Source organism: Cibotium barometz, chromosome 1 (genome assembly GCF_041138505.1).
Source record: "Cibotium barometz isolate CiBa-2024 chromosome 1, ASM4113850v1, whole genome shotgun sequence".
In the NCBI taxonomy this organism is placed as follows: Eukaryota; Viridiplantae; Streptophyta; class Polypodiopsida; order Cyatheales; family Cibotiaceae; genus Cibotium; species Cibotium barometz.
In genome coordinates this window covers 9,897,966-10,042,144 of record NC_141046.1, presented here as the reverse complement: position 1 = coordinate 10,042,144, position 144,179 = coordinate 9,897,966, and the positions used below count along the sequence as shown (strand labels likewise).

The 144,179-nt window shown below is 44.0% G+C and overlaps 2 protein-coding genes across 2 annotated transcripts; one reads left to right on the top strand and one right to left on the bottom strand.

Annotated features, from left to right (window-relative positions):
* Positions 1 to 32,595: 32,595 nt before the first annotated feature.
* Positions 32,596 to 63,324, top strand: LOC147641584 (uncharacterized). Its single transcript, XM_086790889.1, has 3 exons — positions 32,596 to 33,035; positions 33,128 to 33,244; positions 62,941 to 63,324. Exons 1-3 carry the CDS (start codon positions 32,676 to 32,678, stop codon positions 63,019 to 63,021), a joined length of 558 nt encoding a protein of 185 aa, XP_086647015.1. The 5' UTR covers positions 32,596 to 32,675; the 3' UTR covers positions 63,022 to 63,324.
* Positions 63,325 to 86,035: 22,711 nt separating this feature from the next.
* Positions 86,036 to 137,149, bottom strand: LOC147641583 (membrane-bound transcription factor site-2 protease homolog). The gene is made up of 10 exons (XM_086790799.1): positions 136,993 to 137,149; positions 136,619 to 136,684; positions 135,033 to 135,102; positions 134,714 to 134,809; positions 118,152 to 118,255; positions 117,838 to 117,985; positions 117,626 to 117,706; positions 116,862 to 117,314; positions 86,497 to 86,805; positions 86,036 to 86,404 (listed from the first exon to the last, which is right to left on the bottom strand). The coding sequence occupies exons 1-10, from the start codon at positions 137,067 to 137,069 to the stop codon at positions 86,240 to 86,242; spliced, it is 1,569 nt and encodes a 522-aa protein (XP_086646925.1). The 5' UTR covers positions 137,070 to 137,149; the 3' UTR covers positions 86,036 to 86,239.
* Between the last annotated feature and the right edge of the window lie 7,030 nt (positions 137,150 to 144,179).

The window sequence follows — 144,179 nt, the reverse complement described above, 5'->3', positions numbered from 1 at the left end:
ATGGTGTTGTCCACCACTTGTGCACTCTCAATGGTTATCCAAACACACTCTGGATGGAGGATCAACCAAGTGTAGAGAGTGTAGATACTCATAAGCATTGGATACCTTAGTTTGTAATAACTCTATCCATATATAGTGCTATAGAATAACGCAGGTGATTACATGGCATAAAGATAGCAAAACAAAGTGCAATAGATAATGAAATAGATAGAGAATGGAGATAATTTAAAATTCTAAGATAGGTACAATGTGATGGTGTTGTTCGCTTGTGCACTCTTGATGGCGATCTGGACAAATTCTAGATAGAGGATGTACTAAGTGTAGAGAGTGGGGAGAGAGTGTGGATACTCACAAGCATTGGATACCTTAGCTTATGATAACTTTGTCCATACATAGTGCTACAGGTGGTGTGGTAGGCACATATACAACGTGGGTGGTTATGTGCCACGAACATGGTTATCACCACCCTCAACATGACCAATTGACCACTACCCCCACCACTAATAATGAATCCATACCTTTAGGTAAGGACTCTCACCCCCTAGACCCTCACTAGCTAATGCTCAAACCCCTAATCATCTCCTAATCGTAAATGGTCATAATAACGACCGCATCGGCGTCTCAGTAGGGTTCCCACTAAAAACATGTTCACTAATGTCTTCTCCTCATAATAGCAAGCGGCTTTACATATGTGCACCAAACATTGATGTGAGATACATGGTGAGAGGCAGGCATTGAGTGTATACTAACATTGATTTCTTAACATGGGAGACCTAAATTAAGTGGTGATAGTCGTTTGCTAGGACCAAAGGTTGGGTGGGTTTAAGGAGGTATGGTTGGATGCACTATAGTCGATTGGGTTATTATCATTTCCAATTGAGTTCACATCAAAGGGTTTCTCCTTATGAATCGGTTCTTAGTGCTTCTTGAAGTAGGTTTGATTAAATGGTTTAGGCTTGTATGTTCTACTTAAGATACAAAAAATAAATGGTTTTATTTAGTTTAAGTTTCTTTTATTTTTGAACCCTTTTTATTTTTATTAGGGTCATGTCTCCACGCTCATGTATGTAGGCTTGCATGTGTAGGCTCACGTCTGTGTGCTCATGTCTCTAGACTCACACCTCTAAACTCACATTTGGTGGACTCATGCCTTTTCTATGTGAAATAGGCTCACATAGTTCTAGTGAGCTAGACACACAACATGCTTGGTATAGGCTCACATATTGTGGACTCATGTCTCTAGGTTCACTCCTATTGGCTCACATCTCTATGCTCATGCCTTTAGACTCACGACTCACATTTAGCTGTGGGCTCAAATTTTTTAATGTGATAGCTCACTATTTTTTTATTTTTATGAAATAATCCTAGTTGGGCACATATTCTAAGTAGTGGTGCATGGAGCTTTAAGCCTATGATAGGGTTGGTGAGAAATAATTATTCTTAATATCCTAATAATTATAAAAAGAATAAGAATTTTCCTTACTTGTATAGATTATGTGACAGAAAACTTTATAGGACATGAGTAGGTATGTCCTTACAAGTCTTTAAGGGCGATTTTAATTCGCTAGATCAATATTAGACATACCTTCCTCTAGACTCATGTATGCACAATCTTACCTCTAGATTCATGGCTCACGCCTCTAGATTCATGGTTCATAGGTCCCATGCGCTCTAGGCTTACGTCCGTTTTTTGTGGGATTTTGGACTCATGTCTCCTAACACGAGAGATGGGACTGATTTTGGAGTTTGAATTTTTTTAAGACTTGGTGGGGGATGGCTAAGCTTCTTAATCCTAGTTTAGCTACCAATTTCTACAATGCATGACTAAAAATTAACTTTCCCATTCCAAATCCACACAAAGCCTATGTTTTTAGAGTGGATTTCTTTCCTAATCACAATATTTGTTAAGCTATTTCTTGGACCAATGTAATAAATCAGAGCTATTGGGCTTCAAAATCATGTTTTAAAAACATGAATTTCTCGTTTTAAGCATGAAAATAGAATTCCCTAATGCAAAACAAGTTTCAAAGGCAAATAAAAAGCAACAAAACTAGCACATCCAAAGCTTCAAAACTATATGTTTTTGGGAGTGTGACCTTCAAGAAATTGAGTGATCCCAATAGCTTAGAATGGATGGAAGAATAGAGCTAAACCCTAGGCTAGTCTCCACATCTGTATCACTAAATATGTTTAAGTTAAGAGCTTACCTTAGCCTTACAAAATCAAGTGGCATTGGGCCTTGCTTCAAGCTATAAAAATGTAACTCTTCGATATGGGCATGCTCGTCCACCATCACATCCGAGGTCACTCTATTTGTTGTTACACTGGAATGTTCCATGGCTATGCAGGTGAAGATAGAGCTTCCTTTTTCTAGATGGAGGAAAGAAGGATATAGCCTTTGTGGTGGTTCTCTCTCACAAAAGGTGTATGGTGAAGAAGCTAATGACAGGGAGAAGCCTACAACCAAACCTATTCAAGCAAGCATCCCATCTAGAAAAACAATAATACACCAATAACATATAACCAAGCAAGACTAGAGAATAACAGCTAAGCAAGTAAGACTAGAGAATAGCTCATAAGTATTCTTTTTGCAAGAAGGAATGAATGTGTCTTGCTTTTAATGTAAAAAATGACTTACGTATAAATGACAAGCTTTCATACTAGGACAAATGAAACTTAGTTCTAGTCCTAAAGTAGGCAAATATGTACATAAAGTTAATCACTTCCCCAATTGGCGCATTAAGCTCAGAGTAAGGCCACTTTATAAAGTCAAATTCCATCTTGACATCTTACAAGAACTAGGCTCCAATCACATGTGGGTAAGATGGCAAAGCGTCTTATGGTAGGTCAAGCAAGTGCTACCATGTTAACCTACAAAGTAGCAAACGTAACCATGTTAACCTTACGAAGTAGTTAACGATTCTCTTTAGCATAGGGGATTGTGGTTCAAACAAGAAGGTTTTTGGAATCTAAATACAAGGGTTTCCCTTGTAGAAGACTTAAGCTTCTAACATCTTGATGGGCATCCATCAAGGCTCGAGTTATGGGTAAAACTCTTTTGCTTGAGGCCCTTGTTTGTTAGCAAATTTATACACTCGTAGGTCATCTTTTGGTTAAATGGTGGTGTCCAGGGCTTTGTTTGTGCATCATACTTTCCTTGGCTAGCCAATGTTCTCTTAGGTACCCATTCCTTTTTATTGACCTCCTCGGAGGTCTGTTGATGTTGACATTTGTGTTTGGGGTGACCTTTGTCTCTATCAGTAAGGTTTTGGAACTCCATAATGGTTAAAGGGGGTGGTCGATGCATCAAGGCAAGAGTAGTGTTGAGTGTTAGGGGTTACTTGAGGTGATGGTGATGGATGACGAGGCTTGGGATGTCAAAGGGTTTGAGATGTCCTCATCTACAAGAGTATAGTAACCATTTGGTAGGGATAGCTCGAGTGTTGTAGTTCTTCTTCGCCTACTACTGATGACCATAATCCATCCCCTTTTAAGGATGATACACTCTTTCATGGTACATGCATTGGTCACATAAAACTAAGAAGATGTAGGTTAAAATCCAATGAAAAAATATGCTTCAAGAAAATCAAAGATCATGGATTGAGAAGTGTTTACCACAGTAATGGAGCTATGGATGGTGTAAGGAGTGCCTGGCCTAACAATACAACACATCGGGGGCATAACAACGTTTTTTAGCAGTGTTTTTGCAGTGTTTTTGAAAGGGAAATGTCGGGGATATTAATGCTGCAAGAAGCGTAAAAGTGCTACTCAGTAGCATTTTTTCGCTGTAAAAAATGTTGATGAGCAACGCTCCTAGTAGCAGCGTGAAAATGATGCTACACTGTAAAAAAGAATGCTGCTAGTAGCATGGCCTGCAAAAAGTAATCTCGCTTCTTTTGCATCCGTGTCGTTTTTATCTTTTGAATGTCCTAAACTTGGTACTTTGCGTTTTTTGCAGGTTTATGTCACTTCTACCTCTCCTATCCTATACTCCTCATGCTCAAGCAAGGTGTGACTTCTCTTTTCCTTCATCTCCTATGCAAACAAGCTTTCTTGTGAGTACTTCCCTTCTCTTTCCTCTCTTTTAAGTTTTTCTTTTCTTTTCTTTCCCTTCTCATTGAAACTTAACCCTAATCCTAGATTCTACATAGAAACTCTGATAAAGAGCTTTGATGGAGAGCTCTCCATCAAAGCTCTTTATTGAAAAGATGCAGGGGGGAAGAGAGCTTGAGCTCTTGCAAGCACACACACACACTCACAAAACCCTAATAGAGAACACACAAGGTGAGAGGCTGAAAATCTTCTTCTTCTCTACTCAACACTCAACACACCATATACAAGATAAGAGTACACATAATATGAAAGGTACTCAACCAATACATACACGGGTTCTCTATAGTGTGAACCCGACTAAATGAGCTGGCGCTATAACTATGCCAGTCTCTAGAATGGCTGTCACACAGCCTGTCATCCCACTGGCCGCATATCACCCAAGATCTCACCAACCATGCCAGTGGTGTAAGTGTGGGGCCTATCCCCCAGGCGGGTCATCAGTGTCCACCGCCTCACTAGACGAGCTCGATATCTAAACACTCCCCCTCGAGCTCAACTCCATCTCATGTACACCAAGCGAAGCCCTGAATCTGCGGAGCTTCTCTGTACCCAATGCTTTGGTGAAGATGTCAGCTACCTGATCCTCTGTGCTGACATAAACAAGGTCAAGGTCTCCTGCCAAGACCTTCTCTCTGACGAAGTGGTAGTGGACCTCTATGTGCTTCGTACGAGCATGAAAGACTGGGTTCCTGGCCAACTGTATACTGCTAATGTTGTCAACTTGTCTATCCACTGATAGACCCAAATCTGCAAGTAGCTTTCTCAACCAAGCTACCTCACATACTGCCATAGCAGCTCCTCTGTACTTGACCTCTGTACTAGATAGAGCAACCGTAGGCTGCTTCTTGCTGCTCCAAGTCACAGCAGCACTCCCCAAAGAAAACATGAATCCACTGGTAGATCTTCTATCTAAGATACTACCAGCCCAATCAGCATCTGTGTACCCATGTACACATATCTCTGTCCCAGTCTCATAGAATAGTCCACAATGCAAAGTAGACTTCACATACCTCAGTATGCGTCTTACTGCATCCAAATGCGGTTTCCGTGGAACCTCCATAAACTGACTCACCAACCCAACAGCATAGCTCAAATCTGGTCTGGTGATCGTCATGTAGATCAAACTTCCTACTATGCTCTTGTACATAGTAGGATCCTCCAAGATCTCTCCTGAATCTGCACTCAACTTGCCATTCTGATCCAATGGCACAGAAATAGGTTTACAGCCTGTCATACCATACTTGGACAACATGTCCAGGCCATACTGTCTCTGCAGTAATCCAATACCATGTGGTGACCTAATCACCTCAATGCCCAAGAAATATCTGAGCTCCCCCAGATCCTTCATCTCAAACTTCTGTCTTAGCAAGATCTTTACATCAAAGATCTCTGCATCATGGTCCCCCGTAATGATCAAGTCATCTACATAGATGACAACAAGCACAACTTCTCTATCACCATGTCTCACATACAATGAGAAATCTGCATTGGCTACATGAAAGCCAATAGTGACAAGATATTCAGAAATCTTGTCAGACCATGCTCTTGGTGCTTGCTTTAAGCCATACAAGGCTTTCTTCAACCTGCAAACATGCTCGGGGTGACCCACATCCTCATAACCAGGTGGCTGCAACATATACACCTCTTCTTGCAAATCCCCATGCAAGAATGCATTCTTTACATCCATCTGATGTAAAGACCATTGCTTTGACGCAGCCACTGCTATCACAACTCTCACTGTTGCCATCTTGGCAACTGGGCTGAAAGTTTCCTCATAATCAATGCCATATGTCTGCGCATATCCTTTGGCTACCAATCTAGCCTTGTACATGTTTATGCTTCCATCACTGTTATGTTTAGCTTTGTACACCCACTTGCATCCAATGGCTTTCTTGCCTTCAGGCAATTGCACTAAATCCCAAGTTTCATTTCCATATAGTGCATCCATCTCCTCATCCATAGCTTTCTCCCAACACACATTTCCAATAGCCTCATCAATGCACGTGGGCTCTACAACCTGCACAACCTTTGCCATATATGCATAGTGATGTGCCACATAACCATCATATGTAAATCTCTGCACAGGGTTCTTCACTCTCCCTGATCTTCGCAGCTTTTCATTCATGGCTTCCATAGCCTTCTTTACACCAGGTGTTCTCATAGCTGGGATCCCAAGCTCCTCATCAAGGCTCATATCTGAGCCACTAGTCTCTCCATCAACATGAGAATGCCCTGCAGAAATGTCAGGCATACCAAGGGGCTCAACCACTTTCTCTTTTCCTTTACATGATGTACTAATCACATATGCAGGGCTGGTATTATGACGCAGCCTGCCACTCCATGGTCTATCAACAGACCCACTAGATGAGGACTCTCCTGGTCCACTCAAAGACTGTGATTGCTGACCTGCATTCTGTGCAACCACACTTCCACTCACATCAGCCCCAACAGCTTCTTTTTCAGCAGCATACCAGCTGCTCATCTCATCAAAGACAATATCCCTGCTTACCCTCAACTCACGTGTAGCAGGGTTATAACACCTGTATCCCTTTTGCTCAAGGGAGTATCCAATAAACACACATTTTTCAGCTTTTGGATCCAGCTTAGTTCTCAGCTCATCTGGCACATGCACATATGCAATGCATCCAAAGACTTTCAGATGAGACAAATCTGGTTTTCTACCAGTAAACCTCTCCTCTGGAGTTACATCATGTATGGCTGCAGTTGGAGTCCTGTTCATGATGTATACTGCTGTAGAAACAGCCTCAGCCCAATAGCTATGCGGCATATTCTTCTCTTCCATCAATGCTCGCGCAATCTCAGCAATGTGCCTGTTTTTTCGCTCAGCAACTCCATTTTGCTGTGGAGTGTATCTGCATGTAAACTGTCTCCGAATACCATTCTTCTTCAAAAATTCAGAGAACTCATTGGAGAAGTACTCTCCCCCTCCATCTGACCTTAGGCACTTTACATATTTCCCTGTTTGCTTTTCAACCAAAACTCTGAAATTCTGAAAGTGAGTGAACACCTCACTCTTCTCCTTCATGAAATATACCCACACTTTCCTGGTGTGGTCATCAATGAAAGTCACATAATACCTGCAGCCTCCCATAGATATGGTCTTCGTAGGACCCCATACATCTGAATGCACAACATCTAGTGCATTTCTGCTCACATATCTGTTACGTGGAAACACATGCTTTGTTTGCTTCCCAAATTGGCATGCTTCACATATTTTCTGCATACCTTCCACTTTAAATTTTGGCAGCCCTGTCACAATTCCTTTTGTCTGCATAGACTTTAATCTCTGCACATTTACATGTCCGATCCTTTTATGCCAAATGTCTGTGTCTGCAACAACTCCTGAACCATTTGCAAACATCACAGCACTCATTTCAGGCATGTCTACATTCAATGTAAACATTCTGCCCACTCTATTGCCTTTTGCAACCAACCTGCACTTGTCTTTAAAATCTTCAACATAACACCCATCAGGGTTAAACCGAACCTGCAAACCTTGCTCAATCATCTGGCCAACTGAAACCAGATTCTTTGTTATGTTTTGTACATGAAGTACATCTGCAAGGTACTTCACTTTGCCATCCTGCATAGACAATGGCACATCTCCAACATGGGCAATTGGATGAGCAGTGTCATCCCCTGTTTCCACAAAACCTGGTCTTTCCGGGTTTTTCATCTCCTTGAACCACTCCCCATGACTCGTCATGTGGTTCGAAGCGCCTGAATCCACATACCATACATTATCTTTTTGTGCTGCATCAACATTTTCAGACATGGCATTCACGACATGCTGCATAACAAACAACCTTTCATTATCCTCATTATTTCTGCTTGAGGATGCATAGTTGTTTTGCTGCACTTTCCCATTTTGCATGTCAGCCTGCTTCTTATAACATTCTGCCTGCACATGTCCAGGCTTACCACAATAATAGCATTCACGTGCATCATTATATTGCCTTTGCCAATTTCCACGGCCTCTTTGACTCCCCCTGCCTCTGAATTTGCCTCTTCCACCTGTGTGTTGTTGTTGTTGTTGATTCTGGGACTGTTGTTGTTGCTGCTGCTGCTGGCCATAATTCTGATTACCTGTTCGGCCACCTCCTTGACCGAGTCCACGGCCTCCTCTACCTCGTCCTCTTCCTGAACTCGTGTAGAAGGCCTGTTGCTCTGAACTGTTTTTGCTTTGTGAAGACTGTTGGTCTTCACACAAGCTCTTCTCTTCGATAATCAGCATAGACACCAAATCTGTAAAGTTGGGAATGTTTTCCCGAGTCTGAATAGACGTCTTGAACGCCTTGTATTGTGGCCCGAGACCACGTAGACAGACCTCCACCTTATCATCATCATCTACTGACACACCAATAGATGCAAGGGATTCCACAATACCCTTTATCTCCAGCGCATAGTCATTCACAGACATGCTCTTTTTCTCCACAGTATGAAGTTCATTCTTCAACTGTATCTTACGTGCCTTGGTATTTGTTTCATAGAGCTTTACCAAGGTGTCCCATGCCTCCTTGGGGGACTTGGCATCATGAATGTGCCCAATCATGGTGTCCTGTATACTAATGGATAGCCAATACATAACCTTCCTGGCTCCTTTGTTCCAGTCTTTAAACTCTTTCACATCTGCAGCAGTCGGATTTATATCCGGTATCTCTGGTGCCTCTTCATGTTCACCTTCTATGTAGTCCCAATAGCCTTTTCCCATCAGGAAATTCGTCAACCTGAACCTCCAAGCATGGAAGTTATTCTTATCCAGCTTCTCAGCCACAATTTGTGTTATGCCATCATTAGCCATCTTGCCAAACACACAATTTTACCAGAAATTGCACTCTGGTTTTTCCTGCACAAATGCTGTATTTTCTGCATAGCGGTACTGTAGTACTCTCAAATGTCACAACCAGTGACTTTAATGTGCACACATACACCCAATGGCAACTGTAGACCTCTTTGCAGCACCCACAGTGTCTGCACAGTCAATCTGTCTTCCTGCAGTTCTTAAAACAGAGTTCTGCAGAGAATCGATGACTTACCCGCAGTGCTCGAAATCGCCTGCTTTCTGAAAAACGGAGGTCCAGACGCGCCCGAAACGCGTTTTCGGCCTGAAAATTTTAGTCCAAAGGACTGTATAGTTGCCCAATAGCTTTACTCCCGCGAAGAAAGCTCCTCAATCAGAGATCGTTGCCGGTGCCTCCCGTAGAGCTCCCGACAAGGGTGTAGTCACCAACACAAATAGGGAAGAGTAGTTGCAGCTCTTACCCTCGTACCGCTTCCTATGGTTCTCTGCTTGCAGCTCAGCCCTTAGCACGAACCAGGCTCTGATACCATGAAAAGATGCAGGGGGGAAGAGAGCTTGAGCTCTGCAAGCACACACACACACTCACAAAACCCTAATAGAGAACACACAAGGTGAGAGGCTGAAAATCTTCTTCTTCTCTACTCAACACTCAACACACCATATACAAGATAAGAGTACACATAATATGAAAGGTACTCAACCAATACATACACGGGTTCTCTATAGTGTGAACCAACTATGCCAGTCTCTAGAATGGCTGTCACACAGCCTGTCATCCCACTGGCCGCATATCACCCAAGATCTCACCAACCATGCCAGTGGTGTAAGTGTGGGGCCTATCCCCCAGGCGGGTCATCAGTGTCCACCGCCTCACTAGACGAGCTCGATATCTCAACATTTATTAGGGTTGAGCTTTGATAGAGAGCTCTCCATAAAAGCTCTTTATTAGGGTTTTTATGTAGAATCTAAGGTTAGGGCTAAGCTTCAATGAGAAGGTAAAAAAAGATTTAATAAGTTTTCTATTTTATACAAAAGCTTTCATTATGATTGCTATTAAGATTATGATTATTAATAGATACTTTCTATTAGGGCTAGGATTAGGGTTATTAATACTTTTTTTTCTTAATTTGGTTTGATTTTGTAGGTTATCGACACACAAGCCTCATTCATGAGACTTATGCATTAGCCATATGCATAAGCCTCATTTATATATAAGATTTATGCACAAGGCTTATGAATAAGCCATATGCATAAGCCTCGTACATGAGACTTATGCATTAGTCATATGCATAAGCCTCATTTATACATAAGATTCATGCATGTGGCTTATCAATAAGCCACATGCATGAGACTTGTGCACAAAGCCGCATGCATAAGCCTCATGTATAAAGCTTATGCATTACCCAATAAGCCTCATGTATAAAGCTTATGCATTACCCAATAAGACTTTATATATTAGCCATAAATCTCTATGCATAGCCTTTAGAGAGAGATTCATCTCTCAAGAGGTGGCCATATGCCTCATGCATTTACATTTATATGAGGCTAATGCCTAAAGCTTATTATTGCATAAAGCTTATGCATTAGCTATATTATGAATAAGCCTCATGCATGAGACTTATGCATTAGCCATATGCGTAAGCCTCATGCATGAGGCCTATACATTAGCAATATGCATAAGCCTCATGTATGCAGCTTATGCATAAGGTTTATGAATGCCTAAGGCATATGGGTAGCTACCGACTTGCATCGTTAGCTCCTAATGCATGTCGGGTGTGACCGGCATACACTAAGACCTTCCAATGCATGCTGGATAGCTTCTAATGCATGTCGGTAGTTTCCAATGCATGTCGAGTGCTACCTAAGCATGTCGATAACAACCGACATACACCAATAGCTCCTAATGCATGCCGGGTGCTACCGACATACACTAGGACCTTCCAATGCATGCGGGTATGCACTCATAGCTCCTAAGGCATGTCGATAGTTATTGATATGCACCGGTGACTTCTAGAGGACATGCTTAGCAAGCATGTCAAGTAAGTACATTCCGAAAACCATAAGCTCTTTGTTTTTTCAAAACTAGTTTTGACTTGTGTTAGTTTATTGTGTTTTAGGATCATGTTACTACAAACTATGTTAGTACAAACGGTGGTGCAAATGTGCAACCATGAAGTAATGGAAATGTGAGAGAAGAGTGTGGAGCTGCAAGGAACAATAATAATCGAAATGCATGAGATGTGGACCCCTTAATGACTTTGAATTGTAATTGTCTTTCTTTTTTGTATTTGTAAAGTTTTAAATTATATATGTAGGATTGGAACTTGATGTATTGAAGAAATTTTAATGTATCTGTATTAAAAACAAAAAATCTAGGGTAGATTGGGAAGTCTTGTGATGACTCCCCACTCTGTGTCCCAGTTTGTTTTAAACAGGTTACTGGTAATTTCGTTGCTAAGTAGTGAAAATAGCAACACAATTTCACTATTAGGCAGTGAAATTACGCTGCACAGTAGAAAAATTTCATTGCTGAGTAGCGAAAATAGCAACGAGATAGGCCCGACATCTCCGTGCCCCTGTAGTTGAAAAGTGCTGCTATTTTTGCTACTAGGCCCTCATTTTGTTGTAGTGTAATGAGGTCCATGTCTCCTAATACAAAATGTTATGTGACTAGCCCCAATGTCAACCAAGGCTAGCCACGTGGCTAGGTTATCTTTCTAGGAGAACTCTAGCTTAAGCTAAACACGTTCCACTTTAACCACATCCTAAAGGCTGGCTATATACAAAGATTTCCATTCACTTGCATCCTCTTTTTGGCTCTCACCTTTTTCAAGAGTACCCAATGTGTACATTGGCACACTTGGTCCTCTGACAATTCCAAATGAGGTATGTTTGGAAATTTGCGAATCCTCATAGTCCTGTTCATGGAGCTCTTTATATCTTGGTATAACTCATGATGAGCCCTTAAAGGTGCAAGTGCTGATGTTATGCTGGCTTCACCACCATGAGAGAAGAGCATTCCTCCAAATACGATTTTGAGAGACTGCTTTAATAACCATGTCGATAGCTGTCGACATGCATCGGTAGCTCATAATGCATGCTAGGTGCTACCGGCATTCACTAGGAGCTTCCAATGCATGCCGATAGCTTTCAATGCATGCACTAGGAGCTTTCAATGCATATCAGGTGCTACCTAGGCATGCCAGTAGCTTCTAATGCATGTCAAGTGTGCTATCAGCATGCACTAGGAGCTTCCAATGCCTACTCGATGCTACCTAGGCATGCCGGTAACTACCAAGGCATGCGCGTAGCTACTGACATGCACCGTTAGCTCCTATGCATGTCGGGTGTGACTGGCATACACTAAGACCTTCCAATGCATGCTAGATACCTTCTAATGCATGCTGGATAGCTTCTAATGCATGCTGGATAGCTTCTAATGCATGTCGGTAGTTTCCAATGCATGTCGAGTGTGCTACCTAGGCATGCCGATAACTACCGACATTCACCGCCGATAGCTCCTAATGCATGCCAGGTGCTACCGACATGCACTAGGAGCTTCTAATGCATGCCGGTATGCACCCATAGCTCCTAAGGCATGTCTATAGTTATTGATATGCATCGATGGCTTCTGGAGGACATGCTTAGTAGGCATGGCAAGTAAGTACATTCCTAAAACCATAGCCTCTTTGTTTTCTCAAAACTAATTTTTACTTGTGTTAGTTTTATTGTGTTTTAGGATCATGTTACTACAAATTATGTTACTACAAACGGTGGTGCAAATGTGCAAGTAAGAAGTAATGTAAATGTGAGACAAGAGTGTGGAGCTACAAGGGACAATAATAATCGAAATGAATAAGATGTAGACCCCTTAATGACTTTGAATTGCAATTGTCTTTCTTTTTTGTATTTGTAAAGTTTGCAATTATATATGTAGCACTTGAACTTGATGTATTGAAGAAATTTTAATATATCTGTATTAAAAACAAAAAATCTAGGGTAGATTGGGGAGTCTTGTGATGAATCCCCACTCTGTCCCCCAGCTCTTTTTAAACAGGTTACTCGTTTGCTCTGTTGAGAAGTGTAATTTCGTTGTGGTGTGGTTGCTAAGCAGCAAACATAGCAACACAATTTCACTGTTGGGCAGTGAAATTACGCTACACAGTAGCAAAATTTCGTTGTTGTTGAGTAGCGAAAATAGCAGCGAGATAGGCCTAACATCTCCGTGCCCCTATAGTTGAAAAGTGCTTCTATTTTTGCTACTCGTCCCTCATTTTTTTGTAGTGTAATGAGGTCCATGTCTCCTAAGACAAAATGTTATGTGACTAGCCCCAACATAAACCAAGGCTAGCCACAAGGCTAGCCACATGGCTAGGTGATCTTTCTAGGAGAACTCTAGCTTAAGCTAAGCACGTTCCATTTTTTGCTACTAGTCCCTCATTTTGTTGTAGTGTAATGAGGTCCATGTCTCCTAAGACAAAATGTTATGTGACTAGCCCCAACGTAAACCAAGGCTAGCCACATGGCTAGGTGATCTTTCTAGGAGAACTCTAGCTTAAGCTAAGCATGTTCCACTTTAACCACATCCTAAAGGCTGGCTATGTACAAAGATTTCCATTCACTTGCATCCTCTTTTTGGCTCTCAGCTTTTTCAAGAGTACCCAATGTGTACACACTGGCACACTTGGTCCTCTGACAATTCCAAATGAGGTATGTTTGGAAATTTGTGAATCCTCATAGTCCTGTTCTATGGAGCTCTTTATATCTTGGTATAACTCATAATGAACCCTTAAATGTGCAAGGTATGCTAGTATTCAATGCATGCACTAGGAGCTTCGAATGCATATCAGGTTCTACCTAGGCATGCTGGTTGCTTCTAATGCATGTCAGGTGCTATCGGCATGCACTAGGAGCTTCCAATGCATGCCGGGTGCTACCTAGGCATGTCGGTAACTACCAAGGCATGCGGGTACCTACCATCATGCACCGTTAGCTCCTAATGCATGCCGGGTGTGATAGCATACACTAAGATCTTCCCATGCATACTGGATAGCATCTAATGTATGTCGGTAGTTTCCAGTGCATGTCTAGTGCTAACTAGGCATGGCGATAACTACAGACATGCACCGATAGCTCCTAATGCATGCCGGGTGCTATCGACATGCACTAGGAGCTTCCAATGCATGCCGGTATGCACCCATCTCTCCTCAGGCATGTCTATAGTTATTGATATGCACCGATAGCTTCTGGAGGACATGCTTAACAAGCATGGCAAGTAAGTGCATTCCTAAAACCATAACCTCTTTGTTTTTTCAAAACTAATTTTCACTTGTGTTAGTTTTATTGTGTTTTAGGATCATGTTACTACAAACTATGTTAGTACAAACGGTGGTGAAAATGTGCAACCAAGAAGTAATGGAAGTGTGAGACAAGAGTGTTGAGCTGCAAAGGACAATAATCATCGAAATGCATGAGATGTGGACCCCTTAATGACTTTGAATTGCAATTGTCTTTCTTTTTTGTATTTGTAAAGTTTTAAATTATATATGTAGGACTTGAATTTGATGTATTGAAGAAATTTTAATGTATCTGTATTAAAAACAAAAAATCTAGGGTAGATTGGGGAGTCTTGTGATGACTCCCCACTATGTGTCCCAGCTCTTTTTAAACAGGTTACTACTGATGAGCAGTGTAATTTCGTTGCTAAGCAGCAAAAATAACAACACAATTTCACTCTTGTGGGCAGTGAAATTATGCTGCACAGTAGCAAAATTTCGTTTGCTGAGTAGCGAAAATAGCAATGAGATAGGCCTGACATCTCCGTGTTTCTGCAGTTGAAAAGTGCTGCTATTTTTGCTACTAGGCCCTCATTTTGTTATAGTGTAATGAGGTCCATGTCTCCTAAGATGAAATGTTATGTGACTAGCCCTAACGTAAACCAAGGCTAGTCACGTGGCTATGTGATCTTTCTAGGAGAACTCTAGCTTAAGCTAAGCACGTTCCACTTTAACCACATCCTAAAGGCTGGCTATGTACAAAGATTTCCATTCACTTGCATCCTCTTTTTGGCTCTCAGCTTTTTCAAGAGTACCCAATGTGTACACTGGCACACTTGGTCCTCTGACAATTTCAAATGAGGTATGTTTGGAAATTTGGGAATCCTCATAGTCTTGTTCTTGTGATGAATCCCCACTCTGTGTCCTAGCTTTTTTCAAACAGGTTACTGGTTTGCTACTGAGTAGTTTAATTTTGTTGCTATAAGCAGTGAGAAAATAGCAACACAATTTCATTGTTGGGCAGTGAAATTACGTTGCACAGCACCGAAATTTCGTTTGCTGAGTAGCGAAAATAGCAGCGAGATAGGCATGACATCTCTGTGCCCCTGTAGTTGAAAAGTGTTGTTATTTTTTCTACTAGGCCCTCATTTTGTTGTAGTGTAATGAGGTCTATGTCTCCTAAGACAAAATGTTATGTGACTAGCCTCCCAATGTCAACCAAGGCTAGCCACGTGGCTAGGTGATCTTTCTAGGAGAACTCTAGCTTAAGCTCGACTTTAACCACATCCTAAAGGCTGGCTATATACAAAGATTTCCATTCACTTGCATCCTGGCTCTCAGCTTTTTCAAGAGTACCCAATGTGTACACTAGCACACTTGGTCCTCTGACAATTCCAGATGAGGTATGTTTGGAAATTTGGGAATCCTCATAGTCCTGTTCTATGGAGCTCGTTATATCTTGGTATAACTCATGTTGAGCCCTTAAATGTGCAAGTGCTGATGTTATGCTAGCTTCACCATGAGAGAAGAGAATTCCTCCAAATGATGTTTTGAGAGACTGCTTTAATAAGCATGTCGGTAGTTGCCGACATGCACCAGTAGCTCATAATGCATGATAGGTCCTACCGGCATGCACTAGGAGCTTCCAATGCATGCCGATAGCTTTCAAGCCATGCTGGTAGCTTTCAATGCATGCACTAGGATCTTCCAATGCATATCAGGTGCTACCTAGGCAGCATGTCGGTAGCTTCTAATGCATGTTAGGTGTTGTTGGCATGCACTAAGAGCTTCCAATCCATGTCGAGTGCTACACCTAGGCATGCCGATAACTACCAAGGCATGCGGGTAGCTATTGACATGCACGGTTCGCTCCTAATGCATGCTGGGTGTGACCGGCATACACTAAGACCTTCCCATGCATGCTGGATAGCTTCTAATGCATGTAGGTAGTTTCCAATGCATGTGAAGTGCTACCTAGGCATGCCGATAACTACCGACATGCACTAATAGGTCCTAATGCATGCCGGGTACTACCGACATGCACTAGGAGCTTCCAATGCATGCCGGTATGCACCCGTAGTTCCTAAGGCATGTCTATAGTTATTGATATGCACCGATGGCTTCTGGAGGACATGCTTAGCAAGCATGGCAAGTAAGTACATTCCTAAAACCATAACCTCTTTGTTTTTTCAAAACTAATTTTTACTTGTGTTAGTTTTATTGTGTTTTAGGATCATGTTACTACAAACTATGTTACTACAAACGGTGGTGCAAATGTGCAAGCAAGAAGTGATGGAAATGTTACTACAAATGGTGGTGCAAATGTGCAAGCAAGAAGTAATGGAAATGTGAGAGAAGAGTGTGGAGCTGCAAGGGACAAAAATAATCGAAATGCATGAGATGTGGACCCCTTAATGACTTTGAATTGCAATTGTCTTTCTTTTTTGTATTTGTAAAGTTTTAAATTATATATGTAGGAGTGGAACTTGATGTATTGAAGAAATTTTAACGTATCTGTATTAAAAACAAAAAATCTAGGGTAGACTAGGGAGTCTTGTGAGATGACTCCCCACTTTGTGTCCCAGCTCTTTTTTAAAGAGGTTACAAGTTTGCTGCTGAGTAGCGTAATTTCGTTGCTAAGCAGCGAAAATAGCAACACAATTTCACTTTTGGGGAGTGAAATTACGCTGCACAGCACCAAAAATTTGTTCCTGAGTAGAGAAAATAGCAACAAGATAGGCCCGACATCTCCGTTCCCCTGTAGTGGAAAAGTGCTACTATTTTTGCTACTAGGCCCTCATTTTGTTGTGGTGTAATGAGGTCCATGTCTCCTAATACAAAATGTTATGTGACTAGCCCCCCAATGTCAACCAAGGCTAGCCACGTGGCTAGGTGATCTTTCTAGGAGAACTCTAGCTTAAGCTAAGCACGTTCCACTTTAACCACATCCCAAAGGCTGGCTATATACAAAGATTTCCATTCACTTGCATCCTCTTTTTGGCTCTCAGCTTTTTCAAGAGTACCCAATGTGTACATTGGCACACTTGGTCCTTTGACAATTCTAGATGAGGTATGTTTGGAAATTTGGGAATCCTCATAGTCCTGTTCTATGGAGCTCTTTATATCTTGGTATAACTCATGTTGAGCCCTTAAAGAAGGTGCAAGTGCTGATGTTATGCTGGCTTCACCATGAGAGAAGAGCATTCCTCCAAATGATTATTTGAGAGACTACTTTAATAAGCATGTCAGTAGTTGCCGACATGCACCAGTAGCTCATAATGCATGCTAGGTGCTACCGGCATGCACTAGGAGCTTCCAAGGCATGTCAATAGCTTTCAAGGCATGCTGGTAGCTTCCAATGCATATCAAGTGCTATTTAGGCAGCATGCCGGTAGCTTCTAATGCATGTTAGGTGCTATCGGCATGCACTAAGAGCTTCCAATCCATGTCGGGTGCTACCTAGGCATGCCGGTAACTACCAAGGCATGCGGGTACCATTGACATGTACCGTTAGCTCTCCTAATGCATGCCGGGTGTGACCGGCATACACTAAGACCTTCCCATGCATGCTGGATAGCTTCTAATGCATGTCGGTAGTTTCCAATTCATGTCGAGTGCTACCTAGACATGTCGATAACTACCGGTGGTGCAAGCAAGAAGTAATGGAAATGTGAGAGAAGAGTGTGGAGTTGCAAGGGATAATAATAATCAAAATGCATGAGATGTGGACCCCTTAATGACTTTGAATTCAATTGTCTTTATTTTTTGTATTTGTAAAGTTTTAAATTATATATGTAGGACTTGAACTTGATGTATTGAAGAACTTTTAATGTATTTGCATTAAAAACAAAAAAATCTAGGGTAGATTGGGGAGTCTTGTGATGACTCCCCACTCTGTTCTAGCTTTTTTTAAACAGGCGCTGCTGAGCAGCGTAATTTCGTTGCTAAGCAGCAAAAAAAGTAACACAATTTCACTGTTGGGCAGTGAAATTACGCTGCACAGCAGCAAAATTTCGTTGAGTAGCAAAAATAGCAGTGAGATAGGCGTGACATCTCCGTGCCCTTGTATTTGAAAAGTGCTACTATTTTTACTACTAGGCCCTCATTTTGTTGTAGTGTAATGAGGTCCATGTCTCCTAATACAAAATGTTATGCCACTAGCCCCAATGTCAACCAAGGCTAACCACGTGGCTAGGTGATCTTTCTAGGAGAACTCTAGCTTAAGCTAAGCATGTTCCACTTTAACCACATCCTAAAGGCTGCTATATACAAAGATTTTCATTTACTTGCATCCTCTTTTTGGCTCTCAGCTTTTCAAGAGTACCCAATGTGTACACTGGCACACTTGGTCCTCCAACAATTCCAAATGAGGTATGTTTGGAAATTTGGGAATCCTCATAGTCGTGTTCTATGGAGCTCTTTATATCTTGGTATAACTCATGTTGAGCCATTAAAGGTGCAAGTGCTAATGTTATGCTAGCTTCACCACCATGAGAGAAGAGCATTCCTCCAAATGAGGTTTTGAGAGACTTCTTTAATAAGCATGTTGGTAGCTGTCGACATGTACTGGTAGCTCATAATGCATGCTAGGTGGTGCTACCGGCATGCACTAGGAGCTTCCCATGCATGCTGATAGCTTTCAAGGCATGCTGGTAGCTTTCAATGCATGCACTAGGAGCTTCCTATGCATATTAAGTGCTACCTAGGCATGCCGGTAGCTTCTAATGCATGTCAGGTGCTATCGGCATGCACTAGGAGCTTCCAATGCATGCCGGTGCTACCTAGGCATGCCGGTAACTACCAAGGCATGCAGGTAGCTACCGACATGCACCATTAGCTCTCCTAATGCATGCTGGGTGTGACCGGCATACACTAAGACCTTCCAATGCATGCTAGATAGCTTCTAATGCATGTTGGTAGTTTCCAATACATGTCGAGTGATACCCAGGCATGCCGGGAAAACTACCGACATACACTGATATCTCCTAATGCATGCCGGGTGCTAGGGAGCTTCCAATGCATGCCGGTATGCACCCATAGCTCCCAAGGCATGTCTATAGTTATTGATATGCACCGGTGGCTTCTAGAGGACATGCTTAGCAAGCATGGCAAGTAAGTACATTCCTAAAACCATAGCCTCTTTGTTTTTTCAAAACTAATTTTCACTTTGTGTTAGTTTTATTTTGTTTTAGGATCATGTTACTACAAACGATGGTGCAAATGTGCAAGCAAGAAGTAATGGAAATGTGAGAGAAGAGTGTGGAGCTACAAGGGACAATAATAATCGAAATGCATGAGATGTGGACCCCTTAATGAATTTGAATTGCAATTATTATTTTTTTGTATTTATAAAGTTTTAAATTATATATGTAGGACTTGAACGCGATGTATTTGAATAAATTTTAATGTATCTGTATTAAAAATAAAAAATCGAGGGGTAGATTGGGGTCTCTTGCGATGATTCGCCACTCTGTCATCCCAGCTTTTTTTAAACAGGTTACTGGTTTGCTACTACTGAGCAACGTAATTTTGTTGCTAAGCAGGAAAAATAGCAACACAATTTCACTGTTGGGTAGTGAAATTACGTTGCACAGCAACAAAATTTCGTTTGCTGAGTAGCGAAAATAGCAGCGAGATAGGCCCGACATCTCCGTGCCCCTGTAGTTGAAAAGTGGTACTATTTTTGCTACTAGGCCCTTATTTTGTTGTAGTGTAATGAGGTCCATGTCTCCTAAGACAAAATGTTATGTGACTAGTCCCAATGTCAACCAAGGCTAGCCACATGGCTAGGTGATCTTTCTATGAGAACTCTAGCTTAAGCTAAGCACATTCCACTTTAACCATATCCTAAAGGCTAGCTATATACAAAGATTTCTATTCACTCACATCCTCTTTTAGGCTCTCTGCTTTTTCAAGAGTACCCAATGTGTACACTAGCACACTTGTTCCTCTGACTATTCCAAATGAGGTATGTTTGGAAATTTGGGAATCCTCATAGTCCTGTTCTATGGAGCTCTTTATATCTTGGTATAACTCATGTTGAGCCCTTAAAGGTGCAAGTGTTAATGTTATGCTAGCTTCACCATGAGAGAAGAGCATTCCTCCAAATGAGGTTTTGAGAGACTGCTTAATAAGCATGTCGGTAGCTACCGACATGCACCAATAGCTCATAATGCATGCTAGGTGCTACTGGCATGCACTAGGAGCTTCCAATGCATGGCCGATAGCTTTCAAGGCATTCTGGTAGCTTTCAATGCATGCTTTAGGAGCTTCCAATGCATATCATATGCTACCTAGGCATGCTGGTAGCTTCTAATGCATGTTAGGTTCTATTGGCATGCACTATGAGCTTCCAATGCATGCCGGGTGATACCTAGGCATGTCGGTAACTACTAAGGCATGCATGTAGCTAGCGACATGCACCGTTAGCTAATGCATGTCGGGTGTGACCGGCATACACTAAGACCTTCCCATGCATGATGCTGGATAGCTTCTAATGCATGTCGGTAGTTTCCAATGCGATCGAGTGCTACCTAGGCATGCCGATAACTACCGACATGCACTGATAGCTCCTAATGCATGCCGGGTGCTACCGACATGCACTAGGGTCTTCCAATACATGCCGGTATGCACCCATAGCTCCTAAGTTATGTATATAGTTATTGATATGCACCGATGTGATGAACCATCGACTAGCCTTTCCCTCTAAGCATAGGTTCAACGCATGTACCTTTGGTGGGGCAGTTGGGATTTCCAAAGGCTTCACATCTCTTTTCAAACATTTGTATGAATTGAACAGGGTCTGTCGTTGTGTTATATTTGTCCATAATGTTGGAAATTTATACGACCGTATTTCTGTATGAGTCACTGAGGTCGTATGTGAGTGCTCTTGGGGGTAGGGACTCACTGAGTCCTTGGGCTACCCCCCTTCCTAGACTAGTCAGTATGTCCAAGGTGTAGGCATCCAAGAAAGTTTTGATACCTATAGGATTTGAGGAGATGTTAGGTAAAGGACCAAAGCCCTGTGGGATTAAAGTGACAGGGGGTATAAAACCTGATGACATGCTTGTTATTAGGGATAGTCAATGGTATTGGGAGGTGCATTTGCAGCATAGATCTCATTGGCTTGAAGATGTCAGCCATTGGGTTCAGTCCATGTGTGAACCGTGGCAATCCCTTTATTGTTGCCATGTCTAATTGCTCCTTAATGAGCAAGCACACGTGTTTTTTTTCCTTTTTATATTTTCTCACAGCCCGTTTTACAGCCTCAAGAGACTTGGCGTTCTCTTCATTGTTTGGGACAAACGAGTGTCCGTTCGCCCTAATTAGCTTAGGCGCTATATGCACGTGAACGACCTCTTAGAGATATTTTTCTAAAAAAAGTGCATGCTAGTAACTTCCGAGATAGAAAAGGAGGTCCTAAAACCTATTTTCCATCACTATCTTAAGACGAAAACTTTTTCCTAAAATTTTTTCCTTGTTTCATAGCATGTTTTTTAGGGTATTCCAAAAGGAATTTTTAAAAACTTTGTAGGGAGTTATAGTATTTTTAGAGTACTAAAAGTTTGTCTCCTTCAGTCATTCGTGATTTTGTCATTTTAGACCATCAAAAGGTAATCCGAACATGGTTTGATGTTATTTTCGCGTTGTTCTTTTTTCGATTTTTCATGGTTTTTGGATTGTTTTTTGCCTTGATTTTCGGGTCAAATTTTGAGGCTGCTAGTCGAACACCAAAACGATCGATTTTGAATTCGGACGGACTACCAACACAAAGCCTAATGGGAAAAGGAAGGAGTCCATGTTTGGAAAAAATGTAGAGAAATTGGTCGGCTGCATTAATGCAGCAAATGACCCAACAATGGAGAACCGGCCAAGGTCAAGATGATCGGGGAGGTCAACCCCGTCTTTATCCAAAGAGAGATATTGTATGGTGCCCTATATGTCAAGCTAACCATACCGGAACAGAGTGTCCACATCTGAGACCCCACCCTAGCCTCTAATGTACGTATTACGTGAAATGGGGCAATCATGAGGTCTCCAATTGCTATCATCAAAAAGCTGCCCTAGCTAGAGCTCTATCTCAGTCGTTGCCCGCCCCCGCCAACCCCGCTGGCCTTGTCAGCACCTGCGCTTCATAACGCACCTCAACATAGCCAAGAAGTGGCCATAGAGGAATCCTCAGGGTACTTGAAATGCCCTTACCACTCCCGATTCTTCCACCTTAGCCCTCATTGCCAAGAGTTGCGCCAGTTCGTCAGCAAGCTAACCCTAACGAAAATCTTTGAAGATGGGAATGAGGAGGAAATTTCGGAAGTCCCTATCTATGAAACCCAAGAGCCTACAGGCCCACCCTCACAAACCTTCAGTCATTACATTATGGAGGGAGATCAAATGTACCACGTGTACTTAGCAGCCCCAACACCACGGGCCAGATACATGAATCAAATGACAAAGCGACTACCCATACAGTGCTATGATTGTGTAGGACCTCACTAAGTGGCTGATTGTCCTAACAGGAAGGGAATGGCTAGTACCTCTGTAGGTGCTCCTGCCATGACCCTATTATGTGTAGGGTATGGTATTGATCACATGTGTAAGGATTGTCTGCTAAGACTGGGAATGACAGGAAAGGCTCACGAAGGTAATCCCAGCACCAGCCCGAACCTGCTGAAGAGTGTTAGAGATGGTTTCATCGGAGCAGTCCCTCTCAACGCTGTAACAAGACTGCAAAAGTGGCAGAGCGCCACAACACATGTTGCTGCTGTAGAGACATCAACTTCGCAAAACCAGGGCCAAGCAAGAGCCCCTGAACAAGCATGAGTGACCAGGCGCTCAAGAAAGAAAGCCATAAAGATCGGCAAGGGTGAAAGCCGGGTGGTTATTAAAAGTGGTTTGGAAGACGACACTATAACTCACGCATCGACTTCTTCATCTGAAGAGGAAGATTTGCTACGCACTGTTCCTCGAGCTAGGAAACTGACACGCATCAACTACCCAAAAAGCTCACTTAGTATCCTAACCCCATTGAGGAAAAGGAGATACTTTTGGTAGCCCAAGAGTTGGTTAGGGAGTGCCAAGCGCAAATAGAAGATGACCCTCCTATGGCCTACCTTGAGTAGTGCCCATCGATCTTAAACCTGAGACCCGTTGAAGAAGCTCATGTATATCCTAGAGAGCTTCCAGACCAACCACCCCCACAAAGGTTAACATAAGCAACAACTTCCACTTCAACAGCTACCCCCAGAGCAGAGAAACAGGGGAACGAGAACAAAAATCCTTGTTCCCATTCCTTACACTCAAAAGATCCTACAACTAAGTCAAACCAACCTTCCTCGTGAAACCACCCCCTATTCCAAGAGTCATGCAGGTCTCTCTTCCTTCCTCTCTTCTCAGGTCCAAATCCCTATCAGCACTCCAAAGTAGCCTAAGTCTATGGAATGATCTGAAGGATTGGATGGAAGGACGCCTCAAGGCAGGCATGCATGAGACTATGGAGCCTGACAACTCTAATGAATTTGAGGAAGAAGAATTTTGTATACCCCATAAGGTAACTCGGACCCCTATGGTTTGAGTAAATAATCGCGGACATTACTTCGAAGGTGATGAACTCAATTCAATCTTGCCAATAACCTTCGATGGCCTCCAAGTTATAGCAATCTTGGATGGAGGAGCAGAGGTGTGAGCATTGTTACTAAACAATGCTAGGAAAAATGGGGAGTACCCACCTTCGATGACACCATCTTGTTGGTTAAACTTGATGATGGAGCCACAACTAGACCCATTGGTCTACTAAGGGATCTTAAGATTAAGATCCTGGGAACTACCTACCGCCACACCTTTGTGGTGATGAATTTTGGACATCAGCCAGTTTCTTACGATTGCATCCTTGGCAGACTATTCATGAGAGTAAAAAATGATTTATGATTGAGATACCAACCGCATATACATTCGGCGAAAAGATCTAACATTCAAGATCAATCTATGAACGTGGAAGGTCCACCCCATGAGTGGCAAACCATTTGCAAAGGAGTCTGTCAATGATGCAATCCATTGTAGTCCACCTATGCCAAACATGCCATAAGACACTTGAAGATGAAAGGGAGAGTAAGGGGTGTGCACCTCTTCCAGAGTCTAACGACTCTGAGAACTAGATGCATGTCCTTACTACCTTGGACATTTTGCCTAGATACATTGGTACAAGGTTTGCTACAACAAACAAGCAAGAGATTACATCACTATACATGCTCAATTCAGTATAATTGCCCAATGTTGCCACCCAAGAACTTGAACAGGCTATTAAAGCAAAGCCATCAGGGGGTACACATTCCCTAGAACGCACAAGCCTGAGGGGTTCCGTGGGCTAGAATGATATATCTTCCTAGATGATTCAGACACCCATTGGTTGAAGTATGTGGGGGTGGTGGAAGCACATGACCACTTCAATGAAATGTGGAAAAAGGAGTTTGTCAATAGCTATCTTTTGATCCACCCTACCACTTCAATGAAATGTGGAAAAAGGAGTTTGTTAATAGCTATCTTTTGATCCACCCTACCATTCCACAGCCAGCAGAACCCAATGAACCCAAACCAAACTCAGAAAAGCTTTGCCAAACTTTGTCTCGTGGGATGGTACATATATACACTGAAGATCAGGATATTAAAAATATGTTAGAATGCAGTATGATACATGCATTTTGTTGTTAATAAGAATTGCTTGGTTTTTATTTGAACAGTGGGGATGGCCTCCCATCGTATTGGTCATCACCATGGTGGCGTAGTGATCATTAGAAATACCATTGGCCTCTCACTTTGTGGGGTGGAGGTTTGGAAACCTCCCAACTCCCTTTTGGGTCTCACCAAATGGATGACCAGGAGGAGGTATTTGTGATGCAACTGAGGTTGTGACACAAGACTCCTAGAAGAGGCCGATGATGTATTCAAAAATCTCGGGGTTCAGATGAGTATTGGTCCCATGGATGTACCAAGGTGTAAGAGACCGAGGTATTTGGAGTGGCTATGATATGGGTGAATCAATGAACATTCAATGGAAGGATCTTGTGCAAGGATTGGACTAAGATGAATTAGTCTTGAATGAAGGTTTGACATTTGATTATGATGAATTAGTTTTGAATAATGAAGGATTGAGATTGTTTGACATTTATCTTTTTTAAATGTATTTAAATACAATGAATAATAAGAAAAGGTAAAATTTAAACCATCCCCAAAGGTTGGATTACGAGAAGTATGGATCTAGGCCATCCCTCATTTCTTCAATGGAAGTAGACGCGACTGGGAACTTGTACCTTAGGTGAATAATTTTAATGTTGAATATTCCACTACATATGCTATTAATGTAAACTTCCTTAGTAATTAAAAAAGATTTCTTTGACCCCCTTGGGTTCAGAGGACAGGCCATCTGAATCCCAAGTGGGATGGTAGCTAGTCTCTCATGATGGTCGGTGCCCAAGGAGGGAGGGCTGGGCTAGGTCCTCATACCTAAGATTTAATTGGTTTTATACTCACATTAGGCTGGTGATTTGGATGCTAGATACTCAATAACATGTTATTACTTCACGCTTAGCTTAGGAAGTATTCCTTGGATTAGCAAGAAGTATCCCTCTCTTTGACACATGCTGAGTGTAAGGTGTGCAATGGAGGTTTAGGAAATATTCCTTAGGTTAACAAGAAGCAACCTATTATGGCCCTCTCTTTGGTAGAGGCCAAGTGTAAGGTGTGCAATGACAAAGGTTCTGCCTTCTTTGCAATACAAAGGTAAAAGGTGAATACTCAATATCCTCTTCTAGATTAAAGAAAAAAAAAGAAATGCTACTATTATAATAAAAATGGATAAGAGTGTAAGAAGTAAGCTAATGTTAAAAATGCCACTCTATAGATAAACTAGTCTAAAGAGAAAATGGAACTCTAATAGTCTACTAACACTACCTCCATAATATTATTTCAGCTTTTCATCACCCTATAAGAGAAAATGGAACTCTAATAGTCTACTAACACTGCCTCTATGACATATTTTGAGCTTTTCATCACCATATGAGAGACATAGGCAAAATAGTAGTTCATGTGTCCATGCATGACATAATTTGAGCTTTTCATCACCGTATAAGAGATATAGGAAAAAGATTAGTTCATGTGTCCATGCATGATGATACTTGGATCATTGATAATGGTGTATCTCAACACATGACGATAAGGGTTAGTATTCCTCTGTTTGACCTTTGGGAGTTGACATCAAAGGTGACAATTGATAACAATAGAAAATGCCTCATTAAGGGCTTATATATGATTCCACTTCTTTCTAAAGAAGGTTCTACGAAGTATCTCATGTTCATTTTGGTAAATCGTTGATCCTGACATGTGGGGCAAGCAAGGTGGGTGGTCATTATGGATCGTCAAGATAAGATTATGGGATTAAACATTAAAAGAAACAAATTACATAAGATTTTAGTGCTCGTATCCCAAGTTGATGTGGGAGCTAGCTCATTGTGGTATAAGCTCTTTGGCCATCTCAATCTATAAACTCTTTTGTAGATGTAGAAGAAGAAGATTGAGTTGGATCTTCCTCAAGTTGTTGACATACCAAAAATATGTTTAGCTTGCATGATGGGCAAACAACATTAATAACCTTCACACATTTATGGAGGTTGGCTCAAAGATTTATATGAAGGATGCTTTACCAATGGTAGATGAGACCTTGTCTAATAAGAGGCTTGTGGAGAGTTTGATTTTTTGTAAGCATGTTCTCCAACTAACCACACGAGAGATAATCAAGGATGTGGGTAAATTTGTATGGCCATTGTAAAGAATCTCGTGTTTCATGCTTGCACCAAGCACATTGAGAGTATCAATTTGTGCATTAGTTCAACATGGATGAAGAGGTGAAAATGGTCTACTATCCCATGTCAAAGAATTGTGTTGATATGTTCACCAAGGCTCTTAGCAGGAAAGGACTAGGTGGAGTGATAACATAATAAATAGCTCAATATCATTTCTTGCACCTAGTTTCATATTGGGTGTTCATTGAGGGGGGGGGAGGTAGATATTAATGTTCACCCTCACTCTATTTAATGATGGATTCAATTAGGTCATGTTTTATAAGCCCGCAAGCCATGGTTAAGACACGATAGCCTTAGTGGCCATATGGTATTAGTATGCCTCACACTAACACTACTAGATAGGCTACAAAGTAAGTGTGAATTGTTAGCAAAAAACGAGATGCACAAGTGCAAGTAGACTTTACTCTTGGATAGCATGTCTTGATATTGGGGCTTAGACAAGGCCTAAGATTAGGCTATGGAAAGACATGAGACTTTCTTTTAGATACAAGATACAAAAAACTTGCCTACTTACTTGGCTTAATGGTGATAGCAGCATGAAGTCACAATCATCCATGATGGCTTTTTTGAACTTCTGTGATTTGTCCCAGACAGATAGATACGATGTGCTGTAGCCTTGTTAGGCATGACATCTCTCATCATCATCATCAATAATGATAGGGTTGCTATGACTTCAAGGTTATGTATCACGGTCATTATAGTCATAAACATGTGCATCATCATTTCTCCCATTGTCATCTTCATTAATGCGTGAATGTCAATATAGTGGATCGAAATATCTTACAGCAGGAGTGTCTGTGAAGAAAATCTCATCGATGTCTATGCACTGTGTAAGGTGAGGCAGGTTCATCACTTTCCAAATTACAGAAGACCTTTTTCTACTCACCCCGTTTCCTGTCTTCGGTATTATCCAGGATGCCGGTGGATAATACTTGCCCGTGTGGACCATTCTTAGAAATGTGCTTTGGAGTGAGGCACCAACAAGTTTGTTAGCAATGTAGTTGTCCATGAAAACATAATCTTTTTCAAAAAGATTAACGAGTGAAAGCAAACCTTGTTTTTCAAATTAGCCTGTCTCGGAGATACAGTTGTCGTCTTGTTGTTATTTCTTCAGCGGAGATGTTATTTGAAAAGAGTTTGAAATGTGGTTTGTGTAAGTCTTTCATGCAGTAGCAAACCATACTTTCTAATGTATGCATTCTTATTTTGCATAAACCTCTGCACATTGACTATAGCATCCTCTGATTTTGAGAAGTCCCAACCCATTTATTTTTTGATCACTTTGCCAATGCTGATGAGCGATGAAGCCATGAGAGTGACGACCGTCTGAAAGTGGAAATGATTTAGAGTGCCTCATTTCTCACGCGTGAACAAACCCTTCAAGCACTCCATTATGATAAACTCTTCAAGTGGTTTCGAGAAACAGACATTGATATCTCCGTTTGTGATAGCGACGGTCACAGAAACTTCAAACAGTTTGGTCCTTTTGTCTACCAGAAAACAAGGAATCTTCTGCATGGATGGCTCCAATTCGATGTTTCTCTCATTTTTCGTTTGAAGGATTCGATGCTGGCTTTTTACCTCTGTCACAGTAGCTTCTGACAATCCTGCCAAATAAAGAAGGTAAAAAACGAAGGCAACAAATAGACTATTCAAAAAAGAATGACGGAAAGCTTGATAGAAGACATACACACCAGAGGAACATGCTTTCTGTTTTGCTGCACATAGGTTTTGAATAGTAAACAAGCCTTCTGGAGCGTCACGATTTTGGATGACAATAGCCGATCTCAATGAGCCCTCAATGCTGATGAGCAATGGAGCCATGAGAGTGATGACCATGTGAAAGTGCAAATGATTTAGAGTACCTCCTTTCTCAAGCATGAACAAACCCTTCAAGCACTCCATTCTCACGAACTCTTCAAGTGGTTCCTAGCGACAAACATTGATATCTCCGTTTTCGATAGTGACAGTCACAGACACTTCAAACAGTTTGGTCCTTTTGTCTGCCAGAAAATGAGGAATCTTCTGCACGGATGGCTCTAACTCGGTGTTTCTCTCATTTGTAGAGGGTCGACAGAAAGATTCGATGCTGACTTTTTACCTTTGTTGGCAGCTTCCGAGGCGACGACCCTGCCAAATAAAGAAGGTTAAAACGAAGGCAACAAACATACTATTGGAAAAAGAACGACAGAAAGCTTGGCGTAAGACATACACACTAGAGGACACACTTTCTGCTTCACTACACGAAGATTTCGAATAGTAAACAAACCTTCTGGAGGAGTCACGATTCTGGAACCGATTTGCAGTGAGCCCTCGGTATAGTGGATGTCGAAGGTTCACCCTCATGATGACAGAGCAACGATGTAGAAGAATGATGTCCATATGTGTCATGACATAGCAAAGATGGAGAACAAGGATAACGATCAACTTTCATGACATTGCTAATGTCATGAAATGGTTTTCTTCTAGGAGGCATGATGAGGAGAGAAGACGAGCAGTGCAGATCGTTAAGCGAGCAACAAACAAGGATTGAAGCTCATTAAATAAGCAAGAGAATGTCCACGAAAAGAAGGGCACACCACAGTATGGCGAAAAGGAAGAGATACGAATCGTAAGGAAACATGCATGCAGATGAGCAGTACAGATCATTAAGCAAGAAACATAGAAGTAGTGAAGTTGATTAAATAAGCACGAGATTGTCTAGGAAAAGAAGGGCACATCACAGTATGGCAAAAGAGGAAGAGTTACGAATCATAAACAGACATGCATGCGTACGTAGAACATGGCATGTGATGGAAGCATATGAACCAACAAGAAAACGACACATTACAATATGGCGAAGACAGATTCAACAAAGGAACGATATGTCACGACAACGGAGGCGGAGATCGAAAACCATTCAAAAGGACAATGTGAAAAAATTCCAATTGTGCTGGTTCCCGAAGGTTGAGAAGGACATTGGCGCGAAACCATCCAGAAGGACAATGTGGAAGAAGTCCAGTCGTCGTCGTCATTGGTTGCCGAAGGTTGAACTCGAGAAGGATGCTGACATGGAGGTTGACAACCCATGAGCAGGGAAACCAATGACAAAACAAGAGGCATGAGGTGCCATCTGCCAACACGAACAACACGGAGCATCCAAAGAGCGTAGTGCCGATCATAGCGGACAATTGAGTGATCATTGCTCGAACCACACAAAGAGAATCTACAACATCGATGGCATGTGATATGAATGCAAACAACATGCAGAAATGACATGTGTCAAGCATAGGATGACACATGTTTAATGGAATCAGACCACGAAAATAGCATTCGCAAGACATGTTTGAAGCAAATCGAAGTATTAAACGTGTCAAGCACAGGACGACACGTGTTCGATGGAGCCAGACCACGAAAATAACATTCGCAAGACACGTGTGATAACAAGCGATAAGCAAACCTTGTTTTTCAAATCAGCCTATTCGTTAGAGAGCATACAGTTGTTGCCCTCTTGTTATTTCTTTAGTGGAGATGTTATGTGAGAAGAATTTGAAACGTGGTTTGTGCAAGTCTTTCATAATACAGTAGCCAACCATACCTTCGAATGTATGCATTCTTATTTGGCGTAAACCTCTGCACATGACTATAGCACCCTCCGGTTTGAAGAAGTCCCAACCCATGTACCATTTGATCACCTTGCCAATGCTGATGAGCGATGGAGCCATGAGAGTGACGATGATCATCTGAAAGTGCAAATGATTTAGAGTACCCCCTTTCTCAAGTGCAAACAAACCCTTAAAACACTCCATTTTAACGAACTCTTTAAGTGGTTCCCAACAAAATCAGACATTGATATCTCCTTTTCCGATAGCCACAATCACAGACACTTCGAACAGTTTGGTCCTTTTGTCTATCGAAAAACGAGGAATCTTCTACACGAATGGCTCTGACTCATGACTCGGTGTTTCTCTCATTTGCCAAAGGCTCAACATAAGGATTCGATGCTGGCTTTTTACCTCTATCGGTAGCTTTCGACGACCCTAAATAAAGAAGGTAAAAAAGAAAGGCAATAAATAGACTATTGGAAACGAACGATGGAAAGCTTGACGAAAGACATACACACCAGAGGAATGCACTTTCTACTTCAGTGCATGGAGATTTCGAATAGTAAATGAGCCTTCTGGAGGCGTCACAATTCTGGATGGCAGTCGATTCGCAGTGAGCCCTTCGGTACAGTGGATGCCTAAGGTTTATCCTCATGACAGAGCAACAACGTAGAAGAAAAATGACCATTTGTGTCCCGACATAGCAATGATGAAGAACAAGGACGACAATTAACTTTCATGACATTGCTAATGTCATGAAATGGTTTTCTTCTAGGAAGCATGATGAGGAGAGAAGACAAGCAGTGTAGATAGTTAAGCAAGAAACAAACAAGGACTGAAGCTCATTAAATAAGCAAGAGAACGTCTAGGAAAAGAAGGGCGCACCACAGCATGGCGAAAAGGAAGAGATACCAATCCTAAGCAGACATGCATGTAGACAACAGACGAGCAGTACATGTCATTAAGTGAGAAACAGAGAAGCACTGAAGCTGATTAAATAAGCACGTCGAGGAAAAGAAGGGCATAGCACAATATGGCGAAAAAAGGAAGAGTTACGAATTGTAAATAGACATGCATGCGAATGTAGAACAAAAAAAACACATTATAGTATGGCGAAGATAGAGATTCACCAAAGGAATGATACATCACAATAAAACAGAGGCAGAGATTGGAAACCGTATAGAAAGACGACGTGGAAGAAGTCCAATTATTGGCTGCCAAAGGCTGAACTCCATAAGGACACTGGCACGAAACTGTCCAAAAGGACGACATGGAAGAAGTCCAGTCGTTGGTTACCGAAGATTGAACACCAGAAGGATGCTGGCATAGAGGTTGATAGTCCACGAGTAGGGAAGCCAATGACAAAACAAGAGGCACGAGGTGCCATCCGCTAGCACGAACAGCACGGACATCCAAAGAGCGCAGCGCTGTGGACCGGAGCGGACGATTGAGCGATCGTTGCTCGAACCACACAAAGAGGACTTGCAACATCGATGGCATGCGACATGAATGCAACCTGCATGCGAAAATGCCACATGTCAAGCATAGGACGACACATGTTCGATGGAGTCCGGACCACGAAAATAGCATTCGCAAGACATGCGTGAAGCAAAGTGGGGAATTGATGGCATGTGACATGAATGCAAACGGCATGCGAAAATTCCATGTGTTAAGCACAAGACAACACGTGTTCGATGGAGCCTGACCACGAAAATAGCATTAGCAAGACACGTGTAATCTTATTTCTTTGTTAATTTGTTGCAAGTGTGCAACAAATCAATGCACATTGAATGAAAAGTTGTCAATATGCAGACTCAATGAAGCTCTAAAACCCCTTTAGGAAGAAATGCTTCAAAATTCTCTAAAGTCAGAAGAATTAACCACTTAGGCATTTAAATTCGCTACCTAAAGTAACTACGATTTTTTCTACCAACCAACTGTGGATACAAATGTTGTGACCTCATGGTTAGGCCAATAGGAGTGTGAGGCATCTCTATCCAAAATGCAGTTTTGATTTGGATGAAGGGCAATGGCGTCCTCTCAATACCACGTCTTCCTGGTGATCGAGTCCGGCTTACAAATCTGTCATCAACTTCGAAGGCCGCAACGACCCACTGGCGCTTCTCTCCTGCCATACCACCCACATGGAGGCATGAAGCATAGGAAAGCCATTGGGGTGCTCACTCGCGCACAGAGCTCGGAGCCCTCTTCGCAGGCAAACCCACAACAGCAGCAACCGCAAGAGCAGACGACAAATGTCCCCTCGTGGGCTCAGCCGGGCTCCAGTGAACCCCCTCCTTGGGAGCGCAAGCTGGCTGTCTCTGAACCGGGCTTCGAAATACCCTTCTACGCTTACTTGCTTGCTTCTGGCGTTGTTGCCATAGCTGCGGTATCCCCTCAAAACCTCCTCGCTCTACTTAATTTGTAGCTTTCTCTACCTTTTCTGCCTTGTTATCGCACTGTTGTTTTTTCTTTCCCCAGATTGGCTCCATCTTTGAGTACGTCAACAAAAAGCCCGTCTTCGGAGTCGTTTATCCTGACAGCCCTCTCTATGCTCCCATCCTAGGCTTCTTTGTGATTGCAGGCTTCCCCACTGCTGTAAGTGATCCATATTCACCTTGTTTTTGCAGGACACTTACATTATGTGTGTGTGTGAGAGAGAGAGAGAGAGAAGAAAGAAAGAAAGAAAGATATATTAACATCTCCTAAAGGCCGAAATGGCCCATGAGACCAAAACAGAGAGTTTGTGTTTAATCATTGAATCAAATTATCATGGATTAGTGTATCGTTAGCTTGTCTTGTAAGCCTCCCCAGCTTCATAGTTTCTTTACATGATGGTCTCAGAGCCCCAAGGGCTGGCTTACTCATTAGGGTTTAGGGTAGCTAGAACTCTTCTCTCTCTTTCCCTTAGTGGTTTACTCAGCTGAATAGAGAGATTTCATCTTGAGAGAGAGAAGGTGGTTGAGCTTCAAAATACAAGGTCATTGACGTTGAAAACCAGGCTACACCACTCTTTTGATAAATATATTCTTCTTTGTTTTTCACATGGTTCACATAATCAGGACAATGATTGTCCTTTGAAAGTTGGCAATTCCTTAACCAAACCTTTGTAATCTATCTCCTTCAATCAAGAGATACTTATGTGACCAAGTCTTATGTGCCAAAGCTCAACCTTTGATGTAGATGAGCTTCTTGTACACGCACATGCCTCTATCGTAGGCATCACATCCAAAATAAACATCCTTCCAACTTTTTCACCTCTTGCTAGAACCTTGAGTGTGTTATAATCTTGCACGACACACCCATTTGGATTCATTGTTACTTGCATATTTTGCTCCACAATCTGTCCAATTGACACCAAGTTCTTTGTAACGCCTAGAACATAAAGAACATTGCTTAAATGTTGAACTCCTTGTTTTGATGAAACATGTTCTCTTCCAATCATGTGATTTGTGCATGCAGAATCTATGTACCATTTGTCTTTTTCCAAAGATGCTACCACTAACTAATGGTGCATAGCAAACAAGTTATGTTTATCTTCAAAGTGCCATTCCTAATGTCTCTTTGCTTCGAATAGCAATATCACATGCACGTTGCACTTTGGTGCTATGTGACACACTGGCTCAGTATTTTATGTAACATCTATTGGATAGTTCATCTCTAGCATTTAATCTCTTTTTATCCCATTTTATTTCTCTTTTATGTAGTTATTTATCAAATGTATTTGGGTATTTTATCCCACATATTTTAGGCTATTTTAGGTATTTTTATTAGTTGTGGACATTTGTCCTCCAGTCCTACAGGCCGACCTATCGTAGGAGAAAAAAAGCAGCAAAGAGGTGCTGTCCAGGAGGCAAAAAACAACCCCAAATCAGTGCTAGAAAAACATTGATTTGTGCTCGAAGTAGATCTCCAAAACGCAGCCACCAAGGGAGTAGAGGAAAAAAAAAATGCAAGCTAAAAAGACTTTCTGTCAATTAGTAGAAACACTGAAGCTCTGATACCATGTGAGAATAGTTGAATAGAAAGCGGAAGCAATATAGAACAGGAAAGACAGAGTAATCAATTATATCGCAAACATGCCCAGTTCTTATATACATCTCAAAAGGCCAGTACCTTGCTACGTTTTCCTCTATATTAGGCCTCTTTGTTGCAATCTATAATGGAGATTAAATTCCATTTAATTGGCTATGCTTCACTTCAATGTTGTCCCATGTTTTGGCCTTCATGCTAATGATAGCCGACTATTGCCTAGACCATCTGCTGGCTGTTGCCGACATGTCTTCTAGACCCTCATGTTGATGATGTGTAACATGCGGAAGCTTTGGAGAAGATCGGTAACTTCAATGCTCTAATCAACACACTTTTCACGATGGAATTAACGCACAAAACTGAATGAAGATGTGCAAAAAATAGAGAGAGAGAGGGAGAGATGGAGAGGACACAATATTGGGTCCCAAATACCCTCTGTAGGGCCCCACGGATGGTGTATTTGCTTTATTAGAATGATGTGAATCTGAAAAGAAAATACAGAAATCTTGACCTTTCTTGGCTGAGAAAGCTCTGCCCTTGACTTGCAGTCCTTCACCCCTTTGCTTTAGCAACTCCTTGGCTTGTCTAGCCCTTGTTTGCCTTGGCTCTTGGTGAAATATGAGATAACACAAATGAATTGTGGCTCTCCTATTTATACTACTCGAGGATGAGCAGTCGGCCAGCAATACTGCAGTCGGCTGTCCTAAATTCAGCCCACGACCAGAAAATAATCTGGTGTGGGCATGAGCCCACTGAGTCCACCAAGGAATGGCCTCACCTTCGAAGTACCAACCGACTAAGATCACTTTGTCACAGTATCTGTCTTTCTAACTGCGGCAAAGTAAGCTTCAAATTGATGTAACCATGAATAAAGAGTTGTGGGATCGAGTTTACCATTATACTTACTGAAATTCATTTTTTATTATTAAATGCTATGCATGCATTCATACCTGGCTGGGCAACTATGCGCATGGATAACACTGTGCGCCTGCTGCCTGGGAGGCTGGACACTGATTACACACTGTTCTGGATGCTGGGCAGCCTGTATGGGCTGTCCCATACTTGCCCTACACCCCTCCTAGGGCTGGATAACCAGTCGGCTACCCCAAACCTGCCCCTAGGGCTGTCCTATAGCCCTCCATGGCCTACCCATGGCTGGTGGGTACAGCCAGGGCCTTCCTGGCCCTCATGGGGGTGGTTTCACACCATCCCCATGCCCACACTAAGACTTGGGGTAGCCCTGTGGGCTGGCCCCTTTTCCTAAAAGCAAACCCTAACTTTCTACACAATGATCTGGCATCCGGTACCATACCAGATACACAGAATCACTGACATCATTTCAGAGGGAGACTCACAGCGCGGATTGGCACTATTTGTGTGCAGGATAGTGCACACCTGACCTTGGACTCCTGTGCAGGACAATGCACACCTGACCTCGGACGAATGAGATGGATCCCTGGCTGACTCGTCCCGATCGTCCCGAACTGGGCTCACATGGGGCCAGTTTTCCATCCCAGGTCTTGCACCTTCTGTACAGATATGTCTACGTGGCATCCAAGTGCGGGATGCACGTGACATGATGATGATGATGAAGCTGATAATGGTGGTGATGATGATGAAACTGATAATGATGATGTAGATGATGTGCTGCCATAGCTAATGATGATGATGCCAGCTTGTCACCTTGCAACCCTAAGAGGTGGTTCACACACACAAACACATAAGTGGGTATTTACTCCTATGCTAGAGGATGTTCATATCAGAGGGCTCCAAGTGAGAGATGAGAGAAAACAACAAAACGCTGGTGCACTAATCCTCAAAAGAAAAGATGGATACAACCAACCGGTAGGCAGAGGGCTGGAGGGTGCTCGCTAGATGACTAAAAAAGGATGATGAAAGTGAGGGGAAGGGACACATATATATACTCTCCATATGAACTGGCCGACTCCCTCGCAATGCATCAAGCGAGTCCTTGCGATAAGTCATGTTCTGTGTGGCACCGTTGTCGTGACGTGGGCGTTGTCGTTGGGGAAGTGCGAGACTTCTGGCTGTGAGAGTAGCTTTCAAATCCAGCAAGGAAACCAAACCGATAGCTCTTCAAGGAGCACGACCAACAGAAGCTGGTACCATCAAAGATTGAGTACCCAACTATACATGTGCATCCTCAAAGCCAATATTGGACACATGATACATATAAAAACTGACATTAACATGGCTTGTCTCATCTCATATGGCTTTGCATTCCAGAAAATCACCTCATGGTATTCACATGAAAGATACACATGGCTATCATGGAGCATCAGAGGCTCAACATCCAACAAAACTATAAAATCAAAGCCAACATAGACACCTCATATACAGGACCAAACCAACCTTCTTATGGTTCCAAAACCCAAGAAAAACCATAACATTGTGACCTCATGATCTCTGAAAGACATAGATCTTTAGGTCAGCCATGCATCAGCTTCACACCCATTTGCATATCAATCTTGTGGGATTCAAGGGCTGCATTGTGCATCACTGCCTGTTTGGAATCCCTATATGTTAATTCCCTGAACTTGCCACAGCTTTGTGGCTGAAATATGAGAGAGCAATCATTTGTTTAAGAAAGCAGCAATATCATTACTTGACTTGTGTATGGTGTGTTTGGCTGCCTGCACCTGTACTTCAATGTAGTAGAGCTTGGCACTTCTGGCAATACCTGAACCTGCTCATTTAACTCGGCATCATTGGACCACACCCTCAGACCTGTTACAGCGAGGCCAGATTCTTTCTTTATTCACAAAAAGCAACTTAAACAAGGCTCGCACTTGCGATATCTTCATAATACAAGCTTGTCTTGCTCTTGGACATAATTGATTTATGCTCGTCAACGCCAACCCTCCTCTGCATACACTAGCGGCTGCAGTCACCAGCCCGTAAGCCCTTTGACGCTAGCCACAGCTGCGTCCTCTCTACTCACACCAGAGCCGCCCTTTCACTGCTCTTCACAGGGAAGGCTTCCAGTAGCTCTGCACGTTGGCCACACACCTCTGGCGTCTCTCTGCATATACGCGCTGTTGCCCAAGAGCCCCCTTCACTGCACCCTGCTTCCCAGAGCCCCAGCTGTTCCACCCCAGGCGGTTCCTTCAGCCAGTCCACTGTGACTGCTCCAGCTCCTCCTCTGCGTATGGCTACCTGCAGCCTCTCGGTCACTGGTTGGAGGGTCACCTGCGCCTGTTGTCACCCCTCAGGCTCCTCCAGCTGCTGCTCCACGGCACTCGCTAACGGCTGCACACAAGAGCCCCAGCTCTTCACACGGCTCTCCTTCCTTGTGGCTGCCGCCCCCAGTATTATCAGCCCGCCTTCTTCTTCACACGGCTGCCCTCTATATCCAGTTGCAGCCCGTCACCAAGTCGACCCAGGCGGCCCGTCCCTCACCTTCTTTGTCAGCCCCCAGTTCCCCGCCAGCTCCACGTTTTGTATATTCTGGACTCTTTCGCTGGCGGCCGCATCAACAGCCATGTGGCTTTGCCCATATTGGCCATATTAATCCTTATTTTTATTTATTTATTTGTTTTGAAAAATGGCCACCATAATATCCTTTTTACACCTATGCTCCAAGGCAGCACTATCCTTTAACCTTTAAATTGCCCATGCCTTCCACACCTTCTTCAAATGCAACCTTTAATTGCCCATTGTATCCTTGGGGACGCGTATACATTTCCAGAGCCATCGAGCAGCTGATACTCTTCCAACAGTGAACCTTACTCCAGACAGGCCTGTAACAAGCTCAACACCAAACCATTTCACCTGTACACCTGGCGACGCCCTCAAAAGCAAAACCCTCCACACGCCATACATCCCATATGTACACAGGCACTTAATCCCATGCATCTGGATTTGCATTTAATGGCCTCACATGCATGGTTTCACACCATAGACGTGCTGTGGCACGACATCCACCCCCTCTAAACCTGCACATCCTCTGGTATGTGCCACACAGGTCCTGGAATTCAGTGTCCATGCATTATTTGCACACCAACATTGGTATATGTACAAGCATCCAACTAGGCGTCTTAAACCCTGTCAAACCTGACCCAGTTGGTATCACCGTAGTAAACATGAAACAGCAGAAGAATATACATAGTGCCACTCACAAGGGGTTATCCTTTGTTGAAACATAGCATGACATCTTAACCTACCCCCCTAGCCTGCAAGATATTTATATCTTAGCAATCACATCTGAATGGTTCTGCTTTCCCACCTGGATCAAATACCAATCGCTTTTGGCATATGTGCCATATCCTTTGCTCATATGAAGCCCTATCCTCACTTAGATTCCCTGCATATGCATAATTACCCTCATCATTCAAAGTGGGATGCTCTTCAAAATAATTTCCTTCAAAATTTTCCTCAGGCCATGTTTGAAGCCTTTGCACCACATATTGTATGGCCACACCAAATAACAACTGCATTAACAGCATGGAACACACACTTGGTAACATCCCATCCAAATCTACCTTGCCTGGATCCAGCTCACCCATTGACAAACATTCATTCTTCTCATCCAAAGACGGAAAAGCATGGTCTTCATTGGCTTTCTTTATGCTATTATATACCTCTTCTTTAGGCCATTGCAAAGTATGCAAAGCATCCACACCATCAACACATACAAAGTCCAACAAGGCATCATCGAGAATAGCCTCCAGCTCTGGATCAATCTCATCACAATCATTTGGCTTACATAACACCTGCACATCCTCACTTGCAACCGACAGTTGACTAGCATCAAGCATAGAAGAGCCCAAAGCTGATGGGGATCTATTATATATCATGAAATCATCCAATGCATCATCTAGCATAGCATCCAATTCAGGATCAATCGCATTGAAGCCATTATCATCTTGCAATCCCACATGTTGATTATCATGAACATTCATACCCCCATAGCTATATCCATTTGGTTGCTCATATGCAGCCTCATGAGGCTCTGTGACCACACTTTGCATATCCTGCATGTTATCTCCCAGTATTTCTTGATACCTGTCTGCAGATGGGCTTAGAATTATGGGTCCCTCACCCGAGTACCCTTGAATGTGTATGTCATTGAACCCTGTATGATCCAAAAAGACAGATTCAATTTCCCTCTCCAAATCATCATCATAAACAGGCTTCCAAGCTCGAGATTGTTGCTCACAATTGTGGTTGCAAGGTAACCCTGACACTGATGACATAGCTGTTAAAATATAGTATCTCATGTGGATTCAGTCGTATCTAAGTGAGTCGGCCATTTCCATTTAGAGGGTATATATACCCATGCCCAACCATTGTAAAATTCAACCTATTCATTGCTAATACATATCAAAGCTGTTCGCCAACCTCTCTCTCTCTCTCTCTGCGTCAACTTCTCTCTACGTGTGTGTGTATTCCGTTGCACCAACTTTGACATGGTATCAGAGCAAAGGCTCTAGGGTCCTTGGACAAGCACAGAGAGAAGTGAAGGCGAGGAGCGGGAAGACGTTCACGCAGATCGGGGAGGAGGTTTGTCTCACCAACGTTTACGTAGCGCAGCTCTTCCACCGCCAGGCTCCCCTGCCGGAACCCATTGTGCGAAAATAAGGCGCCGCTTGTGAAGAGGCTGCTGAAGACGAAGCATAGGAGGTTTGCGTTTTGCTTCATCGAGCTGTTTTTCACCTGCGTTTTCAGCTTCAGTGCTGCGTTTTCTCCTGGTTGGCTGTGGGCTTGCGTTTTCCTGCCCTGTTGCTGGACTTGGGCCTGTTTCGTGACAGTACCAGCTGTAGTGGTGGCGCAGAGCTAACAGGGCTGAAGTGGTGCTGCTGTCGACAGAGGCGCTGCTGAACAAGGTAGCAAAGTACATAGCCCAAGGCTTGAGGAAACGCACAAGGCGAGCAGACCGGGTCGACTGAGAAGAGGTAGACGGAGTTTTCGAGATGGGACTCCCGTGTTCGAGCAAGGACGACAAACTGAATGGCGACAATTATGCGCATTGGAACTTGATCATGAGGCTATGGTTTAGCAGAAAAGGCTTATGGGACATTGTTGATGGCTCGGAGGAACGTCCCCGAAGGGATAGCAATCGGTTCACACGTCTTCAGGAGGAGGAGTTTCTCAAATCTCTTGTGGATTGGGATGCTCACAATGCGAAGGCGATGTCGGCGATTGCAGAATCTCTCACCAAGGAAATTTCCCCTGCCATTCAGACTTTAAAGACTGCCAAGGAAATGTGGTCAAAGCTTGCAGGACTGTTTGATCGAGACTCAACAATGCGAGCAGTAACCCTTCTCGGCCAGTTGTTTTCCATCAAGTTTGAAACCGGGACCTCTATGCAGTCACTTCTAATGAAGGCAAAGGTTATCCTTGATCAGTTATCGGCTATGAATAGTGCATTCACTAGTACCCAGTTAGCTGCCTTGGTTCTTACGAAGTTGCCTGAGGAGTACGAGATGGTCTCGAGGGCATTACGCTTACAAGTCACGAAGGAAAAGCTGGAATTTGATGATCTCAGCTCTTTTCTCATTGAGGAGGAAGCAGTGCTCATTTCCCAAGGCAAGATTCGGGTTCCGAAGGATGTAGAATCGGCACATGTTGCATCGGAATCTAATAAGAAGTCCAGGAGCCGTTGTTATAAGTGCGGAAAGCGAGGGCATTTGGCTCGGGATTGCAAATCCAAAGCTAAAGCTCAAGGCTCGACAAATGACAAAGGCAAAGGCAAAGCTGACGAGGATGACAGTGACAGTGATTCTAAGAGGGATGCTACGGCGTCTGCCGGTGTGGCGAGGACTTCACTGGCACATACTCCAGCATTCTAGCTTGGTGGATGGATGCAACCACGTGCTTCAGCCAGAGAGAGGCATGTGAGTGGCAGAGAGGGGCAGTCTGTGCTCCGGTTTTGGTGATTTGGACCCGTGTGTCGGAGTTCAAGGCACATGCATCTGGCATGGAACAGCTTGACAAATCTATGGACGTGATGTGTTCGTAGTTCATTGATAGTAGACTATGGATGGGATGAGTTCCTGGTTCATTGTGTAGCAGAATTTTGGGCGTCGTGTGTGACAGTTCAAGCATTCAGAGATTTTTGGACGTGATGTGTTCTCAGTTCAACGAATGGGGGATCATGAATGTGGAGTTGTCTGCAATTCATTATTCTATGTGGCAGCTAAAGCTCAAGATGGCATTTTCTTGTGGAGACAGGTTGATTGGTGCATTATCCGAGGTGTACCTAGCAAAGGCCATGCTAGGGTGTCCATGGTTGCATCTGCATCGACTTGGTTTCTTCATCTATGCCCACTATGCGCTACAGAGAGGGTGTTAAAATATAGTATCTCATGTGGATTCAGTCGTATCTAAGTGAGTCGGCCATTTCCATTTAGAGGGTATATATACCCATGCCCAACCATTGTAAAATTCAACCTATTCATTGCTAATACATATCAAAGCTGTTCGCCAACCTCTCTCTCTCTCTCTCTCTCTCTGCGTCAACTTCTCTCTACGTGTGTGTGTATTCCGTTGCACCAACTTTGACAATAGCATCACCCTGTTTATTGTTGGAACACCCAGTTAGCATTCCAGGATAACCCAAATCCAAAGAACCTTGGCAACCAGCTTCAGAAGCAACATCACTGTTGGAATCACCCATATCACTCACCCCCTCTAAATCAATCACACATACTTGTGGCCCATCTTGTAATATTTTATTTTCCTCGCATGCATATTCATGTACATCATCCTGCTTATAAGCATCATAACCAGATAAGAATGCAGTAATGATAGCATCTTCTTCTTGTCTTAGATCTTCAAACTCTGCAATCATGCTTTCAGCAAGAAGCATTGGTTCCTGCTGTTCTTCACACATATGATACGATACCTGAGGAATACCCTTCGAAGGAGCACTTTCGTCATGAGAATCCTCAAGTTTACACAGCTTACATGCTTCACAGCCCAAGAGGAAACTATTTGCGATGTCCTCTTCCTCGTGTATTGGGTCTTGAGCACCTGTCCTGAAGCTCTCTGAATCAAGTGTCTCCTCAAGCATAGGCATACACACATCATGTGGTATGATTATAGGACCCTGTATGTCTGCACCCTCAAACAAGGAAGACAGATTATACTTGCACAGTTCACCCATTGCATCTTTATGAGGCTGTAGCAAAGCATCGCTTTTGGCACTGTGAAGGCCTTGTTGCTCACTAATGGCTTTTTGTAGTCCCAATTTAGCATAAACAGCCTCCACAATCTCTGTATCAGCCTTGAATAGCAATTGATTATCCTCCATAAGACATGCATCGACAACCGCTTCTAAATTGGCTCGGATCGTTGCTGGAACACTATCACAGCTCACATTATACCTCATTTCATCACCCTTTTGCTTTTTCTTTTCCCAAGTAAGTTGCTCCTGCTTTAGGTTCATGGAACTCGCATTAATAAGTGCATCTGCAAAATCACTCCATCGTTTGGAGTGATACTCTGCTAGTTCCAGCACTCCATCTTTTAAATCAGGACTTATAAGGTATGCAAAAGATGCAATCATCATGTTTTCTGGAACCCCTTGATTCTTCATCTCTGTCTCGTAACACCTTAGATAGCTTTCTGGATCGAAACCATCAAATATATTGACCTTGTTATATACCAATTGCACCGCAATTTCCACCGCTTCCTGAATTCGCTTTTCTTCTTCAATCTTCCTGAACCGCTCTTCAAGCTCTTTCATCTCTGCATATAAATGCTCCATTTTGCTAGCCATCTCTATGTACTCTCACCCTAGCGGTTTCACGTCGGGTTCACCAAAGCTGTCGTGACGTGGGCGGTGTCGCTGGGGAAGTGCGAGACTTCTGGCTGTGAGAGTAGCTTTCAAATCCAGCAAGGAAACCAAACAGATAGCTCTTCAAGGAGCACCACCAACAGAAGCTGGTACCATCAAAGATTGAGTACCCAACTATACATGTGCATCCTCAAAGCCAATATTGGACACATGATACATATAAAAACTGACATTAACATGGCTTGTCTCATCTCATATGGCTTTGCATTCCAGAAAATCACCTCATGGTATTCACATGAAAGATACACATGGCTATCATGGAGCATCAGAGGCTCAACATCCAACAAAACTATAAAATCAAAGCCAACATAGACACCTCATATACATGACCAAACCAACCTTCTTATGGTTCCAAAACCCAAGAAAAACCATAACATTGTGACCTCATGATCTCTGAAAGACATAGATCTTTAGGTCAGCCATGCATCAGCTTCACACCCATTTGCATATCAATCTTGTGGGATTCAAGGGCTGCATTGTGCATCACTGCCTGTTTGGAATCCCTATATGTTAATTCCCTGAACTTGCCACAGCTTTGTGGCTGGAATATGAGAGAGCAATCATTTGTTTAAGAAAGCAGCAATATCATTACTTGACTTGTGTATGGTGTGTTTGGCTGCCTGCACCTGTACTTCAATGTAGTAGAGCTTGGCACTTCTGGCAATACCTGAACCTGCTCATTTAACTCGGCATCATTGGACCACACCCTCAGACCTGTTACAGCTAGGCCAGATTCTTTCTTTATTCACAAAAAGCAACTTAAACAAGGCTCGCACTTGCGATATCTTCATAATACAAGCTTGTCTTGCTCTTGGACATAATTGATTTATGCTCGCCAACGCCAACCCTCCTCTGCATACACTAGCGGCTGCAGTCACCAGCCCGTAAGCCCTTTGACGCTAGCCACAGCTGCGTCCTCTCTACTCACACCAGAGCCGCCCTTTCACTGCTCTTCACAGGGAAGGCTTCCAGTAGCTCTGCACGTTGGCCACACACCTCTGGCGTCTCTCTGCATATACGCGCTGTTGCCCAAGAGCCCCCTTCACTGCACCCTGCTTCCCAGAGCCCCAGCTGTTCCACCCCAGGCGGTTCCTTCAGCCAGTCCACTGTGACTGCTCCAGCTCCTCCTCTGCGTATGGCTACCTGCAGCCTCTCTGTCACTGGTTGGAGGGTCACCTGCGCCTGTTGTCACCCCTCAGGCTCCTCCAGCTGCTGCTCCACGGCACTCGCTAACGGCTGCACACAAGAGCCCCAGCTCTTCACACGGCTCTCCTTCCTTGTGGCTGCCGCCCCCAGTATTATCAGCCCGCCTTCTTCTTCACACGGCTGCCCTCTATATCCAGTTGCAGCCCGTCACCAAGTCGACCCAGGCGGCCCGTCCCTCACCTTCTTTGTCGGCCCCCAGTTCCCCGCCAGCTCCACGTTTCGTATATTCTGGACTCTTTCGCTGGCGGCCGCATCAACAGCCATGTGGCTTTGCCCATATTGGCCATATTAATCCTTATTTTTATTTATTTATTTGTTTTGAAAAATGGCCACCATAATATCCTTTTTACACCTATGCTCCAAGGCAGCACTATCCTTTAACCTTTAAATTGCCCATGCCTTCCACACCTTCTTCAAATGCAACCTTTAATTGCCCATTGTATCCTTGGGGACGCGTATACATTTCCAGAGCCATCGAGCAGCTGATACTCTTCCAACAGTGAACCTTACTCCAGACAGGCCTGTAACAAGCTCAACACCAAACCATTTCACCTGTACACCTGGCGACGCCCTCAAAAGCAAAACCCTCCACACGCCATACATCCCATATGTACACAGGCACTTAATCCCATGCATCTGGATTTGCATTTAATGGCCTCACATGCATGGTTTCACACCATAGACGTGCTGTGGCACGACACCGTTGTCCAAAATCCACTAAGGTGAGTTGGATCAAGAAGGAAAAGCCTGGTCCACCACTAGATGAGGAGTATCGGACTTGAGATCAACCAGGGTGACGAAAGCTTAAGTCCTCCACAACTTTGACGGATGAGCTTGCCTCTTTGTCCTCTGACTTCCCTTGCAAGTCCTACATGCGACTCTGGCATTGTCACCATAAGTGCCCCTGTTTGGAGCAGTAATCACAAACCTTCTAGTTACCAGAAGAATTAGGAACTGAAGACCCCTTCGGCTTAGCATCCTTAGAGTCCTTGGAGTCCTTAGAGGGAGGTGCCTCACCTTTACCTTTGTTAGGATGCCTCCCTCTATATCCAATGAAAGCATGGTTACCTTTCTTTGAAGAAGAATCCTTGAATCTGCTCTCTTGATCAAGGACCATAGTCACCAGCTCATCCTAGATAATGGTTTCCGTTTGTCCTGAGGTAAGAAGTGAAGAATAGAAGCTCTCATATTTTGGGGGCAACTGAGCAAGTAGCTGGATGGCCATATCCTCAACGAAAACTGTCACCATTTGGTCCCTTCAATAGTCTTGACTAGTGTTTCTTATGTGGAAAATCCTCGTTCACACCTTGGTTCCGCCCAAACGTAGACACAAACAGCCCAAGAGTTGCTTTCTGCACTTCTAGGGAGGGTGGGCGTGATATAAAGTGAGTGGAGAGGAGAAAACAACGCAAAGAATGCAGATTTGCTTTTTTGGAGATGAAATCGCAGGTGTTAAACACTGCAGGCAGCCCCCAGGTTTGCGTGAAAAAGAGGCAAAAACAACACCAATCAGCCTTCAATCAGCGATCCCAGGTCTAGAGTCTAGACACCTCTGTTGTGATATCATCTCATAGGGCAGCGGAAAGATGTAGACGAATGACAAAAACGTTGAAGCACCAAGTAAGAGATGAGAGAAAACAAAAAAATGCTGATGCACTAATCCTCAAAAGAAAAGATGGATACAACCAGCCCGTAGGCAGCCCGTAGGCAGAGGAGTGATCTTTGTAGGCAGAGGGCTGAAGGGTGCTCGCCAGATGACCAAAAAACGAGGATGAAAGTGAGGGGAAGGGACAGCGTATATATACTCTCTAGATGAACTAGCCGACTCCCTCATAACTCCTACATGACTTGAAAAAGATTTGAAAAATAGGCATGAAAGCCAAAAAAAGGGTGGGCAGCCCACATCAGAGGCTTAGGAAAAATAGGGGGAAATAGGGGGGTGCCTGAACATGGGATGTAACATGCAGCGGAAGTATTCGTAATTGAGGATCTTGTCACACAAATGCTCACACCGTCTTCTGTATTCCGAGTTTCGCGAGTTTAGCAATCCACTCTAAGACTTCAAGCTTTAAGAGATTTGAGAGAGAGGGAGATGGAAACTGTACACCGTATGGGGTCCCAAATTACCCACTGAAGGGACCCCTATCCTGTTACTGGAATAGTATTTGCTTTATTACTTCGAAGAGACTGACTGTGGATTGACGATAAGCCAAACCCAAGATCTCGGAAGACCAAGAGTCGGGATGAACTGTACATGGCTGTAGAAGCACCCATGATGTCCAATCTCGAGCCTATGCACTCTTCCCAATGGAATGAGGAAGGGCTGCAAATTTGAGGCTGAGATAGGGGCTGTTTGGGACTGTTCTAGGCTATGTATGAATGCTGTAAATGAATATGAATGCTGAGTTTTACCTTCACCAATTGGCTGTAGCAAAACGATGAAGAGATGAATGCTGAAAACTATATGTATGCAGAAAACGCAAGGTTTATTGATGGATGAATGCTGAAAACTGCTGCGTTTTGATGATGGATGCTGAAAGCACATGCGTTGATGCTCCTAGTGGCTGAAGGATGAAACGCTGGCTGAAAGCGCTGAAGGCTGAAGTGCTATGGGTGCTGAATCTTCAATCGTTGATGCTCCTTAGGCTGAAGGCTCCAACGCTTGAGACTTGTTTGCTGAATTCTGATATGATATGAATGAATGAGCAAAGCACTCCTATTTATACTACACTGAGGCTGGTCGGTTGGCACTAGATGCTGGCCGACTAAATAATAAATGCTACACGACTTGTAGATGATGGATAAATAGTATTAAATATTGGAAATTATGGGAAACATGACAGATAAATCCTAATAAATATTCTAAGGCTGCCAGATGCTATTTCGAGGCTTCTGCAATGATCTATATGCAATGGATGAATGATATGCAATATGCAGAGTGCTTTCTAATGCAAACCCTAAGGTTTCTATTGACTCTACATGCATGAATTCGTCTCTTCAAGTGGGTTAAGGGACTTGTACTGACTGACGGGCTGTCTAAGGCTGAGAATGACCTACGTAGCTCATGCTTGACTTATCCTGGACTGAGGATTATAATGGGGTCACGGCGTACGACAAATATCATCCTAAAAGGAACTAATACTGTACAATGTTACACTGATGATGATGAGCCAGCTTGTCACCATGCACTACAATGTAGAGTGCATGTGACATTCCCTCCTGCTTAGCTTGGCGGCAGGTTCATGGCTTCCAGGTAGTCCACCAATAATTGGGGGTACTCTTGAAAGAACTCCTCGTCTAGCCATACGGCTTCGTGGGTACCTGTCATGTGCAAGTATTGCTATGAACATTGTCTGGAGCTAATCCTGAAGAGGCAACCATAAAAACAGATTAAGAACCAGGAAGTTTCGAGCATGAGGTGCAGATTGGCAAGGGTTGGACTTGGAGGAGGACTTGGATGCTCTGTCGGCTGCATGACAGGGTGCTGTCGGCTACATACAAGGGCTGTCGGCTGCACCAGAAGGCAAGGCGGCTGCTGCAAGCGCATCATTACATGGGATTTATGACCAGTCGGCCAGCACTCCAAGGGGTCTAAGAGCCTATATAAAGGCACAGATGCTCATTGTGTGGACTCATTCACTCCACTAGGGAGTGGGTCCAGCATTAGGACTATTTTGGGGTGTTTACTCCTTTTCAGGAAGGCAGCCTATGGCTGTAGATTTAGGGTACCTTTTTGTACCATATGAATATACTGAATTTCCAACTCTCTCTCTCTCTCTCTCTCTCTCTCTCTCTCTCTCTCTCTCTTCTGTCTGCGTTTTTGCATCAGCCTGTTCTAAGTGGTGTTTAGGGTTGAAAGAAGACTCTCAGAGCTTCCGCGTGTTACAGTACCTCGATCTCGGAACTTCGTATAGATCCGGTTCTCGTACTTTGCATAAATCTTTTTATGATACTGGATAAGAACGTGGAGAAGTCATTATCCGTGAGGGAAGGTTGGGATTCTAAGGTAGCCCTCGTCTTATTGTCACACTCCGAAAGGAGGTACCAATGGTTTTGGTGGCAGTGAGCGTGTTGGAAAGACCTTGTGGCCCTCTTGTCCATGTAGGGGCACTGTTGTACCCTTGTGGTCTATTCCGTACATATTTAGACGCGAGTAGAGACTAGTCTTGGGTATACAGAATTGTGTTGCAGGCAAAACATTGTTTTGGACAGCTTTGACAATATTTTTGAGCTGAGGGAAGGGCAACTCCAATAGCCATCATGAGCAGTTCTCCACATCATAGTGAGGTTATGTTGCAGCAATTACAGTCCGAAGTGGCTGAATTGAAGTCTATTTTGGCCATCCCAAAATTCAGCACTCTTGAGTCTCTGAAGAAGAGGCATAGAGAACCAACACTTCATGCCTCTCAAGAAGCCACTTCAAGATCCCATACCCGCTCTCGCTCTCATGCCCATAACCGTTCTCCTTCACCTAGCCACAATTCTTCTCCCCATAAAAGCCATTCTCGCCATCATAAAAGCCATGCTAAACTTAAAGCCTGTTCTCCTTCTCCCACTGAAAAGCCCTCAAAGAGATTGAAGACTTTCAAGGCTGGGGATAAAGATGTTAAGTTTGAATCTTATAATGGGAAACGGGATATTACTAAAGCTCTTTCTTTTATTAGACAGTTTGAGGTTGCATTTGTGAATGGCAATTTTACTGAAAAGTCTAAACTTTGTCACGTGGGCATGTATTTGAAGGATACGGCTAGCAATTGGTTGTTGGCCAAGATTCTTGAGAACAAGGATCCAAAGTCTTGGGAAGACTTTAAAATTCAGTTTTATGAACAGTTTCTTCCACCTAACTTTGAGAAAGATGTAAAGAAAGAGTGGGATTGGTTGTCACAAAAAGAGCATGAAAGTGTGTTTGCATATGTAGATAAGTTTTAGGTTATTTTGCTTAAAGTAACCCCCTTTATGAAGATTGCTAATGATGAGAAGATGCGGAAGTTTGAAAGTGGTCTCCAACCTAATATTAGGATGAGCCTAAAACTCTATCCTAATAGTACCTTACAGCACATGATGGAGTCGGCAATTAATACCGAAAGTTTGCATTCAAAGGGCACCCCCAGAAAGCAAGAGTTTAGCTCGTACAAAGCTAAACAGAGAGCAAATCAAGAGCTGTCCAAAGGTGGACAGCAAGCTAGAAGTGGAGAAAGAGAGCAAAAGAAGAAGGGGATTGACAAAAAGAATCCGGGGGGTAAGAACAAATCAAATCGCCTTAGTTCTGAACAACTTAAGGAGTACCGAGAGCAAGGTAAATGCTCCCAATGTGGTAGCAAAGACCACATGAAGAGAGAATGTCCTCAACTTGTTAATGATGAAGGCACCCATGCAGCCCCACCCTCTTCTAATGCAGTACTAGATGTTCAAGGCAATACCTCAGCTGATCCAAATAGCCGCACTTTGCTAAAGGCTTGGGGTAAATTGCAAGATTAAAAAGCTTTGTTTTCATTCGATCCGGGCTCTGCTGACAATTTCATAAGTCAATTTGTTTGTATTTGGTTTTTTTCAAAGATAAAATTAAGTCTAAAGATGAAGCCATGTCACATCTAGATAAGACTAGGGTAGATTTTTTATATCATTATGAAGATTGTTTTGCAGATGCCTTGCCTAGGCAACTTCCCCCGCAACGTCTCGAGGATCATTACATTGATTTGATTCCTAGGAGCTTACCTCCAAATCGGTCCCCTTATAGGGTGAGTGCAAGCCAACAAGAAGAAATCATGACACAAGTCAATGATCTTCTTGAAAAGGTTTGGTACAACCCATCTCATCACCTTATTGCTCACCCGTTTTGTTGGTACAAAAAAAAGATGGTTCATATAGAATGTGCATTGACTACAGGGCCTTGAATAAGATAACCATCCAGAATCGGTTTCCAATACCGGTTGTTCACACACATTGGAACCGCTTTATTTAAAGCTTACATTCAGTGCTAGTTTACACAACCACCTAGCAATTGTTTATTCCCACATTAAGCACTATTAATATTTAACAATAAATAAGTGCCTAGAACCCCTTTACATCATTGCAGCTTGCAAGTGGGTTACATGTGATTGCACGGGACTTGCACATGACCTAACTGTAGCGGAAAGTGGAAACACGGGAGAGAGAGTGAGAGAGAGAGATGGAGAGGAAACACATGTGAGAACCTCCTCTCAATATCATCATCCAAAGGAATACATGTCCCGAGCAAGAGGGGAGAAAACCTCATATGTGAGAGACTGCAGCAAACAATGCCAAGCAAGTAGTGAAGAATGAGGGAGGCAAGCCAGCTATATATATGCCCAAAAGTAGGCAGCCGACTAGCATCCACACGGCTGGGATAAATGTCCAAGACTAGGATATATATCCAAGACACCATAAAAATGGTGATAAAATAGGGAAAAAATATGTGAGGGGTGACCAACCCCTCTAGCTAACATGGTCAGCCCTAGAGGCTAAAATAGGACACCAAACATGAAGCCAGTAACAAGGAGAGGATGTCTAACACCCCCTCTCAGCACCGGATGCTGAGTGAATTCCAAGAAGCCAGAGACGTCGTCCTCGATCAAAGATGAAAGACTGCAAAAACAGGTACCAAGAAAGCTCCACAAGCAATCTCCTCAGCAACTCAACTACAAAAGCAACAAAATAAGCTGCCAGGTACACCGCTGCTCTAGAAGAAAACAACCATGTAGGCTGCAACATGCTACTCCAAATAATGGTTCCAAATGGCAAACCCCAAGTGTAAGAACACTCCCCAAAGTGGAATGTCGTGTAACCAGCCTAAAGAAGGCATGAAAAATCTCATAACCAACCAAGATCAGATCTTGTAGATAATCAATCCTAGGAGAAGCAAACTGCTCCTCACTAGAACCCTCAAAAGAAATAGAGTCAATCTGCTCCAACTCTGTACCAAGAGTAGCCAAATGTTGTACAAAAGCATCCTGTGAAAAGATCGCAAGATGTAAAGACTTTGTAGAAAAGATGGGGTCCATGAAAGAGTGCACAGAGCGGAAGCAGAGTGGCACTAGAATGTGCTGAACAGAGAGTGCAAGAGAGAGAGAGATATGGAGAGAACTATGCTGAATATACTGAAGCAAAACAGTCCCAAGCAAGAGACACTACAAGTCTCATAAGTGAGGGAGCAAAATATGTACAAGACTAAATGAGAAATGAGAGGCCAGCATCCACTATTTATAGTAGGGGGAAGCTGGCCGACTGGCGACTGGAGATGCAAAACAGGCCGACTGGGCTATTGGACAAGGCCGACTGGAAAATGCCAGAAAGGCTGGGAAAAATCCCAAAAAAATACTAGAACCAGCCCACAAGCAAGGGCCATGCAAAAGGGACCAAATGGGCGCCATAAAAGAGCAGAATCTGGGGATGAATGTGCTAACACCCCCTCTCAGCAGCACCAGATGCTGAACAAACTCCGAAGATGAGGAGACAAGGAAGCCTGAGAAACTGGCTTGGTGAACAAATCTACAGCATTCTCCGCGGAAGGACAAATCTCCAGCAAGAACCCATTCACGAACATAGTGATACTGAATCTCAATGTGTTTCGTTCGAGCATGAAACACAGGGTTCTTGTCGATGGCGATGCAACTCTGATTGTCACACCAAAGAAGAGTAGATCCGGTAGGAGGGCAGTCGAGCTCCTCCAATAATCTTCGCAAACATATCGCCTCACATGCAGCATAACAAACTGCACGGTACTCCGCCTCGGTAGAGGAAAGCGCCGCAGTAGGCTGCTTTTTACTGCTCCAAGAAATGGCTCCAGACCCAAGTGAAAAAACACAACCAGTGGGGTCGAACGCCGTGTATCTGGATCTCCAACCCAGTCTGAGTCAAACCATCCAACAAGAGTGCGTCCTTGAACATAAAAGATGCCAAAATCCACTCTGAGAGCACAACGCCAATGCTGTTGACGAGGTTTGGATGAGAAGGAACTCAATAAACTGACTGCGAAGCATATGTCCAATCGGGAGTAGGTCAACCATACCAAACAACCGACGAGAACCCAATACTGTCCCTGATCAGCCCCTGGAGAAGCATCAAGTGAAGAAAGCTTCTTACCAATATCCATAGGAGAAGATACTGGTTTGCACCCAATCAACTAAAATCTATCGAGAATCTCCCGAGTGTACTTCCGCTGAGAGAAGAAAATGCCCTTCGAGGTCTGCCAAATCTCAAAGCCAAGAAAATAATGCAAGAGGCCAAGATCCGTCTTCTCAAACTCTGTCTCCAAAGCATCCATAACAGAACGGATCCGCATAGAATAAGAACCTGTAAAGATGAGGTCATCAACATAGACCACAATGATAACAATCAACCCCCTCTCAAGGAGGATATAAAGGTTCTAATCTGCATGAGAACGGCGCAGGCCGAGCTTCTGAAAGAACTCATCAATTCGCTAGTACCAAGCTCGCGGAGTTTGCTTTAGACCATATAAAGCCTTATTCAGCCGGTACACATGATCATGTTTGCTCGGAACAACAAATCCTGGCGGTTGATCAATATAAACCTCCTGTGTAAGCTCTCCATTCAAGAAAGCCGACTTGACGTCCATATGGAAAACGGGCCATCTATGATGTCCTGCAAGTGCAAGAACGGTATGAATAGTAGTCATCCGGGCCGTCGGAGCGAAGGTCTCATCGAAGTCGACACCAGGGCGCTGAGCATAACCCTTGGCAACCGACCTCGCCTTGTGCTTGTCCAAGCTGCGATCAACTCGGAACTTTGATTTGAAGATCCAACGCATACCAGTCACCTTAAGCTGCAGTGGCCGAGGCACCAAAATCCAAGTGCCATTCCGTTCGATAGCATCCAACTCTGCCTGCATAGCACGATGCCAAGGCTCGTGTGAAAGAGCCTCATCTACAGAAGTGGGATCAGAAGGACCATTAATGATAGTAGACATAAGAGCATAATTAACAAACATGTTGCCCTCATGAATTTGTTTCCCTGTAATTCTGGAAGAACGCCGAAGAGAACCAGGCGGAGGAGCAGAAGGAAGCTCACGTAACCCAGAATCACGAATTGTCTGATAATACCAACCAGGTACAGATCTGCTCGAACTCACCGGAGGAGGAGCGAGGTCATCATCCTCTGACTGAGTATCCTCAGCTGGAGGTGTAACAAAAGCAGCGGGAGCAGGAGGAGAAGGAGGAGGCGGAGACGGAGGTGAAGGAAGAAGAAGCTCACCATCCCCCTCTAAAGATGTAGGAGTCTCGTCGAACACCACATCACGGCTCACAACAACTTTACCGGCCTGAGGATCATAAAGATGATATGCCTAGGACACAGTGCTGTATCTGAGAAAAGTCGTGCGCTGAGACTTTGAGTCCAACTTGGAGCGATGCTTCTTAGGCACATGAACATACGCTGTACTGGAAATGAACAACGGAGGGCTTCTCACCATGGAAAGCCTCATATGGAGTTTTATCGGGAAGAGCAGCAGTAGGAGACCTGTTCTGAATGTAGACAGCAGTGGAAGCCGCCTCAGCCCAGAAACGTCGAGGTAATGAAGAATGCTCAAGCATAGCACGGGCCATCTCCATAATGGTCCTATTCTTCCTCTCGGAAACTCCATTCTGTGATGGAGTATATGATGTAGTAAGCTGTCTCCGAATGCCATGTGTCTTGTAATATTGCTGAAACTCCGGGGATGTGAACTCACCCCCTCCATCGGTCCAAAGTACTGAAATCACAAGATTTATCATCCTTTGATCACTGCCATATCCCACATACATAGCCATAACAATTGATTATACAATGTGGAAGTATTGAAAAGAAATGATACTGCACTAGGGACTAGAAGATGGGCTGGTCCCCCCCCCCCCCATTTGAAGGATATGTATTGCCTTCTTTAAGGGAGTAAGAATTTTACACTAGTACATAAAATGGGTGGCTTGGTCCAGCCATACACCACCGCTTCTTCCAAAATGATTGAACATGAAAACAACTCACAAAAACTATATTTGCCCACAAGTAGCCCAGCTACAAGCTAGCAATATGGTGCTTAGCAACCTTCACTAAGATTGCCCAACAATCTTGATTTTTGCAAATGTAGCTTAACTTCAATGAGATCAACCATCTAGTGTTTGAAAATCAGCCTTATGAAAATGCCCAGCACTTTTGAAGGGTTCTCCTGCATAGAACTTGTAGCAACCGGAGACAAGATGATTCTTCCACAGCTTCAATCTTTAGAATTTGTCTTCTTCTTCTTCTTCTAACTTGAATAGAGACTTCCAATTCTGAAAATCAGAATTCAGCCAGCTAATAAGTGTTTTGGAGAGGTAAAAAAACTATGGTATGCCTCGAAAAATACTCTACAATAATTGTAATAGATAGAGCAATAAACAAAGGCCAAGAATGAGGCTGGAAATCTGAATTTATAGAGTTCTATTCAGCCTAGAAGGAGGCGCCTAGATGAAGAGAAGGAGTGGAGGTTATTGCTCATGAAAAGATGTGGTAGGGAGAGGTTTGTGCAAGACTTTTGGATCAAAGAATGGCTATTAGCAAAGTAGCAACTCATGTAGCTAAAAGAGGAGGAAAAGTTTACTTTTTATCTTTTTCTTTTGCGTTAACTAGCTTGCATGACTCTTTTGGAGAAAAGTGAGCTTGCATGCTTTACTTTTAAGAAAAGTAAGCTTGCATGGCACACTTTTAGATGCACGAAAAGAAAAGTAAGCTTGCATGGCACACTTTTAGATACACTTTTAGATACACTTTTACATGCATTGCATGATGCATGCATGTAGCTGAAAAAGCTTGCATGGCGCATGCATGGGGGTTTCTGGCCATACATGTCGCATGCATGAGGATTTATGGCCATGCATGTCGCATGTATGGGGGTTTCTAACTATGCATGTCGCATGTATGGGAGTTTCTAACTATGCATGTCACATGCATGAGGGTTTCTGACCATGCATGTCGCATGCATGGAGGTTTCTCATCATGGAGAAGAAGTTTATGAACCATACTTAGCTAGACTGTCATGCATGCACGCATGCATGAAAATCCACATAAGAGTGGACTGCCTTCAAAATGCCAATTATTCCTGTACAAATCCATCAATACAAGTTAATTGAAGACAGGTTATGCAACATACTAACCCATGGGTGCAATCCAGGCGTCCCCAGATCCATGAGCTTCTCATGCAATAGAATACAAGCATTGTCCAGGTAAACAAAACAATACACGCAAATAAAAATAAGCCATGCACACAAATGTATGCATTTAAATACATATTTTGGAAGAAACCCCATCTATTTATTTACAAGGGCTATGGTATTTTGCTCTCCAAGATCCATCAAATATCCATGGTATTATGTATTGCATGTGGTTCTCCGAGATCCATCAAATGCTTAACATGCTTCTATGCAACCAGGATCTCATAGATACAGCTAGTATACACATACATGTGAAGCTTAACCATAAACATTCCATGGCCACATGTAGTGTCCAACACCCACGTCCATGGATAATAGGGAATTTACAATACGAATCCTAAGAAATTAGGGAGTAGTTACAAATGCTGCCACGAAGTGACTGCCTCACTTGTAAGGTGGGGAGCCCCTACGTGGACTGATCTGTAATCCTAGCTAAAGAAAAATAAGCAGTAAATTGATGAATGAATTGATTAACTGCTAAATGATCACACTTACCATCATACTTACTAAAATTTGGTTGAGTTCGAATGATGGTAGTCGATGTCGCGGGTTGCTGGCTGGTGGCACCTATGGCTGGGGGAACTGAAGAGAGGTGGTGATACCTCATATGTATGGTCTCCTTTAAACTTTTCCCTTTGGTGCTCGAGTAACATACGTTCTCAATCGAGCTCTCGTTGGTGCTCCCGAGTGGCGAGTTCAGCCTGACATCGGTCTTCTTCGATCCTGCGTTGGCTTCCTCATAGTCCCGTCTATTTACTTTTTCTTGTTGCTTTCTTGCTTCAGCTTCAGCTTTTTCTTCTCTGTGTCGATTCTCGTCTTCTCTTCTTTGTTGTTCAATAAAAAAGAAGAGGGAGATGTAGTCGGGGGGGGGTTGGAGGAGGAGGAGGTCGTGCTGTTGTTGCTTTTAAGAGTTGGAGACGCTCCATAAGAAGCTGGTTGTGAGCTCTGAGTAGAGCTATGGTATCTGCGGTAGTCGGAAGAGCAAGGTCTCCTTCGGGGGAGATGTCTTCCGACTGTTGTGTACTCTCCTTTGTAGACATGATGCTGAAGTCAATTTGACCATCCAAGGATGCCCTCAAGCTAGGATGCGGTGTGTGTGGACAAGCTGCATCTGATACCAATGTAACATGCAACGGAAGTATTCGTAATTAAGGATCCTGTCACACAAGTCTCACACCGCCTTTTGTATCATGAGTTTCGCGAGTTTAGCAATCCACTTTTATGACTTCAAACTTTAAGAGATTTAGAGAGAGAGAGAGAGAAAGAAAGAAAGAAAGATTTTATTAACGTCTTCCAAAAGACCGAATTGGGCCTATGAGACAAATCAGTGTACCTGTGTGGGGTATCCACTGTCATCCCAACAAAATGAAAAAGTACTGAACTAAAAAGCTGAATCTGGGTGTGCAATAAGTACAATGAGTGGGGGAGGGGATGGAGCTCTACTACTAGGAGAATGCAAAGCTATATGCATGGAGTATACAATCATGATATGCAACCTAGCTAGCGCCATCCTGTACCATATTGGGGGTATAAAATGGTATACATCAATGAAGGGGGTGTCCACAGCTCGCTGAAGAACATGCCTGGGTCTGCTCTGAAGCGAGCCAGTCGCTCCGCATCCTCTCTGTGAAACTGAGCTCTAATCTCTGTCATTTCTGGTATAGGCGTGGTGTCCGAAAGCCAAGTGTCCTTTGTCTCCTGTGGGCTCTGAGTGTCTCTGCTCTCTGGAGAGTAATTCCCTGCTGTGTAGGGGCTGGGAGTGGGATGGATCTCTGAAAAAATGTAGTAATCTGTGTCTGTCATCCCCCCTTTGGAGCTGTTTGAGCCTGTAATGTTCTCTCTCTGTGTACGTTGTATGTCTAGAATGAATCTCCCCAGTATGCACTGGTCTGCTGCCTCAAAGAGCTGGCGTAGGGAATGTGGCTCTCTGAATAAAATGGGATATCTCTCTCTGATGGTTGCATATGCTCTGCATCTGCATACATAATGCTCGTCACTCTCCACCTCCTCTCTGCACAATCTGCATACCCTCTCCTCTTGGGGGATCCGTGCTGCTCTGCGAGTCTCGATCTCCAATCGATGTGATGAGACTCTAAGCTGACCAATAGCTACTCGGGAGCTGTGTGGTAAAAAGCCCTCCATGTATCTAGGCCTCTCTATAAATCCATCATCAGTGATACTCATGAAGTGATCCCTGTAGTACAGCATCTTCGGTGGAAGAGGCTGTGTAGGCGATATCCATGTCTCTCGTGTATAGAGCTGCCTTAGGTCCTGTCTCAATACTCTGTTCCTCTCACTATGAGAGAGACGGATATGTGGTGCATCCCTGTCATATTGGAATGGTGGTAGGTGATCCATGTCTAGGCCATGCTGTAGCCTGTGAGAACCAATGTGTGACCTGTGCATACCTGAGAGAGAGAGAGAGAGAGAGAGAGAGAGAGAGAAACTGTACACCGTATAGGGTTCCGAATTACCCACTGAAGGGCCCCCTATCACGTTACCGGAATAGTATTTGCTTTATTACTTTGAAGAGAATGACTTTTGGACTGACGATAAGCCAAACGCAAGATTTCGGAGGACCAAGAGTTGGGCTGAACTGTACACGGCTGTAGAAACACCAATAATGACCGATCTCGAGCCTATGCACTCTTCCCAATGGAATGAAGGCTGCAAATCTGAGGCTGAGGTATAGGCTGATTGGGACTAGTTCTAGGCTGTGAATGAATGCTGAAATGAATATGAATGCTGAGTTTTACCTTGACCAAAGTGGCTGAAGCAAAATGATGAGTTGTATGCGGGCTGAATGCTGCTAGCTGTTGAAAACGCAAGGTTGATGGAGCTCTGAGGCTAGCTGGCTGCAAGGGATGCTGCGTTTTGCTGATGCGTGGTTGAAACTGTTAAGCGATGATGCTCCAGGCTGAGGACTGCAACGCTTGAGGCTTTGATATCTGAATTATGTGATGGAATGAGTGATGCAAAGCAAGCCTATTTATATGCTCATGAATGGCAGGTCGGTTGGCTGAAGGGCTGGCCAACTGCAGCCTAATTGCTATACGACTTGCATATGATGGATAATGATCATTAAATGGGAAAAATGCCAGATAAATGCTAATAAATATCCTAAGAATATTAGATGCTATTTCAAGGCTTCTGCAATGATCTATGTGCAATGGATGAATGATATGCAATATGTAGAGTGCTTTCTAATGCAAACCCTAAGGTTTCTACTGACTCTACATGCACGAATGATTCTCTCGAAGTGGGTTAAGGGACTTGACTGACTGACTGACTGACTGACTCACTATGGCTGAGGAATGACCTATGTAGCTCGTGCCTGACATATCCTGGACTGAGGATTACAATGGGGTCACGACGTACGACAAATATCATCCTAAAGGGTACTAATACTATACAATGTTGCACTGATGATGATGATCCATCTTGTCACCATGCACTACAGTGCAGAGTGCATGTGACAGTTGGCGCCTGCGCCCACTGCTCCATTGCTGTATGTCGCTCAGCTGGTGGTTGTGTCATCTCAGCCAGCTGTATAAGACCAGCCTGCTCACTGTCTCAAATCTCTGCCGCTGCCTCGCCCATAGGTGCTCCTCCAGCTCAGCCGTGTTCTCAGGTCATAGCTCAGCCTTGTTGTGCCTTGTGTGTTTGAGGGAAAGAACAAAGAAGAGGATCAACTCTCACTAGCATCCCTAGGAGAGAGGTACATGCATTTTGGGGCTTTCTTTTTCATACACTTTTTTTCTGTCAAATTCAAAGTCTTTGTAGGGCATATTTGGGGATTCTTGTTTATAAAGGGGAAGTTTTGTAAAGTGGAAGCATCCATAGACACTCTTGTACCTGTGCATATCATCTAGGCATTCTTGTTTTGTGTAACACTCCCGGAGTCTTGTGTTAACTCATTCAAGTATCCACCTTGTTTTTGGTATACTTTGGCGATTACACTGTCAATCACTTCATATCCCGGTGCCTCGTGTGCACACTCCCGTAACTCTCTTTCTATTATTTTCCCAAGAGCTCACATCAAGGGGGGGCTTTCCTATTCCTAATTCTCTCTCAAGCTTTGGAAAATTCTGAACTACTGTGAGGATGTCGCAAAGAGCTTCCACTAAACTTTTGAGGTTTGGTGGATTCATGACAACTGAAGATTGGCTTGATGGTTCCAACTACTCATTATGGAGCTTGCTGGACCTCCTCGGCAGCATCAAGGGGGACTCAAACTGTGGCATAAGTTGTGTTAGGCACTTTGGCACCGCCTCTTGGACCCATTGAAGATCAAAGATGGTGGGATGCCCGTGATGCTAAAGCAATGGCCATGATTGCTCTTTCAGTCAAGCGATCAATTGCACCTCACATTTGATCGTGCAGCTCTACAAGGGTTGCGTGGGTGGTCCGCGAGAGCATGTTCCAGTCCTGTAATGAAGCACGAGTCATGTATCTAATGTGGGAGCTGGCCAACTTTACCATGAACGAAGGTGATTCCATTACAGATCAACTTACCAAGGTAACAAACGTAAAAGAATAGTTGCTGAATATAGATGAGGTAGTTGATAATAGAAAGTTGGTCACCACCATTCTTAACTCCTTACTTGAGTCCTATTAAAGTTTCCATACTTCTTTGAATCTCTCTATGAGAGGAGGCAATCCTATATCCTTTGAGGAGTTGGTTGGATTACTTCTCCATGAGGAGCAGACAAAGAAGAACAGATCTAGGAGTGATGCAAGTAGAGGAGACCAAGCCTACTTCTCTAGGGTCAAAGGCAAAGTGGACTTGCAAAGGGTGACAGCAAGAAGAAGAAAGGAAAGTGTCATTATTGTCACAAGCCAAGGCACTACATCGAAGAGTGTCGAAAGAGGCTTGCAAAGCTGAAAGCTAATGAAGACTTTGTGTAAACTCCGCTTCTTCTACCTTCAACGACAAGAAGTAGCAGCCAGAAGAACAAGTAAAATTAGTCTAGGATGACTGGGCTTGCTAACCGCATTATCACTATGGGGGGGAATGCTAAGTATTTATAGTGATTCATGTGGGAATAAACAAGTGGTAGGTGGTGGTGTAAACTAGCATTGAATGCAGGCTTTAAATAAAGCGGTTCCAATGTGTGTGAACAACTGCAAGTATGTGTAAGTTTCTTGTGTGGGAATAGCCTCTTAAAAGGCATATGTAGTGGCATCATATTTAGCATATGTGGTGGCATCATATTTAGCATATGCTTTAGAATATGTAAAGGGGTCTCGCCCATAAAAAGGACCTATGTCTATAATGAATTTATGCTTTCCACTTACTCTTGTACTCCCTCTATCCCTTTGCCTTGTGCTGATTATCTAGTTGATCATCATCTCTCTCTCTCTCTCTCTCTCTCTCTCTCTTCTCCCCACTAGTTGTGTGTTTGCACTTTAGGCATCTTGCCAACATTTATTAGACCCTTGGTTGGGTGCCCGGAATACAAGTTAGGTCATTTAGGAATTTTGGAGTCTACCTAGGCGAAAAAGGCTACTAGCAAAGTAACAGATGGCCATGGAACCTTGATGAGAGCATGGACAGGGCTGTGGGCAGTCCAGCCTATGGCACCCATTGACCAAGGTGAAAATGGCAGTGCCCATCTGGTAAAAGGTGCCCAAGGTAAAAGGGGAGAAAGCATTTAAATGATTTATTTGTCCACTTTTCCCTAGTCGGCCAGCATCTACAGGCCAACTTGCTCATGAGGCTACTATATATACGTGGCCAATAATCCATCTTTTCCATTGGCGATAATCTCAAGCATATGAGTTTTTGAGCCCTCTGTGTGAAGAGCAAAACACAGGTCATCTTCAAGTCAAGGAAGAGGGGTGAAAGTCCTAATTTCAGGTCAGTTATCTTCTGGGCAGATTCAGCCCATTCGTTGTGCTCACTCAGTTGCAGCAATCAAAACACTCTCTTCGGAGGGGCCCCCCTTAAGCGAGTAGTTGGGACCCCATTAGGTGTACGGTGTCTTCTCTCTCTCTCTCTCTCTCTCTCTCTCTCTCATCTTGCTCTTACCATAATCAGCAAGTAACACTCTACTTATCATGATTAAGAAGACTTCGGCTATGCCGCATGTAACACGTAGATGATAAACTGAAGACTGCAGGCCAACTGCTCGCTAGAAGAGAGGTTATCTGCTTCTTCTTTAGCATATCCACCTTACGTGGTGCCTGATGGTGAAGCCATTGAATTCCTGTCTTTGCTAAGTTCTCCCCTTTTGACAAGTTGGGGGTGTGGGTCAAACTTAATCAACAAAGCCAGAAGATTTCTTCCTACTTGATATTTGCTCCTGATATCATGTTGTAGGTCTCTGCCACAGCTGCAAATCCCTTCTAGTTGCCCTTAGTGCCTGTCATCAAGAAACCCTGTAGTTTGTTGGGGTTGTGGTAGGGAGCCATAATCTCCGTTCTATGCCACCAAGAAATTTGTTAGGACGGTGGATATTGCCATTCTTTGCCACCAAGAAGTTGCTCATGACCTCCACCAACAAGAAAAGGTTGTGGTAGGGAGCCATAATCTCCATTCTATGCCAGCAAGAAATTTGTTAGGACGGTGGATATTGCCATTCTTTGTTGCCAACAAGAAAAGGTATGTTGTCAGAGGTCATCTCTGGGAAATAGAGAAACACTTTACCCATGTACCTAACATGTTCCCCTGGATAAACACCTGGTTGCTTATTAGTTGAAGAGAGAAGTTATGAATGAGAGAACAGTAAATGCTGAGTCTCAGCAGGTAGAGCAAGGTATTGTGTAAGACAAGAAGTAGAAGAGTATTTAGAATGTGAGGAAGAAATCAAAGGGGGAGAGTCATGGATGAAGCCAAGATTTCAGGAATGGAAGGGTGCAATGCTGTCATTTACCTCATGATTTGTGTATTTTAGAATTGTGTTGTACTGTGCTGAGTTTTTGTCAACAGTGTTCAGCCGCTTGATTCTAACATTTGGTTTTAAGAATTCTCCACTCAAGACTGGCGTTCTTTCCAACATTAGGATTTCATAACATATTTTATGCTTTTACAGGCTTTTTTATGGTTCAAGTCAATCGAGCTGGCAAATAAAGCAGCACGTGACCAAGATCGGGAAGACGGATTTCTGGATTGATCATGAAATGGGCAATATGTTTCCTTGAATCCGAGTCTCTTTTGGGATATGTATCATCAACCTGTATTATGAACTCTTCATGATTTTGTCGTGTACCTACTATAGTTTAAATGTCCCATGCCATCATGTACCAGAGAAGCTTTCTGCATTGCTGGTTCTGCTCGGTAAAGCTGGACAAAAAAACTAAGGAATAATCCTTCTGCTTTGTAAACAGTTTGATTGATTCTTTCCTTCAGTTCAACCAAGGATATCCAAGCATGCATCTCAGAAGTATGGGTTGAAATGTAAGTTTGTTTCAGAGATTTGACTGTCTAGGTTGAGGAATCTGGGGGTGTCTCATAACTGTTGTTCTTGAGATGGATGTATATCAAGAATGTGCTCCAAGGAAAGGATGCCTCCGATAAGGCTGACAGTGGTGTCTGTGTAAAAAGGAATGTCTCAGGATGTGTTTAGAGACCATAGACCTGGGGATAAAAATGCCCTTGGCTATAGAAAATTCGGCAAATCAGCTACAATAGACGTAACATGTTTATTATGTAAGTGTGCTTACGTGGAGCTGTCCAACTGGCCGACCAGCTTTCAGGCAGCTGACAAGGAGGTTGAGTGTCATTCACAAGCATGGGAGATGGGGTAGTAGAGCCAGTGTCAGGCAACTAATAAAGAGATTTGTTTTTGGATTGGTGACATCATTGTATGTTCCATGTTTTGGCAAATACGGCAGGTTAGGTCTATGTGGTCTTCTCTTTTGTCAGGCCTCTGCTAGTATCTTGATTTTGCTGATTCTGAGGTGTTTTGCATGTGCGTCAGGGTTTGCAGGCAAATAGGTTACCCTAGTTTTTGTGTTAGGGTTTCCTGCAACCAGGTCTTCCACATAGAGTTAGTTCTTACATGTAGAGAGTCGGCATGAGTCAGGTCGAAGTGCAAGTAGGTTAAAGTTCTCTAAATCCCCTACATAATGAGTATCTGGATGGAGAGTTCTTAGACTGAGATGGCGAGGTTTAGGAGAGGGTGGTTTTTGACTCACAGGTGAGAACATTAATATCATGAAGGAGGAGTTCACAAGCAAGTTGGCACCTTTATTGATATGTAATACAGTACAGTCTCCAGGGGCTGAGATGAAGAGGTTTAGGAGGGGGTTCGTGGGTCAGAACATCAACATGAGTTGGCACCTTTATTGGCAAGTAACACAGTAAAGTTTCCAGGGGCCAAGACTCAGCCCACGAGCATTGCTGTTTATAGAAGATGCTATCTTAGAAGTGCAGTTGCCAGAGCAAGAGGTAGGCCAACAGTTGGCCAAAGAACTCGAAGTGTCTCTTTCCAAATCTAGTGTGGAGGACCATTTTCCAGTTGTAGCAGGTCCCATGGCAACATATCCAGTAAAGTTTTTATTGTAGGCAGGCCTAGAGAGTGTACAGAGATGGACAGAGCTGTGCTGACAACTTTCTCGAAACTGGTAATTGTGATGATAGGTACTTTTTGGGAGTTGGAATTGCACATTGTGATGGCCATAGTTCCATAGGAGGTGTGATGGTTGGTATGTTACACAAGTTATATCCTCTTTCTCTTCTCTAATGCATCTTCGCACTTCTTGTTCCACGATTCACTTCACTTTTATCATGAGATCTACACGTGATATCATACATTTTTACTAGTGAAACCATCTAGACTATATGGATGTGCAACTTGACTAAGAGAGGACCACGGCAATGGTAGCATCATCAAGAACTGCACAGAGTGGTGGAATTCCCTTAAAAGTGAACAACTGTAACCTCAAACCCTACCAATAGAGCTTTGTGTAATGGGTGTGGCATTGATCATTTGTACAAAGCTTGTCTTTTGAGGACATGGCAAACCAGAATGTGAACGGAAGGGCAATTGTAACACGGAAATCTTATCTATCTTAAACCTTGATTAAACACATAAACATGACAAAGGAAGAGAGAAGATAAACAGTTCTGTACAGTACACCAAAATAGGGGCTAGAAGTGGGCTGACAACACCCCCCCCCTCTCCTTATGGTTAGATTACCAAAAAGGAGTCGGCTTCAGATACAACCTTGCGGGTGCCTAGGGATTCTCTAATGGCATGCACATGAATCTTCCAGTAAAAGATAACACAAAACATATGCCTGGCTTTACCCAGACTTTATCAAACAATCTGTAGTCAACGTAGAGGCTCGTGAACACAATATAGGGGAGCTCTAGCAGCCACAAGCACATGTAGGACAACTATGGACAGCCCACAACATTCCCACATCAGCACGGGACAGCCCTGTATGCTTGTTTCCAACCCTGCAGAGCCATAGGAAGAAGTCGACTAGCTCAAAAGTGGTTGAACCAGTCCTCAGACACACCTAGATGAAGTCGGCCAGCAGATTTGAGTGTTTGTAGAAGTCGGCCAGCACATAAGAGGCTTCAGAATAGGTTGACCAGCTCTTTGGAGGAGTCGACCAGCAGATAGGGATGCATAGATCAGGTCCGCCAGCCCTTATTGACTTGAAAAAGCAATTGACTAGCCACGTGGTGCATGTAGAGAAGTCGACCAGCCACTTGGCACCTATAGGAGTAGCCGACCAGCCCTCTCTCCCTTGTAGATGGAGTTGGCCAGCTTTTTGTGCATGCTCTTGCTTTTTTTGCTCCAAAAATAGCTCCCCTTGGAATTAGATCCTTCTTGCCCAAAATAGCCAACTTAGCTTGGAGGGCAAGCCAGAAGGAGGCAGATATCTTCCTCTAGGGGCCCATAAAGTGTCCAGTCCCTCGTCCTGTGGGCTACCATGTGTATTAAAATAGTCCCCTTGAATGTGTATAGCCTATAAGCTATGCGGTCATATATTAATGAATGTGAACCTGCACCCATACTTATTAGCATATGAAAACATAAAGTTGTAAATTAAGTTTTGGAAAGCACTTACCACCCGCAAAACACATGTAGACCACCTGTCAGATTAAGACAAGTGTGCATACACGTCCACAGGGTGCCCAGAAATCCTTGGCCCCATGGACAACACAGGCAATAATCTACGGCATTGTCCAGGCAAACAAAACAAATCATGCAAAAATAAAATTAAGGACATGCACACACGAGTGCAATTAAACTGGAAGATACACCCATATGCTCAATTGTATCAATGAGGTAAAATGTTCAGGGATCTAGAATTCTTTTGGAACCTTCCTAAAAGATAAATACAAAGTGAACACTAGGATAGCTAGTCCTGGGAAAACACACCATGTTAGGCTCCATATGGCATACATGTACTATCATGTTAGGTTCCTTAGGCCACACATGTACTATCATGTCACGCTCCATATGCCACACAAGCACAATCAGAAATAGAAGCAATGAGGGGTTTTGTGACATTCTCCCCTCGGCTTTTAAGCAGTTAACTGCAACTAAAAAGCTTCTAGATAGGCCATCAAAGCTCTGGATAATCGTGAAAGTAATCCTCGTCAATCCATTTTGCATCCATAGCTGAATAGTTTTTAAACTTCACAAGATGGTGGCGTACAAGCTTGCCTCTCGCATGCTTACGCTCTTTGTGAAAAACTATCTGCTCAGGATGTAATACCTCCTCAAGTTCATCCGCCTCTAGTGGATCTTCCAAAGCTCGTTCCATAGGAGGTGGCCCCACGTAAGGCCTCAACAAGCTGACATGAAAAGCATTATGTATTTTCCAATGATCGAGTAGTACCAATGTATAAGCCGCTTCATTTATCTTGTGTAAAATTTGGAATGGCCCATAATACCCGCTCGAAGGCTTAGGATATCGGCCCTCTTTACCCAATCACCTTCTGAAGTCGTGCTTTCTTGAACTTAAGTAATACCCAATCACCTTCTGAAGTCGTGCTTTCTTGAACTTAAGTAATACCCAATCACCTTCTTTGAAGATTACCTCTCTCCTGTGCTTGTCAGCTACGTTTTAATGCTAAGTTTGAGATCTTTCTATGGCTGTTCGTACTTGTGCAAATGCAGTATCCAAATCTCTCACATACTCATCTGCTGCAAAAATTTCATATTTGGTTCGTAAGATAGGTGGTAATACCACCCTGCCATAAACGGTCTCAAGTGGAGCCTTCCTAGTTGAGGAATGCACCATGGTGTTCTATGCAAACTCAACCAGGGGTAAATATTTCTCCCAATCCGATTTTGGCTCAGATACATAACATTTGAGTAGATTAAGTATGGCTGACTTTACTATCTCACTTTGACCATCCGTTTGAGGATGATAAGCTAATGAAAAATTCAGCTTTGTGCTTGTGTTATCAAACAATGTCCGCCAAAATAAACTGGTTGTTCGAGGGTCTCTATCCCCCATGATATCTGAGCCAAGAATAATTTATCCATGTGTTTTAGCCTAATTCTTTTCCTCACAGGAATAAAGTGTGTCTGTTTGCTAAATCGATCAATAACACTATAAATAGCATCATTACCATGTGCAGATTTCATTCGATCCATAATAAAATACATGGCAATGCTTTTCCATGGTTCATGTGGAATGGGCGCAAGGGATGAAGCAAACCAAGTTTGTGCCTATCAAATTTGACTTTCTCGCACACCAAACATTGACGTTGTGAGGTAGCTGGGTGATGGCCTCTATAACACCACCAACAGACACACAAGATTAAAATGCAAAAGAATTAGAATTGAGAGATACTAAAATCCTAGCTCTAAAGGCATCAATCAAACCTGCTGCTCTCCCCAGTCCTCTAGCTGACCAAATCTGACACCAAAACACTCAAATCTCTCTAATCTGATTCAGCTGACAACTCCACATGTCCTCCCAAGTCAGCATTGACCTCTGACACTTCTAAACTTCCTCCTATATGGCCCAGTTAACCTCAGTTGACTACCAACTGACTAGTAACACTCTCAGTTGCACAGATAGATCAAATGTTGACTCTCTGTTGACTATATACCTGGTTCCGAATGTTGACGCTCACTTTCTTCCAAAATATGTCCTCCAAGATCCTCTACTATCATCCAACATCAGCTAACTTGAAATCCACAACCCTAGCACCTGCCTGAACCCTTGCCGATCCTCCCCTGACCTTATGCTGACACCAATTTAACTGTTTTGATTGGACCAAACCCGACTAACAGAAACAAACTAAAATTGACTCAGAAATCTTTCCTAGTAAGATAAAGGCCTTTCGACTCTTCCTAACCCCTAAACACTTCAAATCTCTCCAAGATTCAACTCGTTACACTCATAGCTGACAGTAGCTGATAGTCTTCTGACTTTGGAATTCCTTTCCCCTCAACTCTGCCTAACTGCTGACAGCCGATTGCCAAACTTGACTCAAAACTTTCCTCTCCAACACAAAGGGGGTAAAACCACTCCAAAAGAGCCATGATTGACTCCTATTGGGCCTTAGCTGATCCAGGCCAATTCCCTTCTCACGACCTGACACAGTCCTCAACTGACACCTAGACCCCCTAGTAGTGCTCAACCTGGCAGACTGACTTCTGATTGGTTTTGATTGTTAGCCTAGACCTCATAAGAATTAAACAAGATCGGACCAATACTTTAACAACCTCAGCTGACCTATCCTAACACATAGCAGATCAAGCTGCCTCTTTTCAGAACTTGTTGACTCAAACACAAGCTAACCGAGACAGAATTGATTCAACACACGTCATCTCTTCAATCAGGTGGTTCTCTTCAACAAACTCTTCAAAACAACACAGATAATACCAAAGCCTAGGAACTCATAAACTCTAGGCAATCAAATCTTATGTGGATAGATATAAGACTGAGACTATCTCAACACCACTAAGATTTGTGGTTCTAATGTAAAAGACAGAAGGAACACTAGAAACTAGAAAAGATTCTTCACTTATATTCTAGGAATTCTTCAAGGACATCTAACTGAATCAATCACCAGTTACAACAAGTCGAAAACTTCAACACAAAGAGGAATGATCGGGTAAAGCTTTGGAGATATCCAAGTTCTTACATAGTCGCAATCCAGAGATCTTAGGATTCCATCTTCCTACAAGACTCTCTGTCATCCCTACTCTCTCTGCTCTGGCTACACCAAGCCTTTCCAAACCAATCCCGTGTTGTCTCTCAAGCAAAACAAAATCCCAATGAGCTTCTTCAGGAACACTATATCACAACCCAAATCCTTTAGCTCTCTCTACCTTCTTGCTCACAATTGCTTCTCCCCCTTACTCTTGTTGCTTCTATGCACCTAATGCATCCCTGTCAACTACCTCGTTACCCTATTATCCATGTAGCAGTTCACTACTTACTTAACTGTAGCTAGCAACATCTGATTCACTAGTTGTAGGTGGCCATGCAATGCCCTACTCTTCCCTAAGGTTCCAAACTTACTCATCAGGTTTATTTAGTTCCTTTTCATCATATTTGGATTGGGTTCTGGATTTCTCTCACATATTGCCCCAACCCCTGGGTGAAACACTTTTAAGTGTTTCACTGTGTCACCTGTCTTACATAATTCTAATATGGTATGGTCTCAATCTCAGACCATTGACTTTGCTGGCATGATGCATCTAGCCCTAAAGATCTTGCAATGATATGTCCCATTAGGGAAAGCTTCATGCACAATGTAAGGTCCTTCCCATCTGATCTTAGCTCTAAATTCCCTTCTTTGGTCATTGACCAGCTCTAAAGGAATACCAAACCTACAACGAATCATCTCATAGACAAACTTGCAAACTTGCTGAGCTGTGGCATCGTTGGTTGCTCTAGCTTCTTGCCAACTAGTCAAGTAATCCACTACAGTGATAATGTAATGCTTTCTGCTTGTGGTTCCTAGGAGAGGTCCAATTACATCTATCCCCCACTTATCAAAGGCTCCATAGCTCATTATGTGATGCATGGGTTCAGACATTAACACCCTTTTCTGAAATGCTTGACATTCATGGCAACTTCTGCACCAATGGTGGATGTCTCTGTTCATACTAGGCCACATAAGCTTTGATGTCAATATTTTTCTACTTGTGATATCAACTCCTTAGTGACCTCCACACCCTTCTTCATGGCAGGTCCTCAAACAATCCTAAATTTCATCTTGACATAGAACCCTTCTCAAAACACCATCTGTTCCTTTATGATATAGTACATCACCGATCAACACATACTTCATAGCTCTTCTGACATTGCCTTTATTTTAGAAGCATCCAACTCTCTCTGTGCAAAACCTTTCAACATAATGTGCTCTTCTTCATAAAGAGATTCTTTGTCTTGATACATAGGTCTCTGGACTATCACAGCATGTACATCCTTGGTGAAAACCTGCTCAGCTAACTCATGTGCTCTCTTGTTTTCTTCCCTGGACACATGCCAAATCTGAAAGGCTTGAAAACAACTTAGGAGCTTTCTCACCTTAAAAAACCAACTTTTCATCTCATCTTTGTTAACCTTCCAAGTACCTTGTACCTGCCTTACAACAAGTAGAGAATCACCCTTTATAACGAGTTTTTCGACTTTCCTTTGACTACACAAGAGAGGCCTTCACTCGTGGATTTGCACCCTACGAGCCCAAATGGAGCCCACTTATCCAATTGTTCAAATTGGAACAAAAACCAAAGGAAATCTTACGTGACTACATAGCATATATTAAGTACCTCGATTCACGTTGTGAAGAAAGGAAAACATTGAGCCTCACATGGACCCTAAACCAATTGTGCACACCATCAGTGCACCTTTAGGGAAACCACCTCTTCAGTGTTTCCTCTTCCAAGGACCCCATAGTGTGGCTAAATTCCCTTAGAAGAAACGCTTTCCCTTTGACACCACAATGTCATGGCTATGGAATCGACCATTACTTCAAGGATTTCCCTTTGCAATCAGTTCCTCACTCCATGGTCGAAGGCATGCCATCCCTCAATGTGTTGAGCGTTAAACATGGGAAGATATCCACTGTCCCATTGAATGTAGTCACACGGTTTGCAGGCCAAACTCAAGAAGGCCAAAGCACTCCAACACCTTAGCTTCCGAATGTGACCCATCCAAAAAGAAACAACGCTCTAAGCACATTGGAAAAGGTGAAGATCGGGTTACCATCCGAAGTAGCTTAACAAAGACCACATCATCTTAACAAACGCTTTCATAGAGGAGAGAGATAACTTAGATACCTCAAATGAATCTGAGCCCCATCATCCTGAAATACTGGTGCACCGACAATTCGAGTAAATGCGCTAGGCCACTACTTTAAAAGTGATGCCACAAACGTGACCCTTCCCATTTCCTATGAAAGACATGCAATCACCGCCATCCTAGATGGGGGTGCTGGCGTAAGCCTTATCACAAGGACGTGCTAGGATATTAAAATCCCGTGACATGAGCTTTAACATTTGTAGTCATGGACTTTCGTTCACGGTGGCTATGATTGACAACATCTTGGAGGAAGGACCTTTATGAGATTGACATGACTAGTCCATGATTGGGACACAAATCATGTCTACATCCCCAAACGGGATCGAACGCTCAAAGTCAACTTATGTACATGGAAGACACATCCCATGATGAGATGTCCCTTTGCCAAAGATTCTATGACCATAGCCAAGACTAACCCGGGAGCCATCCCGAGTCACTTCTTTCAATGACGATGAAGCCGATGAAAATCCTAGCTACAATTGATGCACTCCCAAATCGCAAACTCGAAACGTAATTTGTGGTCCCAACCGGCCAGTACCTTCACGACCCCTACGAGGCCTTTACCTCACTCAACACCCTAAGTGTAAGCACAACTCCCCAAAATGAAATGGAAATCGCTTCATGATTTACCCAATCCGTGCCTCATACTTAAGATGGGAGCGTGTGGCTCAACATTCGTTATCATACCAATAGTTATGGGGCATGGAACCGCAAGGTGGCCTGGTGGTAGATCATTGTTTGTAGATGAAAGAAGTGGTGGCAGATGTGTGGAGAATGTCTATGATGTGAGGGTGGGTAGGTGGGATGGTGGGATGCAGAAGTCGGGGAGAAGGTGTGCCAAAGCTGGAGATCCCATCAAGTAGTCCACGATGCTGGTACCTCCGAAGTAAGGGAAGGAAGTGAGGGTGTCAGAGGAGGGCCATTAGGACATCCCATTATAGATAACAAGGCCATGTGCAGCTCCTAGCTCTAGGTGTGCATGTGTGCACATGAATGCATGTGTGCATGTTCGTGCGCAAGGGGTGGGTTCACATGGGGATGCTAGTGTTGTAAATGTGTGAATATATGTGCACATGTACGTGTGCAATGGTGCACGTGCGTGTTTTTAGTTTTTTTAAACGATCCTTGATATGTTTTTGTGTTTTTTTATTTTTTATTCATTCCCAACGAGGGTAGTAATTGTATACATAAGCGGGAGGGCTACATTGCATATGTACACATGGGCTTAAAGTTTTGAGGCTTACTGTGTGTGTGCTTAGCAAGTGAGGACAGAGAATCATTTATCCATCCACCACGAAATCTTGGACATCATCGTGAGTGACTAGCTTTGCTAGTGCGTTTGATTGAGAGTTGTCTTTCCAGTTTCAGCTTGTGACTTGGTGGGTGTTGCAGCATGGCACATAGAGGTGTTGTGGGGTCGTGGTGATCTTTTTGAGCCCTGCGGGGCGGGCAGTTGCTTGACAATGCCACAATAGTGCGTGCACAGTTCTCTTTGGGGTTTAGCACCATGGGCGGCTCTTCTTTGATTGGAATAGGGATGAGTAGGGCCACTGCACATGAACAAGGTGTTGCCTCTTTTGCTCTAAGTCCACAGGTTCTTTCGACTTTTCTAAAGGTGGTGTCATCACACGAGTCAAGGTGGAGGCCACTTCTCTCCATTCCTGCTTAAGCTTTGGAGATGCATGGCTTTGGGTCTCCACACCCACTTGGATTTGATATTTGAGGGTGCATTTATAGGGTCTGATGGGTTTCTTTGATTTTGGCACCCAAATGTGGGGGTTTTCTTTGTAGAATCCTTGTGCTTCTAGCCATTTTGTTGGGATCCAGTGAAGCATAGACTTATAGGGTGGTACTAGGCACTGAGGCCTTCACGCCTAGATCTTTTTGGCTTCCGAGGTAGGGATGGAGAGGTTTGTGGAACCTAGACATGGGTTCCCTTCTTAGAAGCCCTAGGGTTCTAGCAACTTGATAAGGACCATGGGGCTCGGGATTTGGGAAAAAATTTAATGCTTTGGGCACCCAATTAGCAAATCTCCACTCATGATTGGACTTTGGGCCAAATAGTGGCTCTACCAGTTCCTTACACGAGCATCGTACTTTCTCTGGCTAGCCAGGGTGCTCTTGGGTACCCATTCTTTCTTAGTGGCCTTCGTGATGAAGGGTTGCTGAGGTTGAGATTTTGGGGGTGGTATTCATCTTATTGGTGAGGTTTTGGTTCTCCCATAGAGTTGGATAAAGAGAATGTGGGGGAGAGGGAGAGCTTCAAACCCTAGCAAGCAAAAACACACACACAAGAGAGAGCAAGACACAAGAGAGAGATGGATAGCTGAATTTTCTTCTATCTTCTTCTTCTCTACTCAACTAACATAACATAAAGATAAGAGTACACACTATATGGGTTAGTACTCAACTACTACAACATACAAGGGTTGGTCCATAATGTGAACCCGACTAAATGAGCTGGTGCTATAACTATGCCAGTATCTAGGAATCCAAAATGGCTGTCACATAGCCTGTCATCCCACTGGCTGCATATCACCCATAATCTCACCAACCATGACAGTGGTGTAGATGTGGAAGCTATCACCTAGGTGGGTCATCAATGGCCGCCGTAGCACTAGTTGAGCTCGATATCTCAACACTCCCCCTTGAGCTCAACTCCACACTGTGCACTCCAAGTAAGCTCCTAAACCTGTGGCGCTTCTCTGTGCCCAATTCCTTCGTGAAGATGTCAACCACCTGATCGATCCTCTGTGCTGCCATATACTAGATCTACATCTCTTGCTAAAACCTTCTCCCTCACAAAGTGATAATGCACCTCAATGTGCTTCGTTCTAGCATAATATGTTGGGTTACTGGCCAACTGTATGCTACTCATGTTGTCACAATATATGACAACTGCCCTATCCACGGGCTCTCCCATGTCACCAAGTAGCTTCTGAAACCAAGCTACCTCACAAGCTGCCACAGTAACACCCCTGTACTTTGCCTCTGTACTCGACAAGGCAACTGTTGGTTGCTTCTTATTGCTCCAACTCACAGCAACACTCCCAAATGAGAACATAAAACTACTGGTAGATCTCCTGTTTTGCAATACTACGAGCCCAATCAGCATCTATGTACCCATGAACTGTATCTCTGTACCAGCCTCATAGAAAAGTCCATAATCAACGGTGGACTTTATGTACCTGAGGATCCATCTAGCTGCATCCAAGTGTGGCTTCCTAGGGGCCTGCATAAACTAACTCACAAGATACTCCCCGATCTTGTTTGACCATGCTCTGGGTGCCTACTTCAAGCCATACAAGGCTTTGCGTAACCTATACACCACAAAATCTGGATGTGAATCACTCTCATAACCTGGTGGCTGCATCATGTACACTTCTTCTTGCAAATCACCATGCAAGAAAGCATTCTTTACATCCATTTGATGTAAAGACCAACCCTTCGCTATGCAGCCATAGCAATGATAGCTCTCACGGTTGCCATTCTTGCAACCGGGCTGAATGTCTCCTCATAGTCTATGCCATAAGTCTGCGCACAGCCTTTGGCAACCAATCTTGCCTTGTACCTGCTCACTGAACCATCAGCATTGTACTTGACTTTATACACCTACTTACATCCAATTGCCTTCTTTTCCTTAGGCAAAGGTACTAACTCCCATGTTGCATTGGCATCCAATGCTGCCATCTCCTCATCCATGGCATCTTCCCATTTCTTATTTCCAATTGCCTGCTCAAAGCAAGTAGGCTCAACCTCATGTATTGCTTTTACCATGTAAGCATAATGATGGGATGTATATCTGTCATATCTCAACCTGTCTCAACAGGGTATCTAACCCTTATAGACCTGCGTACACCTGGATCACTGCCAGGTGTCTTCAAAATAGCTATGGTTCTCCTTACACCAGGAGTAACCACAGACGGAATGCCAAGCTCCTCATCAAGGCTCTGCTCAGAGCTACTAGAGTCACCATCCACATATGAGTGACCTGTTGACAGATCAGGCACAAAAGGTTGATCTACCTTTTCCTTCCCTTTTTGTGATACATGTGTACCTGTATCATTTCTCAACCTGCTTGACCATGGACTAACATTGGATCCACTGCTCGAGGACTCCCTAGGTCCACTCAACACCTGTGATTGCTGCTCTACATGTGGTGCAACATCAGCACTTCTTACATCTGTATCTTCTGTTGCCTTCACTACTGGTGCATACCAGCTACTCATCTCATCGAAGATAACATCTCTACTTACTCTCATCTCATGAGTGGTAGGGTTATAGCATCTATAACCTTTTTGCTCTATAGCATAACCAATGAAGATGCATTTCTCTGCCTTTGGATCCAACTTTGTTCTCACTTCATCAGGAACATGTATATATAGAATACACCCAAACACTTTCAAGTGAGACACATTCGGTCTTATGCCTGTAAACTTCTATTCAAGAGTCATACCATATGAATAGCTGTAGTGGGTGTCCTATTCATAATGTACACCGCAGTTGCTCTACTGCTTCTGCCTAAAAGTAATGTGGCATATTCTTTTCAGCTATCAAGGCATGTGCCAATTTTGCAATGTGTCCGTTTTTCCTTTCTGCAACACCATTCTGTTTTGCGGAGTGTACCTGCATGTAAATTGCCTCTTGATTCCCTGCTTTCTCAAGAAATTGCTGAACTCATTGGAGAAATATTCTCCCCCACCTTCTGATCTTAGGCATTTTATTTGCATGCCTTTTTCCTTCTCGACGAAGGCTTTAAATATCTGAAAGTGAGAAAACACCTCACTTTTCTCCTTCATGAAATAAACCCACTCTTTCCTAGTGTGGTCATCAATGAATGTAACATAATAGTACCTATAACCTGCAATTGTTGCAGTCTTGGTCGGTCCCCATACATCTGAATGTATGACATCCAATGGCCTTGCACTGACATTCTTTTCATGTGGGAAAGCATGTTTAGCCTGCTTACCAAGTTGGCATGCTTCACATACCTTATGCATACCGTCAACCTTAAACTTTGGCAAACCTGCAATCATATTTTCCATGTGCAAACATGGATGTCTTTATCTCAGGCATGTTCACATCCAAAGTAAACATCCTGCCATTTCTGTTACCCTTTGCAACCAAGCGACACTTATTTTTGAAGTCTTCCACAAAACATCCTTGAGGATTAAACCTCACTTTGCAGACCCTACTCAACCATCTATCCAATAGAAACCAGGTTCTTTTTAATATTCGAAACATGAAGTACATCAGCCAAGTACTTCATTTTGCCATCCTGCATCATAGACAAGGCACTTTACCAACATTTGCAGTATCATCACCTGTTTCTACATAACCTGGTTTTTCTTTTTTCTGTATATCTCTAAACCACTTAGCATGACTGGTCATGTAGTTAGAGGCGCCAGAATCCACATACCATATATCTTGAGATCCTGACACATCCCCTGTTATGGAACTAAGCATGTGTTGCATCACAAACAGCTGCTCACTTCTGTCATCACCTCCATGTTTGCTAGATGATGCATAGTTGCCTTGCTGTAACTTCCCACTTTTAATGTCATTCTGCTTTTTATAGTAGTCCTTTGCCATGTGTCTTGGTTTGCTACAGTAATAGCACTCTACGCTATTTGCATTTTGATTTCTTTGCCAACAACCACCTCGGCCTCTTTGGCTCCCCCTACCTCTAGACTAGCCTCTTCCACCTGTGTATGATTGTTGCTGTAAATCATTGGACTGTTGTTGTCCAGAATTCTGATTTCCTTGTCACCCACCACCTTGGCCTTGACCACGACCTCTATCTTTGCCTCTACCTGAATTAGAGTAGAAGGCTTGTTCTGATGTGTTCTTGCTTTGTGAAGAAGAATCCTCGCCTAAAACTTTTCTTCTATGATCAGCATAGATATCAAGTCCCGAAAGTTAGGAATATTCTCCCTAACTGCAATGGACGTCTTGAATGGCTTGTACTCTTTGCCAAGCCTTTAGATAGACACACCAAATCATCATCCTCCACTGATACATTGATAGACCCAAGGGATTCAACAATGCCCTTGATCTTTAAGGCATATTCATTGATGGACACGCTTTTCTTTTCCACATTATGTAACTCTTGCTTTAACTGTAACTTCCTTGCCTTTGTGCTAGTTTGGAACATATGAACCAGATTCTGCCATGCAACTGCTGGAGTGTTTGCATCCTGTATATGTGTCTTATCACAGTGTTTGTGACACTAATTGAAAGCCAGTACATGACTTTTCTTGGACCCTGATTCCAATCCTTGAATGCTTTTATATCTGCAGGAGTAGCGTTCTGCTCAGACAACTCTGAAGGCTCCTCATTGTCTCCTTCTACATAATCCCAAATTGATCATTCTGAACTTCCAGGCATGGAAGTTATTCTTATCCAGCTTTTCACTAACAATCTGATTAAATTTTGTTAGACATGTTTTCCTGTAGCAATCAAATAACTTGCAAACAGACAACTTCTATATGCAACCTGTAATACAACAATATCTCTTATAACTGCTGTAGCAGCACTACTTCAGCTAGCCTGTGTGTCACCAAATGTGACCAGAGTACATGTACATACACCCAGTATCAACAATACATGTGCGAACCTTGTCTGCACTTCCAAAATGCACTATTGCATACTACAATAACGCGCCCGAAACGCGATTCTGGTCGACAAAACTCTGTCCAATAGAACATTGTCCAATAGGACAGTATACCTGCTCTGTAGCTCCGCTCCTGCAAAGACAGCTCCTCAATCGGAGATGTGTAGCTACCAGAGCTACTGAGGAGGTGTTGTACCTAAACCAAGAAGGGGAAAGAGATGATGGTGCTCTTACCCGTGTAGTACCACTTTCTTCCTTGCTTGTTCTTGCCTCTTGCTTGCCTCCTTAGCTCTCACACAAACCAAGCTCTAATACCATAAAGAGAATGTGGGGGAGAGGGAGAGATTTAAACCCTAGCAAGCAAACACACACACACAAGAGAGAGCAAGACACAAGAGAGAGATGGATAGCTGAATTATCTTCTATCTTCTTCTTCTCTACTCAACCAACATAACATAAAGATAAGAGTACACACAATATGGGTTAGTACTCAACTACTACAACATACAAGGGTTGGTCCATAATGTGAACCCGACTAAATGAGCTGGCGCTATAACTATGCCAGTATCTAGTAATCTCAAATGGTTGTCACATAGCCTGTCTTCCCACTGGCCGCATATCACCATAATCTCACCAACCATGCCAGTGGTGTAGATGCGAAAGCTATCACCTAGGTAGGTCATCAATGTCCTCCATAGCATTAGTTGAGCTTGATATCTTAACATTGGAGGGGGTGGCCGACGTGGCGAGGCGAGAATGTTGTGTAGTGTTAGAGGTGGTGGCCTATAATTGGAAGAGGTCTTGGGATGTTGATAAGTTCAGGGTGCCCTCATCCACCAGGATTATGGTAACCATTCCTTGGGCGTTTTCGTCCTTTTTCACAAGTTGATGAGATGATGCATTCTACGGCCATGATCCATCCCTTATTGAGGATGATGCTCTATTTCAATGTACCTGCTGTGAGGGTAACATAAACTTGCACAATGCAAATTTTAGATCCAATAAGAAACTCTGTTTCAAAATAACCAATTATCATAGATTGGAAATTATTTACTGTAATAATGATTGTTGGTTGTGGGTGGTGCGAGGAGTGGGTGGCCTAATGAGGTCTAGGTCTCCCAAGACAACACGTAGTGACTAGCCTCGGTGTCAACCAAGGTGGGCCATACAGGTAAGTGGCCTTTTTGGGGGAACTCTAACTCAAGGCGAGTTGGTTCCATTGTTGGTTCTATCTTGAATGCGTCGAGCACAAACATGGATGTGATTTCGGCACCACTAATTGTGTAAACCATGTCCCAAGCTTCCGTGGAAGAGTGTCCATGGTTGTAAGAACGTGAATCCAATTCTCACAAATCGACAGGCTTCAGAAGGGGCTCATATTCTTGGTCCTTGTCTTCACCAATCCAACATCTTCGTACAAGCTCTACAGCTATCAATTAATGTGGTGTGAGATTCTGCATTGCATGCTTTGCAACTGAAGCGGTTCGAGTGGTTATGTTAGACTCATTGGTGAGGATGCCTCGACCCATGGTGATAGGTAACACAACGTTCATTTTGTTGCTTTCAAAGTAGCGTCCCAATTTGTTCATGGGCATTTTTGGTTGTCCTTTTTGTCTTGGGTATGGGGGTATGGAAGGCATTGCAAAAAGCAATGTAATATGGTCCAACTCTTATAGTTGTAGCTCACTATTTCATTGAGGAGGACAATGAACTACAAGCTATAGATTACTATCTTGAGAAACCACTACTCGTTTTGTAGTTATAAAGGACTGATCCATTGGTTGAAACTCTCACTCCTCTCTTATGGTTGTAGCAACACTCAAAATCTACTATTGAGAGAGTTTGCTTTATTATTACTTTTCATGCTCTTCTGTTCTTCTATCCACTCTAAGGTTGTACGTCTAGGACCCTACTATTATTGCGTTTGAGAGAGATTGGTGTTGCTTGAAGAGAGATGTCACTAGAAAGCTCTTGTAGGTTCTTATAGATTTAGCTCTAAATATATGTTTCACACAGAGCTTATTCTCTACTAAATATAGCAAAACCCTAACTTTATGTAGTGAATGAGATCTCGAGTTCCATAAAATTTAGTCATCATCCTTAAGATATGGATTGGTTTGGTTTTTCCCAACTTTGAGTCTCTAGATACTATGTTGGTTACAACCCTTCTTCCCATCCAAACACCATCCTTATCATATCTTTTGTGTATTCACATAGTGATGAAACGTAAAAGGAGGTGGTTGCATGAAACCCTTTGTTTTCAGAGTATAACATCTCTTGGCTTATGGGGTTGGGCTGTGTAGTTTCTAATGGCACCTTATCCTCCGCTAAGTTGGCTTTGAGACTATAGGCTTGCTGCTGAGACTGAGGACACATTTTGCGAATATCCTTGTGGATCTCTTTGTGTTGAGGTAGTCCTAGACATTGGCTCCTTACCCCTCCCTATGTTACTTGTCCCCTCATCCAAAAACGGAGAAGAAATGGAACTTGGCTCCGTGGTAAAGGCGCTTCTATAATGGGATCCTATGGAAAGAGGGACTCTTACTTGCACTGTGCACGCTTGATATTGCGTGTACTATGGAACATTTATCCCTGGTGGTAGGGAAAAAGAGACATGTCTCGTTTAAATTACGGCTGATGGGCTACTTGGGATAAACTCACCTCAAGATCAACACCAAATGTTTGACACATTGTGGCGTTTGACATGGTTTGACTGCTTCCTATGGGAACAAACCTTTAGGTTCCAGGTCTTACTCCCGCTCCTTCACTGGAGCTGTGCCCAAAAATAGAGTGGTTAAACTTCTTCTTCATAAAATTTAAGGTGCTGTTAACAAAGCTAGTTGGTGAATCGAAAGCTTAGAGAGGCCCATGGCGGCTTCTATTTCCAAGTGTTTCGATACGTACATTTGTGTTTTGTTGGCTCATTTCCTCCCAAATCTCCTCGCTTGAGGTGGACCTGAAGGAGTCTAACCTTCTTAACATGGGAGCATTCTACTAAGTGATGGTCATTTGCTGAGATCGAAGGGTTGGTAGGTTTGAGGTGTAGTTTGATGCACTCCAATTATATATTATCGTTTCCAACCATTAGTCCAAATCAGGTTCACTTGGTATTTCTAATGTAGGTCTGTGAATGGTTTTAGACTCACCTATCTAGGTTCATATCTCTAGGCTCACCTAGGTAGAATCATGTGTCTAGGTTTACATCTCTATGCTCACGTCTATAGATTCACGTGTTCAGGATCACGTCTCTGGGCTCACGTGTCCAAGTTCACATCTCTAGACTCACATCTCCAGGTTCATGTATGTAGGTTCATGCATGCATGCTCACACACCTTTTTGATATAAAATCGACTCACGTACTTCCCTTGTATGAAATGAAGCCTACTTGGGACATGAAAATCTAGGAACTAGACTTATGACAAGCTTGGTGTGCAATTATTGGGTAACAAGTGTACTTAATTTTCTAATAATTATGAATTATAAGAATCCTTTATACAAATTTTATGACAAGAAAATCTTCCAAGAACATGGGTAGGTGTGTTCGTACGAGTCTTTATGGTAGTAATAATTCGCCCATACAAGTCTTTATAGCAGTAATAATTCACTCGTACTATATTAGGTATACCTACCTCCAAACTATCAAAATTATGGGGAGTATGCACAATGGAAGCAATAGTTGATGGCAAGATAGAGCAACATATATGAGCGAGAGAAAGAACACAAGATGTAGAGAAAGCTTCTATATTATCTTCTATTTCAACCACTCCAAAGTTGGCTTAACCTTCACCTTCATGTGTTGGTTGTGTTGTGTTGTGTTACAAAAAGTGAGGCCTCCTACCCTTTATATAGGGTCCACCAAGGGCTAGGGTTGGACTAATCCTAGATCCCTTTTTCACCCATATGCCCACTTTATTTGGGGTGTGTTCACACCTACATGACCTCTTTATCTCACCCTTTATCACTTGTACATCATATATTTCAACACCCCCTCTCAATGCCATCATGGGACAATGCCAAACATGGAGAAAGATGAGCATTAGACATACAAGAACAAAATGACCCCCTCTCAACCATAGGATAGATGACAAGGTAGGTAGCCTTTATAAATTAGGCTCTTACAAAAGTGATCAGTTATAGAGAAATGTGGTTTACTTCCAATTCTAGAAAACATGCTCCACTCCTCAACTAGAAGAGTTGCTTATCTTGAACATTTGAGAAATTTATATAATTCCCCTCAACCTTAGTAACATCTTTGGTACCATGTCTTTTATAGTGGTTTCATGCACCACCCTTGTTGATCCTTCACTTTGATGAAACCATCTTCTTGCAAAAGACAATCTTCAAGTGGGATTTGGATGTACCATTCTTCATTACATTGGCTTCATTGGTTGTATCTTCGTGCTTCTCCAATCCTTTCTCGTGGTGGTAGACACGCTTCATGCATACATGTCTCCTTCCAATCATGCTAGCTTCCTTAGCTTATGCACATGCTTCTTAATATGCTTCTTGCTTCCACCTTTCACTTTATTATGATGTAGAAATACATACACCAATGTGAACATTGATTTAGGAGAGGTCTTACCACTTGTTTATCAACACAAGGGCAGTGTCTAACTCCATTACAATACAATAGATGACTTCCATGCACATGAGTTCATCAAAAAATTTTAAGATCAAAATTCAAATTGTAGAACCTCTCAGGACTTAGAGAAAAAAGCTATTGAGAACCTTAGAGCAAAAGGTTTAAGGAAAACCTTGTAGAAGGGTTTAAAGAAAACCTTTGAAAGGTTTAAAGCTGAGTGCTTTGAAAGGTTTCCAAAAACTTTCAAGATTGCCTCAAATAAAGGTTTAAAGCTGAGTGCTTTGAAAGGCACAAATAATAATTTCTTCTGTCGCTTGCCTCAAGATTGAAAGAAATGAGAAATTTTTTTTGTAGAACCTCTGAGGACTTAGAGAAAAAACCTATTGAGAACCTTAGAGCAAAAGGTTTTAAGGAAAACCTTGTAGAAGGGTTTAAAGAAATCCTTTGAAAGGTTTAAAGCCGAGTGCTTTGAAGGTTTCCAAAACCTTAGAAAAGAGGGTGGAGTTAAAAAAAAAAACTGATGAAAAAAAAACACAGGTTTTTAAACCTTTGAGAGTATGCGTTTTTTGTGTGTATGTGTGAAAAAAAACGCACGCTGCTGCTGCTGCTGCGTGGATGCACCGTAGCTGAATGCCTTGCGCTCTTGCCGGACACAGCTACAAGAGCTTTGGAAAAGCTCGTTGTGCAAAGAGGAGAGATGGCGTCGATGCCGATGCTACAGTGGAAGAAACCCGGCGACACACTCCGATTGTCGACGGACGGTGATATGGCGGTCGTTCACGGACGACGAGACTGACGTGCTGTGGATGGACGATGGTAGCAGCTGCTGTAGACTTCCCGCTTCTTCTCGTGTGGACCTAAGAAGACCCACCCAGTAGAGACTCCATAGATTTAGAAGCTTGCAAAGAGGCTCCCATGACTCTTCTTCACGGCTCAAAGCTTCAAAGAAAGATGTCGACGGAAAAAATGTAGACGGACGGAATTACGAACGGACCGTCGCTGAAAAAACATTGATGGAACTGCAGAGATGGTGGCTGTGTTTTTTTTTCTCTCTTTCCTTTGTCTTCCTCCTTCTTTGGTTGTGAAGCGAAGAAAAGAAAACAACAGCAAATACCGCTACTCCAACACTTCAAATGATCACAAAGATGCTCCCATGCACCTTCAAAGATCATCCATCACGGAAAAAACATTGAAGGAATTTTTTTTGACCTCCTCTTCTTCTTGTTTTGATGATGAGGATGTCTTCTTCTTCTTTCAAGCTTCAAAAGCTTGTTGATGATGACAGAACCTTCTCTTTGATGAAGCTCTTTTGTTGCCTTCCTTTTTGATACCTTTTTACGTCTCACCTTCTTTTTGTTTGATGAAGATGTGAATGGCTTATGATAGTGAGAGAAAGAGAAAAAGGGATTGAAGGGAAACTTAGCCTTCGCAAGGCTCTAATATCATGTCAAAATTATAGGGAATATGCACAACATAAGCAATAGTTGATGGCAAGATAGAGCAACATATATGAGAGAGAGCAAGAATACAAGATGTATAGAAAGCTTCTATATTACCTTCTATTTCAACCACTCCAAAGTTGGCTTAACCTTCACCTTCATGCGTTGGTTGTGTTGTGTTACAAAAAGTGAGACCTCCTGCTCTTTATATAGGGGTGTGTTCACACCTACATGATCTCTTTCTCTCACCCTTTATCACTTGTACATTATATATTTCAACACAAATTAACATCTCCAAGCTCACGTTTGCAAGTCCATGTGTCTAGACTCACAGTTCACGTGTCTAGACTCAGGTCACAACACGTATTCAGGCTCACTTGTCCAGACTCATGTCTTTTTGCATGAGATTGTGGACTCACATCCTCTACCTAAGAGCTGGTTTGGCCTAGTTTTTGTAATCTTTAGTTATTTTTTTATGGTTTAGCATGCTTCTAATCTACCAATTCCAACAATGCATGATTAAATTATGAGAAATTATGAAATGCATGAACAAAATCCCACTCTAATGCAACCTAATGGAGCTCAATGCTCATGTTTTTGGAGTGAATTTCACTCCTAATCACAAGTGTTATGGTAATCCTTGGATCAAAGCAATGAAATCTAAGCCTCTTGGACTCCAAATTCATGTAAATCGCTAAAAAACCAAGGTTTTGCTCTACCAATAAATGAAAATAGAAAATTCTATGCAAAATAGACTTTAAATCAAAATCAAACAAACAAACAAATACATCCAATGCTTTCAAAGTGTGACCTCCTAATCAACACTAGTAATATATTGGATACTCCCAATAGCTCGGAATGGACGGTGAAAAAAAAAAGGTAAGCCCTAGACTAATCCCAAGGTAAATGTAACATCCAATTATGGGTGGGCTAGCTCATCGTGTCGCGTCCTCACTTCGTTGTCACACCAAAATGCTCCTTGCGAAAGGCATAAACGAAGAGCGATCGATGCATAGATGGAGGCAAGAATAGATGGTCCTTTGTGATAGTTCTCTCTCACAAAAGGTGAGGAAAGAAGAAGCTAATGAAAGAGGAAAATCTATGATCACACCTATTCAAACACGGACGAAATCATGTTAACCAATGGAGTGGTTAACACTTGGTATACTTAAATGTGAAAAGAAAGACTAAAAAAGGGAATTGTAAATAATGAGAAAGAACACTAACAATACAACGTACATGGGATACTTTTCAACCAAATGTGAAGAGAGAGGCTAAAAAAGAAAATTGTTAATAATGAGAAAGAAACAATCCCATTGTGCACACTTGTCTTCTCCACTTTCTTTTGCCCTTGCTTCCATGATAGCTTGTTTCAAATGTATGCATGTGACTGTGTGGAATTATTGTTATCCTCTTGACATAGCATCCTCTTCTTCCTCTCCCTTTTCTTAGTCTCTTTCTTTCTTCTTTGCCTCAACAGAGGAAGCATGGTGATGGGGATTGAGGGAGACTCCACATAGCTTTGACTCTCCCTATTGCACATTGCCTCGAGACCACGATAGATTGACAACATTAAGGGTGCAAGTACCTTCCACCATATGGACTTTCTCAAGCGGCTTTAAGGTGAATTTCCAAATGCCCCTTGTTCTTGCAAAGTATAACTAGGATTGTTATGGCTATGACCACTAGATTGAACCTTCCCAAAGTAAAGCTCAGGTTTCAATACTTGGGTGAAGCATCATGAAAAGATCCTCCTACACCATGCAAATTCAAAAAGGCCATGAAATATTTCCAATAATGCTACGCAAGAGAGTGAATGATATCCATTGCAACATAATTTTTGTGTTACCTGAAGTTTCTTTATCCATGATAGTTTCGAGAGTGGCCTTGATCTTGCTTTCACTTGCTTTCAACTCTTCATTACTTGTTGGCTTTTTGTATAGGATAAACAGAGACATACATTCTTAACCAAACACGTGACTCCCTCTCTAATCACACCATGATTGTTGAGCCGTATATGTACAATTTCCATCTTCACAATTGAGAATATCATTTTATAACGACAGCATTGAAAAGATTTCCCACTCTCCTTCACCCAGACGCTCAACACATTTGATTGATGTTTTTGTTGCTATGACAATATATAAAAGCTCTTCAAGTTGATACAACACCAACCGTCTCAAGCTCAAGAAATCATTGATAAATCCTTAGGTTCCTTCCAAACATTGCACCAGCATGTGGCAGACGAAATTCCATAATGATGACAAGTTTCAAGCTGTATTACTAATGGCCAGCCTAATTTGAAAGATAAAGGTGCCTGGTGCTTGAGAAATTGAAGCTTGGGTTATGCAGCAAACCACATAACATGACCATTTAGACGGGCACCAATTATTTGTCTTGAGATAAATGTTTTGTGAAGTCCTATGCACGTGATTGCAATGTTTACAAGTACAGATCCATTTTCAAAGAACAATGCTATGAAACCCAGATACCAAGAAGAAAATCAACAAAACGCTTCCAACTGTAAGCAAAACTTGTATGGCCTTTCTGTGTTTCTTGGGATGGACAAAGGACTTGCTCAATAAAAGCCAAGTTTGAAAAATAGCCTCTCCATCCAGATAGAATGCCTGACAAAAGCAACAAATATTAGTGAAGCCATTTACCATGAATGAAACCAGCATTAGATTATGAGCCTTTAAATGAAATATCTAGGCATTACCGGAGCACTATTCAACATGGCCATTGCTGCTGAGATAGAAAATGTATAAGAGAGTAGCCTCTCCAGCAAATTTGGAAACCATCTCCCCAATGAAACGGCAAATCGGCCAAACAACAACAGTTGCCGTGGCCAATACTTAGTCAACTGCACACAATAAAAGAGGTCTTTGGGGTCTCCAACAAACACCAAGCTTTGTTGGCAACTAGCATTAGTGACCTTTAAAGAGCAGTGCCCCAAACTTGATTGCTGCAGTCTAATATTAATCAACACTTCTCCATATTCCAGTATTGGCAACAAACAAGAACTACTCTGCAAACCAACCACATTAGCAAATTAAGCGCTCTCTCTCTCTCTCTCTCTCTCTCTCTCTCTCTCTCTCACACGCACACACACACACACACACACACACATTGGATGAGGCATGCATTCCTCCCACCCATTGTACATACTGGCACCTTGTGTTAGCCACATGGCTATGGCCTACTTTTGACATATGTTCATAGCATAGGTAGGTAGTTGCTTATTCAGTCTTTCAGTTTTCCCCATGGATCAGTATGTCATGGAGCTATTGTATTACTCTTTAGTCTCCTAGAACCTTGGGATCTTTTGAGGATGTCAATATAAACATTTAACTCTCTCTCCCCAACCTGCGCACCCCCCCCCCCCCTCCCCCCCCAAAAAAAAAAGGCCCAGGACCCTCTCGCACCACACACCCAGAAAGAACTAGAAAGAAATATATATTAAGCATCTACTAAAGACCCAACGGGCCTATGAGACCAAAGTGATACAATAATATCCATGGCATATCTCATCATGATCGGAAAATAAAATAGAACAAATCAAAATTATCTCATTGGAGTGATACAAAACTGTCCACGGAAATCCCATCATCATGGAATACAAGGAACATGAAACATGAGAGGAGGATCAGCCCCCAATAGGTGGTATACCACTCTCCAAAATATCAAGCATGGGGCTAATGAGTATGGCCGAGAGGGCTCCCTCAACTATGTCACGTGGAAAGGTAGCCCGATGGCGATGGAGCATGTCTTCGTGGACAAGCACGCTAGAATGTGGAGGCCCAGTCCGAGGTAGCTCCCTCTTGGGCAAGGTGGGTTCGCAGTAGCTCGAGATGGGTCCACGGGATCCATTGTATGGGTATCCTCCACTTGGGTCCTGAAGAAGCTAGAGATGGATGCCAGGCAAGGGAGGTGTCGGGTTGGCTGGGGCTCAAGAAAGTGCCCATGTGTTTGTGAAGCTCAAGCAGGAAGATCCTAGGAAACACTTGTCCCACAAGTCAATGATCCTAGAAAGTGGGCCAAATCCCTCATGGAACAGACAATGAAACCTCCCGCGGATCTCGCAGTATACTAGGCAACGACATATGTAATGCTCCTCTTTCGCAACCTTTGTGTGGCATAATCGGCAAATCCTCTCCTCCCTGGGTCTCCATATGAGCTCCCCGACTCTGAAGACGCGCTCAGCTCTCCTCGTCTCCGCTTTGAGGCGATGGGCCAGTCGCAATCCGCATGGCATGATACATGTGTGAGCAAGTGATCTCTGTAGAAGTGCATCTTTGGTGGGAGCTCCAAAGGTGTGATCCATGTGAAGTGGGTGCAGAGGCTGAGAAGATCTAACCGGATAACCCAATTGGTGTCCTCATGAGAGAGTTGGAGAAAAGGGGAGCCCAAATTGTACTGAAGGGGTAAGAGGTGGTCTGTGCGGAGCCCATATCCTGAGAACCAAGTGGAAACTCAAGCATACCATACTCAAGGTTCCCCTCGAGTGCTAGCTGTCTCGAGGACTCCATGGCAAGCCTCCGGTACCTGCAGGGATCCATGCGACTGATGCGATGGAGGTATGTGACTATCTGGAAGAGTGCATTCACTACCATCAAGGCTGCAGCAAACTCTGCCTAGATAATCTGTTGTGGGACTGATGGTTTGCTGCGGATCGTCAGGAGAACATCATGACCTGGGGCCTCTCAACTTGTTGCCAATCCTCATCGAATGAATTTGGCCCCCAGAAGGCTGCTCCATAAGACATAGGATGAGACAATCTCCGCAGGAACCCCTCTGTATGTGAAGCTTCTTAATCTGGATGTGTAGCGGTGGTAGGTATTGAAGACCATTACCTTGGTTTTACCAAGGTTAATAGTAAGGTCCCACTGATCGCAAAAATCTTGTAGAGCATCCAAATGTCTTTGAAACCCATCCGGTGAATCTGAAAGGAGGACGATGTCATCTGCATAAAGTAGTAGGGGGATCAATCTGCCTGCCAATGTGGGACCAGCCCCGCCTAATCTATCAATGAAGCTTGGCTCGCTTCCTCTTCTGGCGAAAGAGAAAGCCTAATGGGGGTATCCTCAGGGGCGGGCGAGGGGGCTGCGGAAGAGTCCCTCTGAGGTGGGGCGGGAGGAACCTCCATCAGAGTCTGAAGCTGGGTCGAGGGCGAATCGAAGACGGAGGGTCTTGCAAGAAACAAGCTGCACGAAAAAGCGGAGCGGGGAGGGGAAGAGGGGGAAGGGCAGAAGACAAAGAGGGAGGGGCGGAAAATAGAGGGGGAGGGGCGGAAGACAGAGGGGGAGGGGCGGAAGACAGAGGGGGAGGGGGGCAGCGGGGAGCGAAAAGGGGGCGGGAAACGGGCAGCGGGGGGGGGGGGGGTGCAGGTAGGGGGCGGGACGCGGAGGAAGGGGGGAGCGGGGGGCGTGAAGGAGACGGGGGTAGGCGGGCAGGGGCGATGGGCGCGAAAGGGGGGGTGGGGGGCGCGAAGAGCACAAGGGCGCGGAGGGGGGGGTACGAGCACGCGGGGAGAGGCGAAGGTTCGAAGGCGGGGAGGAGGGGTGCGAGCAGGCGGGGGAGGGCGAAGGCAGCTCGAGCAGGGGGGGAGGAAGCTTCAGCGAGCCGTAACGAGAGCTTCATCTGGTTCATTGAACCCATGGAGCATTGTATCTTTTAAATACTCCCAATAATATATTATATATTGAGGTGGGGGTCGGCCCGTTCCGGCCCCAGTGCTGGTGTCCATTGATCAACATTTCATTTCAATTCAATTTTTAGTTGTTATAAAGTTGTCCATTCAAATTGTGATATTTAAGTTGTGCTATTACGCGTGTGGGTGTCCAACGGAGTCTATTCCCACTTGACGGGATCGGTTTCATTGGTATCACAGCACGGTTATTTCCCTCTTCTTAGTGGGGAAACGAACTTGTGTATTGGACACCCCGCTTCTAGCACACTTTGAAGGCCTTGGACTGTTAGGGTTAGGGTTTGGAGGTGCTGCAAACACAGGCGTGGAGAAGCAGAGAGAAAGAACACGACTCTTGTATGTATTCAGATAGAAAATGTGAAGTACAATAGCCACATAATAAGTGACCTAAAAAGATGTGTTCACATGTCCGGCCAGAAAATGTGCCGGGTGGACCAAAACACTTATAAACTGCTTATAAGTGAAACTAAGCTAAACTGGAGCTAAACTGGGGGAAAAAACCTCCACTAACTGAAGTAAAAAGTGCCCCAGTAATCTACTGATAATCACTAGCACTCCTCTGGGTGCATACACAATATAAAACCCAACAAACCCCCCTGGAGTGATATGTGATCATTGTACATCATCCACCAAAAGGAAACAAATTCAAAGCAGTGCGGAATGCTTCGAATTTCGGACGTGGTAATGCCTTGGTGAAGATGTCTGCCACATTCTGATCTGTAGGACAGTAGATCAGACTGATATCACCTGCCTGGAGTCTCTCCCAAACAAAATGATAGTGAATCTCAATGTGTTTCATGCGAGCATGAAACACAGGATTCCTGGCCACAGCAATGACACTCTGACTATCAGTATAGATAGGTGTAGGCTCCTCCACTGAAATATCCATATCAGTCATGAGACGACGTAGCCAAACACACTCAACAGTAGTAGTGTAGGCTGCTCTATACTCTGCCTCACAAGACGAAGTGGCCACTGTGGTCTGTTTCTTGCTTAGCCAAGAAATGCATGAAGAGCCAAGAAAGAAACAATTTCCACTAGTGGAATGTCTGGTATCAAAATCACCAGCCCAATCTGAATCACTGTAAGCGTATAACTGCATGTCACCCCCCTCAGGATAAAGCAATCCAAGAGACAAGGTACCCTGCAAATATCGGAATACACGCTTCACAGCTTGCCAATGTGACAACCGCGGGCTGTGCATGAATCTGCTCAACTGAGAGACTGCATACTGAATATCTGGCCGTGTAGTACACAAGTAAATAAGGCACCCAACAGCCTGAGCATATGTAGTGGCATCAAAGGAAATACTGTCATCTTGTAGTGACAGTTTCATCCCAGACTCCATAGGAGTGCTAATAGGCTTGCAATCCTGAAATTTAAACTTCTCCAAAAGTTTAGCAACATACCGAGATTGCAACAACCCAATGCCTCTGTTATCTTGCACAAACTGTATGCCCAAATAGTAGTGTACAAGCCGCAAATCAGACATGTCAAATGTCTGTTGCAGTATCTCTTTAAAAGCTGCAATTTTGTCATCATTTGATCCCATGATCAAGAGATCATCTACATAAAGACTGATGACCAGCAGATCTGTCTCTTCTTTCTTTACATACAAGGTGGCTTCTGATGGACTGTTCACAAATCGTTGAGTGAGTAGGAAAGCATCTATCTTTGCATACCAAGCTCGTGGAGCTTGTTTCAAACCATACAAGGCCTTTTTCAGCCTGCATACTTTCCCTTCATGACCATGTTCTGCAAAACCTATGGGCTGATATACATAAACTTCCTCTTCGAGGTCCCCATGTAGGAAAGCAGTCTTTATGTCCAACTGGTAAACAACCCAACCACGATGTGCAGCCAATGCAATGACACACCTAAGTGTCGACATACGGGATGTAGGAGCAAATGTCTCCTCATAATCAATGCCCTTCTTCTGTGCATAGCCCTTTGCAACTAGACGGGCTTTGTACCTGTCAATGGATCCATCTGCATGTCTTTTCAACTTATAGACCCACTTAGTACCAATTGCTTTCTTGCCTTTGGGCAGATCAACCAAATCCCATGTTTGATTCCTTTTAATAGAATCAAGCTCATCCTGCATGGCTTTGTTCCAATGCACATTGTCTCGTGCATCCACAAATGAATCAGGCTCATCATCATCCTATAAACTGGCTGCCATAACTAGATTCAAATCCATGATGTGTGCATGCTCATTGGTCCGTCCCTACGAGTACGACCAGCAAGAGGACCCTCTAAATGGCTGTCCTGTAATGTCCTCAAATACCATCTAGGTATGTGTCTGACCTGTGGTGCCTGCTGCCCCAAATTTGGTTCAGCTTCTGGCTCAATTTGTTGCTGAATTTCTGCACCACCTTCATCATTTGCTGGCTGTCCTGTACCCTCATGAGTTGGATCACCAACTGTGGAATGAAACTCCATAGGTAGTAGTAAAACCGGTCCATGGACACATAAAGCGGTAATTCATTCACAAATAACCTGGACTTACTCAGACACACAATCACAGAATCCTCGCTCCCTCGCTCAACAACACATTGGCCCCGAAGTCCGGCGCCCCTTGCGGTATTTCTTTATTGTTAAAAAGTTGGAAAATACAAAGCTCGAGTGCAACAGAGCACTCTACTTGCACCAGCTAAGTTTTACAAATTCTAGGAGAAATTTGCCAGCATAACTGCACTTAAATTGTTCCATAACATCTCAGAATGAGTCCCAACTGACAGGCTCACTTCCATACGCATCAGACTACCCAATGGAGTCCAAAACATCACAATTCAGCTTGCTGTAATTTTCTGCACAGACCTGTTTTCAGCTCTGTTTTCAGCCCAAAATAACCCTTGTACTGTCCTGGAGGACTTTAGCAAAGTCCTACTGCATTTTGGCATCAACCGGGCAACATAACAGCCCAAAAACAGCACCTAAACAGTGCTGAAACAGCGTTGTATTGAAGAGGTTATTACCCTCTTCCGTCCCTGCTTTGGTGTAGGAACTAACTACACCGGTTCCTGTTCAAGGAGGCAACTAGCCTCTGCATATAAGCATGAAATTCACACAACTGTACCTGATTTTATCTGATGAGAGTAATACCATAATCTGCAAGAGAGAGAAAGAGAGAGAGAGAGGCTGTGGGGAGCAAGCTCAACCCTCAATACATGAGTTGCAGGGCAAGGGAGTGCACCACAATAGCTCTTAACCTGCAACAATCCACCATAATGGCTGCAAATGAGCCTCATTCAGCCCAAAATCCCACGCTTCCCTCTTCCCAGAGTGGAAAATGCACATAAATTTGACACTTGGCACATTTTTAAGCCTTTTCCACATGCAATCTTCCAAGCTAAAAATCTCCTGACTAGTTCACATTCTCACAACAGTCCTTTGCCAGCTTTTGGTCCCCTTGACATTCTGCACAAACTGACGCGAACACTTTTCAATTCTGACACTGCCCAAAATAGCAGTTCCCTAGATTTTAGGGATAATGTCATCTGCATTCCTTCTGGTCTCCTGACCATCTTTGACCACTACGGTCACTTCAGAATTTGCTTAGAATTCAAGATACATTCACATTTCGGTGGCGGCCACTTACTAGTGTAAACCGGCCTATGCCCTCATTCAGTGGCCATGTCCTGGACACTGTCATTCATCTTTCAGTGCCCATGTCTTGGACACTGTCATTCATCTTTCAGTGCAGTTCTCAGGCTTAGCCAACCACTGGTCCAAAGTCCCACTGGCTGACCCATTCTGACATTGCAATGGCCCAAGCCCTTCCAAGAGATCCCGGGGGAAAACAACAGCAACCAAAGAGAAAGAAAAGAAAAATATATATTTATAAAGAAATGTAAATAAAGAAAACAACTGCAAAAAGTTTCACCTCCTGGTGACAAGTAGACCTTCAAACACATCATTTTCAGCCTGATTTGCATCATAACCAGCCATGGATATTTCTGATTTTTCATCAAAAATTACATCCCGACTAGTGAATATCTTCTTGGATAGTGGGTCATATAACCGGTAGCCCTTGCTCTCACGGCTATACCCAACAAAAATGCATTTTGTGGCTTTATCATCCAACTTCCTCCTCAACTCTTTGGGTATGTGTGCATATGCAAGACACCCAAACATACGAAAATGTGATACAGAAGGCTTGCGGCCATGCCAAGCCTCAAAAGGAGTAATGGAAACCAATGCCTTTGTGGGACATCGATTCAAAATATGACAAGCACACATTACAGCTTCCACCCAAAAGATATGTGGTAGCCTCTTTGCCTTTAGCATACATCTGGCCATCTCCATGAGTGACCGATTCTTCCTTTCTGCAACCCCATTCTGCTGTGGAGTATAAGGAGTAGTATACTGATGTTTTATACCTCTACTCTCAAGAAAGGAATTCAACATGTGTGACATATATTCCCCCCCTCGGTCAAAACGGAGAGTCTTAACCTTGCATCCTGACTCTGTCTCAGCAAGTGCTACAAAGGCCAAAAATGCATTATATACTTGTGATTTCTGTGTCAAAGGATAGACCCAGCATATACGAGAGAAGTCATCAATAAATGTTGCAAAATAGAAGCAACCACCTAATGACTTCGTCTGCATGGGACCACAAAGATCACTGTGTATAAGCTGCAACTTTGCAGTTGCTCGTAGAGCCTGATCACGTGGGAAGGAAAACCTATGCATTTTTCCCAAAATACATCCTTCAAAATGTGATCTGGAGGCTTCTCCATGAGAGGTAGATCTGTAAACATGTTATGTCGCTGCATAAGCATAAGACTACCAAAATTTACATGCCCCATGCGAGCATGCCATAACTCCGCATCAACCATAGCTGGAGTAAGAGTGAATGCATTATAAGCAGACTGATCCACTGGCTGAAATGCATCCAACTGATAAAGTCCATGACATAATGTACCAGTAAGCATCAAGGTCAAAGCATTAGCTTTGTCTCTGACCATGCATTTATCATCATCAAAGTGGACTTGCATACCACAATGTGCCAAAGAAGAAATGGACAACAAATTCTTCTTTATCCCTGGTACATATAAGGCATCTGTAAGGCGGAGAATGGAGCCATCAATGGCTGTGAACTGAATCTCCCCAATGCCACGAACTGGATATGAAGCATTGTTGGCACACTGAACAGTTTTGCCAACAGGGGCAGGGCCAACATGACAAAACAAATCCCTGCGAGATGTGATATGCTTTGAGGCACCACTATCAAAATACCAAGTACATGCATGCTCTGTCATACTGAGTGCCTGTGAAGACCAAGAGGTATCATAGCTGCATGTATAGAAACAGTAATCCCTGTCCTCAACAAAAGAAGCAGTCTCTGGAGGAGCTTTAGAGGCATCATTTACAGACATCCCAGATTCTTTTGCCTTCTCTTTGGCAATCCTCTTTCTACATTCTGTGATGTAGTGACCTGGCTTCTTACAGTAATGACATTTGCCCTTCTTCTTGGGCTGTCCATCACCTTTCTTGGTATCCTGAGATGAACCACCATCACCTGAATTCTGATTTGAACTCTTTGGCTGAGTTTTTCCTTTCCCCTTTTGACCTGTAGTAAATGCTTGTTCAGCACTTGTGTTCATATTCATATTCTTCCTCATTTGCTCTTCTTGTAGCAAGAGAGCAACAAGTTCCTGATACTTAAGGGGTTCAGCAGTATTCCTCATGCTGAGGTTCAAAGAGGTATGAAAAGCCAAGTAAGATCTTGGCAAAGAGTGCAAGATGGTGGACACAAGCTGTGTCTCAGGAATAATCTCATCCACATTGATGAGTTGCTCTCTCAAATCCTGCAGCTTGTTTAAGTGGCTAGACATATCATCTCCTTCATGCATTTTCTGATTTTCAAGCTCTCTCTTCAAAAACGAGATTCGAGCCTCATTACGAGCAGCATACATCTGCTCCAAAGTCACCCATGCATTCTGTGAAGAGCCAGCTGAATGAATATGAGGTATAATAGACCTCTATACTGACAATGCAATGAGTGACAAAGCTTGTGCATCCCTGGCATCCCATGTCTTCTGAGCATTTGTTCTTTGAACAGGCAATGGCTGCCCTGGAGCCTGTACCTGTTGTCCTCGTCCACGAGCACCCCCTTGGGGAGGAGTCTCTGGAGCCAATGGACCTGGACGTGGTTCATCACCACTAACAAAATCCCAAAGACCTTTTGCCACAAGCACATTTTTCAACATAAAACTCCACAAGGAGTAGTTCGTGCCGTCCAATTTGTCTTCCTTAGACAAATACGTTAATACATCACTCTGCTGTTGATTTGCCATTATGCCTATGCACAATGTTGTACCTGTGTATCAAAAAACCCAATAGCAAGAACCTTGAAAGCAACTGTACTCCACTGAATACAGTTCACCCAAATATGCCTGCACTCTCAATCCTCTGAATGTGCAGCTCAATGCACCAATGACTGAGTAGAGCAGCAAAAATGGCTTACACAGTGCCAAAATGCCCCAAAAATGCCCAAAATTACTGCACCCAAAACCTTGCAAAAAACCTGTAGATTTCTTTGCAAGAAAGTCTGCCTGTAGTGCCAGTAGATTTTCACAGAGAAAATAAAAATGCCCAATATTCAAAACTTGTAATGCTTACCACAATTGTAATGTTCTGAGTAGGTTGTGGTAGTTGTTGTGCAAAGTACAGTTGACTGTACTGTGCAGGTACAGTCGACTGGTACTGTACAGAAGCAGTACGGAAGCTTGGCGAGCAGGTACAGTACGGAAGCAGGAGGCGACTGTAGACAGTTTGTGGCAGTACGGAGCAGGGCGACCAGTTACACAGCAGGTCGCCTGTACGGTTGTCTGCGCAATTCACAGCAGGGCGACCACAGTACAGTACTGTCCTGTGCTGGTTTGTATAGAGGCGCAGTCTTCATAGATAATGAACAGTACGGGTACTGCACAGTTGTTGTACGGAACTGAATGCTACTGCCGACGAACTGGTACGGAAGCTGCAGTGTACCAGCTGAAGGCGGCGCTGACTGTGTACGGGCAGGTACTAATGTACGGGCTGGACAGTACCTGAAGGCGGCGCTGGACAGGTGCAGTACGGACGGTGGACAGTAGCTCGTACGGACAACTGACGGCGAGGGTGGCTGGTGGCTATGGCCTGTACGGATGGCTCTGATACCAAATGAAGGCCTTGGACTGTTAGGGTTAGGGTTTGGAGGTGCTGCAAACACAGGCGTGGAGAAGCAGAGAGAGAGAACACGACTCTTGTATGTATTCAGATAGAAAATGTGAAGTACAATAGCCACATAATAAGTGACCTAAAAAGATGTGTTCACATGTCCGGCCATAAAATGTGCCGGGTGGACCAAAACACTTATAAACTGCTTATAAGTGAAACTAAGCTAAACTGGAGCTAAACTGGGGGGAAAAAACCTCCACTAACTGAAGTAAAAAGTGCCCCAGTAATCTACTGATGATCACTAGCACTCCTCTGGGTGCATACACAACATAAAACCCAACACACTTAACACAATGGACAGCCAAGGCAACCCTTTGGAAGTGCCTAATTCGAGGGGCCCATCAAGTGCCTCGCGTGGTTCTGATGCTTTACAGGGAAGGCACAAGCCCCTTGAGAGGGTAAATGATAGTGATTCAAGGGGACAACTGTCTTGAGGAAAGACAGTCATGCAAGAAGAAGAGCCTGATGCAATGAGGGCTGAATTGGAGCATATGAGAAAGCTTTTGCAGGCACAAGAGCAAGAGCTGAAATTTTTGCATGAAGATCCCCATGTGCAAAGTGCCATTGAAGCAAGGAAAGCCGATGCAATGGTAGACGTGACTTCTGAGTCCATGGCACGGGAAGTGGGCAAGAAGCCAAGGGAGTTGGCACTTTTCTACCTCCTCCGCGAAGGTGGCATCAAAGAAGGGGAAGATGGAGAGCTGAAATTCAGAAATCCACCTCGCTTGAAGCATGGAGAGCTGAAATTCAGAAATCCATCTCGCTTGAAGCATGGAGATCTCGCATCTCAAAGGTTGAGGTCATTTATGCAAAGGGAAGAGGTGACAGTCACCTCTCGTCATGCATCTTCTCCACAAGGCACAAAGGCTGACAGGTATATGTATGCTAGTGCTCATGGAGGGCATGATGGTCACATGCATTCAAGACATGTATCCCATGGAAGGGGTGACAGGTCTGCCACTAGAAGAGCCTTGCCTACTGAGTTGTCTCATGGAGAGACATTGCCTTATGCAGGAAGGTCACATGCATCTGATTCTCAGGTTCGTGGAGCACATGCCACCGTGCTTCATGAAACTTCCATGATGGCCCATGGAGCCCATGCAGATAGGGCTGCCCCGTTGGAAAAGGGGAAAAGAAAAAGAGAGGACCATGAGCCTCATGCCAGAAAGCTCAAGGAATTTAAAGCAGGTGACAAGTCCGTTAAGTTTGATGTTTTTCATGGAGAGCATGATGCTTCCAAAGTATTAGCATTTGTGGCACAGTTTGACATTGCTTGGATCACTGACAAGATCACCAAAGACCCCATTTGCACCTGGAAAGAGTTTAAGGACAGATTTTATGGTCAGTTCTTGCCACCTAATGCGGAGACTCTCACCCAAAAGTGGGAGAGACTTGAGTAAAGAGATAATGAAAGTGTGCAATAGTATGTCTTTGGTAAGTGTTGCTTGAGGTAACTCCTTTTATGCAAATCACTGAGGATGAAAGAAAGAGGAAGTTTCGCTCCGGATTGCAACCAGCTTATCGTTCGGGCATTGAATTACACCCGAAACATACTTTACAACAGCTTATAGCCTCTGCTCTTGCTACGGAGCAATTGGTGCTCAAAATTAAGCAAGATCAAGGCAGTTGAAAGGGTAAAGACAAGGCTGTCCCAAATCTGCAAAAAGGTGGACAGCCACCTAAAAAGAACTTCTGGGAGACCCATAAGGGAGGTAAAGCTGAAAATACCTCATCTAAAAATCAAGGGCCAAAGAAGAACAAATTTGGCTTGAACCCCGAGCAAAGGGAGCAATATGCCAAGGAGGGGAAATGTTTTTCTTGTGGCAGCAAAGAGCACATGTTTCGACAATGCCCTGACCGCAAACCAAAGCATGAGGACAAGCAACCAAGGCTAATGTGCTTGCAGTTCCCAATGTGCAGGGAAACACCAAACATGATGCAAAAGAGCGGATGGTATGCAAAGCATGGGGTCAAATCAAGGATTAGCCCGCCTTATTCATGTTTGATGATTGTGCAACCGATAACTTTATCTATATTCAAACGGCAGCTGCCTTGGGTATTGAGGTTGAGAACATGGGACCTCAGATTGAAGCAAACCTCAGATTGAAGCAGAAGCACCACTTAATGGATGTGATGTATTGCTGGGCAAGCCATGGCATCATAGGCTTGAGCCCCGCAAAGAGTACAAGACAAACATGATTTCTTTTATGCATAGAGGCCGCATGCATTTCATTGATGCCGGCAAGGAAGGGGATTCCATCCCACTCGTATCTCACATGCAGATTAATAAAGCAATAAAAAAGAGTCTTTCTGTGTACTTGGTTTTTGTTCGTGATAGCATTGTACCAAGTCATCAAAATGCGGATGCTATGACTTACGATAGGCTGAATTTTCTTCATGCATTCAATGATTGTTTTGCTGACGCATTGCCAGGTGAATTACCTCCCCAAAGGCCTGAGGATCATCGCATAGATCTTGTGCCAGGCAGTTCTCCACCTAACAAACCCGCATACCATGTGAGTGCCGCACAACAAGAAGAGATCATGAAGCAGGTAAATGAGCTTTTGGAGAAAGGTTTGGTTCAGCCTAGTTCCTCACCTTATTGCTCTCCCGTGCTTCTTGTTCAAAAGAAAGACAGGTCATTCCGCATGTGTGTGGACTATAGAGCTTTAAATAAGCTTACCATCAAGAATAGATTCCCAATTCCGCGTATTGATGACATTTTGGATAAGCTTGATGGCTCGGCTTGTTTCAGCCGTCTTGATTTGAAGAGTGGTTATCACCAAATACGAGTGGTGCCACAAGATGTCCATAAAACTGCATTCAGGAGAGCTTTGGGATTATATGAATTTTTGGTAATGCCATTTGGTCTCATCAATGCTCCTGCCACATTTAATCGTATGATGGATAGGATATTCTGACCCCATCGCAAATTCACAGGTGTATTCTTTGATGACATCTTGGTTTTCTCCAAGAATGAGCAAGAACATAGAACTCATTTGGTCATAGTATTCGAAGAGTTGCAGAAGCATAAACTTTTCATTAATGCCAAGAAAAGTGAGTTCTTTCTTTCAAAGATACATTATTTGGGTCACATTGTATCCAAGGATGGAGTCACAATGGATCCTGCAAAGATAGAAACCATACGAAATTGGCCAGAATTGCAAAACGTACATCAAGTACGTAGTTTTCTGGGATTATGTTCATATTATAGGCATTTCATAAGGCATTTTGCTATGATAGCCACCCCTCTACATGATCTCACAAAAAAGAAAACCACTTTCAAAAATGGACTCCAAAAGAACAGGATGCCTTTTTGCAGCTCAAGCATGCTATCATATGTGGACCCGTATTGATTGTTCCTGACTTGCAAAGATCATTCGTAGTGGAATGTGATGCTTGTGGCGATTGTATAGAGGCTGTCCTAAATCAAGAAGGGCATGCAGTTGCATATGAGAACCGTCGTTTGCATGATGCTGAGCTTCATATGGATATCTATGAGAAAGAGCTCTTGGCTGTAATTCATGCCTTAAAGATATGGAAACATTATCTTCTTGGGACTGAATTTGTAGTCAAGACAGATCATCAAAGCTTGAGATACTTTCTATCTCAAACAAAGCTTTCGGAGAAGCAGATGAGAATGGCAAACTTTCTTTCCATGTTTCATTTTCAGATTGTGCATATTCCAGGAAAGAAAAATGTGGTGGCAGATGCATTATCCAGGAGGCCTTATGTGGCTACAATTTCAGTGGCCTCTCATGGGGACTTATCTGCTATGCGAGATTTGTATCATTTGGATGCTGATTTCTGCCATATATGGACTGATTTGATGGCTGGTCACTCACATGCCTCTTATGTTATTAACGAGGTTTATCTTATGAAGGATAACTGCCTATGTGTGGTGAAGGATTTGCGTCCAAAGATTATGGAGGAATGTCACGCTCCACCTTACGCTGGTCATAGAGGTATCATGCCCACTACACGCATGCATGATTCAGAGATATTTCTTTTGGCCAAGCATGCGTAAAGACATTGAGGCATATGTACGTGCATGTATTACTTGCCAAAAGGTGAAATTTGACAGGCAAAAACCTCCAGGTTTACTTCAGCCATTGCCTATTCCCTCGCAACCTTGGGAAAGTATTACTATGGATTTTATTATGGACTTGCCTAGATCCCAGCATGGGAATGATGCTATTTGGACCATTGTGGACAGGTTTAGCAAGCAAGCTCATTTCTTGCCCGTCAAGAAAACCATTAAAGTTGATCATATGGTAAAGCTTTTTCTTGCTAATAAATATTTTCAAACATCATGGTATGCCTAAATCCATTGTTGGGGATAGAGATCCCAGGACTACGAGCCTCTTCTGGAGGGCTTTATTTGATAACATGGGCACTAAACTTGAGTTTTCATCAGCTTATCATCCCCAAACGGATGGCCAAAGTGAAGCTGCAAATTCAGCCGTGTTGGATTTGTTGAAGTGTTATGTGGCAGACCAAAAGACTACATGGGAGAAGTATCTTCCACTTGTTGAGTTTGCCTACAACAATACGATCCATGCCTCCATGGGAAAGGCCCCGTTTGAGATTATTTATGGCAGAGTGGTATTGCCACCCATCCTTCGTACACAAAGGATGAGATTTTTGCAGCTGATGAGTATGTTCGTGACTTGGATGTAGCCTTTGCTCAGGTAAGGACAGCCATTGCAAGGTCACAAGATAAGCATAAAATGGCTGCTGACAAGCATAGAAGGGACATGTAAGTCAAAGAAGGTGATTGGGTTTTGCTGAAATTTGAGAAAGCTAGGCTTCGGAAGAGGCCAGGACGAGAAGGATCATATCCTAAGCTTTCTCCTCGCTATTATGGACCCTTCAAGGTGATTCAAAAGATCAATGAAGTGTCATACAGGCTTGCTTTACCTAGTCATTGGAAGATTCACAATGCATTTCATGTGAGTCTTTTCCAGAAATATGTCGAGCCAGCAGATCCTGACGAGCCTGTCACAGAAGATCCGCCAGAGATTGATGAGCTTGAGGAGATCCTCCAGCCATAACAGATTGTCTTTCACAAGGAGCGAAAGCTACCTGCAGGAAAGCTTTCCAGGAGATACCTTGTGAAGTTCAAGAATTATTTGCCCATTGGATGCAAAGGGGGTAAATGAGGATTATTTTGTTGACTACCCATAGTTGTTGCACGCATATCTTGAGGGTTTTCAGTTGAGGACAACTCTTTAGAAGCCCGGGGGGATGTCACCAATTGGCCGACCATTTGGTCCATCTCCAGATTTGTGTCTCGTTCACTTGAGGCCAGGCCGGTGTCTCATGTGAAGGGACCAGTATTTTGCATAACATGGACGGGAGCCAGACTGGTGCCACCCGTGTGTTAGCAGGATGGTGTCGTATGGACGGGAGCCAAACTAGTGCCACCCGTGTATGACCTGGACTGTGTTCTATCCATAGGATTGTCACGCCATGGAAGAGCTAGTATTTGTGCCATGTCTTGCCTATGGGACTGTCACTCCATAGGGAGGCTCGTGCCTGGATCTGTGTCTTACCTATGGGACTGTCACTCCATAGGAAGACCGGGATTTATGTTTTCTGTCGTGCCATCATTGTGCCCGACAGATGTTTAGTACTTGTTCCATGAACGGGAGATATGTCCATGATACTGTTTGCACATGCATTCATGTTTTGCATGTTTGGAACTGTTTTCGCATGACTTGTATTTTTGTGTTCGCCTGTTTGACGTGCCACTTACTGAGCGGGGACGCCTTCCAGTGAGTCGTGAAGTTTGCTCTGTCTTCTGACGAGTTTTGTTGCGTGTGAACAGGTGGTAAGTGTATTGCACTTGTTTATTTTATAACATTCTTTTTAACCTTTGTTTTTATAAGGTTGCAGGTTCACACTCATTAATGAGTGGACACCCTCCCCAAATTTTACTTGGTGTCCTTGGTAGAGTGGGCACCCACGTTTGAGTCATGGAGGGTTAAGGGAACCCCTTATGTGTGGAGGTGGGTGCATGGCCACCTACCCATGCACCTACCCACCCCCCACCTTGGAACTGGCCGCCTCCATGCAAGCTAGGGGGGGGGCCAGCCAGCTGTTGGATGTGTGCCCTCTCCAACACCTACATATGGTGACCACCTCACCAGCTTGGATAGGAGTGTGCAGGCGATCATCTCTTCTCCGCTTGCCCTCAAGTTGCTGCACTTCCCTCTACAGGCGGCTGCGCCCTCCTCCACAAGCGGTTGCCCCCTCCACTCTGCAGGCGGCTGCGCTTCCCTCTGCAGGCGACTGCGCCTCCCCTCCTCAGGCTGCTGCGCTCTTTACACAGGCGGCTACACACGGCTGCGCCTCCTCGCCACCACAGGCGGCTGTGCTCTCTACACAGGCGACTGTGCCACTCCACAGGTGGCTGCGGCCAGGCTTTTTCTCCCCCTAGCAGGCGGCTGTGCTCCTCTCCACAGGCGGCTGCGTCTCTCTCCACAAGCGGCTGCGCCCAGACCTCTCCACTCTGCAAGCGGCTGCGCTCAGATCTCCAGGCGGCTGCGTACTCTTCCCTCTAGGCTGCTGCGCCCTGGTGTCCATCTCTAGCAGTTGCGCTTAGACGCCTCGGGTATTTGTCTTCCACTAGCGAGCTACAGGTAAGTGGATTGAGATTTAAGTAAAGGACTTTGATGTAAATCTGATAAGGGTTACTCTCTGCTGCTAACACCCGTTTGGTGCCGGGTAGTCCAAGCTTCTGGAGAACCACGGTCCATGGGTGCCGAGATCGGGAGAGCCGGGCGTTAGTACGCGAGCGCCTGTTTGTGCGTGGTCCTGGAACACCAGTGGGGCGCTCTCTGTGGATTCCAGTGAAGGCACAGGACCGTAGAGACTAAACTACTCAAGTGGATTGCTCTCCTTCGAACGTCTACTTCGAGTCTCTTGTTTGGTAACTGTATTCATCTCAGTTGTACATGGACATCATCTGGTTCATTGAACCCATGGAGCATTGTATCTTTTAAATACTCCCAATAATATATCACATATTGAGGGGGGGTCGGCCCGTTCCGGCCCCAGTGTTGGTGTCCATTGATCAACATTTCATTTCATTTCAATTTTCAGTTGTTATTAAGTTGTCCATTCAAATTGTGATATTTAAGTTGTGCTATTACGCGTGTGGGTATCCAACGGAGTCTATTCCCACTTGACGGGATCGGTTTCATGCTACCTCCCGGGATCCCATCACATAGTCCACTGTACTGCTACCACCCCCCACTGGAAAGCAAGTCAACCCACCTGAATCTGGCCACTGAGTCATCTCGTTATAAATAACGAGATGGTGTCGGGCCCCAAGCTCCAGCAAATGTTGCCCATATCCAGTGCTGTCAGCTCCTCCGTCAGCGGAGATCCGAGTGGTCCTTGTATCTCCTGTAGCTAGCGGCTCTAGTCTCAAGGGATCCTCAAAGTCATAGATCTCGCACTGTCTTCGCTGAGTCCAAAAGCCAGCCTGTCGTGAGGCTTTGCATCCCTGGCTCTCTGCAAATGAACTGAGCTGAAGCATTGATCCATTAAGTGTGGCCAATAAGTGGCCAATCATGATCGTCCTATAATTATTAGGATCAAGTGAACATGTAGGCTAATAGGGGCGCTAGGGTATCATCGGCATGCGAGATGTACTCGGCAGTGAGTCCCTCATGATCCTAGGCTCACCCATTGTGTAGTCTACGAATGCCTTGAGGACCATGCCCTTTGTGCAGAAGGTGGAGGTGGTGGGACGGGGATCTGATGGTGGGGGTAGGGGTGGCTGATGGGGGATATGATAGAGGGAGCGTGCATAGGAGTGCCATGTGTCTTTTAGCACATTCATCCCCAGTTTCTGCTCACTTTTGGTGCCCATTTGGTCCCTTTTGTATGGCCCTTGATTGTGGGCTGGCCACCCCTTTTAGTCCTATTTTTCTGGGATTTTTCCCAGCCTTAGCCGGCCAGCATTAGCATCCCCAGTCGGCCAACATACCTCACCTATAAATAGGAGATGCTAGCCTCTCACTTTTCATTCAGTCTTGTACAGATTTGCTCCCTCACTTATGAGACTCCTAGTGTCTCTTGCTTGGTACTGTTTTGCTTCAGTATATTCAGCATAGTTTGCTCCATATCTCTCTCTCTCTTGCACTCTCTATTCAACACACTCTAGTGCTCCTTTGCTTCCGCTCTGTGCACTCTTTCATGGTATCATCGCTCCCGGTTTAGCAACCTCTTTGCTGCCCCAGATTCAACCCTGTTTTCAGCACCCTCTCCTCTGCATTTTTCTCAGATTTGCAGCCCCTTTGCTGCTGCGTTTTCTGGACAGCACCTGCTGGTCACATCTCCTACAGATTGGCTTCACCGACACAGCCATCAGGTATTCTTTGATCAGCGTTTTCCTTTCCACGTGGAGTTTGGACGTAGGCGGCTTGTTTTTTCAGGACAGCAGCCTTCTTTGTGCTGCATTTTCCTGTCCAGTGGTCTTTCCCCTTTGCAGAGGGGGTCTGTGGTGTTCCGGGCTTTGGTTGCACTCTTGGTATGTCACCAGGAGGTGAAACTTTTTGCAGTTGTTTTCTTTATTTACATTTCTTTATTAATATATATTTTTCTTTTCTTTCTCTTTGGTTGCTGTTGTTTTCCCCCGGGATCTCTTGGAAGGGCTTGGGCTATTGCAATGTCAGAATGGGTCAGCCAGTGGGACTTTGGACCAGTGGTTGGCTAAGCCTGAGAACTGCACTGAAAGATGAATGACAGTGTCCAGGACATGGCCACTGAATGAGGGTATAGGCCAGTTTACATTAGTCAGTGGCCGCCACCGAAATGTGAATGTATCTTGAATTCTAAGCAAATTCTGAAGTGACCTTAGTGGTCAAAGATGGTCAGGAGACCAGAAGGAATGCAGATGACATCATCCCTAAAATCTAGGGAACTGCTATTTTTGGCAGTGTCGGAATTGAAAAGTGTTCGTGTCAGTTTGTGCGGAATGTCAAGGGGACCAAAAGCTGACAAAGGACTATTGTGAGAATGTGAATCAGTCAGGAGATTTTTAGCCTGGAAGATTGCATGTGGAAAAGGCTTAAAAATGTGCCAAGTGTCAAATTTTGGTGCATTTTCCTCATAGAGAAGAGGGAAGCGTGGGAATTTGGAAAAAGGAGACTCATTTGCAGCCATCGTGTGGTTTTGTTGCAGGAAAACCAGCATTTGTGGTGCACTCCCTTGCCCTACAACTCATGAATTGAGGGTTGAGCTTGCTCCCCACAGCCTCTCTCTCTCTTTCTCTCTCTTGCAGACTATGGAAATGCTCTCATCAGATAAAATCAGGTACAGTTGTGTGAATTTCATGCTTTTATGCAAAGGCTAGTTGCCTCCTTGAACAGGAACCGGTGTAGTTAGTTCCTACACCAAAGCAGGGACGGAAGAGGGTAATAACCTCTTCAATACAATGCTGTTTCAGCACTGTTTAAGTGCTGTTTTTGGGCTGTTATGTTGCCCGGTTGATGCCAAAATGTAGTAGGACTTTGCTAAAGTCCTCCAGGACAGTACAAGGGTTATTTTGGGCTGAAAACAGAGCTGAAAACAGGTCTGTGCAGAAAATTACAGCAAGCTGAATTGTGATGTTTTGGACTCCATTGGGTAGTCTGATGCCTATGGAAGTGAACCTGTCAGTTGGGACTCATTCTGAGATGTTATGGAACAGTTTTAGTGCAGTTATGCTGGCAAATTTCTCCCAGAATTTGTAAAACTCAGCTGATGCAAGTAGAGTGCTTTGTTGCACTTGTGCTTTGTAATTTCCAACCTTTTAACAATAAAGAAATACCGCAAGGGGCGCCGGACTTCGGGGCCAATGTGTTGTTGAGCGAGGGAGCGAGGATTCTGTGATTGTGTGTCTGAGTAAGTCCAGGTTATTTGTGAATGAATTACCGCTTTATGTGTCCATAGACCGGTTTTATGGTTCCGTTGCCGGGACAGGGTCCTCTTTTCTGCAAGAGCCCGGACACGGATTGGATTGGGTGAACAGGAGACACACATAGTGAGGTACAACTGATTACAGGTGAGAAAGAGTATGGTCTCTTTCTTTGGATACAGGTTCCCTTAAACTTTCAGTTGACAGTATGACAGACAAAGGGAAAGGCAAGCTCCCTGCCGAAGAGAGTTCCTCTTCTACTCGCAGACAGCGTATAGAGGTGACAGGTGCCCAGGTGTCAGCCTCTGCTCGGACGGAGCCAGTAGTACAACCAGCCTTGTTAGAGGAAGAACAGGAACAGGAGGATTTGTTTCAGGCACAGCTTCTTAGCATGCTTGGAACTTTTCAGCAGCTAGTTAAGAATCCCAGAATGAAGAAATTTTTGCAGTCACGTACAGGGGATTCCCAGGCTGAAGCATCCCAGCATGCAGTAGAGAGGGCACAAGAACAGTTGCAAATGAGGGTAGAGCATGTTGAGCAGGCACCTGTCATACTAGCTGATCCAGTGCAACATGTTACCCAGGCACAGGTACAGGCATTTAATGGCCAGGGCAGTAATGTGCAAAGGGTCATGCCGACCATTCCTCCATTCGTTGCTTCCCAGCCTGGCTATTTTGGTGGTGGGTCTGTTTTCCAGGCCATGGCTAGGCCGCCTACAGTTTTGCCAGGACTGATGTCAAGAGGGTCACCAGGAATGATGCCTATGGAAGCTGTGAACCCTCTTTATGCCAATATAGGTGTGCAGCCCGGATTTCAAACTTATATTAGTCCAATTTTGGGGCCCGCAGCACCTGTCAGTGTGGCTGAATTTTCTCAACCTAGTGGACAAAGAGCAGTAAGGACTGATACAGAAAAGGTGCAAAAGGATTACAAAGAAGGAGGTCAAGCAGTAAAGTTTGAGACTTTCAGTGGGATGCAGGACAAATTGGAAGCGCTAACTTTCATTCAGCAGTTTGATGCAGCATACACTGGGGGTAACTTTACAGAGTCTTCTAAGGTGCGGAAGGCCGCTACTTTCTTGAAAGGTAATGCATTTCAGTGGTGGACCTCACTGTTGATGCAAGGACAAGCACCTGCTACATGGGTTCAATTTAAGCAGCAGTTCTCTTTTGCCTGGCTTACAAATACTTTTGAAGTGGATGTTATGACAGCATGGCACAAATTTGATGCAGCCAACTGTGTAAATTTGGAAGAGTATAATAAGAAGTTTTGGGATGCACTCTTGCCAGTAACTTCCTACAGGACAGTGCCATTGTCAGAGCAAATAGAGAAGTATTGCTGTGGTTTGCCCAAAGAAATCAGGGATTATTGCATTAAGACCAATGTTTCTAATATGACTCAGCTCATTGAGAATGCAAACATGGCTAATGCATTGCTACAGGGAGGTTCACGTGGCTTTAAGAGCACAGTGAAGAAGGAACCTCAAGACAAAGGACAGAAGAGGCCACTGTATGGCAAGTCATTTGAAGAGAGAAAGGCATTGATGCAAGCTGGGAAATGTTTCATCTGTGAACAGAAAGGGCATATGGCTGCAAAATGTCCACAACAGCCACCAAAAGATGCGGAGGATAAACAAGGGCCACCCAAGAAGAAGACAATGCCGAGTGCAGGATTGATACCTGACATGGTTGGTGACCAGCCATGTGATGATGCGACAGAATTGTGCAGAGCATGGGGTAAAATCAGAGATGCTACAGTGCTGATTTTCTTTGACCCTGGTGCTCGAGCCAACTTTATTTCACCAGCATTGGCAGCCAAGTTAGGAATTCGTGCTGAAGAGATGGGACCAGTTGGACAGGTTGATTTGGCATGCCCTGGGCATTCAGTTCTTGTCACTCCCATACTTGGCAAACTTCACATGCATATACAGAGTTATGTCGACACAGAGGAGTTTCTTATCATGCCCTTGGAAGGATGTGATGTCCTATTGGAAATTCCATGGTGTCATAGGAAACATGCAGTGTTGGATGCTTTCAACAGGAAAATCACAATTGTACATAGGGACAAGACTCATGTTCTGGATGTGAAGCTGAAAGGAGAGTCTGTCCCAGTTATTTCTGCTTTTTGAACCTGAATTCTCAATGACCTGTACATTTGTATTATATGTTTGGCAATGTACAGTTTTGACGTTTGTTGTCAATGACTTAATCAATGAATGAACTTTCAGTGCTTTGAAGTTGTATCTGTTACGCTTCAAATGAATGATTTACATGTTGTGACACTAACAGTACAAGATATATGCTATCGCCCTGTGTTGCATCCGGAAACATGTATTTGAAAGGCTTGAACCTGCGATGGCACAAATGGTAGTGGGGAATTCCTATCATCGCCCCGTGTCATCCGTTGGCAGGAGATACATGCGATGACACTAATCACCTGGGGAATCTTGTGATCGTCCTGTGTCATCCGTTTGCATGTGGACTTGCAATCGAGGTCGCTTGCTTCTTTCAAGAGGGGGGTATGTCACCAGGAGGTGAAACTTTTTGCAGTTGTTTTCTTTATTTACATTTCTTTATTAATATATATTTTTCTTTTCTTTCTCTTTGGTTGCTGTTGTTTTCCCCCGGGATCTCTTGGAAGGGCTTGGGCCATTGCAATGTCAGAATGGGTCAGCCAGTGGGACTTTGGACCAGTGGTTGGCTAAGCCTGAGAACTGCACTGAAAGATGAATGACAGTGTCCAGGACATGGCCACTGAATGAGGGTATAGGCCAGTTTACATTAGTAAGTGGCCGCCACCGAAATGTGAATGTATCTTGAATTCTAAGCAAATTCTGAAGTGACCATAGTGGTCAAAGATGGTCAGGAGACCAGAAGGAATGCAGATGACATCATCCCTAAAATCTAGGGAACTGCTATTTTTGGCAGTGTCGAAATTGAAAAGTGTTCGTGTCAGTTTGTGCGAAATGTCAAGGGGACCAAAAGCTGACAAAGGACTGTTGTGAGAATGTGAATCAGTCAGGAGATTTTTAGCCTGGAAGATTGCATGTGGAAAAGGCTTAAAAATGTGCCAAGTGTCAAATTTTGGTGCATTTTCCTCATAGAGAAGAGGGAAGCGTGGGAATTTGGAAAAAGGAGACTCATTTGCGGCCATCGTGTGGTTTTGTTGCAGGAAAACCAGCATTTGTGGTGCACTCCCTTGCCCTACAACTCATGAATTGAGGGTTGAGCTTGCTCCCCACAGCCTCTCTCTCTCTTTCTCTCTCTTGCAGACTATGGAAATGCTCTCATCAGATAAAATCAGGTACAGTTGTGTGAATTTCATGCTTTTATGCAAAGGCTAGTTGCCTCCTTGAACAGGAACCGGTGTAGTTAGTTCCTACACCAAAGCAAGGACGGAAGAGGGTAATAACCTCTTCAATACAATGCTGTTTCAGCACTGTTTAAGTGCTGTTTTTGGGCTGTTATGTTGCCCGGTTGATGCCAAAATGCAGTAGGACTTTGCTAAAGTCCTCCAGGACAGTACAAGGGTTATTTTGGGCTGAAAACAGAGCTGAAAACAGGTCTGTGCAGAAAATTACAGCAAGCTGAATTGTGATGTTTTGGACTCCATTGGGTAGTCTGATGCCTATGGAAGTGAACCTGTCAGTTGGGACTCATTCTGAGATGTTATGGAACAGTTTTAGTGCAGTTATGCTGGCAAATTTCTCCCAGAATTTGTAAAACTCAGCTGATGCAAGTAGAGTGCTTTGTTGCACTTGTGCTTTGTAATTTCCAACCTTTTAACAATAAAGAAATACCGCAAGGGGCGCCGGACTTCGGGGCCAATGTGTTGTTGAGCGAGGGAGCGAGGATTCTGTGATTGTGTGTCTGAGTAAGTCCAGGTTATTTGTGAATGAATTACCGCTTTATGTGTCCATAGACCGGTTTTATGGTACCTGTGGAGGACACTTCTTCTTCTGAGTTTGTGCATATTTCTTGAGATTGAGCCCAAGCTTTTGTGATGGCTACACCGACTTCTCTTCATATGTTCTCTGAGTCTTCAAAGTTGGATGGTTCCAACTACACCCTATGGAAGGCGAAGGTGAAATTGGCCTTGCGCGTGGCGTGGATCTTTGGGATTGGCTTGTTACACCGGCCAATGCTACCCCTCCCACCCTTGCTTCCGGTGGTGCGACTCAGGCACAGATTGATCTTTGGTAGTCGAATGATCGACGCTTTTTCTCCTTTCTGATGCTGAACTGTCATGATTTTGTTCTCTCATGTGCATACAGCGAATCATGCACATGAAGTTTGGAAGGCTTTTGTAGATCTCTACGAGATTAAGTCTCCAGGTCGGATTTTGGCATTGGAAAAGCACCTTATGAACTTATCTGTTTCTGCCTTTCCATCTTTATCTGCTTTCATCTTGAAGATGAAAGATCTCCGAGACGAGCTTGCTGTTTGTGGCAAGGACATCTCTATAGAGGACACGGCTATTCGGCTTCTCTCCAAGCTTCCCTAGAGGTTTGATGCATACTTTCAATCTCTTGTTTCTTCTCCTCGTCCTGTTCTAGTTACTTGGGAGGAAGTTCTCCCCTCCGTTATGCAAATTGAGTCTCACTTCGAGGAGTGGACTGGCACCTCTGGTGGCCCTGATGGAGCTTTGGCAACGCGAGACAAAGGGAAGAATCAACAAAAGAAAGGGAAAGGGGGTTCTCACAAGAACTCCAAGGATTCTGACAAGGTAAAGACAACAACAAATCTTCAAAGAATAAGGACATTGAATGTCATTATTGTGGCAAGAAGGGTCATAAGTCACCCCAATGTCACAAGAAGAAGCGTGATGAAGCAGTAAAGAACTCTTCCTCTACGGCGGTGTCTCAACCCAAGAAGGATGATGGCATCCTTCTCTTAGCAGGTACTCGGCGTATACTCGCTCTTGTGACTTCTCAGTCACAGTCTTGGATTGTGGATAGCGGTGCTACTGCTCATATGACACCCCATCGAGATTGGTTCGAGGACTTCACTGCCAGGTCAGGCGAGATCACTCTAGGTGATTCTTCTTCCATGCCAGTGCATGGACATGGCACTATCCCCATCTTCCGCTCTTATGAGGACAAGAGGTACTTCTCTGACGTTCTGTATATTCCAGATTTGACTTTTAACCTTTTGTCAGTGAGTGCTCTTGCAGCTCAAGGTGCGGAGGTGATCTTTTCTTGTTATGAGATTACCATTTGTGATAAGGCGACTGGTAGCATCTTGGCTCAGGGATTCCAAGATAATGGTCTCTACAAGTTGACCGCTGTGCTTTCTTCTGGTGCTTCTTCTGCTCTTTGGCATGCTCGGTTTGGCCATTTGAGCTATCAGCTTCTGTAGCGAGCTTCGAAGGATGGGTTGGTTGAGGGATTACCAACCATCAAGGCTCTGTCTTCTGCTTGTTCCTCTTGTTTACAGGGAAAGCAACACCGAGCCGCCTTTCCGAAGGAAGCGACACACAGATCTTCGACATCACTTGCTCTCATTCCTGCAGACTTATGTGGTCCTATCAGTACCGTGTCTTTGAGTAAGGCCTTGTACATGCTCGTGATGGTGGATGATTTTTCTAGATATACTTGGGTTTTCTTTCTGAAGACCAAGGATGAGGCTTTTCAGCACTTCTGTGATTTGAGAGCTGAGGTGGAAAAAGAGACCGGTCACTCAGTCAAGGCTCTCAGGACCGACGGAGGGGATGAGTTTACATCCCAGGAGTTTTGGCAATATTACAAGACCCATGGCATTCGGAGACAGCTTACTACATCATATACTCCATCACAGAATGGAGTTGCCGAGAGGAAGAATAGGACCATTATGGAGATGGCCCGTGCTATGCTTGAGCATTCTTCATTACCTCGACGTTTTTGGGCTGAGGCAGCTTCCACTGCTGTCTACATTCAGAACAGGTCTCCTCCTGCTGCTCTTCCAGATAAAACTCCATATGAGGCTTTCTATGGTGAGAAGCCCTCCGTTGTTCATTTCTGGATATTTGGGTGTGCGGCGTATGTTCATGTGCCTAAGGAGCATCGCTCCAAGTTGGACTCGAAGTCTCAGCGCATGAGTTTTCTCGGATACAGCACTGTGTCCAAGGCATATCGTCTTTATGATCCTCAAGCTGGCAAAGTTGTTGTGAGCCGTGATGTGATGTTCGACGAGACTCCTACATCTTCAGAGGGGGGTGGTGAGCTTCTTCTTCCTCCACCTCCGTCTCCGCCTCCTTCTCCTACGCCTCCTCCCACTGCTTCTATTCTGCCTCCAGCTGTGGATTCTCAGTCAGATGATGATGACTCTACTCCTCCTCTAGCGAGTTCGAGCAGATCTATGCCTGGATGGTATTATCAGACAGTTCGTGATTCTGGGTTACGTGAGCTTCCTTCTACTCCTCCGCCTAGTTCTCTCCGGCGTTCTTCCAGAGTTACAGGAAAACAAATTCATGAGGGCAACATGTTTGTTAATTATGCTCTTATGTCCTCTATCATTAATGGTCCTTCTGATCCCACTTCTGTGGACGAGGCTCTTTCACATGAGCCTTGGCGTCATGCTATGCAAGCAGAGCTGGATGCTATCGAATGGAATGGCACTTGGATTTTGGTGCCTCGGCCACTGCAGCGTAAGGTGATTGGTGTGCGTTGAATCTTCAAATCGAAGTTCTGAGCTGATAGCAGTTTGGACAAGCACAAAGCGAGGTTGGTTGCCAAGGGTTATGCTCAGCGCCCTGGAGTCGACTTCGATGAGACCTTCGCTCTGACGGCCTGGATGACTACTATTCGCACTGTTCTTGCTCTTGCAGGTCATCATAGATGGCCTGTTTTCTAGATGGACGTCAAGTCGGCTTTCCTGAATGGAGAGCTTACATAGGAGGTTTATGTTGATCAGCCCGCTGGCATTTGTTGTTCCAGGCAAACAAGATCATGTGTACCGGTTGAAGAAGGCTTTATATGGTCTGAAGCAGGCTCCGTGGGCTTGGTACCAGCGGATTGATGAGTTCTTTCAGAAGCTCGGCCTGCGCTGTTCTCATGCAGATTCGAACCTCTATATCCTCCTTGAGAGGGGGTTGATTGTTATCATTGTGGTCTATGTTGATGACCTCATCTTTACATGTTCTTCTTCTGTTAGGATCCATTATGTCATGGATGCTTTGGAGACAGAGTTTGAGATGACGGATCTTGGCCTTCTGCATGATTTTCTCAGCTTCGAGATTTGGCAGACCTCGAAGGGCATTTTCTTCTTTCAGCAGAAGTACACACAGGAGATTCTTGACAGATTTCAGATGACTGGGTGTAGACCAGTATCTTCTCCTATGGATATTGGTGAGAAGCTCTCTTCTTGATGCTTCTCCAAGGATTGATCAGGGACAGTATCGGGTTCTCGTCGGCTATTTGGTGTCCCGATTGGACATATGCTTCGCAGTTAGTTTATTGAGTTCTTTCTCATCCAAACCATGTCAGCAGCATTGGCGGTGTGCTCTCAGAGTTCTTTGGTACTTACGTGGCACTCTGGACTTTGGCATCTTCTATGGCCAAGGATGCACTCTTGTTGGATGGTTTGATTCAGACAGGGCTGGAGATCCAGATACTTGGCGTTCGACCACTGGTTGTGTTTTTACACTCGGGTCTGGAGCCATTTCTTGGAGCAATAAAAAGCAACCTACTGTGGCGCTTCCTCTACTGAGGTGGAGTACCGTGCGGTGTGTTATGCTGCATGTGAGGCGATATGGTTGCGGAGATAATTGGAGGAGCTCGGCTGTCCTCCTACCGGATCTACTCTTCTTTGGTGTGACAATCAGAGTTGCATCGCAATCGTCAAGAACCATGTGTTTCATGCTCGTACGAAACACATTGAGATACAGTATCACTATGTTCGTGAACGGGTTCTTGCTAGAGATTTGTGTTTGGAGTATTGTCCTTTAGCGGAGAATGCTACAGATTTGTTCACCAAGCCGGTTTCTCAGGCTTCCTTGGCTCCTCATCTTCGGCTTCTCGGAGTTTGTTCAACATCTGGTGCTGAGAGGGGGTGTTAGCACATTCATCCCCAGTTTCTGCTCACTTTTGGTGCCCATTTGGTCCCTATTGTATGGCCCTTGATTGTGGGCTGGCCACCCCTTTTTCTCCTATTTTTCTGGGATTTTTCTCAGCCTTTTTGGTATTTTACCAGTCAGCTAGCATACATGCTCCACTCGGCCAGCATTAGCATCCCCAGTCGGCCAACATACCTCACCTATAAATAGGAGGTGCTGGCCTCTCACTTTTCATTTTGTCTTGTACATATTTGCTCCCTCACTAATGAGACTTCTAGTGTCTCTTGCTTGGGACTGTTTTGCTTCAGTATATTCAGCATAGTTTGCTCCATATTTCTCTCTCTCTTGCACTCTCTATTCAGCACACTCTAGTGCTCCTTTGCTTCCACTCTGTGCACTCTTTCAGTGTCCGGGCAAGTGATGTGTGTGGGAGGGCGATGTTCTCAGAGTTTCCTCCAGGCCTCTTTGCAGTTTGGCCCTAAGAAAAGTCGGTATAACTCATCCTGTTTCCAAGCATAGAACTCTAGTTTCTTGTGTTGGGTGAGCCGTTGAGAAATCCGTTGCACTTGGCGCTTCGTGATTTGCCCAATCCGTACCTCATGATTAAGACGGGAGCATGTGGCCCGACATTCATCATCATACCAACAGTTCTGGGGCATGGAACCGCAAGGTGGCTTGGCGGTAGACCGCTGTGTGCAGATGAAAGAAGTGGCGGCGGATGTGTGGAGTATGGTGGTGAGCTGTGATGTGAGGGTGGATAGGGGGACAGTAGGTTCCACATCTTGGAGTTGGCGGTAGATGTGGTTGGAGTAAACAAGGTCAAGCTCGTGATCAAAAAGGACCTGAGTGTACTGAGCTAGTGGGGGGGTGTGATGGATGGAGCACTACTGCTAGAGGCTCAGTATGCAACCTATATGCGCAAGGTATACAAGAATGCAATGCAGATCTGTCTAGCTCCAACCAGAATGACCTATGAGACCAAAAGGTTACATCATGTCCATGAAATACATCATCATTGGTACTAAAAATGAAAATCAAAGAAAGTAATAAGAGCTGAAACGTTAGAGAGAGAGAGAGATATATATATATATATTAAACGTCTACTAAAGACCCAATGGGCCTACGAGACCAAAGTGATACAAAATGTCCATGGCATATCTCATCATGGAACGGAAAATAAAATAGAAACACAACAAAATTCTCTCACTGGAGTGATACAAAACTGTCCATGGAAATCTCATCATGGAACGGAAAATAAAATAGAAACAGAACAAAACTCTCTCACTAGAGTGATACAAAATGTCTATGGCATATCTCATCATGGAACGGAAAATAAAATAGAAATAGAACAAAACTATCTCACTGGAGCGATACAAAACTGTCCATGGAAATCTCATCATGGAATACCAAGAACATGAAATATGAGAGGAGCATCAACCCCCATTAGATGGTAATGAGTATGGCAGAGAGGTGTCCCTCAGCTACGTCACGTGCAAAGGTAGCTCAATGGTGATGGAGCATGTCCTAGATCTGGAGCTGATGAGGGGATCGTGGCCGACGTCCAGGGGGCCGAGGGCGTCGGGCACGCTTGTGGAATGCGGAAAACTGAAAGAAAAAGTAAAATGAAAACATCTGACAGTACATGTGATCAACAGATGATCCTGTGTAGAGTTTGATATGTTGTGATCAGCTAATGACGATACCCACCTCGGCTAGAGAGAGAGAGAGAGAGAGAGAGAGAGAGAGAGAGGGAGATCTTATGCATCCTCCTTTGCTAGATATTTGTTGGATATATCTTCTAATCAACCTTAGTCATGGTTGTAGCCACTCATGTAAGCCATGATGTCATTTGGATGAAGGGCCACGTGGACTCATCATTATAAGTTAAAGCTCATGGCCATTTGGATAAGGCTTTCTGGCCATTTGGATAAGGCTTTCTGGCTCTTGCTAGTCAAAAGGTTATCACCACCTCTAAACTACTATAAAGAGTGTAAAACGTAAAGCTTGTTATCATTCCTTGAACTCCCATCTTATGGGTGATCAAAGCTTGTGTTCTCGTCTCTTGAATTCTTCTGTTATCTTCAATATTGAGGACGGAATAACAGCACACTAAGGAAATTGAAAAATAACAATATAACTGCTGCTAGTGCATAATTTTAGATGATAAACATTTCCCTCCAAAAAACCATGAAGTGTAAGAATGGTAGCTTACCTCTGAGCACCTGCAAGGATGAGGAGAGAATTCTGATTCTTGTAATCGACTACATGTGGGACATTTAACCACATCAGTTGCTTTTAAGCACAAGATAGCTTGTGATGAATTCTCGCTAGCAGATATTGTCACAGTGCAAGGAAGCTCATAAAACAGCAGTGCATCCTTTGAGCAAGCTGAACCACGCAAACTATTCTGATGCTTTGTGAAGTTCTCCTGATAGACGCAGAACCCTTGAGTTGCAATATGATGAGATGATTTCAATGATGAGTCCTCTTTAAGCATGCTGGCTCCACTCGTATCACTCAAGTGTGATAGCTCCTGTACACGGAGACTCTGAAGAAACTCAACCCAATCTTCAGGGCTTTGCAGTTGTCGCCCTTGCACCTCCAGAACTGAGTCCCCGGGGCTCAAATGTCCGGCCAAAGGCAAATTTGAATCAATGCCCAATACCTGATATGATGAGAAAATGAAACTACATGAGGAAGTTAGAGAATATTACTGTGTGGTATGAACACTCTGTATATACAGCTATCAATTGTCAGTTCACCGTCAATATTAGGCGCTTTACACGCATGAGTGCAACCCAAGGTGCACGCCGGGGGGGGGGGGGGTCTGCATGGCTCACAGCTCTTGCACAAAAGATTATCCCCGTCCAAGCCACACCCACCATCTGTGTCTTGTGGCCTTATGTGTATGGGTCCTTAGCATGTCCTGAGCATGCTCTTAAAGTAAATTCGAATTGATTCTCCACACTTTCTTACCACAGGGTTTTGTCTTTGAATATAAAATGGATATAAAATCACCGGAAACAGCATCAGCAGCAGGTAGCACCCGGCACAACACTGGCCATCCAGCAAATCAAGATTTTAGTGCAGAAATAGACTGAGGCGTAGCTTTTGCTGATGCAAAATAACACACTACTTCTCAAGTGCAAAGATGGCCTAAAATATTGGAGACGATATACATATCATACCAGAATATTGTGCCAAATTCCTGCACAATATATTCGGAGTGCTCGAACAGGAGGTAGAAGCTGCAAACTCTCTTCATTAAGAGCAATTAAAGCTCCTGGGACAAGGCAAGCCAGAAATACAGCCACATGCTCAATAGGAACCCCCTCGCTGTGATGAAGGAACATAAAACCTGCAAAAATGTTTGTAAGAGCCACAAAACAAAAGAGGGTGAAGACAAATCTAAACAAACCCTTGAATGAGCTCGCAATAGATGTTAACGCCTCCTCTTATTATTTTCTAATACATATAATTTAAGAAAAAAGGCATTCTCAACCTTGCAGCAGCAATTGCATGGCCAAGTTCGTGAAATCCCACTGCGAATGTAGTTGCCAATATCATGTAAGGAAAATCGCTCCAAGGCACGTTAATTCCAGGAACCTTTAGCACATCACAGCAACGAGACAAGCTTTGCTTTCAGTCTCAAGGCTACAGCTCAGAAAGGAAAAAGGTTATCTCCGATAAAGTGGGTCAATATAAGCTTTCTGAAGCATGTCAATGACAAAGAAGTAAAATGCAACCTCTACGCTGAAGCAATAATGGCATCAATTTAAAGTTAAAGAATTTACACGTCCCATTTTACACACTCCACTCTTTGAATCATAAGCCTGCCAAGCACTCTGTCATACATACACTAAAGATAGATCCATATTGTACCCTCTCACCACCAAGAAGTTGATTTGTTCGAGTGATCCTCTACCACACCTTCCACTGCTAATCTGGTTAACCCGTCCAATGTGACGTGCAAGTAGCCATACCTGTAGTATCAAAAGCTTGAGTCTTCTATGATCCTTGCTCCCTAGCCACTGGACCCGCCATTATTTGTTGTTAAATCAGTTTGCTATGTTGGCAAACCATAGGTATTCAATCATGGAGCTATGGTGGGATGAAATCTCTCCATGATTGAGTGTGAAGAAGAGAGAGAAGAGGAAGCTTGAACACACAATAAAGAGCAAATTGGGCAAATACAAGATGATTGTATTATGAATGATATGAATAAACCACCAAGTACAATACCGTTTTATAGGCACCAAACCCTATCTTTTGACTCTAATTAAGAGATAGTTCACACCTAGAGTGTTCACACCAAGTTTGCTATAGACCTAATGAACCATATGCCCATATCTCCAATGTCACATGATATTTTGGTGTATTATTTCGACTCTCAACAAAATATCCATGGCTACTATGATGTCAATGCTAGCTCTAGTTATTGTTTACAACGTTGTTTATGATGACCATCCAAGTTTCGTAGGTCTTACTCATGGTGGTTTACGATGCCAGTTATGATGACAGATGCTAGACAACTAGTTATGATTACATTTCACTTAGGATAGAGGGGTGACCACAAGTGGGGATCTAGGAAGCCACCTATGCCTTTTATAGAGGCGATGCAACAATTCTGAAAAGTACAAAAGATTCAAATTTTGGGGGACAACCCGGGTAGAGAACCCTTGACTCAACACATAAACTAAATTTAGAAATAAAGAGAGAATCCCCCCTCTATGACCAAAATGCTGATGAAGATCTTCTTGATATCGATGTTACTCTTGATCTTCTTCATGTCGATGTAGATCTTGATGTAGATGTAGCCCTTAGTCTTCTTCATCCTTGATTTCATTGTGTAATGAAATCCATGTAGGCAAAGATGGATTATGTCCTCAATGTGTTACATGATGATGCATATCCCTTTCAAATGATAATGCGTTAAATCTGCTAAAGGGGGTCTTAGCCTTATCAATGGCTAGTGTCTTTCCCTTGTATAATTGATTTATGAGCATGATTGATGAGATACACACTTAATTTTCTTTCAAACATAAAATTCTATAAAGATTTTACTTCCTCATCAATGTAATGTACTATTGTACCACCAAACATGAATTTGGGCTATCGATGGTAGGATTTACCCAATAGACCCTCTTTTAGGTTCAACAACCAAGTTTCAAAATGTTACTACATCCCTCAAACACTCAAAAATCCCATTGTTCCAAACAATGTTAATACAAATTTATACCCTATTTTGGATTAACAAATTGACCACTCAAATCATCTGATTTGATGCTTTACAGAGGTTTAACAACATCCAAATATGTAGATCCAATCATAAAATGCCCAAAAAACATCAAATCATTAGCACTAATCAAGGTATTAGTGAAAGCAATTTTCTCTTAACTGTGCAGAAAATACCCTGATTTGAAGAGCACCGTTGTATGAACAAATCAAAGGGCTTTCTCAAGATGAAGCTTTGGCAAGCTATAGTAAGGCCCCAATGGTATGATTAAAACCTTGATGACACCAATTGATGAATTGAATTAGTACTAATTACATGTTTAATGACAAAGAGAGTGAAAATGATGATTTGCTTGAATCTCCTCCATCTCTGATCATTTTGCTTTAAGATTTGATTTGCCGAGAGCTTATATCATGGTATTGAAGACTCTAAGAGCAATGAGATTGATTCAAAGTAGAGACATCGATTTTCATCAATTAAAGCTGCGTTTTTGAACTGCTCCTTCCGGCTGCTCCTATGGACAAAATAAGCTCAAACTTCATGAGATTGTTATTCTTACTATAGAGTAACTACAGCTAAGAGCAGTCGGGCCAATTCAAAGCGATGACCATGAATTCGCGATTTTACTCCATAATTGATGCGCTGAATGGTGACATCAAAACCATACATTGTAGGTCAAATTGGAGCAAGAGCTTTGAGCTATGGCTTAGCAATCATGTTAGCTTTGAGGTCCTAAGAGGGTTTGCCAAGATGCTATGTGTGGAGGGAGAACCGATCAAATTGCTCATGGGTAGAGAAGAAGCAAAGGCAAGAACTGTAAATCATAATGAAATGTACTAATCACTAATTTTTCTTGTTGAGGATCAACAGTACCTTGAAGAAGTTAGAGCGATTGTTTTACTAGCCAAAAATGAGAAGGGACGTCTACGAGTATGTCCGAGCATGTCAAATTTGCCAAAAAGTGAAGATTCCACACTCGAAGTAGGCGGGTTGCTTCAGCCTTCACCTGTTCCTGAGGGACCTTCTCAGGATATCAGTACGGACTTTGCAGGTCCTCTTCCAACAACTATGGGAACCAAGAATACAGAGTGTATGACCATTGTTGACTGGTGCAATAAGTTTTGCATGCTCATTCCTTGCAAGCAGACAGCCACAGTAGAAGACGTTACTCACCTCTTGTCATGTGCAAAGGTTTTGCCCATGGACATGTCCTGAAGCTAGTCCTAAAGGGGCAGCCAGAAAAAGAGATTAGAACCAAGGATTTTGGAGCATGAAGTGCAGATTTGGGTAAGTGTTGGACTAGGAGAAGGACAAGGAAGACCTATCATCTGCATAGAAGTGCAAGAAGCTGCTGTCAGCTGCAAGGAAAATTCAGGTCGTGAAGCTAAAGTGTCATGTCGGCTGGTCCGCCCTCTAATCACTTCAAGGGCCTAATAAAGGCACTAATGCTCAAAGTTAGATTCATTCACTCCCCCTTTGGGTGTGGGTCTAGACTAGGACTAGAATAGGTGTTCTACCTTTTCATGGAAGGCAGCCCATGGCTGCAAAATTTAGATGTACCTTTTTGTACCATATAAAATACTGAATTTCCAGCTTTTTGTACCATACGAAATACTAAATTTCCAGCCATCTCTCTCTCTCTCTACTCTCTCTTATGTTTGCGTTTTTGCATCAGCATGTTCTAAGTGGTGTTTAGGACTGAAAGAAGACTCTCAGAGCGTCCGCATGTAACCCCTCTTTATCTGACTTTGGTATCCCGTTTATGGTTTGCCACAGGCAAAGACATCAAACCGAGATCCCAAGTTCACCTTACATTTGTGACTTTGGGACTAAGTTACAGTTGTCCAACGCAATTCATTCACATACAACAGATGGTCAACAAATAGAAATTTATAATCAACTGGCTTTTGATGTTCTCAAATCATATTTGCCATAACGAGCAGTCAAAATCGGAATAGTATCTTCCATTGGTGTATGCTATCCTGAATGATACTCATTCACCCAATATTGGCCAGACTCCATACGATGCAGCATTTGGCTGCCATTTCTCGTTTCTTCTTACAAGGATAGTGTTGCCATCATTGGAGCCCAACAAAACTACAAAGACATTGTCAGAGATTATTAATTTACCACACCATATATAATGGGCGCCTTTCACATGTTGGCTTCCCTTGCTACTAGTGCTGGCCATGCTGTCCAGGCTTCCCTTGAGGCTGGCCGTCTGCGGACTGGCCTGTCTATGGCTGGCTAACTGGCTGAGAAGGTCTTTTGGGGCTGGCCAACTGACCCCTTGCCTCCTAGAGGCTGGCCAACAAGGCCTATGCCCTATAAGGGCTAGCCACACATGCTTATGGGGCTTAACGTGCCAAATCCTTGGCCCATGGGCTGCCCCCCACATGTCCCAAGTATTGGGTAAAAACCCTATACTCTACCTACTTTCCTCAGATGCCTGGCATCTGGCTACAAGCCGATTACCCGGAACACCTGTCATCATTCTAGAGGGTGACTCACAGTACGGACTCGCACTGCTTCATGTGTGGAACTTGCACACCTGACTAAGACCATTTACGGGACTTGTACACCTGACATTGGATGCTTAGAGTGGAACCTTGGTTGACTCGTCCCGGACTAGGACTCACAATGGACCAGTTTCCACTCCAAGTCCTACACTTGCTTGTAATATATATTCAAGGGGCATTCAAGTGTGGGATGCACATGACCCCATGAAGTAGAAGTTACCAGCCAGTTGGACTATGCATGATGTCTTCCACGTCTCATGGTTGAAGCATTATGTTGGACCATCTTTGCACAAGGTGCAACAACCTGAAGTGGTCGACGATGCACAAGTAAGAGAGCCCGAGGTAGATTCTCATCATCCACAAGTAGAAGCATGGTTCTGGTCGCAGTCTCAGACACGACCAAGGCAGTCACGAGCCATTTGAGTTGTTTTTCCAGGAGTACCCTCAGATATCGGCGGACTACTTGGATGCCATGCAACTGTTGCCAAGATAAGCAGGAGGGAATGCCACGTGCACCCATCCACTGAGGTTCTAGGTGACACACTGGCTCATCATCAATGCTACATTTGTACATCAATAGAAGTGTCACATGCACTCTGCACTATAGTGCATGGTGACAAGATGGCTCATCAACAGTGCAACACTGTATGGCAGTAGAACCCTTTAGGATTTGATATTTGTCATACGCCGTGACCAATCCTCAGTCCAAGATATGTCAGGTACGAACTACGTAGGTCATTCCTCAGCCTTAGAGAGTCAGTCAATCAGTCAAAGTCCCTTAACCCACTTGGAGAGAATCATTCATGCATATAGAAGTCATAGAAGCCTTAGGATTTGCATCAGGACATGTTTGCATTTTTGCATAGCATTCACCTCATATGCATGTAGACCATCTAGATCATTACAGAACACTCAGAATATCATCTAGTATTTTTCCCCATAATTTATATTATCTAGTATTTTTCCATATTATTATCACCATTCTTCATTTAATGTAAGACATGAAGCAGTCGGCCAGCTTTCAGCCAGCCGACCTGCTCATGAGTGAAGAGCATATAAATAGCATCACTTGCTCATCCCATCATTCATTCATATCATTCAGCAATCAGCCTTGCGTTTTCAGCATATACACAGTATTCAGCATTCATACATTCATCGTTTCGCTACAGCCCTTCCGATGAAGGTAAAACGCATTCATACAATCATTTTCAGCATTCATTCACAGCCTAGAAACAGTCCCAAAGCTGCCCATCTCTCAGCCTTAGATATGCAGCCTTCCAACATTCCATTGGAAGAGTGCATAGGCTTGAGATCAGTCATCATTGGTGCTTCTACAGCCGTGTACAGTTCAGCCCAACTCTTGGTCTTTCAGAGATCTTTCCTAGCGATGACGAATCCCGGGCCACACACTCCCGTCTTAAGCATGAGGTACAGATTGGGCAAATCACAAAGCACCAAGTGCAACGGAGTTCTCAACAGCTCACCCAACGCAAGAAACGAGAGTTCTATGCTCAGAAAAAGGATGAGTTATACCGACTTTTCTTAGGGCCGAACTGCAAAGAGGCTTGGAGGAAACTCTGAGAACATCGCCCTCCCACACCTATCACCTGCCCGGACACGTGGCACTCCTATGCACGCTCCCTCTATCATATCCCCCATCAGCCACCCCTACCCCCACCGCCAGATCCCCATCCCACCACCTCCACCTTCTTCACAAAGGGCATGGTCCCAAGACCATTCGTAGACAACACAATGGGCGAGCCCAGGATCATGAGGGACTCACTGCCACGTACATCTCGCATGTTGATGATACCCTAGCGCCCCTACTAGCCTACATGTTCAATAGAGCCCTTTGTGAAGGATTTCCACCCTCTTGGTCCACCAACACCATCACCCCCATCCTCAAAGCCGGAGATCCACTTGATTCTAATAATTACAGGACGATCATGATTGGCCACACATTGGCCAAACTCTATGGATCAATGCTAGAGGCGGAGCTCAGTTCATTTGCAGAGAACCAAGGATGCAAAGCCTCAAGACAGGCTGGCTTTCGGAGGAGCTACTCTACCCTTAACCACAGCTTCACCCTCCGTGCCATCATCGAGGAGAGAGAAGCATGTCATCAGAGGATTTAGTGCTGCTTTGTGGATTTCCGCAAAGCTTTTGATACTATACCCCGAGCCCGCCTCCTACACCGTCTACAGGAGATCGGAGTCCCATCTGACATGGTTTGGAGCATCATCGCTCTCTATGAGTCCATTACCGGACGAGTAAGAGCCCCAAGCGGTACATCATAGGAGATTTCCAGCACTATTGGGGTGAAACAGGGCTGCCCTCTATCACCCACTCTTTTCGGCCTCTACATTGATGAGATCTCGAGCTTCATTGACGGATTAGGCGGGGCTGGTCCCACACTGGCAAGCATATTGATCCCCATACTACTTGGCTGAACCAAACCTTTCTCCAAAAGCTCATTAACTTGCTTCATGATCTCTTCTTCTTGTGCGGCACTCACACGATATGCGGGTTTGTTAGGTGGAGAACTACCTCACACAAGATCTATGCGATGATCCTCGGGCCTTTGAGGAGGTAATGCACCTAGCAATGCATCTGCAAAACAATCTTTGTATGCATGAAGAAAATTCAGCCTATCCTGAGTCAAAACATCCACATTTTCATGACTTGGTTCAATGCTATCACGAACAAAAACCAAGTACGCAGAAAGACTCTTTTTCATTGCTTTATTAATCTGGATGTGAGATACAAGTGGGATAGAATCCCCTTCCTTGCCAGCATCAATAACATGCGTGCGGCCTCTATGCATAAAGGAAATCCTGTTTGTCTTGTACTCTCTGTGCAGGGCTCAAGCGTATGATGCCATGGCTTGCCAAGCAATAAAAGATGGGTCATTCCGCATGTGTGTGGATTATAGAGCTCTAAATAAGCTCACCATCTGTAATACGCGGAAGCTCTGGGCGTCTTCTTTCAGCCCTAAACACTCTTGGAAACCATCTGATGCAAAACGCAGATATAGAGAGAGAGTAGAGAGAGAGAGGTGTGCTGGAAATTCAGTATATTCATATGGTACAAAAAGGTACTTGTCTGCAGCCCTAGGCTGCCTTCTAGAAAAGGTGGAATACACCAAAATAGTTCTACCTAGATGACCCCTAATGACTCAAACCCCTAGAGGGAGTGAATGCCTAGAACAATGAGCAAGGGGGCCTATTTATAGCCCTTGGAATCCATGGGGAACTGGCCGACTACTGGTCGGCCAGCAGTCGCGGAGAAAAAGCCATACAACCTTGCGTTATACTGATCTGGACCAGCCGCCTCTGATCTGGTCCAGCCGCCTTGAACTGGTCTAGTCGCCCTTGATAATGCGCTTCAGACCCTTCTCCCACTGGAGTCAGCCGACAGCCTTCTGGAACCAGCCGACTGCATCTCCCCTCCATGATCCCAATTATCCTGCTCCAAGTCCACCACAGATGCTACACCTGAGGTTCCTAAATTCTTGTTCTTCTTATCTTTTACTGGCTGCCTTTTCTGGACTAGCTGAGGAACTTGTCCATGGGCATCTGTGCACGTGACACCATCAAGAATAGATTTCCAATCCCGCGTATTAATGACATTCCGGATAAGCTTGATGGCTCGGCTTGTTTCAGCCGTATTGATTTGAAGAGTGGTTATCACCAGTGGTACCACAGGATGTCCACAAAACTGCATTCAGGACAGCTTTTGGATTGTATAAATTTTTGGTGATGCCTTTTGGTCTCACCAATGCCCCAGTCACATCCAATCGTATGATGGATAGGATATTCCGACCCCATCGAAAATTCACAGATGTATTCTTTGATGACATCTTGGTTTTCTCCAAGAATGAGCAGGAGCATAGGACTCATTTGGCCACAGTGTTTGAAGAGTTGCGGAAGCATAAACTCTTCATTAATGCCAATAAAAGTGAGTTCTTTCTTTTAGAGAGACACTATTTGGGTCACATTGTATCCAAGAATGGTGTAAGAATGGATCCTACCAAGATTGAAACCATTCAAAATTGGCCCGACTTGCAAAATGTACATCAAGTACGTAGTTTTCTGGGGTTATGCTCATATTACAAGCACTTCATAAGGCATTTTGCTATGATTGCCACGCCTCTACTACATGATCTCACGAAAGAAGAAAGCCACTTTTAAATGGACCCCACAGGAGCAGGATGTCTTCTTGCAACTCAAGAATGCTATCATATGTGGACCCGTATTGATTGTTCCCGACTTGCAAAGGTCATTCATACTGGAATGTGATGCTTGTGGCGATTGTATAGGGGCTATCCTAAATCAAGGTGGTCATGATGCCGAGCTTCATATGGATATCTATGAGAAAGAGCTTTTGGTTGTAATTCATGCCTTAAAGATATGGAAACATTATCTTCTTGGGGCTGAATTTGTAGTCAAGACAGATCATCAAAGCTTAAGATACTTTCTATCTCAAACAAAGCTTTCAGAGAAGCAAATGAGAATGGCAAACTCACTTTCCATGTTTCATTTTCAGATTGTACATACTCCGGAAAAGAAAAATGTGGTGGCAGATGCATTATCCAGGAGGCCTTATGTGGCTACAGTTTCAGTGGCCTCTCATGGAGACTTATCTGCCATGCAAGATTTGTATCATTTGGATGCTGATTTTTGCCATATATGGACTGATTTGATGGCTGGTCACTCACATGCCTCTTATGTGATCAAAGAGATGTTAGAAGTCATCTCCTGTCTAGATTTATACACCAGGGCCTTTGTTGTGGGTGTGCCCGCCCTTATGAGGTGTTTTCCCATTTTTCCCCACTCCGTATTTTTCCCCTATTTTTTCCATTTTTTCTGAGGCTTGGGAGGGCTGCCAGAGGGTGCCAAGAGCAGTACAGCGCTGGCCGACTGGGTGTTTATCAGTCGTGGGCACTCTTGCTGCTGGCCGACTGGTTTTCATCAGTAGTGGGCACCAGTTTGCTGGCCGACTGCATTTATGCAGTCGTGGGACCTTTTTTCTTCAGTCGTGGACACTTTAGTGCTGGCCGACTGCCCTCCAGGGAGGTATATATAGGCCCCCAGCCCCCATACCTCATTTGTATCATTTCTCGGGATCTTATTGTGTATATAGAGCAGAGTTACACGCCTACATCTCTCTCTCTCTTGTGCTGTTTTTCTGCCTGCGTTTTTGCTCGTGTTCCCAGATTTGGTCATCATCTCCGCTGCATATTCTGACCTGGTATCAGAGCCCTAGGCTCTAGATAGGTCTTGGGATTTGTGTGAGCAAGAGGGGGACTATTTTTGTGGCTGATTGGTGGACTGTTTTGGGCTGATCGGGAAGAGGAGAAGCGAGAGGAAGGCGGGCTGATTTGCTGGACAGCCACTTGCAGGTATCAGTTCTTCTTTGTTCCCACCCACCCACCCTTTTCAGAGTACATCCCCGCTATGGCAGATCTGTTTGAGATGGCCGAGAGACATGTGAAGATCCCGACACTCCCCACGTTCCCGGTGGACCGTCAGTTGGACGGGAGCAACTACGGCATATGGAAGGTGATGATGGAATCCGTTCTGGAGTCTTACGACCTCGCAGATTTCGTCGTTGTTGGTATTTCCCGGCCAGAAGTCGAGGAAGGGGAGTTACCGTCAACCCGAAAGGACCGGGAGGCCCAGACGCAGATGTGGGATCGTGTCAACGCCAGGGTCCGTTCGTTTATTTTCCTCAAATGCACACCGCAGGTAATCAATCCTGTCAAGCATATGACGCTGGCCAGAGGTATATGGCAGCATTTGGCCTCACTTTACAACAGGGTATCGCCCACCATGAAGAGGATTTCCTTGGAAGTACAGATGCGGGTTATGAGCCCTGCAAAGTCATCGACGATGCGGGAGCATATTAACAAGCTGCAGGCTCTTCAGCAGGAGGTTCTTCAGGCTGGGAAGGAGATATCGTCAGAGGACATGGCCATCACGTTGCTGTCACATTTGCCCTCTTCGTACTCAGCATTTTACTCTTCTTTGATTACCAGTGGCAGGCTCAACACCATCACGTGGGAGGAGCTTGTGCCCATGGTCCTGGACCAGGAGGAACGATTCACGAACCCTCCTCAGGGTGGAGGTTCGGAGGCCTTAACTGGCCAACGGTCGAAAGGCCGTAACACGGGCAAAGGGAAGGCTTCGTCGGAGAAGTCTTCTGAAAAGATGTCCGTTAGTGACCGCGAGAAACTGAAGGCAGAGAGGACCTGTAATGATTGTGGCGAGAAAGGCCACTACTGGAGGCAGTGTCCCAAGCGGAAGACCGAGAAAGGTGAAGATTCCTCAGCAGCAATCATGAAGACTCCGGCTTTTGTGCACCTGGAGGTGATGGACACCGATGCTTCATTTTCTTCAGGCAGGGAGGAGATTGGAGGACTCTCCGCAACGGATACTCAGGAGTGGATTCTCGATAGTGGTGCTTCTAGGCACATGACTCCTTCCCGTTCCGGTTTACAGGATCTCTGCAGGCTTTCTGGTCATATACTTACTGGGGATACGTCCACTATCCCAGTTCACAGCAGTGAGGGCAGGATGGAGATAGTTCCCGATGGCAGAGGGGGGAAGCATTCCTCCCAGGTGTTGTATGTTCCGGCACTTGGTTTTCATCTGTTGTCAGTGCATCAGGTTTGCAAGACTGGCGTACGGGTGGAGTTTGATGAGCATTTTGTTGCTCTCCGGGACAAAACAACAGGCCAAGTGGTTTGGGAAGGCGGAGTGGAGAATGGAATTTACAGGCTTTCAGCACTCTCTCTCCCAGGTCCTCAGGATTGTGATGAGTGGCAGTCTGGTAATGGCTACTCAAGTGTGGATACGCTGCAAGTACGAGCTTTCCGAGACCAGATGGTGGATAGCTTGCCAGTAGATGGCAGCAGTTGACAGGAACTTTCCAGTACTGATGTTGGTAGTTCTTGTGTTCGTGAATCAGAGGAAGCTAAACAGGTCACTTATGCTCTGATGTCTCGTCGTGTTCGGGACATAGAACTTCCAGTAGTTGAGGATGTTCTTTCCATGGGGACCTTTCGGAAAGCCAGGCAGGTAGCAGGTGCTTACTTGCAGAAGGAGGTGGTTTCTCCAGGCTTTGTGGTTCCGGATTCAGAGGGGGTGGTTGACAGGTTTCATCAGGTTTCCAGGACTTGTTTGTGCACCGTAACAGGTGTTGATCCTTGTGAGCAGTGTGATGTCTCTGTGACTCAGAAGCTGTATGGTTCATGGATCTGGTTGATGGACACCAGATTGGACAGGAGCTTCCTGATGAGGCGGTTGAGCTCATGGTTGCAGATGTCTCTTTGTGAGGCAGGATTGCGTTTCCTGTGGTTTCTGCGGCATGCGAAGGATCATGGACTCTTGTACACAGGAGGGGGATTGTTGGATGGAGTCCGACTCCACGCTTGGAGTGACTCGGTTTGGGGAAGAGATTCGGACACGAGGGGATCTACTTCAGGCCCAGGAGCAGTTTTACGGAGCAGGAGGAGGTTGCATTGCAGGTTTGGGCTTCCGCTGGAGGAACCCATGGTCATCCAGAGGCACTTTGTTCGTGAACAGATCGTTGCTGATGACATCTTGCTGGAGTTCTGTTCGACGGAGGACATTCCTCGGACCTCTTCACGAAGTCGCTCTCTCAGGATTTGCTCAGGCAGCACCCCAGCTCCCAGTGGTTGGTTACACAGCCAGGAGCTGAGAGGGGTGTTAGAAGTCATCTCCTGTCTAGATTTATACACCAGGGCCTTTGTTGTGGGTGTGCCCGCCCTTATGAGGTGTTTTTCCATTTTTCCCCACTCTCCGTATTTTTCCCCTATTTTTTCCATTTTTTCTAAGGCTTGGGAGGGCTGCCAGAGGGTGCTAAGAGCAGTACAGTGCTGGCCGACTGGGTGTTTATCAGTCATGGACACTCTTGCTGCTGGCCGACTGGTTTTCATCAGTCGTGGGCACCAGTTTGCTGGCCGACTGCATTTATGCAGTCGTGGGACCTTTTTTCTTCAGTCGTGGACACTTTAGTGCTGGCCGACTGCCCTCCACGGAGGTATATATAGGCCCCCAGCCCCCATACCTCGTATCATTTCTCGGGATCTTCTTGTGTATATAGAGCAGAGTTACACGCCTACATCTCTCTCTCTCTTGTGCTGTTTTTCTGCCTGCGTTTTTGCTCGTGTTCCCAGATTTGGTCATCATCTCCGCTGCATATTCTGACAAGAGAGTTATCTTATGAAGGATAACTGCTTATGTGTGGTGAAGGATATGCATCCAAAGGTTATGGAGGAATGTCACACTCCACCTTATGCTAGTCATTGAGGTATCATGCCTACTACACGCATGATTGAGAGATATTTCTTTTGGCCAAGCATACGTAAAGACATTGAGGCATATGTACGTGCATGTCTTATTTGCCAAAAGGTGAAATTTGATAGGCAAAAGCCTCCAGGTTTGCTTGAGCCATTGCCTATTCCCTTGCAGCCATGGGAAAGCATTACTATGGACTCGCCTACATCCCAACATGGGAATGATGCTATTTGGACCATTGTGGACAGGTTTAGCAAGCAAGCTCACTTCTTGCCCGTCAAGAAAACCATTAAAGTTGATCATATGGTGAAGCTTTTTCTTGCTAACATCTTCAAGCATCATGGTATGCCTAAGTCCATTGTTGGGGATAGAGATCCTAGGACTACAAGCCTCTTCTGGCTTTGTTTGATACCATGGGCAGTAAACTTGAGTTTTCATCAGCTTATCACCCCCAAACGGATGGCCAAAGTGAAGCTGCAAATTCAGCAGTGTTGGATTTGTTGAAGTGTTATGTGGCAGATAAAAAGACTACGTGGGAGAAGTATCTTCCACTTGTAGAGTTTGCCTACAACAACACAGTTCATGCCTCCACGGGAAAGACCCCGTTTGAGATTATTTATGGCAGAGTGGTCTTACCACCCATCCTTCGTACAAAGGATGAGAGTTTTGCAGCTGATGAGTATGTGTGTGACTTGGATGTAGCCTTTGCCCAGGTGCGGACAGCCATTGCAATGTCACAAGATAAGCATAAAAGGGCTACTGACAAGCATAGAAGAGACATGCAGGTCAAGGAAGGTGATTGGGTATTGCTGAAATTTGAGAAAGCTAGGCTTCGGAAGAGGCCAAGACGAGAGGGATCATATCCAAAGCTTTCTACTCGATATTATGGACCCTTCAAAGTGATTGACAAGATCAATGAAGTGTCCTTCAAGCTTGCTTTACCCAGCCATTGGAAGATTCACAATGCTTTTCATGTGAGTCTTTTGCGGAAGTATGTGGGGGCAAATCTAGAGGAGCCTGTCACAGAAGATCCGCCATAAGTTGATGAGCTTGAGGAGATCCTTCAGCCACAGTAGATTGTATTTCACAAGGAGAGAAAGTGTCCCATGTGAAAGGGCCAGTTTTATGGTGTCACATGGACGGGAGTCAGATCAGTGCCACCCGTGTGTGACCAATGCTGCGTCACATGGACGGGAACCAGCTTCATGTCACCCGTGTGTGATTTGCTTCGTGTTGTATGGACGGGAGCCTGTTGGTGCCACCCGTGTATAGCCAGGATGGTGTCTTACCTATGGGACTGTCACTCCATAGGAAGACCAAGACATATTTACTTTTATCTGTCGCGCCAGTTTTGTGCCCGACAAGAACCTCTTGTACAAGTTTCAATGAAAGGGAGATTTCGTCCATTATTTGTGCACATGTATTTATGCCTGCATGCATAAATTTGTTTTTGCATGACTTATTTACGTGTCTGCCTGTTATGCCGTGCCAGTACACTGGACGCGGACGCCCCCAGTGTACCGTGGAGTGCTATTTGCTGACTTGGTGATGTGGCATGTGAACAGGCGGTAAGTATTTTTTGTTTTGGCCTTTTTAAATTAAACTAGAGTGAACCTTAATATTTATAAGGTATAGTGTTCACACCCATTTTAAATAGGGGTGGGACATTTGCTTATGAGGAGAGGACCCAAAAATAATAAGTTGAATTAAGGTTTTAATAACTCTTAAAATAAATCCATTTTGCTACAGCCCTTCCGATGAAGGTAAAACGCATTCATACAATCATTTTCAGCATTCATTCATAGGCTAGAAACAGTCCCAAAGCTGTCCATCAAGCAAATACTCCTACCAATAGGAGGGGGCCCTTCAGTGGGTAATTTGGGACCCAATACAGTGTGCAGTTTTCTCCCTCTCTCTAATCTCTTAATGTTTGAAGTGCTAAAAGTGGATTGCTAAAGACTCACAAAACTTAGGATAAAGAAGGCGGTGTGAGACTTGTGTGGCAGGATCCCCTTATTATGCATAATTCCGTTGCATGTTACAAGAACAGTATCATGTAACTTCATCATTGCATCGCATATAAAGCAAACTTGGCCCAACAAAACCTGAATCTCAGATGCTTAGCTTCGCACAGCTGACAAGGAGCAATTCATAGCTTTTACTGTCAAAGGGCTCTCTTTGTGTCATGACCCAGCAAAAACATTAGCCAGCCCAACAAAACCTGAATCTCAGATGCTTAGCTTCGCACAGCTGACAAGGAGCAATTCATAGCTTTTACTATCAAAGGGCTCTCTTTGTGTCATGACCCAGCAAAAACATTAGCCATACGTCACAATCAATTCTTTTACTACTTGCTCTCTCCCCCTTGCACAAATGACTGCAATATGACTCCTTTATCTAAGGCTTCTTTAATCTTTGCTTAATTATTGGTTCCTTGATGCATTGGAACCATTTGAGCATCTTACATTCACATTATGCTCAACCAAATCGATTAAACCACCTAGCAACCAATGGCTGGCCCTACCGGTCCCCCACCTCACAGATTCTCAAGGGTTCCCATATATACAGGAATGGTAACATCATCCAGCGATTCCAGCCTGATGTCACATGCACGGAAGCTCTGTGTCTTCTTTCAGCCCTAAACACCTTTCATACAAACACATAGATGCAAAACGCAAAGCAGAGATGGGAAGAGAGATAGCGAAGCTCTATGTCTTCTTTCAGCCCTTAACTCCTTTCATAGGAACACATAGATGCAAAATGTACAGAAGAGCTGGAGAGGAAAGAGAGAGAGAGAGATAGCTGTGTTTTCAGTATATTCATAATGTATTAAAAGGTACAAGTCTTTGGCAGCCCTAGGCATGCCTTAAAAAGGTAATCTTGACTCCATGAAGTCCTAGTCTAGGACCCAATCCCTAATGGACTAAATCCTCTACAAGTTCTTGGCTGAAACCTTTTATAGGCACTTGGGACAACCCCATAAGCAGGCCGACTGCTGTCAGCCAGCAGTAAAAATACATACAATATTAGAACTGTTGCCAACTGCTGTCAGCCAGCAGTAAAAATACATACAATATTAGAACTGTTGCCGACCAGCCAGATAGTACTCCCAATACCGTGCTGACCAGGTCCTGATCCAAAGGGATCTTTTCAGGTGTCCTCCACTGCCCTGCTCAAGCCCTAAATGTTCTATTTATCTGTTGCCCTTCAGGGATTAGCCCTGGGATGAGCATGTCCATATGCATGCACATGACATCCCCTTCTATTAAACTTGATGACAGGATTCTAACTTCTAACCTTGGATGACTGTCATCATCCCTTTGTCTCCACATGGACTCCCATACCGATCGTCCTTCCCATCCTGGCAACCTTTTCACTAAAAACCTTGCCCTGTCTCCAATTCCACTCCAAATTTGATGAAGATCTATGCATTTGTTCCACTGTGTGCCCTTGCCTTCTTGCCCTGTTCCCTGAACACAAACATGAATCCTTCTTCTTAAAGACTGATCCCAGGCATCCTTGGCTCCACCCCTTGGATCATCTTCATCCCTTGCCGACTGCTGTCGGCCAGCAGTAAAAATACATAAAATATTACAAGTGCTGTCGACCAGCAGTAATAATACATAAAATATTAGAACTGCTGCCGACCAGCCAGATAGTACTCCCAGTACCTTGCTGACCAGGTCCTGATCCAAAGGGGTCTTTTCTGGTGTCCTCCAGTGCCCTGCTCAAGCCCTAAATGTTCTGTTTATCTGCTGCCCTTCAGGGATTAGCCCTGGGACAAGCATGTCCATGTGCGTACACATGACACCTCACCGAGCACATAGATTCACCATACTTTCTCAGCCCTTGACTATTAACTTCTAAAAAGTACTTTTATGCAGAACAAAAAAGAGTCTTCAAAACAAAGAAAAACAAAAAAGAGCCTTCAAAATAAAGAAAATAAATACAAAACCAACAAAATCTTCCCATATGAAAAGGTGCTCACCACCACTGTAACAATCTGCCTGGATTCTTGTGTAACTCCACTTGCAGTTCTCTGACCGCCCAAGTTGACAAACAAACTAGACACCCATAAAAGCATCTGAAATATTGAGACAAGAACAGCTTAACTGGTGCAAATGCATTTTGTCATTTCAACCCTAACTCAAGTAAAACAAATTGTCCAGCGCAATCTTATTCACACTGCTATATATACTTTGACAAGAGCAAACACGATCTTTTTCGCTAGCACTAAGATATACCCTACAAAAATAAGGTATCAATGCCCCCACATGAATCTTGCATTCCAATAATGCCATTCTTACCACAAACACAACCATCATCATTGATACCAGGCCAAGTCCAACCCCAAGACTGAACCAAGGCTTCAAATACCTGCATTGAAAAACAGATATTTAGATAATATTCTGCTGAAGCATTATTCCAAAAAGTTTATGTGCTGATGGAGAGAGAAGACAAGACCCCATTGTAATACATCCTAGGTGCTATAGACACCACCACACCCCATAGTCTTGTTAATGAGGGCAATATGTTCAAAGGAGACCAAAACTTAAAAGCCCCAACTGTTAAGGTCCTCATATGCATTAGCAAAACTCATTCTTTGTGGTGTGAATAATTTAAAAATAAAAATTCCATCGGGTATTGTATAATCCAAACCTCTCTTCAAAGAACTGAGGTTTCTGTGCTGATATAAGCTACTTTCAATCCACACAAAAACTGGTGGAAAACCTTAGTTTTGGGAATGGTATAAGAGTGTGGATCTTCAAACAAGTGCATGCTAAGAGTAATAAGTACCCAGGCCTTTATGAGTTTTTTTGTATACCTCAAGTCTTCATCATAATAATAAAAATATCATAGGCCATTGCCATGTGCCTTCTAAACCTCCCCACCACTTAAGCTTTGGTTCTCCCTTTTATCAACTAGGGCTCACAAATGGCCAGCACTCTGCAGAACCCTGACCCTAGTCATGAGTGGTACATTACTCGTCATGACAAGTGCATCCTTATCGCAGTCGCGGGATGATGCATGTGAAGTTGGAGACAATCAGCATCCACTTGAAATGGCACACCTAGCGCCCCGCCTGCACAGAGAACATTGAGGTGTCTACGCCCTACAACTAGAGACAGTAAATGGGAACTGCAGCCCTTTAATTCACATCACCGGAGAAAAGCATGAGCATTGATGTGGTCGCCCTTGTCTTGAACAACTTTCCGATCCAAAACCAGGGTGATTCTATGCATGATGGCCCACCGACTCCAAACACTTACAGCATGCAATGGTTACAGGGTTACTGCTTGATGCACTTCTGAGTACAAATGGAGGGGTTCATTTCATGCTTGCTGTCTTTAGTGGTAGGGTGCAGATACCTCAATGGTCTCTGTGCAGGTAGGGCACCCCAATAGCCATAACATGGCTGCACTCAGCCCTTCAAAAACAATGTTCACAATATCTTCTTGTGGCAAGTAGGTGTCACTTAAGGTTCCGAATTCAAGCTGAAAAGATGTGGCATTTCTAACCAATTTTCCCAACTTTCTTCTCCCAATGTTTCGAAAGGATCCTATGAAATAATGTGGCATTTCTAACCAATTTTCCCAACTTGCTTCTCCCAATGTATTCCAACTCTGTTCTCAATGCCATTGGAAGGCATTGGCTGGTAAGTTGAGATGCAAAAGGCAACGGCTCTCGGAGAGCGAGAACGTGAGAAGAGGGTTGGGACCTGGAGGACACTTAATTATGACAACTTTGCTAAGTTCCCTTCTTGCTTATGAACTTGTGAGCTTTTACACATGCCTATGTTAAATAATGTAGAAACTACCTTTCCAAAATTACTAAAAATCAATTAAAATTTTAAAGAAAAAACATAATCGATGATAAGAGAACGTTGCATAACCTCGAGTACCGTACACCCCAATTGAAGAGGGACTCGTTGAAAACCTCAGTTTCCCATGAAACGAATCTGCAGCATTGAAAGGAAGGAGAGGATTTTTGGGTTTGATAAACAGTAAATTTCTTTTAAAAAAATCGATGCATTTTTTAAAAAAAACACGAGCACACGCGCGTACACGGGTACGCGCACGCATGCATTTACAGAAAATTTGTGATTGCCCAATACATTTTTCAAGAGAATTTATGAGCAAGAACGAAATTACAGAAGAATTTTGAATGCCCAATACCATAATTTACTTGACAATTTAGCAATAGCATGATTGCTAGTTTGTTCATTCTTTCTTACTTTTTCAGAGAATTTAAGGTTCAGATGCTTACAGGCGGCTTAGTAGACGGTTGAAAGAAAGCAACCACCTCCTCTGAGACCTGCCACTGTTTCTTCTCCTGGGCAACATGGTAGCAAATCAGAAAACCAACCTCAAAACTTTCAAAGAGCCCACACTCGTGAGTGTATAGTTCATGAAAATTAAGACGGCAGAATTGTGAAAAAGGTCTTTCTTAGTAGAGGGAGTGTTGTGAAATTAATAAACCTTTGGAAAAAAGATTTTGGGGCCCTAATTATTCTCTCAATTATTAGTTTTTTATTTAATGAAATTTGTGACATCTAATATCTATTTACTAAGGGTCAATCCTTCTTCGTGCCGCACGTACTCACAAAAATGAGGCCTCTACACTGGCCCCCCTGGACACTAGACACCCAATCCGACTCAGCCCAAAGGCCAGACCGCCCAGCCAAGGCCTATAGACACACCCTATGCCTAGGACTACAAACAGGGTTCGGGAAAAGATAGGTTCAATTTAGCCTAGAACTTGTTCAAATTTGTGCAAAGCTTGCTCAAATTTGTAGGAGGAGGAGAGGAATCCTCTTCAAAATTCTTAAGTTTTAGTTATATTTTACAAAGTTTATAGAGAAATGCCTTCTCAAAATGGTCAATTTCCTCTTCAAATTACAATGAGAAGGTTTTCAATCCAGCTCAATCAAATATATTTCCCAAACACTGACTACAAACCCTATGATGTGGACGTCACATCATTCGAGGAATTGAGGCTTTAAGTTTCTGACATATTCCCATCATGTTGCGAGCCTCTGTGGTCTATTCTTCCACTTGATCAAGTACTCGTCACTCTGTCTGGAATGACGCAATATAATTTCTAGTTCCTAGAGAATGAAATATGTTCCCCCTCACTCAAATATGGCTCACTTGGAGCTCCCATTCCACACCACAGAAAGGTGTGATAGAGTGCTTGTCTCCCCCCTCCCTCCCAAAAAAAAAACTATTATTCACTGAAATTTTGTCTTAGAAATGGCATTTCTTTGTAATTTTATTCATCACCATAATTTTGAGAGCAAGGTTTTCGTACACTTTTGTGCTAATGGGGTCACCTTGGAGAAGAGAGACCATTAATTGATGATTTTAAGAAGAGAGGTTTGTGTAAGGAGCCTATCATTCTCATGAGTTGCTCCCTTAATTGGATTGGTCAGTGCCTTGAAATTATTTACTGAGATTTATGTAACACCTCTCTCCATCTTCATGCTATTGATGGTCCACAAAGTGGAATGTGATGACCATGGATTGGAATGATTTCAGTAATGTGTAATGTGAGGTGCCAATGAGTTGGCAATAAGTGGAGCATTGTCAATATATCAACAAGAAACCTTAAGTTATACTTGTTATGGATGAGTTGGCAATAGCTAGAGAATTCTCAATATATCAACAAGAAACCATAGGTTATACATGTTAAAAATGCATGGAAATATTCTCATTTGAAAGAAAGAGATGGATTTTAGACTCACACATGTACTTAGACTCAAAGCTAGAGAGAGAGAGAGAGAGAGAGAGAGAGAGGCATTGAAGGTCTCTCTATGATGTCGCATACCCAAACATCTTTGATCTCTACAATAGATCACTTGATAAAGTGAGGCCAAATCCTTTCTCAAGAGGCCATGGAATCATGGTAGACTAGTGCAACCACTTTATACGTTAACACGGTGTTAGGACCTTTATGACACTTAGAGAAGAATTCTTTTTCTCAAACACAAAAATTAGAGCAAACCATAGACTTGAAACAGATTAAAACCATGAATCTTATGTAAACAAATTTCTACCAAAGTGAATAAACATGAAAGCTTGAAAATAAGAGAGAGATCACTGTCAACACAAGATTGGGTTCAATCTCCCCTGGATAAGTGTGGCCTGTTGTACCACCCATCCATATTTAAATATATTAAAGCTTGCTTTTCAAAAACATAACTCCAAAAAGAAAGCTTAAGAGTTTTTGAGCATACAAGCTCTTTCAAAAATATAACAAGGTAAAAATATCAAGTCTTGGGCCTACCAAAAGTATAAATACTAACTGGTATGTATAAAGGTTTGAGGCCTTAACCTTCCAAAAATATAAATGCCAAAATATGTAACCATAATAGGTGTGCACGTGTCTTCCATAGTATTTTATTGTGGTCCAACAAATGTTTCATCCGTGCAACTAACAAATAGTGCGCCACTCAATTCATCACCTATATCAAAACAATATTAGTTAGCGCATAAAGCCAATTAAACACATTAATTCTGACTATATCATACTAGCCGCACACTTTGGTGGTCCCCCCCGCGGATCATCATCATGGGGTAAAGAGAGATGCAGGCCCTTAGGTATTCGAGCACCAGGACCCGACCATGGCATGATGACTCTACTCCAGAGAGTGGCAAACTGTTGGCCCACGCTAGGGCCACTAGCCGACTTCTAGAGTTGAGCAGCATCGTCATGCACGCTAGGCTAGCAAAGTGCAGGAGGATTTAGTTCTATCAGAGAACCGGTTCGAGCATTTATCGTAGCACCCACCCATTGATGACCCCCCCGGTCACTGCAAAGGGTCGCACCTCCGGTCCCTTTGGTCTGGCAATCATTACCCCACCGAGATGACTCCTGAGGTTCTCAAATTTTAATAAGACCGCCGAGACGAGTCCCTCCCCGCACCCTCCCTCTTCAGTGGATCACTCCCAGCCGCTTCCATCTCCATCTCCATCTCCCTCTTCCTCGCCTCCCTACCTCCCTCTGCCTCCTCCCCCCCATCCTCGCCTCCTAATCTTCCCCTAGCAATCCCCCACCCCATCCTCTTCTTCTGAGCTTGCACTCCCCCCTCCCTCCACCTCTCATGAGCATTCTTGCCATCATCTGGTAGCACCCGCGATCCAGAGCAGAGGCAACTGGTGAGCTCTGTCCGCCGTTTGATTCATTGATTCTCAGAGCCGGTAGAGATGACCATCGCCGCCTCCCGATGGAGTGGTATTCAAAGTCGGTGGCTACCACCATCCAGGGGCAAGCAATAGAGCTCTCATACCATCTTCATGATCTGCACATCATTGACTTGCTCACCCATCTCTGGCCCCTGGCTCGAATGGAGTTGGGAGGCTCAAGCCACAGAGATCAGGACGAGGAGGTGGTGTCCTCTAGCCTGGAGGTGTTGCTTTTTGTATTCCTTCATATCTTAGTTTGTGGTACCCCTTGCCCCCTCTTACAATACCTTCATTTTGATCGATGGAGCTTAGAGTATGCCTACTCTCGCGCTCAGACAAAGTGGTGACATATGGAGGATAGGATCCGCGCCCACCTTGCACGCCTTCGCCCTAGGACCGATTATGATTATTCCCCGTTGAAACCCACGCCCAAGACTCTTTGCGTGGAGGGTAGTTCCGATAGTTCCGCCTCCCATAGAGATTGATATGCGGATAGCCTCATGGAACATTCAAGGTTTGGGGGGCCTCATTGCTTTTAGAGGCGAGGTATCCTTACAGGATAGCTCCATAGAGCTACAGTTGGGGGACCTATGAACATTCTTTTTCTCCAGGAGCACCATCTTTCTGAGGGGTGTACCCATTGTGGGAAGATTTTACCATGGAGGAGTCACACTTTTTAGTCTCCCTCTTTCGGCCCCTCTAGGACGTAGGGGGAGTTCGTATTATCTATGTCAATGTAGCAGCTCTTGCCAGTAGTGCTGGCTCAGGTGTCATAGTCACTAGGCAAGCTCAATGGGTTGCTATTAGGATTTGAGAGCACTGTGTGGGCTTCCTCAATGTTTAGGCCCCGAACGTCACAACAGGTAGAGTTACCTTATGGAGTACAATTCGTTAGTCCCTTCCTCAGGTTGACTTTTGGTGCATGGGTGGAGACTTTAACATGATCGAGTTAGCAAAGGATAGACTCGGAGGAGGCACGACTATAGTATCAGGCGGCGCAGAGTACTCTGCTTAGGAGGAGTTGATCCTGGCACACTCAGGGGACACGACCCTTAGCATCTACCAAAGTTTGGGCACAGCCCCAGGAGCTTATTCTTCTTGCGGTCTAATAGGAGAAGCATCTACCAAAGTTTGGGCACAGCCCCAGGAGCTTATTCTTCTCGCGGTCTAATAGGAGAAGCATCGGCCCCAACCTCTCTCGACTTGATAGATTCTATGTGGATGAGTGGGCTTGCGATCACGGGGGCATGATTGGCATCTTAGCACAAGCACCACTTTCTGTGATCATGCTTCGGCTATTCTGTCTTTGTAGGACCACTGGAGGTAGGACATGCATGGGAGCACTAGGATTCCAGACAACCTCATACAGGACCCTAAGATTTGCACAGGCAGGATAGAGCAAATATGGGAGAGACTAGATTTTATCTCAGGTTCTTCCGCGTGCACCTTGGACGTAGGCCTCGACGACATCAACAGCATTTGTAGGAGGCATCACAAAGCATATTGAAGAGATTTCGTGAGTAGAAGAGGAGCATTCGGAGAAATCTTTCTTCTCTTCACTGTCTTGAGGAGAGTTAGCCCCTAGATTGAGAGTTAGCTTGTTGTTGCCACCCGTATAGAGATCATATTCATATCGAGGAGGAGGGTGGAGTACAAATACCATGCTAGAGCTTCCTTCTAGACCCAAGTCGAAGATAAAGTCACTGAGGACTTCTTTGAGATTGCAAGCCCTCATAGGCGGAGAGATGGTATTCACACATTGCAAAGCCAAGATGGAACTATCATTTTCGACCCCCCCCCCATGTGAGAGCCATTGCCACGGATTTTTTCAGATCCCTCCTCACGGGTGCCCCATTATCCTCATATGTGGTGGACGTGCGAGAGAGGGTATGGCGGCGCACGAGAGAGGTGGTTTCGGGTGAGGTCAATTCAGGTCAGTAGATGCCATAGAGGAGGTCAGCAGATGATCAAAGGGGTCAATTTAGGTTAGCAGATGATCAGAGGACGTCAATTGGGGTATTAGAATCAGGGTTGGGAGTCAAATGTGACCCAGGAGGACATGTTGGTGGGTCAGCTCTGCTAAGGATGATCAAGTGTCTGACTACATAAGGAGAGAGCCATTGAAGGTTCATCGAGTATATTTTAAGGGTTGAGAGACTGATAGAGATTAGCTGTAGAGGCAAAGATTGATAGCTGGCTAGTCACCTCACACCGCCTCTCATAGAAAGACATAATTAAGGGCTTTTTGACCAGATCATGATCTTAAAGGGCTTACAAAACCTAGTATTTGGCATGGCTTTGAAAGTGACCAAATTGTGGCCACCATGGAAGTATTTAATCATGTCGCTTTTTCCCTCACTAGGAGGTTTTTTCCCCCGTGCATTGTATATACGCCCATTATCTTCTAGGGCTTGTGATCTTTCATTTTTGGCACTAATAATACACTACTGTGTTATGCTCAAGCTTCCTCATCTTCTTGAAGTTGTGTGTGCATTCCTGCAACCCTAATTCCAACAATTGGTATCAGAGCAGGCTTCCTCCTCCCGGGCAGCATCACCGGCACCTGCCGCTTCATCTCCTTCGATTGCAACGAGGTTTCACGAGCGTCTGCAGGTTAGTATATGCCGTGGGCGAGCCCGTAGGGCTCGGTCGTTTCAGAATTTTGATCTGAAGTCATTTCGCCCTCCGTTTTTGCATTCCAAGTACTGCGCAGGCAAAATCGTCCTACTGTGCAGATTTTCTGTCAAGATTAAAATCTGCAGGACAGGTGCCCATTCGTCTGTTTTGGGCTGTGCTATATAGCACAGGTTGATTTTATACAGGTTCACCTCTTGCAGACAGCATTTACATCTAGTAGTACAGTCATTGGCCATGGCTGACAACAATGATGTATTCCGCATGTTGGCTGCTGAGGATAAGTTGGATGGCACCAACTATCCATTGTGGGCATATATGATGCGACATGTATTGGTAGCAAAGGGGTTATGGAATATTGTGCAGGGTATTGATGCACGTCCTATTGTGGCTGGGAATGCTGCAAACACATCAGAAACAGGTACTGTTGATGATGGTGCAGGCACAAGTGCTGTAGCAGCTGTTCGGGAACCACCACTTTCAGCAGAGCAGATTCGTTGGGATGGTAGAGATGCGCAGGCTCATGCCTTGATTGCGCTGTCTGTCAAACGTACCATTATCCCACATATTCGCTCCTGCAGGACTTCTAAGGATGCTTGGGATGTACTTGCCACATTGTATCAGGCAAGAAATGAGGCTCGTGTTGCTTATCTCCGAAAACAGTTGGAGAATGAGCATATGAACGAAGGTGATTCTATGGATAGCTTTTTGACAAAGATCAAGGATTTCAAAGAGCAGCTCATTTCTGCAGATGAAATCCTGTCAGACAGTTCACTTGTGCAGACTGTTTTGAATGGTCTACCAGATTCTTATCAGGGTTTTGCTTCCACTCTTCGCTTGATGATGAAAGGCAATCCCAATGCCTTATCATTTGAGGAGTTAGTTTCTGTTTTGCTGCAAGAAGACCAGTCAAGGCAAAACAGGAATATTATGCGTGTCGCAGATCAAGCTTTCGGTGCTAGTCAGAGAAGCGGGAAAGGTAAAGCTGGCTTTTCTTCTAGTAAGCAGAAATCTGCAAATGCTGCGCAACCAAAGAAGGAAGACAAAGATGAGAAGAAGGGTGACAAACAGAAGACATTTTGCAAGTACTGTAAGGGAAATGATCATGTCATCAAAGCGTGTCCTAAGCTGGCTGCGAAAGAGGCTAAGAAGAAAGAGGCTGGTATGGCTGTTGCAGATGCCTCTCCTTCTAACAATGAATCTGCTAATGTTGTGCTAGATACAGAATGGGCATTCAATGCGCAGTGCAGTTATGACCCATCTTTGCATGACACATGTATGTCTGCAGTAGATTCAGATGTATGGTACTTTGACAGTGGTGCCACTAAGCATATCACCTCGCAGCGCAGTTTATTCACTTTCCTTGAGTCTGCTCCCAAAGGGAATACTGTCACTTGCGCCAATAACTCCTCTTATCCCATTAAAGGAGTTGGACAGATTGTGCTGAATGTTGCAAATGGCAACACCTTTACACTTTTTGATGCATTGTATGTGCCAGGGATCAAAAAGAATCTGCTGTCAGTCTCCGCATTTGCCAAAACAGGTTTGGTTGTAAAATTTGTGGATGACAGATGTACTGTTCATGATCTCTCTTGTGGTGACATCATTGTAGCATCTGGTTCACTATGTCGAGGG

Coding starts and splice junctions, on each gene's coding strand:
- LOC147641584 (XM_086790889.1), top strand. CDS start 32,676: ATGGCGTCCTCTCAATACCACGTCTTCCTGGTGATCGAGTCCGGCTTA. Junction 33,036..33,127: donor GCGTTGTTGCCATAGCTGCG/GTATCCCCTCAA, acceptor TTCTTTCCCCAG/ATTGGCTCCATCTTTGAGTA. Junction 33,245..62,940: donor TTGCAGGCTTCCCCACTGCT/GTAAGTGATCCA, acceptor ATGCTTTTACAG/GCTTTTTTATGGTTCAAGTC.
- LOC147641583 (XM_086790799.1), bottom strand. CDS start 137,069: ATGTTGCCCAGGAGAAGAAACAGTGGCAGGTCTCAGAGGAGGTGGTTG. Junction 136,685..136,992: donor AACCGTCTACTAAGCCGCCT/GTAAGCATCTGA, acceptor TCAATGCTGCAG/ATTCGTTTCATGGGAAACTG. Junction 117,986..118,151: donor CATGCAATTGCTGCTGCAAG/GTTGAGAATGCC, acceptor CCTTCATCACAG/CGAGGGGGTTCCTATTGAGC.